Source organism: Grampus griseus (assembly GCF_964374135.1).
Source record: "Grampus griseus genome assembly, chromosome: 11".
Classification (NCBI taxonomy): Eukaryota; Metazoa; Chordata; class Mammalia; order Artiodactyla; family Delphinidae; genus Grampus; species Grampus griseus.
Genome location: NC_139005.1, coordinates 26,681,710 through 26,825,888, shown reverse-complemented (window position 1 = coordinate 26,825,888; position 144,179 = coordinate 26,681,710). Strand labels below are relative to the sequence as shown.

The 144,179-nt window shown below is 37.5% G+C and overlaps 1 protein-coding gene and 1 pseudogene across 3 annotated transcripts; one reads left to right on the top strand and one right to left on the bottom strand.

The window, feature by feature from the left end:
• Window positions 1-55,284: 55,284 nt before the first annotated feature.
• On the top strand, window positions 55,285-141,863 carry PKP2 (plakophilin 2; the record flags this gene model as incomplete). 2 transcript variants are annotated; one of them, XM_082665858.1, is made up of 13 exons in its annotated part: window positions 55,285-55,498; window positions 67,642-67,754; window positions 68,093-68,766; window positions 76,544-76,679; window positions 96,675-96,882; window positions 103,598-103,775; window positions 125,891-126,008; window positions 126,873-127,037; window positions 127,954-128,127; window positions 133,214-133,367; window positions 137,272-137,461; window positions 140,187-140,274; window positions 140,405-141,863. In XM_082665858.1, 13 exons carry the CDS (start codon window positions 55,285-55,287, stop codon window positions 140,471-140,473), a joined length of 2,481 nt encoding a protein of 826 aa, XP_082521984.1. In that variant the 3' UTR covers window positions 140,474-141,863. The 2 variants fall into 2 exon arrangements, with proteins under 2 accessions (XP_082521984.1, XP_082521985.1); XM_082665859.1 differs by lacking the exon at window positions 126,873-127,037.
• On the bottom strand, window positions 119,907-120,566 carry LOC309830300 (very-long-chain (3R)-3-hydroxyacyl-CoA dehydratase 1-like; annotated as a pseudogene). The gene has a single exon. The product of its transcript is annotated as a very-long-chain (3R)-3-hydroxyacyl-CoA dehydratase 1-like (transcript).
• Window positions 141,864-144,179: the final 2,316 nt, after the last annotated feature.

Here is a 144,179-nt window from a genome sequence, read left to right as displayed (position 1 = left end):
TTACAAGAGACAAAGAAGGACATGACATAATGATCAAGGGAGTGATCCAAGAAGATATAACAATTGTAAATATTTATGTACCCAGCATAGGAGCACCTCAATACATAAGACAAATACTAACAGCCATAAAAAGGGAAATCAACAGTAACAAAATCAGAGTAGGAGACTGTAACACCCCACTTTCACCAATGGACAGATCATCCAAAATGAAAATAAATAAGGAAACACAAGCTTTAAATGATACATTAAACAAGATGGACTTAATTGATATTTATAGGACATTCCATCCAAAAACAAAAGAATAAATATTTTTCTCAAGTGCCCATTGGATATTCTCCAGGGTAGATCATATCTTGGGTCACAAATCAAACGTTGGTAAATTTAAGAAAATTGACATACTATCAAGTATCTTTTCTGACCACAATGCTATGAGACAAGATATCAATTACAGGAAAAAATCTGTAAAAAATAAAAACACATGGAGGCGAAACAATACACTACTAAATAACCAAGAGATCACTGAAGAAATCAAAGAGGAAATAAAAAAATACATGGAAAAAATGAAAATGAACACACGACGACCCAAAACCTATGGGATGCAGCAAAAGCAGTTCTAAGAGGGAAGTTTATAGCAATATAATCTTACCTTAAGAAACAAGAAACATCACAAATAAACAACCTAACATTACACATAAAGCAATTAGAGAAATTAAAAAAAAACCCCAAAGTTCCCAGAAGGAAAGAAATCATAAAAATCAGATCAGAAATAAATGAAAAAGAAATGAAGGAAACAATAGCAAACATCAATAAAACTAAAAGCTGGTTCTTTGAGAAGATAAGCAAAATTGATAAACCATTAGCCAGACTCATCAAGAAAATAAGGGAGAGGACTCAAATCAATAGAATTAGAAATGAAAAAGGAGAAGTAACAAATGACACTGAAGAAATACAAAGGAACATGAGAGATTACTATGAGCAACTCTATGCCAATAAAATGGACAACCTGGAAGAAATGGACAAACTCTTAGAAATGCACAACCTTCCTAGACTGAACCAGGAAGAAAGAGAAAATATAAACAGACCAATCACAGCACTGAAATTGAAACTGTGATCAAAAATCTTCCAACTAACAAAAGCCCAGGACCAGATGGCTTCACAGGCGAATTCTATCAAACATTTAGAGAAGAGCTAACAACTATCCTTCTCAAACTCTTCCAAAATATAACAGAGGGAGGAACACTCCCAAACTCATTCTACGAGGCCACCATCACCCTGATACCAAAACGAGACAAAGATGTCACAAAGAAAGAAAACTACAGTCCAATATCACCGATGAACTTAGATGCAAAAATCCTGAACAAAATACTAGCAAACAGAATCCAATAGCATTTTAAAAGTATCATACACCATGATCAAGTGGGGTTTATCCCAGGAATGCAAGGATTCTTCAATATACACAAATCAATCAATGTGATAAACCATATTAACAAATTGAAGGAGAAAAACCATATGATCACCTCAATACATGCAGAGAAAGCGTTCGACAAAATTCAGCACCCATTTATGATAAAAGCCTTGCAGAAGGTAGGCATAGATGGAACTTTCCTCAACATAATAAAGGGAATATATGAAAAACCCACAGCCAACATCATCCTCAATGGTGAAAAACAGAAACCATTTCCACTAAGATCATGAACAAGACAAGGTTGCCCACTCTCACCACTCTTATTCAACATAGTTTTGGAAGTTTTACCACAGCAATCAGAGAAGAAAAAGAAATAAAAGGAATCCAAATCAGAAAAGGAGAAGTAAAGCTGTCACTGTTTGCAGATGACATGATACTATACATAGAGAATCCTAAAGATGCTACCAGAAAACTACTAGAGCTAATCAATGAATTTGGTAAAGTAGCAGGATACAAAATTAATGCACAGAAATCTCTGGCATTCCTATACACTAATGATGAAAAATCTGAAAGTGAAATTAAGAAAACACTCCCATTTACCATTGCAAAAAAAACAATAAAATATCTAGGAATAAACCTACCTAAGGAGACAATAGACCTGTATGCAGAAAATTGTAAGACACTGATGAAAGAAGTTAAAGATGATACAAATAGATGGAGAGATATACCATGTTCTTTGATTGGAAGAAACAACATTGTGAAAATGACTCTACTACCCAAAGCAATCTATAGATTCAATGCAATCCCTATGAAACTACCACTGGCATTTTTCACAGAACTAGAACAAAAAATTTCACAATTTGTATGGAAACGCAAAAGACCCCGAATAGCCAAAGCAATCTTGAGAATGAAAAATGGAGCTGAAAGAATCAGTCTCCCTGACTTCAAACTATACTACAAAGCTACAGTAATCAAGACAGTATGGTACTGACACAAAAACAGAAATATAGATCAGTGGAACAGGATAGAAAGCCAGAGATAAACCCATGCATATATTGTCCCCTTATCTTTGATAAAGGAGGCAAGAATATACAGTGGAGAAAAGAGAGCTTCTTCAATAAGTGCTGCTGGGAAGACTGGAAAGGTACATGTAAAAGTATGAAATTAGAACAGTTCCTAACACCATACACAAAAATAAACTCAAAATGGATTACAGACCTAAATGTAAGGCCAGACACTATCAAACTCTTAGAGGAAAACATAGGCAAAACACTGTACAACATAAATCACAGCAAGATCCTTTTTGACCCACCTCCTAGAGAAATGGAAATAAAAACAAAAATAAATAAATGGAACCTAATGAAACTTCAAAGCTTTTGCACAGCAAAGGAAACCATAAACAAGACCAAAAGACAACCATCAGAATAAGAGAAAATATTTGCAAATGAAGCAACTGACAAAGGATTAATCTCCAAAATTTACAAGCAGCTCATGCAGCTCAATATCAAAAAAAAACACAACCCAGTCCAAACATGGGCAAAGGCCTAAACAGACATTTCGTCGAAGAAGATATACAGTTTGCCAACAAACACATGAAAGAATCCTCAAAATCATTAATTATTAGAGAAATGCAAACCAAAACTACAATGAGATATCATCACATTCCGGTCAGAATGACCATGATCAGAAAGTCTACAAACAATAAATGCTAGAGCGGGTGTGGAGAAAGGGGAACCCTCTTGCACTGTTGGTGGGAATGTAAATATATACAGCCACTAGGGAGGACAGTATGGAGGTTTCTTAAAAATCTAGAAATAGAACTACCATACGACCCAGCAATCCCACTACTGGACATATACCCTGAGAAAACCATAATTCAAAAAGAGGCATGGGGCTTCCCTGGTGGTGCAGTAGTTGAGAGTCCACCTGCTGATACAGGGGACATGGGTTCGTGCCCCAGTCCAGGAAGATCCCACATGCCGTGGAGCAGCTGGGCCCATGAGCCATGGCCACTGAGCCTGCACATCCGGAGCCTGTGCGCTGCAACAGGAGAGGCCACAGAAGTGAGAGCCCCGTGTATCGCAAAAAAAAAATAAAAAGTCATGTACCAAAATATTCATTGCAGCTCTATTTACAATAGCCAGGACATGGAAGCAACCTAAGTGTCCATTAACAGATGAATGGATAAAGATGTGGCCCATATATACAATGGAATATTACTCAGCCATAAAAAGAAACAATATTGAGTTATTTGTAATGATGTGGATGGACCTAGAGTCTATCATACAGAGTGAAGTAAGTCAGAAAGAGAAAAACAAATACTGTATGCTAACACATATATATGGAATCTAAGAAAAAAAAAATGTCATGAAGTACCTAGGCATAAGACGGGAATAAAGACACAGACCTACTAGATCATGGACTTGAGGATATGGGACAGGGAAGGGTAAGCTGTGACAAAGTGAAAGAGTGGCATGGACATATATACACTGCCAAACATAGAATAGATAGCTAGTGGGAAGCAGCCACATAGCACAGGAAGATCAGCTCGGTGGTTTGTGACCACCTAGAGGGGTGGGATAGGGAGGGTGGGAGGGAGGGAGACGCAAGAGGGAAGAGATGGGAACATATGTATATTTATAACTGATTCACTTTGTTATAAAGCAGAAACTAACACACCATTGTAAAGCAATTATACTCTAATAAAGATGTTAAAAAAAAACAGTCATGTACCAAAATGTTCATTGCAGCTCTATTTATAATAGCCAGGACATGGAAGCAACCTAAGTGTCCATCGACAGATAAATGGATAAAGAAGATGTGGCATATATATACAATGGAATGTGACTCAGCCATAAAAAGAAACGAAATTGAGTTATTTGTAGTGAGGTGGATGGACCTAGAGTCTGTCATACAGAGTGAAGTAAGTCAGAAAGAGAAAAACAAATACCGTGTGCTAACACATATATATGGAATCTAAGGGGAAAAAAAAGGTCATGAAGAACCTAGGGACAAGACCAGAATAAAGTCACAGACCTCCTAAAGAATGGACTTGAGGATATGGGGAGCAGGGAGAATAAGCGGTGACAAAGTGAGAGAGTGGCATGGACATATATCCACTACCAAACTTAAAATAAATAGCTAGTGGGAAGTAGCTGCATTGAACAGGGAGATCAGCTCAGTGCTTTGTGACCACCTAGAGGGGTGAGATAGGGAGGGTGGGAGGGAGATGCAAGAGGGAAGAGATATGGGAACATATGTATATGTATAACTGATTCACTTTGTTGTATAGCAGAAACTAACACAACATTGTAAAGCAATTATACTCCAATAAAGAGGTTAAAAAATAAAATAAATAAAAAATAAAAAAGAAAGCTGGAGTACCAATTCTCATATCAGACAAATTTGACTTTAAAATAAAGACTATTACAAGAGATAAAGAAGGACACTACATAATGATCAAGGGATCAATCCAAGAAGATATAACAATGGTAAATACTTATGCACTCAACATAGGAGCACGTAAATACATAAGGCAAATGCTAACAGCCATAAAAGGGGAAATCGACAGTAACACAATCATAGTCGGGAAATTTAACACCCTGCTTTCACCAATGGACAGATCATCCAAAATGAAAATAAATAAGGAAACACAAGCTTTAAATGATACATTAAACAAGATGGACTTAATTGATATTTAAAGGACATTTCATCCAAAAACAATGGAATACACTTTCTTCTCATGTGCTCATGGAATATTCTCCTCGATAGATCATACCTTGAGTCACCAATCAAGCCTTGGTAAATTTAAGAAAATTGAAATCATGTCAAGTATCATTTCTGACCACAATGCTATGAGACTAGATATCAATTACAGGAATAAATCTGTAAAAAATAAAAACACATGGAGGCTAAACAATACACTACTAAATAACCAAGAGATTACTGAAGAAATTAACAAAGAAATAAAAAATACCTGGACACAAATGACAATGAAAACATGACAACCCAAAACCTATGGGCTGTAGCAAAAGCAGTTCTAAGAGGGAAGTTTATAGCAATACAATCCTACTTCAGGAAACAAAAAACATCTCAAATAAACAACCTAACCTTACACCAGAAGCAAAAAGAGAACGAAGAACAAGAAAAACCCAAAGCTAGCAGAAGGAAAGAAATTGTAAAGATCAGATCAGAAGGAAATGAAAAAGAAATGAAGGAAACAATAACAAAGATCAGTAAAACTAAAAGCTGGTTCTTTGAGAAGATAAACAAAATTGATAAACCATTAGCCAGACCCATCAAGAAAAAAAGGGAGAAGCCAACATCATTCTCAATGGTGAAAAACTTAACCCATTTTCACTAAGATCAGGAACAAGGCAAGGTTGCCCACTCTCACCACTATTATTCAACGTAGTTTTGGCAGTTTAGGCACAGCAATCAGAGAAGAAAAAGAAATAAAAGGAATCCAAATTGGAAAAGAAGTAAAGTTGTCACTGTTTGCAGATGACATGATACGATACATAAAGAATCCTAAAGACGCTACCTGAAAAGTACTAGAGCTAATCAATGAATTGGGTAAAGCAGCACGGTACAAAATTAATGCACAGCAATCTCTTGCATTCCTATACACTAATGATGAAAAAATCTGAAAGAGAAATTAAGAAAAGACTCCCATTTACCACTGCAACAAAAAGAATAAAATACCTAGGAATAAACCTACCTAAGGAGACAAAAGACCTATATGCTGAAAGCTATAAGACACTGATGAAAGAAATTAAAGATGATACAAACAGTTACAGAGATATACCATGTTCTTGGATTGGAAGAATCAACATCGTGAAAATGACTATACTACCCAAAGAAATCTACATATTCAGTGCAATCCTTATTAAACTACCACTGGCATTTTTCACAGAACTAGAATAAAAAATTTCACAATTTGTATGGAAACACAAAAGACCCCGAATAGCCAAAGAAATCTTGAGAAAGAAAAACGGAGCTGGAGGAATGAGGCTCCCTGACTTTACACTATATTACAAAGCTACAGTAATCAACACAGTATGCTACTGACACAAAAACAGAAATACAGATCAATGAAATAGGATGGAAAGTCCAGAGATAAACCCATGCACATATGGTCACCTTATCTTTGATAAAGGAAGCAAGAATATATAATGGAGAAAAGACAGCCTCTTCAATAAGTGGTGCTGGGAAAACTGGACAGGTACATATAAAAGAATGAAATTAGAGCACTCCCTAACACCATACACAAAAATAAACTCAAAATGGATTAAAGACCTACATGGAAGACCAGACACTGTCAAACTCTTAGAGGAAAACATAGGCAGAACACTCTATGACATAAATCACAGCAAGATCCTTTTTGACCCACCTCCTAGAGTAATGGAATTAAAAACAAAAATAAACAAATGGGACCTAATGAAACTTAAAACCTTTTGCACAGCAAAGGAGGACATAAGATGAAAAGACAACTCTCAGAATTGGAGAAAATATTTGCAAATAAAGCAACTGACAGAGGATTAATCTCCAAAATTTACATGCAGCTCAATATCAAACAAACAAACAAGCCAAACCAAAAATGGGCAGAAGACCTAAATAGACATTTCTCCAAAGAAGATAGACAGATTGCCAACAAACTCATGAAAGGATGCTCAACATCGCTAATCATTAGAGAAATGCCAATCAAAACTACAGTGAGGTATCACCTCACACCAGTCAGACTGGCCTTCATCAAAAAATCTACAAATAATAAATGCTGGAGAGGGTGTGGAGAAAAGGGAACCCTCTTGCACTGTTGGTGGGAATGTAAATTGATACAGCCACTACAGAGAACAGTATGGAGGTTCCTTAGAAAACTAAAAGTAGAACTACCGTATAACCCAGTTATCCCACTACTGGGCATATACCCTGAGGAAACCATAATTCAAAAAGAGGCATGTACCACAATGTTCACTGAAGCTCTATTTACAATAGCCAGGACATGGAAGCAACCTAAGTGTCCATCGACGGATGAATGGATAAAGAAGATGTGGCACATATATACAATGGAATATTACTCAGCCATAAAAATACAGCAAATTGGGCTTCCCTTGTGGCACAGTGGTTGAGAGTCTGCCTGCCGATGCAGGGGACACGGGTTCATGCCCCGGTCCGGGAGGATCCCACATGCCGCGGAGTGGCTGGGCCTGTGAACCATTGCCTCTGGGCCTGCGCATCCAGAGCCTGTGCTCCACAACGGGAGAGGTCGCAACAGTGAGAAGCCCGCGTACCGCAAAAAAATAAATAAATAAAAATAAAGCAAATTGAGTTATTTGTAGTGAGGTGAATGGACCTCGAGTCTCATACAGAGTGAAGTATGTCAGAAAGAGAAAAACAAATACTGTATGTTAACACATATATATGGAATCAAAAAAAAAATTCGTTCTGAAAAACCTTGGGGCCGGACAGGCATAAAGATGCTGGTGTAGAGAATGGACTTGAGGACATGGGGAAGGGGAAGGGTAAGCTGGGATGAAGTGAGAGAGTGGCACGGACTTATATACAGTACCAAATGTAAAATAGATAGCTAGTGGAAAGCAGCCACATAGCACAGGGAGATTAGCTCAGTGCTTTGTGACCACCTAGAGGCGTGGGATAGGGAGTGTTGGGCAGGAAACGCAAGAGGGAGGAGATATGGGGACATATGTATACGTATCGCTGATTCACTTTGTTATAAAGCAGAAACTAACACACCATTGTAAAGCAATATAGTCCAATAAAGATGCTTAAAAAAATAGTAAATAATAAGCCTCTGATTAAACCTAACAAAAGATATGTAAAATTAACACAGTTATGGAATATTATCCTATTAGAGTTTTTATAAAAAGAAAAAATACATAGATACAAAAATAATTAGTGTAATACTTTGATATATGTCCTTCCAGATGCTTTTACATAAAATGGAATTATACAATGCATGCCATTATGAAATCTACTCTTTTGGTGTGACATGATGTTAAGACCATTTTTACAAGTCAATGAGCCTTAAAAATCATAATAATGGCTATATAGTATTATTCAATGAAAAATAAGTCAATATCTCAAAAAAATAGATAATTTTATTTGAGCCAAATTGAGGATTATAACCTTAAAACAGCCTCTCAGAAAACTCCTAGAACTGTTTCACCCATTAGAAGTCAAAGCACAGCTACATAAGTTTTTTGAGATAGAGGGCTATACATTAGATGACATATTATTGACAGTTTACACAATCCAGGTCTAAGTGTCATCATAGGTCACCATGGCCCCTTACAAGATTAAGAAGAGGGACTTTCCTGGCGGTCCAGTGGTTAAGACTCCATGCTTCCATTGCAGGGCGAACGGGTTTGATCCCTGGTTGGGGAACTAAGATCCTGCGTGGTGCGGCCAAAAAACAAAAGAAAAGAAAAAAGATTAAGAAGGAATATTATCTTTTAAAAAGTTGTCTTGTTGGTGCTAGGAGAATATTGCTTTTTATTGTTGAGCAAGTATTTCTGCCAATGGGGAAGTTCTGGTTGATGCATAATGCAGTCACACAATGCACAGCAGAGGGGAGAGAGTAGGTCAAAGGGCAGAAAAAATTTTTTATCTTTAATTTTTTCTTGTCTTGTCATAAAATATCAATATAAATTTTATTTTACACTTTATATGGATATACAATAATTTCTCAAGTCTATTGTTTGGCTATTATAACATTTTCAAATTTTTGATGTTAAAAGCAATGATGTAAGAATACTGTCAGATTATTTCTATGGATATAATTCTAGAAAAAAATTGTGGATCAAAGGAAATTATGTATTTTAATGTACATGTTACTGAAAAAGTTACAACAATTTAAATTTTGAGAACTCCCCTTTTCACACACTTTTATCTAAATTGGAAATTATCATTTTATATCGTTGTCAAGTGAAAATTAGTGTATCATGGTTACCTTAAATTGCATTTCCTTAATTACTAGTGCATTTCAACAATTTTTTATACACGTACTCACAATATGGATTTTCAATTGCCTACTCATATCCTTTGCCCATTTTTCTACTGATATGTTTGTTCAAGTGGTTTTGAAAGATAAATCTAGTTAGGATATGCTAAAGAGATTGAGGCATGTGTGCCTCCTGACTGTAACTGAAGGAAGGTAAGATTTCAGAACCATAAATCTTCATTTCATTTATATTGTTGTAAAGCTGCAGCTTGTTTTGTTTAGGATCAGAATGATACTGTGGCCAGAAGAACAATATACTAAAGTAATTTCAATTTTTAACACAATATAGTCAATAATCATGGTCCATGTAGTCAAAAGCCATTTCAATTTTTAAACCCAACTCTTTTACTCTGTTTCTTGAAGGCTGTGAAAGAAAATGGATATATAAGGTGACTAATAGTATTTGTTAAAAATTTTCTTTTTCCTCTCCCATCCATTCTCTCATTTTAGTGCCTTTTGACCCTAATTTCTCTCTTCAAAGCCACATAAAAACTCCTCCTAGTGCAGGCAACATTTGTTCCTATCCTCTCCCTCTGTCTCACTACTATTTATCATGTGTTGTGCAAACGTAATTAAAAACAAAATCTCAGGAGTGCCCTGGCTTTCCTATGGTTAGGGCTTCATGCTTCCACTGCAGGAAGCCCAGGTTCGATCTCTGGTTGGGGAACTAAGGTCCCGCAAGTTGTGCAGCAAAAAAAACACTCCAAGAAACAACACTCCGGCCAACTCAGATATCCTCTCCCCAAAGGTAGAAGGGAAAGAAAACAGTTTTATTATTGAATAAGCATTAAACCTGAATGTTACGCACATCACAGGTAATCCACTAAAAGACTGCAAAGACCGAAAGAAATCTCACCCTTTTATATAGCCAGGCATATTCAACACATTACGTTCATGTTCTTAAGCTAAATGACAACTAGTCCTCAAGTAGGAACTTGAGAGCACCCTTTGTCACACATTGTCCATCCTAGATTCACTTGGTAATTGGGGTGGTCATTTGGCTTTATCCAGAGGAGAAACAAACCTCTCAGATCTTTATGGCAGGAGGTAGTTTTGAAGTGAGACACCCGCAGAAACTAGGCTCCTACCCTCAGAGGGGGAAAATGCTCTACTGTCCCTGAGGAAATTTTCCTGAGGTGATTAAAACACATTTAGACTAACAGTCAGTGTCCTCAAGCTCCAATCTTACTTCTGCAATTAATTTGCTAAGTGCTCTTGTGGCAAAGTAATTTAACTTTTGTAAATCGAAGTTTCTTCCTCAGAAAACTGAGAGAATAATTATTATGTAGTTCCTTCCAACTACAAAGTTCTGTTTTTCATGAAAAAATAAATGGTAATGGATTCTACAAAGAGATGCCCTAGTAAACACTGAAGTGGACAAATTTCCAGAAAATTGAAACATGACTTCAGATAATGAAGAGAAGCAGCTGAGAAGGTAGAGAAGCAGAAGGACCAGTTTTTCTCATCCAGAACAACATGGAGCCATTGACTTAGAACAACCAACAGCCGTGAAGCAGCAGGCACAAACTATGCTGGGAAATGATTACCAAATCTCTGTGCACTGAATTCTACTAAATTACATCTCTGATCCTCCAGCCATATCCTGAAAAGTCATCAGTTCAATCATCTGGCATAGGATAATAATGATATCTAAATTACAAAACAAGTTTAAACACAAATACATAAATATAATGTTCTTATCTTACAGATTAAGGGTTGTTCTGTTCTTTATTCCCTAATTTGTCAGTAAATCTAAATAATATATATGTTAAATAAATGTAATTAGGTGTATCACTTTTCTACTGCACAATAATGCTGTATAGCAAACACCCACAGTGGCATTCAACAGCAGATATTTATTTAGCTCAGAGTCTGGATATGAACAGATTTGGCTGAGCTCATGCATGGATGCATGGTCCACTAAAGATCAGCTGACATATGAATCCTCAGCTGGGAGAACTGGGAGAACACAACTCTGCTCACCATCCAGCAAGCCAACCTGAGCACTCTCCTCAAAGATGAGGCAAGAGTGGCAAATGAAGGCTCCCTTCCAGCCTCTGCTTTGTCACTTTGCCAAGTTCTTAAAGTGATAGACTCATCTTGGTTTGCCTGGTCTTTCCCAAATCCAGGAAGCCCCCTCAACTCCAGGCAAACCAGGGCAGTTGGTCACCTTGTAACGGAAAGTGGTGTCTGGCTGCTCACCACTCAAAAGCAAATAAGGAGGCAAGGTTGGTGGAAAGGAAAGTTTGCTTTATTTTGGATTCCGACAACTGGGGGTGGAGGGGGACGGTGGACTCCTGTCCAAAGGCCGACTCCCCCCGCCCCCAACAATCAGGGGGCAAGAGCTTTTATAGACAGAGGGAGGAGACTACATGCAGAAACAGCACAGTCAGCTCTGACAGCCTTGAAATTGGTCATCAGTGGTCTGACCAGCATCATCTTGATTGTTTTAAGTACAGTTAATCTTCAGTTCCATGATCAGTTTGTTCCCATTTCTTTGAGGCCAATTCTCGGACTTGTGGCAGCTAATGTCATGGCAGCTAACTTCTTCCATGTGGTGGTGGTTTCAGTACCTATAAGACAGCTCACAGGATATGACTCAGAATATTATCTATAGCCCTTGAGAGGAAACTAAAAGTCCTTGACTATGCTTAATGACTAAACTATTATTATTTAGTCTTGTTGGACTGTTTTCCTTTGTTTCTGCATTTTCTCACTTCTCTGATTAAATTTATTCTTTGGCTAAAGTTTTTGTTCACAGACAAAAGGCAGGCTGAAGACATTGGATGGGGGAAGGTACAGAGTGTCCTGCTTCCTTTCAACCTTACAACTACCCATTGGACAAAGCAAGTAACGTGGCCCGGCCCAGAGTCAGAGTGGGAGGGCCCTACAAATTTACATAGCAAAGAGTGTGGATAGAGAGAGTCATTAATGCCATCAGTCTACCACACAAGGTTTTTAATTTCTTGCTGCTTAAGTGTTCTATTCTTGAGTTTCCAATAAAACAATCCACAGAGATGGTTTTGTGTCCCATGCCTATGATTCCACCTGGCTAAGGTGTGGCTTTTGCATTGCAAAAGTAGGGAAGTACAAAGCTCTTGACTTGATATTAAAACTGTCTGACCCAGTAAAATGATGTCTAACCTAGAGGCTTCAGACCTACAGAGATAAGCCCTTTGAATATTCCTCCTCAAAAACACAGATCAAATATGTTCTGGCTTAACCTATTAATAATTTTCTCATTAACAAGAGACCTGCTAGAACTCACCAGTGTATCTCCAAATTCAAGAACTTTACTTAGACCTAACCTACAAAACTAATTTAAAAAGGTGTATGAGACCCTCCCTCCTCAAAAAAAATTAAAAGGTTACTCTACCCATATGGTCAAATCCCATAAACTTTCCTGTGAAGTGTGTAGCATTAGGCATATATTTCAGAGAAAAAAGAACATTCCATAGTTTGAAAAATGTAAATCTAATATTCATTTGTAGTCCATCCAGTTGTTATTTCAACAGATGTGAAGAAGGCTTATCAGCTCCACATCTGAGCAATTTTTTCTTTTCTGTATTCTTACTAAAGTCTCTATTGCCCACAAGGATCTCACAGGACCTCTTTTAGGGAAGATAATATCATTAGTCATCTAATTTGGGTGGGATAATTTTTTGGTATCTCATTTAATCCTCATAATAACCTCATACAATTTACTAATATCCATCCTTCATCTTTTTTTTTTCTATTTCAGAAACTTGAGAATAAGAAAACTGTTATCTTGTTCTTTGGGATTATTCTAGTCTTTCTTTCAACTGTCCTTAAATATTTAATCATTATGTCTCCAGGAAAGGAGATAATGTATTATTAAGAATATTTCTCAATGACTATGTTTCTCAAACATAAGCAAGACCTATCTGAGATGTCCCTAATAGTACATGTGAAAAACATACAAACTCCTACTCAGCACAGGGATTTTGTCACCATAGTCCCTTGTTATCTCCCATAATCCTCAGCTTTGACAGCAATTAAATCTAGATCTTCATACATCTGTCAATTTATATAATATTGGGACTATATTGACAATATTTATTAAATATGGTTACTGAATTTTTGCAAAGAAAAAAGTAATATATTCTGTCCTTTCCACAGTAAAAAATCAGGGAAATAAACAAATCTGTAAAATATAATAAAATTATAAGACAGATTATATGTTGTCATATATTATATATGAATATATCTTATACATTTTAATATATAGTATATATAAATCACCTATGTTTACTATTGTATTATTGTTGTGTTTTGTATAGAGTTATGGATTGTATTATTATTATTATATGTAAAAATCATGACAAATGTGACACCTTAAATCAGTGGGGAAAGGATAGTTAAGTCAATAAGTGGTATTAGAAAATTATCTAAACTTATGAACAAATAAATTCTAGAATGATTAAAGATTTAAATGTCAGCATAAAAAATAAGTGATACTAAGTGAAAATATAGAAAAAGGTATATAAATATCAGGGTGGGACAGGAATTTGCAATATAATATAAAATCATAATAATATGCGATGGGCAAGAAAAGCAGCAATACTGTTTCCAAAATATTACTGTTAAAAATAGATGTTACCAAAAATGAAGGAGGGCTCTGAAGATTTTATCAAATTATCCCCATTACCTCCAGTCTACTGGCACAGCTATTTGTATGGTGATAAGGGGATGGGTCAGAATAGATCCATCCATACCTATGAGATTACTCATTGTGTGCTAGGCACCAAGGCAGGTTCTGGGAATGATGAGATTATCCCATTTTATGATGGAAAAACTTGGAGTCTTGTGAATCAGATAGATTTCTGCTCATAAGACAGGGAGTTCTGGATAGGCAGGGAGACTCAGAAGGTACCAACCCTGAAATTGGATATATACCTTCAAGTAGAAAGATATATATCAAAGGTATTGGAAATGATGAAAATCAGAATAATAATCTAAAAATCTAAAGATCTGCTTAGATTTTACTCTGCTCATGATATGTTAGAAATTTTCCTGTGATCCTGAAAAATAATTTGTTTTCCCTTAACCTCAGTGACCTTAAGGTCACTTCTTGTTGTACCATTACAACAGTCTATCAAGCAGTTTCATAATCATAAGACAGTTATCCAAGCCATAGATCACACTATGACCTGGAGTATATGTGTTCATCTTATGTGCTAGAACTGCTTAGGTCTACTCTATAAATTTTCCTGAAATGAACTCTTTCTAGAATATACTATATCTCTCACCTTTCTGGGATCTAGGAATTCATGAAAAATTCTCCTAAGGTTTCATGTATCTTGTGCTGGCAGTTTTGCATTCTCATAAAGAGATTTGCCTTGTATAAACTCCTTAGAAAAGTTTCTTTTACAAGTTTGTAAGTATATAGCTTCTCAAAGACTTTGGTTAAGAAAATTAGGCAATTGCTTTCTTAAGTACATATGCTGTATATAATGGAAACAGCATTAGCCTGAGAGTGAAAAAACCTGGATCCTTGTTTCAGAAAAGTCACTAGCCTGTATATCATTAGACAGTATCTTACACATAGCAGGCCTGGGGAATTGGAGCTGCTAGGCCATTATTTTGAAAGATTTTGATGTTGTAACGCTACCACCTAGTGGGAAATCTGATCAGAAAAAAAATTCAAGGTACTGCTAAAAACATCCTTTGAACATCTTTGAATCAAAATATTTGAGGTTTATTTTTAAACAACAGCCAAATGATAACTCAGAATTTCTTGATAGTTGGAGTCACAATATATGAATAGGTGATATATGAAAAAAGACATTGTGGTCAAGTAATTTTGGAAAACCCTGGATAAAACAAAAATAAATAAGCTTTTTTATATGTGAGGCTTCTCAAAGCATTTTTTACCTTATAATGTTCACCTTGTAATGTTTTTAGAATTGAGGATTTGACCTATAATTGATGAGTATATTTCACGTAGCAATAGACTTTTTCTCCAGAAGTTATTAATCAACGGCAAGACTTAAAATCACACCTACATGGGACTTCCCTTGTGGTCCATTGGTTAAGACTCCTTGCTTCCACTGCAAGGGTATGGGTTTGATCCCCAGTCGGGGAACTAAGATCCTGCTTGCCACGCTGCCAAAAAAAAAAAGATAAGATAATTTACACCTACACTTTTATTGAGGATAAATATAGCAATTTGCAGATCTCACAACCTTTATTTGAATATTGGTCTCTTTTTTCTTGGAGCATCCCATAGGAATATGTTCCACATAACACATTTCTATCATAGATCAAATTTAAAATGTTGATCTAGTTATACTGATAAATTATCATGATAAATTGGTTAATTGCACAATTATTTTGGCACTCTTGCTATGCAAATCAGTTTCACCTTTGTGATCTGTTCAATGGCTTCAAGACCAGAATTAGAGCAGCTGGGAAAAGTAAAACCTGGCTAAAAATACTAAATTTGGTAGGATCATAGGAATATGTCCTATAGAAGAACAGTGAGGATATAGGGACTCATCTTTTTAATCTCAAATTGCGCACCAGGGCACCCTGGGGCACTGCAGGAAACTTATAGGGTTAATGCAAGATATGTTAAATTTTCAAGTGAAACATATCTTGACCTCTATTGAATACTGCATTAACTATTATCCCAAGGTAGTTCAGTTTCACCATTAGTTCACACTACATTCCTTTAATTGACGTCATATCTTGTGAAGCTGAGTTTTCTATAGTTACTGTGATACAAAAAAAAAAAAAAGGCACCGTTTGAAAATCAATTGGAATTATTACCTTTTTTCTTTTTTCTTTTTTTTTTTTCCTCCATGAACCAAGAAAGTTTGAGAACCTCTGGATTAATCCATTCACTATTTAACAAATATTTGAGAATTGACCAGATACCAGGCATTGTTTTGAAAGCTGTCAATAACAGCAATAAAGCAAAACAAAATCCCTACTCTTCCGGGACTTACATTTTAGGAAGGAAAGACAGATAATAACAACTTAATATGCATTTATACCAATGTGGTATGAAGAGCAATTTAGTGCTACCCAATTCTGCTTTGTTTCCATTAATCTTATTCAAAAATCTCTGATAGATTCCCACTACCTATCAAATAAAATTTAAAGTTCTTAACCTGGCCTTCAAGTCCCTCCACAATGCATTCAATAATTTAATGGTTAAAATTTCTGCCATGAAATTCCTTGATATAGAGGTTTTTTACATACTGCCTTACAGACAGTCACCTATGTGAATGTATCATCTTCCTTATTAGGATACAAACTACTTGAGGGAAGGGACAGAATCTCATTCAATTTTATATTCCTATCAAGATCAATATAGTTCCTTTTCTATGGAAATCACTCATTAAATAATTGTTGAATAAATGAAAGACAGTAGATAATAACATTGTACAACAAACAGGATCACTTCAATACCCAACCTCACTAGAGATTATTCATGTACATAAATTTCTTGAGGACTAATCCAATCTTCTCCACTTACTCAGTGGATATCCAAAATTGCATTCTTACATACCCATTCCTTTGGGTTAGGATTTCCAGTGCAATGAGAATATACCTAGAAAATCTTCTTAGCCTTTTTGCCTTCGTAGAAATTCACTTTCTTAAATCTAAATTGTGAACAGTTTTAGGCATTCAGTAAATACTTGTGGGTTGGCAAATACATCAATTACTTTTCTTGAACTGACAGGCTCACATTGCTCATTTTCAAGAAAATTGTGTTAATACCCAAGTCAAAATAACCATAGCTTTGTGTCAGTTGTTCTTCCAAGTAAATATTAGTTTCAAGGAAATGTTGCTTTTCAGCTTACAACTCAAGTGCTTTTCTTCAAGCTAACAATCATACTTGAGTAATCAGCAGAAGTACTTTATGTCTACTGCATACTTCATCACATAGAGTATTAAAAGTTTGCTCTTGAGGATAGAAAATTAATAAAATTATTAATTTTTACTGCTTCATTAAGTGAAAAAATACTTGTGGGTTGGAAGAGAGTGAATTAATAAGTAGATGAGTAATAGTGAGGATGATTCCACAATTAACACAAAATACAGAACTTATGCCAATCCAAAGATTACAAGACCTAGCTGGCTATCACTTTCCACTAGACATAGAAAATCCTTATTAAAAATTCTCCTGATTGTGATTATTAAAGATAAATAAAACATAACAATTGAAAATTAAGTACCTTATGGACTGTATACTATCATTTAATATAGGCTTTAACTGGTTTCCACTGCCAGGCTACAAATTAAAAAATTAAATGCCCCAATAATAGTCCATCTTAAGATTAAAATGAATGGAAAATGAATTATTCCCAGAAAGAGATTGAGTTAAAGGGGAAACAATTTGCTTAATATCACTTTGAAAATCATCAAGTCCAATATACTGCTAGTGCCTGTCTAGAAAATGCCATTCCTTTTCAGTAATTTCTACATACGGACTCTGTTCATAGTTATCTTGACAAATCATGTTTATGTACTGTCCAAGTACCATATATCTCGCCACCACCACACCGCCACTAGAATATAAGCTATAAGTCAGGGGCCTTGTCTGTCTTATTCTCCACTGTGTTATAGTGCCTACAATAGTGTGTAACCCATAATAAGCACTCAATTAAAGAAGATACCAATGTAAGCTTGGTTTACCACCAGATTTCTTTCCAATGCTGAAATGCATATTAGAAAGAACAATATTAGCCAGAAGACATTAAACAAATTTTTATAACATCTCTACAACAGTGAGTGTCTGTCAGGTCTTACCATGAATTTCTCATTTTAATAAGTCATTTTTTAAATTAGTGCTTTAAATTCCCAGGCTTCCCTGGTGGTGCAGTGGTTAAGAATCCGCCTGCCAATGCAGGGGACACGGGTTCAACCCCTGGTCCAGGAAGATCCTACATGCCCAGGAGCAACTAAGCCCATGAGCCACAACTACTGAGCTGATGTGTCACTACTACTGAAACCCACACACCTAGAGCCCGTGCTCCACAACAAGAGAAGCCACCACAATGAGAGACCCGCGCACCAAAACAAAGAATAGCCCCCACTGGCCGCAACGGGAGAAAGCCCGCACGCAGCAACAAAGACCTGATGCAACCAAAAATAAATAAATAAAATTTTTAAATCTTTTTTAAAAATAATAAATTCCCTAAAAGCAAGTTTAAACAAGAAAAATCCGAGCATTTTCTTTTCAAAACAATTTTGAGAAGTACGTTTGACTTTATTCAGCAGGCAAGATCTTCTCCCTTAGCATTACCCTGCCATGCTTGATTGGGGGTACTTTTTCAATATCTAGACATAGGGACTAGCAGGAATCTGAATTTACATATAAATGGAATCATCCTATGGTATTGCCCTGTGATTTTTTTCTTTATACTTAAAATGATATGTATCATGGACGTTTTTTGGTTTCAGAACATGTTGATCTTTCTTATCTTATTTCTGCTAATCACCTCCTGAATAAGAGAAATGACAGATCGTAGACAGATCATGACATTGTTGACTAAAATTTGAGAATTCTGCTATCAACTACCCTATCCCTCACGCCCAACTCCCCACCAAAAGGAAAAGGTTTACCTCTCCATAGATAGTAAATACCAATTTTTCTAGACTCTCCCATTCTTTCTCAAAACAGCCATTTGAGACTTTGTATTAGTTTGATATGACTACCACAGCAAGTACCACAAACTGTGTGGCTTAAACAATAGAAATTTATTTCCAAACAGTTCTGGAGACTAGAAGTTCAAAATCAAGGTGTTGACAGGGTTGTTTCTTCTAATGCCTCTCTCCTTTGCTGCAGATAGCTGTCTTTTCCTTGTAGCTTCACATCATCTTTCATCTGTGCATGTCTGTATCCTAATCTCCTCTTCTTATAAGGACATCGACTTATTGGATTATAGCCCACCCAAATGACCTCATTTTATCATTTTTAAAGACCCCCATCTTCAAAAACAGTCATATCCTGAAGTATTGGAGGTTAGGACTTCAACATATGAAATTGGGGGAAAACAGTTCAGCCATATTTAAGAATATATTCATGTTTCCATAATATAACAAACATTAATTTTAGCAATAGAAACTATGAGACTAGAGTACTTTATCAAAATTCTAAGTTAAGTAGTGCATATGAGAGAACTACAACTATGATTAGAGATCTCAGTTACTGGCAGGGATAGAGGTGGTTTTGCTACTTTATTTATTACTTTTTCCATTTGGATTTGATGCTCATATATCAGAATGGATGTTTACTAGGAAACACACTTATCTTCCTTGTAAAATCATCCTCAGAAAATAATGTCATCAATGGCAGCCAATAGCAATTGAGGAGATATGATTATCTAGCTTACTGCCCTTGATAAAAATGAAGTACTTAAAATCTTTAACACAGTCACTTATCATTCCGTCATCCAGACATTTCCATTTCCCAGTTAATACCCAAGCCTCAATTGCATCTTAAATTTATGTAGTATCTATTACCTTTGCCATTCAATGTAGCACAACTTTTTCATAAAGCACCTGCTGAGGAGTAATTTCTTGCATAATTTCCACATTGATTTCCAAGATACCAATGGCCTGAATCAAGGTGCATATTAATCTCCTGCTCATTTAAATTCTTTGATTTGGGAAGTATTTTTATGTATTAACCTTGGTGTGAACAACTTTCAACACCTAACCTACAAAAGGCAATTACAGAGACAGAGTTCACAGGCAGTTTTGAGCTCACAGGAACCTCACACACTTATTGTCACAATGGGGTCAATGACCCACTTGTTGATTCAGCCTTTTCTTGTGAGCTCAAGGAAGAAGTGGAGGTATTCAATGTATTCTGGCTTAGAAATAAAGACTCTCCTCTTTGATACGGGAGATACAGCAATCTAGTCTATGTTTGTTGCTTTTTAATTTCTTGTGTGTATTGTGATAAACATAACTCTGGCTTAGAGTATGGAATAAAAATTGTGGAGAAAAAGTCCTGAGAAAATTTCCTTTCATAGCAGAAGCAGTCGGCTGCACAGAAAAAGAAACTATAACTCTTTTTTTTTTTTGCGGTACGCAGGCCTCTCACATTGCGGAGCACAGGCTCTGGACGCACAGCTCAGCGGCCATGGCTCATGGGCCCAGCCACTCCGCGGCATGTGGGATATTCCTGGACCGGGGCACGAACCCATGACCCCTGCCTCGGCAGGTGGACTCTCAACCACTGCGCCACCAGGGAAGCCAGAAACTATAACTCTTATAGTGTTGTTCTGTACCCCAACATCTCTTGTGATAATCAGTGGTCCCAAGATCACATTAGATTGGAGCTCCAGTTAACATGAAGGGGGACTATTATATACAGTCACAGGTGACTTCTGTGCCCCAGCTATCTTAGCAGGTGGGAAAGAGAATATTTTAAATGTCTCCATCATGCATAAACAACCAGAAAGTAATGTATTTGAGCTAAAGATCATGATCTGAACTTTACCATGACAAGTAGCTAGTGAATATATAAAGTTCTACAGAGCACACTTCACTCTGCAGCTGTAGATATGTTCCAAACACAAAGAACACAGTGGAATTCAACACCATAAATATTGCAAAAATTATTTTATTCATAAGCAAAACATTACTACATCTAGGAAAATCCATTTTAGCAATGTGGGTGGGGAGAGGTGTGCAGGGGATAAACTCACATTTCTCTTTTCAAAATTACATAAACCCAAAAACTTTTATTAAAACTTGAAAAATCACAAACCAAAATTTATTAGATCACTGAGAAATGGCTTTTATTACACACACACACACAAACACACACACACACACTGCATGTTTATTGATCTTTGCCTTGATATTCCTGAAGCTTCTAAGGGAGAGTTGAATCTCAAGTTCTATCTACCAGTTGATGATAGACCTTACGACCACACCTCTCTTCCACTCCTAGACAGACAAAGCAGCACCTGTTAAACACTTCTCTCTTCTTCTAACCCAGGAGGGCCAGGGCCAGGCTTATGCCTTTTGACCTGGCCCCCCACTAAGACCCATGGATCACAGCAGGTGCTCTCTCGCTGGCGCTCTCTCTCTCTCCCTACCCCCCCTTACTGTTATAAGGAAGCACCTTCAGCACTTTGTCTAATAATCTCCTTAACTAGATCATCCAGTACATGAGGTATATTTTCTACTTTCTACATGAGCTCAGGTGACAATGTTGCTGAATTTTCTACCACCACACAAGAATACCTTTTTATCTAGTTTCCAAAAACATTTCCCCCAGTTTCCCTTAAGCCCTCACTGGCAGCCTCCTGAAAGGCCATAGGCCTCTACTAACAGTCTCTTCAAGACATCTTAGTCCTTCACTTACACTCTCCTCAGAATTCTTCCAGCTTCTGCCTACTGCCAGGTCCCAAAGCCACACCCACATTTCTACATTTTGTTATGACAGCACTCCATTTCTGGGTACCCAAATATGTAATAGTTATACAGTGCTGCATAGCAAATGATTCCAAAACTTACCAACAATCAACATTCAACATTATTCAATAACAATCAACATTTATTATCTCACACAGTTCCCTTGGGTCAGGAAATTGGAAGTGGCTTAGCTAGGTGGTCTTGGCTCAGAGTTTCTCATGAGATTGCACTTTGGATATCAGATGGAGCTGCAGTTACCTGAAAGCTTGACTGAGACTGGAAGATCTGCCTCCAAGATAGCTCAATTACATGCTGATGATTTTGTGCTCATTGTTGGCAGGAAGCTTCACTTCCTTACCATGTGAATCTCTCTATAAATCTTCTGAGAGTCCTTAGATTTACCCTCCTATCTGAAACAACTAAAAGAAAAGGACAAAAATATATGAAACAATAGTTTTCAGACATTGGACATCAGACAGTGCAAGACAGTGATCCCTGAGAGAGGGAAAGCAAATAAAGTGAACCTGTAGTTTCCCCAGCTTCCTGCCTAAAGAGTTTCCAGGCAATAACACAGGGGGAAAGGAACCCAAGAGAAGCCTGGGCATCATCTGGAGTTGAAGAGATAGAGCTGGGAATCCAGGGAAGCCAAACAGCTATAGTTCACAGGGCAGAGGACCAGAGAAGAGAGAGAGCTACATAGAGAAAGAACTCTAGAGATCTACAGAGGCACCCCATCAAGTCTTCAGCTGAGTACTGATCAGCACATGTGTATGAGATTAAGGGGAAAATAACCAGAAAACAATAGAAGAAACAATTCTCAGAGCTCACAAAGGGACAGGAAATGTTCATGTTCCCACCTAGTAGAGTACACAAAAAGCCTCAGAATGGGGCCAAATTAGCCCTGACCTAAAGGTTGCTCTGATCCAGCCCAACAAAGGCTAAGAGCAAGCCTCAAAATAATTAAACTGTACTGAGTAACTTAACTGCAACCCAGAATAAAGCTCAGGAAATATTAATAGAAAATACAAAATATCTAGCACTGGGCAGGTAAAATTCACAATGTCTGACATCCGATAAAAATTACCATACATGCAAAAAGCAGAAAAATAACACCAATAATAAGGAGATCAATCAGCAGAAAGACTCAGAAATATACAGGTAATAGAATTAGTAGACAAGGATACTAAAACATATGTTTAATATACTATATATTCCTTATGTTCAAGGAGGTAGAGAAAAGATTGAGCATGTTAAGTAGAGACATAAAAAATATTTTAAAAATCAAACTTTAAGAGATGAAATATGTCTTAAGTAAAAAATATACAAGTTAGAATTACCAACAGATTAGACACTGCCAAAGAAAACACTTGTAAACTTGAAGGTGTGATAATAGAAACTATTCAAAATGACTCACCAACAGAAAAACAGACCCAAAAAATTGGAACAGATGTTACATGTCAATTATACCTCAGTGTTAAAAAATTGGAACAGCACATCAATGAACTAAAAGGACCACTTCAAGCACGCTAATATATACATAATAGAAGTTTCTAAAAGAGAGGAGTGGACAGAAAAATTATTTAAATAATGGCTAAGATTTTTTCCAAATCTAGTGAACCCTGTAAGCTCATTCATCCAAAAAGTTCAATAGACCCCAAGAACAGGAAACATGAAGAAACTTATACCAAACCTCACAAAATGATTTAAATAAATAAAATAGCAACTCTGGAACTCCCTATCCCTTACTCTGCTGTATTTTCTTCACAGCTCTCACCACTACTTAATACCACATTTCATTTATTTATATAATTATGGGATTACTGTCCCTTTAACCCCTGGAAAAATGAGCTTCGTGACAGCAAGAAATCCATCTTGTTTATTACAATATATCCAACATCTAGAACTATGCCTAACACACAGTAGACACTAAATAATTATTAAATAGTTATTCAGAGAAGTGAGTTTAACTATTTTTGACCCAATTACTTTATCATACTTAAGGAGACAGAGCTTCATTTTTGGAATAAAAATATTATTCCAGATAGTACTCAATGAAGTGACTGCATTATCTCTGACTCATTTTAAACCAAAACGTACTGAACATCCAGCTCAATTTTACTCAGTATGCTCTTACTTTTTATACTCTTTTGAAACTTTCCATATTCATGGTAACACCTGCTTTCCTTTTACTACACCTTTATTCCAAATTTGGCCTCCTCCATAAATACATTCAGACACCATCCTAGGACAAACAGAAACACATTGAACGATACCAGAATATGCCACTCTAAAATATTTTGACATATCGATAGCTTTGAGCTAAAGGCCATTGAGAACCAGCAGCTGCAAGAAAAACTCTTTACCTCACCCTGACTAAAAAATAGAGTATAAATTTCCTCTTTTATAAAAGAAATTTACATTTATAAAGGATATTTACACCCGTAAAGATGTTTCTTTACCAGGAAGAGAAATATGCCTGGAGACAACTCTTATCACCTGAGAGACTCATCTACATAACAAGACAATGTTTACTTACCATACTTCTCCTCTCACCTTCCCAGAACTTGCCTTCCTACCCAGGAGCACACCCACCCTTTTATATTTAGTCTTAGGTGGTATATAAGCCTGAATCATCTAGCTGCCTTCTTGAGTCACAGTTTGCAAACTCCTGTGCAAACATAAGAAATGAAAAGAGTTTTTCCTCCTGTTAATCTGTCTTTCATCACTTTAATTCAAAGGCCCCAGTCCTTGAATCTAGGAGAGTACAGGGAAAAATATTTTTCCTCCCCTACAACATCCAGTCACACCCACACCCATGTACACACATACGCACAAGGATACACACTCATACTCATATGCATACACATACCACTTAGATAGATAGACAGAGAGACAACCCATATAGGCAGACATACACAGTAAACACAAGTGGAATTACACAAATTTAAATGAAGACACTAGAGGGGAACAAAACTTGCTAGCCCAAAATGTGTCTCTTGGGCTTGAGGATTATTTTGGGCTGATTGTTTTCAAGAAAAAAAGGCTCAGGAAGAGCTTTTACCTCCTTCCCTTCACTGTCTAAAAGAATTTGGTTAAAAGGCCTGTTCCAGGAAGAACTATCACCATAGATAACTAAAGTCTAATATGAACTAGGTGTAGTAGACTAGGGGAAACAAGGCCTGTTTGATCAAAGTTCTCTCTGTGTCCCATTGTCTCTGCATGGCCCAACAAAGATTTGTCTACCAAATATTTGCTGTTTTTCAGCTTCCTATAAATTGCCTTCCTTCCCTTTGAAGCCCCAAACCCCTACCCCCTTCTCCTTCCTTCAAATGGTTTATAAGTTTCAACTGTCCTTGGGCCTCATGTTCTTATGGAACCCTCATACATACATATTAAATTTCATTTTCTCCTGTTAATCTCCCTCATGTCAATTTAATTCTTAGACCATCCAGAAAACCCTAGAATGGTAAAGTTTTTTCCACCCCCACAACACACAGACACACAATGGAATTCTTATAAACAGACTTACAAAAATTTTTAAATCTACACAAAATGGCTACACACTATATCCTCCCTTAGAGATTCATAACTTGCTTTAAAGGAACTTATGTAAAGAAACTGGATTAAGTGAATTAGCATTTTCCAAAATTATCTGAACACAAAACTTCCTTACACTGATATTAGCATAAGAAGGAACAGTTTTCTGTAGGATACTGACTTGGGAAATAATGAGCAAAATCATCCTGGGAAGTGGGTACATCAGATTATTTTAGCACAAGGAGTAGCCGTATGACTTGGGGAGATTTTTCAGAATTCAGATCTCAGAATCCATCCCAGATGTATTAAATTGAATCTATGCTTTAATCCATTATGTATCGATATACCACTAAAATTTAAGACAGCAATCTACTTTTTCCATTTCTAATTTCTTAGCTGGCATCTCACTGTTAATCCCATATACATACAAAACTCTCTGGAATTCCTTACATGTGATGCCCAGTTATCTGTTTCTGAGACCAGATGTCACCATCCCTAAGAAGCCCTCACTGGCCTGTCCAGATGTCAATCTGATCCCCCTATCCCATGATGTGGTATCTTTCTAATTGCAATGTTTCTTCCTATCCCTATGTCTGCAACTTTCATCATAATTATTTGTTTGTATGTTTCTCTTTTTTCAGACTGTTGCTTCTTTACAGATGAGTCCTCAATTTTACATCTTTATATTCCTAGTGCCTTTCAGCATGTTTAACGTAAAATAAATATTCAATAATTTTGCTGTCGTTGGTTTTGACTTGTTTAAGTTAAAGCGAATTGAAATCTCATTTTATTCTACACTGGTGTGGTTCTCAGTTCTCAGTTATTCACACATAACATCCATAAATATTGAGTCCTTTATGTATCACATACCCCACTTAATATATATTTGTCCTTATGTTAGGGAGACATTGTTACTGGCCCAGTCTAAACAATTGTGTCAAAATATGTATAAGGAAGATAATATTGAATAAGATGTCCAAAGTAAGCATTCAGAACACTAGTGTTAGTATGAACCAGGGCCCAGACTCCCAGCTCACTGATCTGCCAATGGCTACCACCTCCTGACTGAGACATACTAACCATGGTCATGTAATATTGGAGAGGTAAGAAGAGGTCAAATACCAAAAAGGCAATACCAAAGATTAAAATAATAATACAACAATAAGTAGTAGTAGTAGTAATAATAGCTATCATTTATTGACTGCGTACTACTTGGCTGAACACTTTACATGTATTAACTCATTAATCTTTACAACAATTTTGTGAGGTAATTATTATTAGCTTCCTCTTTCTACAGATGAGAAAATTAAAGCTTAAAGAGTGTTATGGACTGAATATTTGTGTTCCCCAAATTTTGTATGTCTAAGCCCTACCCCCCAGTGTATTTGGAGGTGGGGCTTTGGGGTGGTAATTAGGTTTAGATGGGGTCATGTGAGTGGGGCCCACATGATAAGATTAGTTTCCTTGTAAGAAGAACATTCCTTAAAATGTATTTCATCCTGCTCTTTATCCTCCTGGCTTCTGACTTTCCTTACCCTTATCACGTATGCTAAATTTGACAAACAGCACTGTCCTTATTCAACATTTAGTCAGTATTTATTATGACTTTCCATTCCAGACAGTGGCTCAACTTGGGGGACTTTCTCCGTGCTCTTTACTCTCAGCCCTTAATAATTATTCTTCCTCCAGCTGCACCATTTAACACTTTCCTTAACAAACAACCTCCTTCAATTGACTCAGCTTTGGAACTTGCCTTTCTCCCACCTAGCTAACCTGCCTTCATGGACAGAGTGTTTATCAGAGCTTCTATTAGTATGCTTTATTAACTTGTATGTTGATACAAGTAACAACAACAACAGCAAAAAAAAAAACCCTGATTAATGGAAGCTTAAACCACAAAGGTTTAACTTATGGTTAACAAAAGTCTAGAGGTAAGTGGTTCCAAGTGGCTCAATGTTGCCAGCCTTCCAGGTTGAAGTCTTTGAGATTCTCATGGCTAAGTCAAGAGAATCAAGATGGCTACTATAGTTCCAGTCAGTACTTCCTCCCACTGGTATACTTAGCAAGAATAGAGAGGAATAAGAAAGTACCTCCCCACCAAGTATATTCCGTTGCCATAACTAGAACTAAGCCCACTCTTTTCCCACTGGCAAAGAAGAATGAGATTAATGTGATTCGCTTAATCGGTTATGGTTCCCTTCTTGCACCATGGGGCAGGCATAACTTCCATGAGCCCATTGCTGCCTATCTAATACCTCAACAAAAGCATGCTTCAATTAGAAAGAAGAAAAAGAGGCAATGATTGTTGGGTGGATGAATAGCTGCATTGGCCACAAAGCCACCCAAGCCTCTAGGAGCAGGAACCAGCATGGCAGCCAGAGTCCTACCTGCCTCACTTTGTATCCATCACTTCATCACATAGGGTAAGTAATATTTTGAATGAATGAAAGACTTAAAGATGACTTAAGTAGGATGACAAAAACAAGAACAATAGTTCTCCTATATGTGTGGTGTTTGTGTGTAGTAAGAGGTATTAGGGTTAAATACATGAGTCACACTGATCTTTGAAAGACTGACTTTTTAAAAACTGAGCAAAAATATATAACATGTACAAAGATATAGAATAATTAATACTTATAGCTAAAAAGTCATGTATGGGGTATATAGTAGTATATGATGTGATCATTATTTTTAGGAAAGACTTCCTGAGAAACATGAATTTTCAAAAGGAACCTGAAGAAAGAAAACAACAAATAAGGAAATGAGTGAAAAGAGCACCCAGGGAATGACTGAACTGGAATCAGGAATGTCCAGTAAAGACTGTGTTTTTACCCCTTCTTATTTTTTTCCTTAATGCCATTATTTTCCTTTCCTAGTAACCTCTTGTTATTCTCTGCCAAACTTATTTTATAAATAGTCTTTCCACACTGCCTCTACTCCTCACCTCCTAGTGACTGCTTGATTCTGGGCAACTTATCATTCACCATCATATTGCCAGACAAGAACAGAAAAGAAATCACTCTTGGAAGTTACTTAGTCTGCAACCCACTTCTTCTCCTCCAGTTCATCTACCCTAAAACATAGAACCTTATTCCAATAAGGTTGTACAGGAGAACATTCCTCTGGATAAAAGGAGATACTGGAATAAATTCTGAATTCCCCCTAAAATATGTAGATGACCCCTGGTATATCCAATGTTGTCAGTAATGTTCTCCTTCATTCCTCAGTGCCAGTTTTGCTTACCAGAATTTAGCCCATTAGACTTTCACATTCACTAAGTTGCAGTGATTAAGAAAGCATCTTAGGTCAGAAGATTTTTTTATAGAAAATAATAATAAGGTTAGAAGAATATAAAACACAAGCCTGTGAAATAAAGATACACAGCAGTACTTCACACAAGGCAACCCCATTAATTCTACCCTCCTCTCCATTTCTCCAGTTTCCCTACCTTTGGTCTCATCCCCCACCAAAATGTCTTACAGACTACCTGTTATGTCTTCTCAAGACCTGATCATCTCTTTTGTTCTCTTGAAAATATCCATTTATTGCTGAAGAAAATATGTGTCATTCATGTTCTGGCCCAGTCTACTCTTCCAGCTTTATCTCATGCTCAGTCAGTGCTTAATACATACTCATTGGAGGAAAAAAATTATAGAACGACTTGACAAAAGGACAACTATTATTGGCTACAATATAAACTTTTATGTTATGCCCATTGTCCAAGTAGACACAGTTTTGTTCAATCCATTTTAACATCTGATTGGGTAAAATAAAAGTGAAAATTCAGTCCTCTTATTTGGGGCCTTTACATAATTTCATAGAGATTTATAAAGTTCCCAGTTTCAATCCAGGGACACTCTTGGTTTAAAGCAAGGCAAAGCACTCTTCCTCATCTTGGAATTGTTTATTACTCAGAAACTAAAGAAAAATACTCATTAATCTCTCCCTATTATTCCCATATGAATGTGAAATGCAGAAGAATGCCTCATCACTCAGTCATTCACAAATTTTAGATCATTTAGCTCAAAAATAGATAATTCCTAAAAATTCTCTCCCTGCTTATTATTTCTGATCATTAAATTGTCAATGACAGCAAGTTCATGATCCATGTACTAAAAACTGCTGTTTTTAGTTTTTATATCAATTTTCCTCTTGCCAATTTTCTAAATGTGACAGCTTTCTACTAATGACTTAAAATGAGTATCTAGGAGCTAAACAAAGGACCAGTCCTTTCCCCAACTTAGATAGTGGTTAAATATATCATTTTAAAATGAGACATCTTTCCTTTGCTTTTCAGATTTTAGAAGTGTTGGATAGACATAATGAAGAAAAACTAAGAAAAATGACATTTGAGAAACACAGGAGGAAAAGTAAAGAGCACTTCCTGTAAATTGGTGACTTTGTCCTACAGTTCTCACAATAGCACAGGTAGCCTGGTATAAGTGGCTAATCTGGATGCTTACTGTTGATTCTTTAACCAAATCGGTTGGTTGGTTCTACATACAAAATGATGGTCCCTGAGACAAATAGACCAAGAGTGATTCCATTTCCTTTATGCTTTCTTCTTTATAATTGTGTTCTCTTCTGCCAGTGTTTGAAAGAGTCACGGTCCAGAGTAACTAAATACATTTTTCTTGTCTACATGCCAATTAATTGCCTAACTTCCTCTTCTTTCTTTTGTTTGTAATTTGGGCATGTCTTACTCTGTTTAGCAAATGTATTTTTTTAAGTGTGTATATAAAATTTTTATAAACTTAGTCATGGTATAACTATACAGGTGAGGTCACTGTTTAAAGGAGATCTTTGACAAATGCTATTATAAAGTAGAAATCTTGAGAGCCACCTCTACTTTCTCTCCTATAAAATCTGATTTCCACGGATTGAGTTGCATAAAGCGTTATGTATCAATAAACATTTTTGGTCTTTAGAGTATAAAAGCTTTCCAAATCTACTTTTACTTTGTTTGTTTAATCAAGACATTTTGAGTGTTGTTGTTCTTTGGATACTTAAGCTTTAGCTTACCACAGATGATTACAAAGGGAGCTTTGACCTTCATGATAGTCTGTTGAGTTCTTGGCATCAGCCTGGAGTAGTCTCACTTTAGTCAAGTTCATAGTGCTCCCTAATTTATGTGTCTTATTATTTTAAATACACTGACTGTTTCATCAGCATTATCATAGTTTTTGCATGTAGAGTTTAGTTTAGGCTTTCTTTCACTTCACTGAAACCACCTGGTTCTATAAACAACTAAACAAAGGTGTTTATATTGGATCAGCATTCAAAGGATCACATGTCAGGGTCAAATTTTGTTTGTTGTTTTTTTCATTCTTTTAGCATTTCCAGAGAGTGAAATGTATAAGCATTAAAGAATACATGAAGAAAAGAAAAGGAAAACAACACTATTTAATTTAATTTGTTTAAATATCAAGGTCCCAAATAAAAAGGGAAATACCCTATGACAACCACTTGATGTCACTACTGTAGCTCGTCTCCGGCTTTGGAGAGGAATAGACGTTGCCTCCTTCTTAAGTCACCAGAAAAGAAAAATTAGACAAATGTATTTTTAATATTCTTATGGACATTTTTTAGAGGTAATGACTGTTTCAGTTTTAAATTGGGTTATTCCACCTTGTTTCTTTTTCTTGCTCTGCAGAGAGAAGGCAATTACATGAAGATACTGAGCAGACATTACTAGACAAAGACAAATATTCCACTCCCATATCAGCAGTTCTCAAATGTAGCTATGTATCAAAATTCATCTGGGGATCTTTTTAAAACACAAATCACTGGACTCCACCCAAGAACTCTGGAATGGGGTTCAGAACTCTGATTCAGAACTCTGGAATCAGAATCTCTGGAATGGGGCATAGGGATTTATATTTTAAGTTTCTCAGAGTGATTCTAAATATCAGTAATGAAACCGAGCAGGATCCTGTGGGGCTCCTGGGCATGGAAGTCATTCCTTGTTTGTAGGGAACAGACTCCAGCCTCCACAACCTTCCCAGAGTCCCAAAGGGCAGATTCAAAGAGTTGTTAATCAGGGAAGAGAGAGGATGCAGAGATGAGGAAAGAGCAGCCAAGAAACAATAGTACAGCCTTGGGGCAGGGTCCTGGCTCTGACACAAGGGATACACATAACAATATCTTTTGAACTTTTTATAGAACTAAAACCCCCAATAAATGGAAGATGCCAGCATTCTTCATTCCAGAGAATACCACCTGAGGCCAGATTAAAAGGAGTGCAGTCCCTGCACACACCCTAATCTTATCAGCCACACCACCCTTGAACCATTGCTATAAGACTCCTTACCAAATCCTTCCAGGTGGGACACACAGTTTTCGAGGGCAGGAGCCCACCATGTCCCCCTTTGCATGGCAAAGCACCCAGAACCCTGTTTCTAAGAATCAATTTGGCACCGGTGCACAGAGACCAAGTTTCAGCATCAGTAAGGATTGGAAATCTCTGTTCCACTTTGCCCTATACCTCTCCTAATTTGTAACATTAGAGAATATAAGCTGACCTGATATTCTATTTAACTGAACAATTTTACGTTTTCACATCCTCATACATCACTCAAAAGGAATTTTTTGGTTGCACTCCATTTCTCATTCAACTTACTCTAATCTTCTTTTTGTCATATTGCCTCTTTATTTTTCCCTTCTTTAAATATTACATAGCATACATTCCCTTAATAGCAATAATTTTATATTTTGCTTTATTGATATATCTATTTTTCAATTGAAAGAAAACTGAGCTGTTGATCCTCCCTTTTATGACAAGCAATAAAAACAAACTCCCTTATTAAATTTACACAATGTTATATGTCAAATATATTTTTAAAGCAACAACAACAGTAGCACTCCCTAAACTGGCCAATTACATACCTAATCCTAAATAAGACATTTTACATAAGTACATTCTCTCATAAAACCTTGTGTGAATAGTACCATTAACTTATCTTTACAAATGAAGAAACTGAAGCCAGAATATTGCCTCCTCCACCCCCACACCCTAATCTGAAGGTCAGAAATTCTAACTCAAACACCTTCTCAGGTTTTTGCACTCTCCTTTAGATGCTGCTTTGTCTTATCAGAAATATGATCACCTTGCTACTGACCAATTTATTAAGTGCCCAGTGTGCAGACCTCAAGGAAAATTAGACTACCAGTTAAATACAAAGAGCCCTGCATAATGGTATAATATGCAATCTTCTTGATGAGTCATATTGTTTCTGGTTACCAGGGAAGAAGGGCTGATGGCAAACTCAAGAACTGTGAGCCAGCAGCTCTGCCCCAATCCAACATGTATAGGATATTTCTCAAAATTTTGCTAAGTGAGGGACAGAAGAACCTATCCTTTGGACAAAGAACCTAATTAATAATCCCACCTTTGGCTGATAAAATGAAGATTATGTTTTCTTGTGTTCTTTCTGTAACACTCAGTACATTTCTATAGCTCTCCTGTTAAAAAATGTCAGCAATATCAAGTTTCTTGCTTGCTTTTAGACTTCAAAGGAGATTTGTGACTAAAAACAGACTTGCCCAAACCAATCATTTATATAAGAAATACTGATGTGATTTTAACATACTGCCTAATTCTGCCTTTTTCCTGAAAAAACAACTAGGAAGAATACCAAGAAAAAAATTGCACTGCTAATTCTGATAATAGCCAAAATACTGATTACACTAACACCAGATACTTGAAATACTGCCAACAGAAAGAAAACAGATATCATTAATTATGCTTACTTGAGTAAAATTGAAAAAGAGATTCTGAATCTATGCCAAGTGCCAGGTTTTGTATCTGGTGATGACCCAGCCATGATTTTTTTTTTTAATTAAGGTGATATTCACATAACATAAAATTAACTATTTTAAAGTGAACAATTCAGTGGCATAAATTATATTCACAATGTTGTATAACCACCACCTCTAACTAGTTTCAAACCATTTCCATCGCCCCAAAAAGAAACCTTGTACCCATTAAGCAGTTGTGTTGGCCAATAAGTGCCTTTGGCTTTTAAGTAAAAATAAAACTCACATTTTTCATTTTCACCAAGAACTTTATTGAACAACGTATTCACGCTTTTGTTCCCTACCTTTTGCCATTTTTCAAGCAAATTCATAATTCCATCTTCCCAAAGCTTTTTATCTTTTTCAGCAAAGAACTGTTCCAGGTGCCTTTTACAGTCTTTTACAGGGAATTGAAATTTCTTCCATTAAGAGAATTTTGTAAAGATTGAAATAAATGGAAATCCGAAGGTGCAATGTCTAGTGAATATGGCAGATGACTCAGAACTTCCCAGCCAAGCTGTAACAGTTTTTGCCTGGTCATCAAAGAAACATGCGGTCTTGCGTTATCCTGATGGAAGATTATGCGTTTTCTGTTGACTAATTCAGGACTCTTTTTGTTGAGTGCTGCTTTCATTTGGTCTAATTGGGAGCAGTACTTGTTGGAATTAATCGTTTGGTTTTCCTGAAGGAGCTCATAATAGAGGACTCCCTTCCAATCCCACCATATACACAACATCACCTTCTTTGGATGAGGACTGGCCTTTGGTGTAGTTGGTGGTGGTTCATTTTGCTTGCCCCACGATCTCTTCCATTCCACATTATTGTACAGTATCCACTTTTCATCGCCCATTGCAATTTGTTTTAAAAATGGAACGTTTTCTTTACATTTAAGTAGAGAATGGCACGTGGAAATACGGTCAAGAAGATTTTTTTCACTTAACTTATCTGGAAACCAAACGTCAAAGGGATTAACATAACCAAGCTGGTGCAAATGATTTTCAACACTTGATTTGGATATTTTGAGTATGTTGGCTATCTCCAGTGTGGTATACTGTTGATTGTTCTCAATTAATGTCTCAATTTGATCGCTATCAACTTCAACTGGTCCACCTGACTGTGGAGCAACATCCAGCGAGAAATCATCAGCATGAAACTTTGCAAACCTCTTTTGACACGTTCAGTCAGTCACAGCACCTTCTCCATACACTGCACACATCTTTTTTTTTTTTTTGCTTTTCAGTTATGTTTTTACCTTTCTTGAAATAATACAACATAGAATGCCAAAAACATTGCTTTTATTCTTCCACCTTCAATATTAAAATGGCTATACAAAAATTCACCAATTTTGCTAAGTGTTTTTTTTAATGCACACTGATATGACACCTGTCACAATACAATCAACAAAATTGTTTCAAATGAAGTTAAAGACAACTAAGTGCTACTAGAGCCATCTTACGGAAAAACCCAAATGAACCTTTTGGCCAACCCAATCCTCCCCATTCCCCTCTCCCAGGCCCTGCCAACCACCAGTCTGCTTTCTGTCTCTATGGATTTACCTATTCCAGATATTTCATATAAACAGAATCATACAATATGTGACCTTTTGTGTCTAGCTTATTTCACTTAGCATAATGTTTTCAAGGTCTTATCTGTATTGCAACATGTATTGATACTTCATTCCTATTTATGACTGAATAACATTTTATTGTATGTCTATATCACAATTTGTTTATCCATTCATCTGTTGATGGGCATTTGGGTTATTTACACCTTTTGGCTAATTTGAAAAAGACTGCTCTGCAATGAACATGTGTGTATTGATACATTTGTTTGAGTAACAGTTTTTAATTAATTTTGGTGTAGTTAGGAGTGGAATTGCTAGATCATACGGTAATTTTATCTATAACTTTTTGAGGTGCAGCTGTAATACTTCTTGTACCACATCTCTTCTCCTGCCACCAGCCTCCGTTAAGACAGAAAACTAAAGGAATTGGTAGGACTACTTCAATTAAACCAGCAGTTCTCAAAATTTTTGGTCTCCATAACTCTTTACACTCTCAAACATTTTTAAAGAACCCAAAGAGCTTTTGATTGTGTTGGCCATGTCTATCAATATTTATTGTATTAGAAATTAAAACTGAGAATTTTTAAAAATAATGGAGCCATTACATATTAACATAAATATGTCTTAGAAAGATAACTGTATTTTCCAAAATGAAAATATTTGGAGACAAGTGGAATTTTTATATATTCACAACTAATGTAAGACAGCTGGATTCTCATATCTGCTTCTACATTCAATCTGTTGTGATAAGTTGTTTTATTGAAGTATAGGAAGAAAATCTAGCTGCACACCGATATGTAGTTGAAAAGGGGTGGTGTGGTTTAATAGCTTTTTCAGATATTTGTAGGCATTTTCTTTGATACTACATGAAAATGTAACAAATGGTAGAATCTTAAAGGTTAGTTGTGATGTGGAATCCGAAACTATATTAATGAATTTTTCCTAGTTGGTAACATTAAAATCCATTTTTCTATTTAAGCACTTTGAATAGCTCTTTCATCCATGCATGATTTTAACATTATAAATGTTGGTTTACTGAGCTATATCTCTCCTCAAAATGTTGGTACATCATATTACACAATAAACAAAAAATCATATTTGTTAATATCACCATAAATCTCATTAGAAAAATATGGGAAGCTTTCAAGGTCACAATGGTGGCAGATACATGTTTTCTGAAATTCTAAGTTTTGCTTAAAAGCTTGAATCTTGTCATTTGTAACAAATACTTGTAGCTAGTATCCTTGAATTGGCAGACTTACTCCACTTATTTTCAAGAAAATACCTGCAAATTACCAAATCTGAATAATTATTTTTTCAATCCACTTCTTACAAGTTGGTGGCAGTTTTCTATGATTCTCCACAGTTTTCTATGATTCTCTCTATGACTCCTGCAGTTTTATCATAGAGTCCCCAAGGATATTTTTCCCTTTTAAAGATATCCATACATTACTAAATTTGAGAACTGCTGTTACATAAAGGGCAAAACCTACTCTTAATATCCAAGGCCTTTGGAATTTGGACCTCAACTAAATTTCTTGCTTTATGGTTCACTAATCCTTCTTACTTGTGGTTCCCAAACCTAGCTGTTCATCACAATCACCTTGAAAGTTTTTTCAAGCTACAGATTCCAGATGCCACACCTCAGAGATTCTGATTTAATTGGCATTCTAAAAGATTAAATTTTAATTGGAATCTGTATAATTTTTAAAGTTCCCTCTTTCATTATAATGCCCAACTGGATCTGCGAACATAAGCTGAAGTTACTCTGGTTCAGACTACTTTCCTAGTCAGACTTCCAACTATCACACTTTTCTACCTCCAAACATCTGCTGCCCACCTTCTTATACCCTCTGCCCACTTTCCACCTAATCAAATGCTATCCGCCCTCAAGATGTGGCTCAGTTAACACCTAGTCACAGCCTCTACAAATATCCTTCTTGATTGCACCAACTGGAAAGCAATCTCTTACTCTTAGGACTTAAGGAATACTGTTTATCTTTCCAATTTATTTGGCACATCATACTGTACGACCTCCTTTACTGTTGCCTTGAATAACTTTTGACATGCTATTGTTATTTAAATTTTGACATATTTTTGTTTTATCTTCCTATCTACAATAGAAAGGCCTCCAGCACAAGAATGTGCCTTATTCTTTTGGATACCAAGTTCTCAGCTACTGTCTTGCATATTGTTAGCTTTAACACAATCTGTTACTTTGACGGTACATATCAAACATTCTAAAATATGCAAGATAATATTTAACATTCACATAATGCTTTATGATTTATAAAGAATTTTTATATCTGTTATTTCACTTGTCACATTAGCCCTATTAAATGTGGTATTATTTATTACCCCTATCTTCAAGCCAGAAACTAAGGCTTAGAGAAGTCTAACAATCTGACCAAGATGAAATAAGTATAAAGTGTCAGAGTATGAAAAATAATCCAGGTTTATCTAATTTAGCCTCTAATTAGAGGCTAAGTTCTGAATTATTATGGTATATTTCTTTATATATCATACACTTACTGGTTACTTTTTTATCCCTTAATTTTTATCTTATGTATATTACATAAGCAAACAAACATAAAACTGTGATCCTTATTCAGGAACGAGTCTGAACTCTTAAAAATGCCATGTCGTTTAATTCCCAGGAGCAAAAACAAATGAATCTAAGGAGTCTGGAGGGTAGAGCAAGGGGAAACCCATGGGGGCAAATGAAATCAGCTTTGCTAAGGAGAAGAAGCATAAATTGGACCTTAAAAGACAGGTAGAAATAAACTAGGCAGCCACTGAAAATCAGAGTAAATGAGCACCAACAATTTTTAGGGTGTGATAAGAATTTGAGCCTGGCTAGTTCAGAATGTTTGCACTGGAGAGTTCCATACTGTGAGATAAAGTCAGCTTGGTACAGTGAGGTTGATGAAAAAGATCTTAGAATGCCATGAAATTAATGCTGTCTTGATTCCTTATGCAACCAATCGTTAATGGGGTCATTTCCTCACTTAAGTGCTTTCCTGATAACATTTTTGAAATTTCACTTGAGTCAACTATTGCCTTGTTATTTATGGCTCCAAAGCTTAACATTTCTGCTGAAACCTACAACACTGAAATATTAGCAGGGTCAATCAAAACACCCACCAAATCATTCTGAACCATTTTATCAGAAGCTGTTGCCACAATCACAACTTCAGAAGAACTACTTTCTTACCCCTTTTTCTGTCTCACAGGGCAATAACTAGGATTCCTATGTGACTTTGGTTCTATGGCCAGAATATTTCTTCAAAATGTTTCCTGCTATCTAAGATACAACACTTAAAGCTTAAAAAGAGCACACCTGGACATGTTCTAAATTTGGACTAGTTTAGTTCAATCTGGTGAAATAAAATTAGTATCAATAAATAAGTCTAGAATCCCATCTTCCATTATAAACCATTTTTTTTCAGAAAAACACAAAACGATTTGTCCCCACACTTAAATTCTATTAAAGAGTGAAGAACTAAAATTTAAATGTATTTCTATTATGCATTCATTTAACAAATCCCATGAGCTTACTATATGTTGGATTCTAAGAACTTCAGATGAATTGGTGAACAAGAAAAACTTTCTGCTTCCATGAATCTTACATTTTAGTAGGGAAATAACAAATATGAATACATATACTTCTGTAAATAAGAAAACTATTAGGTCCTGTAAGTGCTTTGTACAGAGTGATAGGATAGGTACTTCAGACTGGTTGGCCAGGAAAATTCTTTCTGGGAAGGAGATATTTAAACAAATATGAATGACAAGAAGTCAATCCCATGAAAATGTGGGGAAAGCATCTTCCAGGAAGAGGAAAGAACTAAGGCACAAGTATATTTCATCAAGAAATAAAAAATGTTACTACCCCCATTGCTCAACCTCACCTGGACAATTTTTAAACTGGGGTCCATTCTTCAGACCTAATAAAAGTGAACAGAACAGAATTGCTTTTGTCTGAATGTTTGTGTCCCCCTAAAATTCATATGTTGAAACCTAATGCCCAATGTGATGGTATTAGGAGGTGAGGCCTTTGGGAGATGCATAGGTCATGGAGGTAGAGCGTTCATGAATGGGATTAGTACTTTTATAAAACAGACCCCAGAGAGATCCTTTCCCTATCTGCCATGTGAGGACACAGTGAAAAGATGCCTTCTGTGATCCAGGAAGTGGGTTCTCACCAATCACTGAATCTACTGGTGTCTTGATCTTGGATTTCTCAGACTCCAGAACTTAAGAAATAGATGTCTATTGTTATTAAGCTACGCTGTTCATGATATTTTGTGTAGCAGCATGAATGGACTACGACTATAATGGAAAAGCAATGTGAAATAATGGTGTTGGACTAACAATTGTCTACCTTTTCTCATCTACATGTTCTCTTGGTAATTGCTCTTCTTTTGGACTACAGCAACGATATTCCAAGTGAATAGTACGCTGTCCTTCTTATTATTGTAAAGGTGTCATGTATTCTTCTTTTATCATTATAAGTAGGAATGCCACAATAAAATTATACTATTAATCACTTTTGAGGTTCAAATTTGCATTTTTAATAATTTTTTAAATTATTAATAAGTATATATAAATATAATCCAAGATGATGATCATTGGAGCACCAGTGACATAACTGAGATGATGAAAATACTGGAAGTCCATCCACTTTTGAACCAGTAGGGGACCAACAGGGAATCCTTCACATCCAGTGAAATATGTCTGGATTAACTGCACTTGATTTCTAAGGGTATCCAAGCTTCCTCTGAATAGAGTTTAAACTGCTTTGATGTAACAGGCAGAGAGTTACATGTATCCACTATCTTGGGTAAATCAAGACTGCTTTCCTTTAGATTCACTCCTCCAGCCATCAAAAGGTAATAACAACAATCCTGCCAACTTTCAAGAGATAAGCCAATTCTGAATAATAATGATAATAATAGCAGCTACCTTTTATTGAGCAGAAAGTATGTTAGACAGTTTGCAAAGATGGCCACAATAAAACTTTGTGATCACTCCCTTAAGAAGTGGGTCTTTCACTGCCCTTTGAATCTAGACTGGTCTTCTGACTTGCTTTAATGAACAGACTGTGGTCAAATGACATTGGGCAGGTGTCAGAGCCTAGGCCTACAAGGTCTATTGCCTCTGCTCTTGCTCTCTTAGATGCTGCTCAAGAACACTCTGTAAAGAAGCTGAAACCAGCCTACTGGAGAACGCGAGGCCACATGAAAAGAGAGGGTCAACCATCCTAGATGTTCCAACCATACAAGTTGAGACCCCAGATTCATGAGAATGGCTGTCCTAGACCACCCAACCAGCCCCAACCAAGCCATCAGCTGACCTCAGCCACATGAATGAACCCAGGCAAGACCCACAGAAGAATTGTGGAGTCAACCACAAATCATGAGAAAGAAATCATTAGGTTTTTTTTTTTTGAATTTTATTTTTTTTATACAGAAGGTTCTTATCAGTTATGTATTTTTATACATATTAGCGTATATATGTCAATCCCAATATCCCAGTTCATCCCACCACCACAAACCCCTACTGCGCTTTCCCCACTTGGTGTTCATAAGTTTGTTCTCTACATCTGTGTCTTTATTTCTGCCTTGCAAACTGGTTCACCTGTATCATTCTTCTAGAGTCCACATATATGCCTTAATATACGATATTTGTTTTACTCTTTCTTTTTTTTAAATTAATTAATTAATTTTTTAAAATATATTTAATGGAGTATAACTGCTTTACAATGGTGTGATACTTTCTGCTTTATAACAAAGTGAATCAATTATACATATACATATTTTCCCATATCTCTTCCCTCTTGCATCTCCCTCCCTCCCACCCTCCCTATTCCACCCCTCTAGGTGGTCACAAACCACCTAGCTGATCTCCCTGTGCTATGCAGCTCCTTCCCACTAGCTATCTATTTTATGTTTGGTAGTGTATATATGTCCATGCCACTCTCACTTTGTCACAACTTACCCTTCCCCCTCCCCATATCTTCAAGTCCATTCTCTAGTAGGTCTGTACTTTATTCCCATCTTGCCCCTAGGTTCTTCATGACCATTTTTTTCCCGTAGATTCCATATATATGTGTTAGCATGCGGTATTTGTTTCTCTCTTTCTGACTTACTTCACTCTGTATGACAGACTCTAGGTCCATCCACCTCACTACAAATAACTCAATTTCGTTTCTTTTTATGGCTGAGTAATATTCCATTGTATATATGTGCCACACCTTCTTTATCCATTCATCTGTTGATGGACACTTAGGTTGCTTCCATGTCCTGGCTATTATAAATAGAGCTGTAATGAACATTTTGGTACATGACTCCTTTTGAATTATGGTTTTCTCAGGGTATATGTCCAGTAATGGGATTGCTGGGTCATATGGTAGTTCTGTTTATAGATTTTTAAGGAACCTCCATACTGTTCTCCATAGTGGCTGTATCAATTTACATTCCCACCAACAGTGCAAGAGGGTTCCCTTTTCTCCACACTTTGTCCAGCATTTATTGTTTCTAGATTTTTTTTTTTGAACATCATTATTGGGGTATAATTGCTTTACAATGGTGTGTTAGTTTCTGCTTTATAACAAAGTGAATCAGTTATACATATACATATGTTCCCATATGTCTTCCCTCTTGCGTCTCCCTCCCTCCCACCCTCCCTATCCCACCCCTCCAGGCTGTCATAAAGCACCGAGCCAATATCCCTGTGCCATGTGGCTGCTTCCCACTAGCTATCTACCCTACTACGTTTGTTAGTGTGTATATGTCCATGACTCTCTCTCGCCCTGTCACAGCTCACCCTTCCCCCTCCCCATATCCTCAAGTCCGTTCTCCAGTAGGTCTGCGTCTTTATTCCTGTCTTACCCCTAGGTTCTTCATGACATTTTTTTTTTCTTAAATTCCATATATATGTGTTAGCATACGGTATTTGTCTATTTCTTTCTGACTTACTTCACTCTGTATGACAGACTCTAGGTCTATCCACCTCATTACAAATAGCTCGATTTCGTTTCTTTTTATGGCTGAGTAATATTCCATTGTATATATGTGCCACATCTTCTTTATCCATTCATCTGATGATGGGCACTTAGGTTGTTTCCATCTCCGAGCTATTGTAAATAGAGCTGCAATGAACATTTTGGTACATGACTCTTTTTGAATTTTGGTTTTCTCAGGGTATATGCCCAGTAGTGGGATTGCTGGGTCATATGGTAGTTCTATTTGTAGTTTTTTAAGGAACCTCCATACTGTTCTCCATATTGGCTGAACCAATTCACGTTCCCACCAGCAGTGCAAGAGTGTTCCCTTTTCTCCACATCCTCTCCAGCATTTATTGTTTCTAGATTTTTTGATGATGGCCATTCTGACTGGTGTGAGATGATATCTCATTGTAGTTTTGATTTGCATTTCTCTAATGATTAATGATGTTGAGCATTCTTTCATGTGTTTGTTGGCAGTTTGTATATCTTCTTTGGAGAAATGTCTATTTAGGTCTTCTGCCCATTTTTGGATTGGGTTGTTTGTTTTTTTGTTATTGAGCTGCATGAGCTGCTTGTAAATTTTGGAGATTAATCCTTTGTCAGTTGCTTCATTTGCAAATCTTTTCTCCCATTCTGAGGGTTGTCTTTTGCTCTTGTTTATGGTTTCCATTGCTGTGCAAAAGGTTTTAAGTTTCATTAGGTCCCATTTGTTTATTTTTGTTTTTAATTCCATTTCTCTAGGAGGTGGATCAAAAAGGATCTTGCTGTGGTTTATGTCATACAGTGTTCCGCCTATGTTTTTCTCTAAGAGCTTGATAGTGTCTGGCCTTACATTTAGGTCTTTAACCCATTTTGAGTTTTTGTGTATGGTGTTAGGGAATATTCTAATTTCATACTTTTACATGTACCTGTCCAGTGTTCCCAGCACCACTTATTGAAGAGGCTGTCTTTTCTCCATTGTATATTCTTGACTCCTTTTTCAAAAATAAGGTGACCACATGTGCGTGGGTTTATCTCTGGGCTGTCTATCCTGTTCCATTGATTTATATTTCTGTTTTTATGCCAGTACCATACTGTCTTGATTACTGTAGCTTTGTAGTATAGTCTGAAGTCAGGGAGCCTGATTCCTCCAGCTCCATTTTTCATTCGCAATATTGCTTTGGCTATTCAGAGTCTTTTGTGTTCCCATACAAATTGTGAAATTTTTTGTTCTAGTTCTGTGAAAAATGCCAGTGGTAGTTTGTGTTTTTCTCTTTCTAACTTCGCTCTGTATTACAGACCCTAGGTCCATCCACATCTCTACAAATTACCTAATTTCATTCCGTTTTAAGCCTGAGTAATATTCCATTGTATATATGTACCACATCTTCTTTACCCATTCGTCCGTTCATGGGCATTTATGTTGCTTCCATGACATGGTTATTGTAAATAGTGCTGCAATGAACATTGGGATGCATGTATCTTTTTGAATTATGGTTTTCTCTGGGTATATACCCAGTAGTGGGATTGCTGGGTCATATGGTAATTGTATTTTAATTTTTTAAGGAACCTCCATACTGTTCTCTATAGTGGCTGTATCAATTTACATTCTCACCAACAGGGCAAGAGGGTTCCCTTTTCTCCACATCCTCTCAAACATTTGTTGTTTGTAGATTTCCTGGTGATGCCCATTCTAACTGGTGTGAGGAAATACCTCATTGTTGTTTTGATTTGCATATCTCTGATAATTAGTGATGTTGAGCAACTTTTCATGTGCCTCTTGGCCATCTGTATGTCTTCTTTGGAGAAATGTCTATTTAGGTCTTCTGCCCATTTTTGGATTGGGCTGTTTGTTTTTTTGTTATTGAGCTACATGAGCTGCTTGTAAATTTTGGAGATTAATCATTTGTCAGTTGCTTCATCTGCAAATATTTTCTCCCATTCTGAGGGCTGTCTTTTGGTCTTGTTTATGGTCTCCTTTGCTGTGCAAAAGGTTTTAAGTTTCATTAGGTCCCATTTGTTTATTTTTGTTTTTATTTCCATTTCTCTAGGAGTGGGTCAAAAAAGATCTTGTTGTGGTTTGTCAAAGAGTATTCTTCCTATGTTTTCTCTAATAGTTTTATAGTGTCTGGGCTTACATTTAGGTCTTTAATCTATTTTGAGTTTATTTTTGTGTAAGGTGTTAGGGAGTGTTCTAATTTCATTCTTGTACATGTAGCTGTCTGGTTTTCCCAGCACCACTTATTGAAGAGGCTGTCTTTTATCCTCTGTATGTTCTTGCTTTCTTTGTCATAGATTAGTTGACCATAGATGCGTGGGTTTATCTCTGGGCTTTCTATCCTGTTCCACTGATCTATATTTCTCTTTTTTTGCCAATATCATACTGTTTTGATTACTGTAGCTTTGTAGTGTAGTCTGAAGTCTGGGAGCCTGATTCCTCCAGCTCCGCTTTTTTCCCTCAAGAATACTTTGGCTATTCAGGGTCTTTTGTGTCTCCATAAAAATTTTAATATTTTTTGTTCTAGTTCTGTAAAAACTGCCATTGGTAATTTGATAGGGATTGCATTGAACTTGTAGATTGTTTTGGGTAGTATAGTCATTTTCATAGTATTGATTCTTCCAACCTTAGAACGTGGTATATCTCTCCATCAGTTTGTGTCATCTTTGATTTCTTTCATCAGTGTCTTATTGTTTTCTGAATACAGGTCTTTTACCTCCTTAGGTAGGCTTACTCCTAGGTATTTTATTCTTTTTGTTGCAATGGAAATTTGGATTTTTTCCTTAAATTCTCTTCCTGACCTTTTGTTGTTAATGTATAGGAATGCAAGAGATTTCTGTGCATTAATTTTGTATCCTGCTACTTTACCAAATTCATTGATTAGCTCTAGTAAATTCTGGTGGCATCTTTCTGATTATCTATGTATAATATCATGTCATCTGCAAACAGTGACAGTTTTACTTCTTCGTTTCCAATTTGTATTCCTTTCATTTCTTTTTCTTCTCTGATTGTCGTGGCTAGGACTTCCAAAACTATGTTGAATAATAGTGGCGAGAGTTGACATCCTTGCCTTGTTCCTGATCTTAGAGGAAAAGCTTTCAGTTTTTCACCATTGAGAATGATGTTTGCTGTGGGTTTGTTGTATATAGCCTTTATCATGTTGAGGTCAGTTCCCTCTATGCCCACTTTTTGGAGAGTTTTTTTTTTTATCATAAATGGGTGTTGAATTTTGTCAAAAGCTTTTTCTGCATCTATTGAGATGATCATATGGTTTTTATTCTTCAATTTCTTAATATGGAGTATCATATTGATTGATTTGCGTATATTGCAGAATACTTGCATCCCTTGCATAAATCCCATTTGATCATGGTACATGATCCTTTTAATGTGTCGTTGGATTCTGTGTGCTAGTATTTTGTTGAGGATTTGTGCTAGTATTTTGTTGAGGATTGAGCATCTATATTCATTAGTGATATTTGTCTGTAATTTTCTTTTTTTGTGGCATCTTTTTCTGGTTTGGGTATTGGGGTGATGGTAGCCTCACAGAATGAGTTTGGGAGTGTTGCTTCCTGTGCAATTATTTGGAAGAGTTTGAGAATTATGGGTGGTGTTAGCTCTTCTCTAAATGTTTAATAGACTTCACCTGTGAAGCCATCTGGTCCTGGACTTTTGTTTGTTGGAAGAATGTTAATCACAGTTTCAACTTCATTACTTGTGATTGGTTTGTTTATATTTTCTATTTCTTCCTGGTTCAGTCTTGGGAGGTTATACCTTTCTAAGAACTTTTCCATTTCTTCCAGGTTGTCCATTTTATTGGCATAAAGTTGCTGGTAGTAGTTTCTTAGGATGCTTTGTATTTCTGTGGTGTCCATTGTAACTTCTCCTTTTTCATTTCTAATTTTATTGATTTGAGTTCTCTCCCTCTTTTTCTTGATGAGTCTAGCTAAAGGTTTATCAATTTTGTTTATCTTCTCAAAGAACCAGCTTTTAATTTTATTGATCTTTGCTATTGTTTCCTTCGTTTCTTTTTCATTTATTTCTGATCAGATTTTTATGATTTCTTTCCTTCTACTAACTTTGGGTTTTCTTTGTTCTTCTTTCTCTAGTTCCTTCTGGTGTAAGGTTAGATTGTTTATTTGAGATCTTTCTTGTTTCTTGAGGTAGGATTGTATTGCTGTAAACTTCCCCCTTTGAACTGCTTTTGCTGCATCCCATAAGTTTTCGGTTGTCGTGTTTTCATTGTCATTTTTCTCTAGGTATTTTTTGATTTCCTCTTTTATTTCTTCAGTGATTTCTTGGTTTTTAATAACGTATTGTTTAGCTTCCATGTGTTTGTATTTTTCTCCCTGTAATTTCTTTCTAATCTCATAGTGTTGTGGTCAGAAAAGATGCTTGATATGATTTCAATTTTATTAAATTTACTGAGGCTTGATTTGTGACCCATGATGTGATCTATCCTGGAGAAAGTTCTGTGCACACTTGAGAAGAAACTGTAATCTGCTGTTTTTGGATGTTATGTCCTATAATTATCAATTAAATCTATTGGTCTATTGTGTTGTTTAAAGCTTCTGTTTCCTTGTTAATTTTCTGCCTGGATAATCTGCCCATTGGTGTAAGTGAGGTGTTAAAGTCCCCCACTTTTATAGCTGTTAGCATTTGCCTTATGTATTGAGGTGTTCCCATGTTGGGTGCAAAAATATTTATAATTGTTATATCTTATTCTTGGACTGATCCCTTGATCATTATGTAGTGTCCTTCCTTGTCTCTTGTAACATTCTTTATTTTAAAGTCTATTTTATCTGATATGAGTATTGCTACTCCAGCCTTCTTGTGATTTCCACTTGCATTGAATATCTTTTTCCATCCCCTCACTTTCAGTCTGTATGTGTCCCTAGGTCTGAAGTGGGTCTTTTGTAGACAGCATACATATGGGTCTTGTTTTTGTATCCATTCAGTGAGCCTGTGTCTTTTGGTTGAAGTGTTTAATCTATTCACATTTAAGGTATTCATATGAATGTTCCTATTACCATTTTCTTAATTGTTTTGGGTCTGTTTCTGTAGGTCTTTTTCTTCTCTTGTGTTTCCCACTTAGAGAAGTTCCTTTAGCATTTGTTGTAGAGCTGGTTTCGTGGTGCTGAATTCTCTTAGCTTTCGCTTGTGTAAAGCTTTTGATTTCTCTGTTGAATCTGAATGAGAGCCTTGCCGGGTAGAGTAATCTTTGTTGTAGGTTCTTCTGTTTCGTCACTTAAATATACCGGGGCACTTCCTTCTTGCTTACAGTGTTTCTGCTGAGAAATCAGCTATTAACCTTATGGGAGTTCCCTTGTATGTTGTCATTTTTCCCTTGTTGCTTTTAATAATTTTTCTTTGTCTTTAATTTTTGTCAGTTTGATTACTATGTGTCTCAGCATGTTTCTCTTTGTGTTTACCTTGCCTGGGACTCTCTGTGCTTCCTGGACTTGGGTGGCTATTTCCTTTCCCATGTTAGGGAAGTTTTCGACTATAATCTCTTCAAATATTTTCTTGGGTCTTTCTCTCTCTCTCTTCTTCTTCTGGGATACTTATAATGTGATTGTTGCTGCCTTTAATGTTGTCCCAGAGGTCTCTTAGGCTGTCTTAATTTCTTTTCATTCTTTTTTCTTTATTCTGTTCCGCAGCAGTGAATTCCACCATTCTGTCTTCCAGGTCACTCATCCGTTCTTCTGCCTCAGTTATTCTGCTATTGATTCCTTCTAGTGTAGTTTTCATTTGTTATTGTATTGTTCATCTCTGTTTGTTTGTTCTTTAATTCTTCTACGTCTTTGTTAAACATTTCTTGCATCGTCTCAATCTTTGCCTCCATTCTTTTTCCAAGGTCCTGGATCATCTTCACTATCATTATTCTGAATTCTTTTTCTGGAAGGTTGCCTATCTCCACTTCATTTAGTTGTTTTCCTCAGGTTTTATCTTGTTCCTTCATCTGGTGCATAGTCCTTTGCCTTTTTATTTTGTCTATCTTTCTGTGAATGTGGTTTTCATTCCACAGGCTGCAGTACTGTAGTTCTTCTTGCTTCGCTGTCTGCCCTCTGGTGGATGATGCTATCTAAGTGGTTTATGCAAGCTTCCTGATGGGAGGGACTGGTGTTGGGTAGAGCTGGGTGTTGCTCTGGGGGGCAGAGCTCAGTAAAACTTTAATCTGCTAGTCTGCTGTTGGGTGAGGCTGGGTTCCCTCCTTGTTGGTTGTTTGGCCTGAGGTGACTGAGCACTGGAGGCTACAGGCTGTTTGGTGGGACTAATGGCAGACTCTGGGAGGGCTCATGCCAAGGAGTACTTCCCAGAACTTCTGCTGCCGGTGTCCTTGTCCCAGCAGTGAGCCGCAGCCACCCCCTGCCTCTGTAGGAGACCCTCCAACACTACTAGGTAGGTCTGGTTCAGTCTCCTATGGGGTCACTGCTCCTTCCCCCTGTGTCCTGATGCACACACTAATTTGTGTGTGCCTTCCAAGAGTGGAGTCTCTGTTTCCCCCAGTCCTGTCAAAGTCCTGCAATCAAATCCTGCTAGCCTTCAAAGTCTGATTCTCTGGGAATTCCTCCTCCAATTGCCAGACCCCCAAATTGGGAAGCCTGATGTGGGCCTCAGAATCTTCACTCCAGTGGGTGGACTTATGTGGTATAATTGTTTTCCAGCTTGTGAGTCACCCACCCAGCAGTTATGGGATTTGATTTTATTGTGATTGCACCCCTCTTACCATCTCATTGCTGCTTCTCCTTTGTCTTTGGATGTGGGGTATCTTTTTGGTGCGTTCCAGTGTCTTCCTGTTGATGATTGTTCAGTAGTTAGTTGTGATTCCAGTGCTCTCGCAAGAGGGAGTGAACACACGTCCTTCTACTCTGCCATCTTGAACCAATCCAAAAAATCGTTTCTTTAAGCTCTTAAACGTTGGGGTGGATTTTTTTGTAATTATAGATAAATGATATCCTTAGTATGGACTAGGAGATCTAAGTGTTTTATATTTAGTATCTAAATGAATTTTCTTAACAATACTGTGAGGGCAATACTATTAAAGACACCATGTTACAAATAAAGAACTTGAAGTTCAGTGAATTTAAGTAACTTGCTGAAGGTAAAGCAACAAATTAAATCAAGCTCTGGCCTCAGGAAACTATTTATATCACTCTACCATTCTATGAGGATGTTTTAAAGTATTGAGTTATCCCAAAGTTTCATTCAGTTTTTTCTGTAAGATGGCCCTAGTAGCACTTAGTTGTCTTTAACTTCATTGGAAACAATTTTGTTAGGTTGTATATGACAGCTGTCATATCAGCGTACATTTAAAAAAGACTTATCAAAATTGCTGGATTTTTGTGTAGCCATTTTAATATAGAAGATGGAAGGAGAAAAGCAACACTTTTGGCACATTATGCTTTATCATTGCAAGAAAGGTAAAAACACAACTGAAACTCAAAAAAAGATTTGCGCAGTGTATGGAGAGGTGCTGTGACTGATCAAACGTGTCAAAAGTGGTTTGTGAAGTTTCATGCTGACGATTTCTCGCTGGATGATGCTCCACAGTCAGGTGGACCAGTTGAAGTTGATAGCGATCAAATTGAGACATTAATTGAGAACAATCAACAGTATACCACACTGGAGATAGCCAACATACTCAAAATATCCAAATCAAGTGTTGAAAATCATTTGCACCAGCTTGGTTATGTTAATCCCTTTGACGTTTGGTTCCCAGATAAGTTAAGTGAAAAAAACCTTCTTGACCGTATTTCCACGTGCCATTCTCTACTTAAATGTAAAGAAAACGTTCCATTTTTAAAACAAATTGCAATGGGCGATGAAAAGTGGATACTGTACAATAATGTGGAATGGAAGAGATCGTGGGGCAAGCAAAATGAACCACCACCAACTACACCAAAGGCCAGTCCTCATCCAAAGAAGGTGATGTTGTGTATATGGTGGGATTGGAAGGGAGTCCTCTATTATGAGCTCCTTCAGGAAAACCAAACGATTAATTCCAACAAGTACTGCTCCCAATTAGACCAAATGAAAGCAGCACTCAACAAAGAGACTCCTGAATTAGTCAACAGAAAACGCATAATCTTCCATCAGGATAATGCAAGACCGCATGTTTCTTTGATGACCAGGCAAAAACTGTTACAGCTTGGCTGGGAAGTTCTGAGTCATCTGCCATATTCACTAGACATTGCACCTTCGGATTTCCATTTATTTCAATCTTTACAAAATTCTCTTAATGGAAGAAATTTCAATTCCCTGTAAAAGACTGTAAAAGGCACCTGGAACAGTTCTTTGCTGAAAAAAATAAAAAGCTTTGGGAAGATGGAATTATGAATTTGCTTGAAAAATGGCAAAAGGTAGGGAACAAAAGGGTGAATACGTTGTTCAATAAAGTTCTTGGTGAAAATAATAAATGTGTCTTTTATTGTTACTTTAAAAACGAAGGTACTTTTTGGCCAGCCCAATATCATTCTATGATAATATTTGTGAAGGAAAAATGGTGGGTGATGAGGCCTTTAAAATCAAAGCCTGTATTATTTTTCTACATGGAATATAATGCTTCAGTTTTTGGAATTGCAAAAAAATAATAGTATGTATCGAAAAAGGAGACAAATCTAAAATACAGATAATTTATTTGTCACTGAATATACATACACGTATATCAATCAGTATCATGTATTCAAATAATTTCCAAAGCACTCAAAAAGTGTATAGTGCAATAATTTTAAAAATTTAAACAATGCATGATGCTGAGGTGCTAGATCCTCTACAACAGTGGTCCCAAACCACGGTACTGGTCTGCCACCTGCTAGGAACCGGGTCGCACAGCAGGAGGTGAGCGGTGTGCAAGCAAGCAAAGCTTCGTCTGCTCTTCCCCATCACTCCCTATCCCTCGAATTGCCACCTGAACCATGCCCCCCACACCGTGGAAAAATTGTCTTCCATGAAACTGGTCCCTGATGCCAAAAAGTTGGGGACTGCTGTTCTACAAAGTTACAAAAAATCAATTCTACCAAATTTCTCTGATACCTTCATAAACTTAAGCTTCATAGCTTCATAAGCTTAAAAACACTAAACATTGTGCTCCCTTGGGCACTCAAGTCACTTTGAGATTTTTGTTTCAGGCCAAGCCACCGCCTTCAGGATCCCCAGCTGCACCTGGGCCCCCTCTGAGGCAAGCTAATTAATCAAAATGCCCATAGGTGAGAGGTTACATTCAATTAACTATTTATTGAGCACCTGCTAGTAATCTCATTGCTAGGTTCTGTGGCAGAGACAAAGAAGTAAGAAACATTGTCTCATAGGAAACCAAAAATTTATGGTGGAAATCCACCAAATTGTTCCCTCCCTTCAGCCTCTTTGGCCATGAGATGGAAGATCTGACAACCATTAATGTATCAGCTGTAGTCATCCACCCAGAAGGTACTAGTTTTAACTGATGTACCGAAAGCATACAGGCCCATGAGTCATGAAAGGAACTTTTGAAAGCCTCTGTATGAACAAATTGCTCATTGCTAGCCCTCATGGTTGCCCACCTGGTTTCCATCTCCCACATCATATTTGGGGTCTTTTAAAAAGAATAATTTTCAAACCTACACACTCACAATATATCCAAAATAGCAGATAAAATGAACGTCTGCATTAAAGATAAACACTTTAACCCTCACTGCTGTTGAAAGTCCCCATCAGAGAGTGGTGTTCAGCATCTTCATGTTCAGAGCTTCCTTTTCCACTCCTGATCCAGCCTCATTATATGTGGCTAAAGATAAACCTGCTACCATTGCCTTGGCGACATATCCATTTGCTAAAAGAGGAAATAAAGCCCGTGGTTTATATTAAATTTTCTATCTGCCAGGTTTCTTACACTAATTTAGGAAATACGTTTTATTTATTTATTTATTTGCCCGGGCTGCGAGGCTTGCAGGGATCTTAGTTCCCCAAGCAGGGATCAACCCCGGGCCCTCTGCAATGAAATCACCAACTCCTAACTACTGGACTGCCAGGGAATTCCTGGGAAATAGGTTTTAAAAGCAATAGATATTAGTAGCCTACAAATAGTAACAGGAAAATATTTCATAAGGGAAGATACTCATGAAAATGTTAGAGTTTATTTTTTAAATCTGAACCAAAGAGTTTTGGTGCCATTAATGTTCTTTAATGTTTTCTACTAAAATATTATTTCTGCTCTAAAATTTATACAATGTTTAGTCTTTTAGTGACTTCCTGGATTTTTCATATTGGAATTTATATATGGTTAAAGAAAGTAGAGATTATACTGAGGAAGCCCTAACTATAGATTTGAAAACAATAAAAGATTAGTGTTTTAAGGCTATAGTGTGTAAATCAGATAAAAATGCAAGTTTAAAACTCAAGAATTTTTGAATCCTTATTGTAGGTTTCCAGCAGAAGGAACTGTAGCCTCATAATTGTTATCTGTTATTTACACTCCACTTCAAACTTCCTGTGATTTTACTTTCTTTTTTCCTTTTATCAGATTCTGTTGGTAAATGAAAAAAAAGAGATGGAAGAGTTTTCAAAACTGAACCTAAACACTAAAAAGTAGCAGATTGTAGAACAGCAAAACACCACAAAAGTATTCATAGTGTTTAATTTCCACGCTTCAATTTGTTGGCTAGAAACTACGATTAGCAGTTATCTCACACGTATTGCTCACAGTTTAGGAAATCGGCTAGGCAGCTTTCCCAGTAAATGCAGAGGAAATGACAGGGCCTGCACTCTGTTGGAACAGAAGTACATCTAGACTATGTTTGGGGGCACAATGCCAGAGTCTGCATTTCTTACCTTGTAAATAACCATTGTTATTGCAATAGGATTCTCACCTCCAAAGTTATTCTTTTAATTAATTTCTATGTTTACCTTATTTTCAAAGGGATTATTCTAATAAATCATTGAATTCTGAAAGCATTCAAAAATTACCTCAGTTTAGTTTGTTTTTTATTTACAGGGACTATTACATAGCTAACTAGTAGAATACCTAAATACTAACAGTTGTTGAGTACTCATGTAATATATAAGTGTTTTTATACATCATTCATTCATTCATTCAACATATCTCTATCTTCTACTATGTGCCCTATTCTAGGTCCTAGAGACGGCTGTGGACAAAACAGTCCCTGCTCACATGGAGTTTACAGTCCAGTAGGGAAACAACAAATAAATTAAACATAAAGCATGTGTATGAAAATAAGTCTATGAAGAAAAATGAAGCAGAGAAGGCAAATAGTGACTGTGTGTGTGTGTGTGAGAAAGAGAGAGAGAGAGAAAGCATCTCATCCAAATGATAAGTTGACATATGAACAGAGACCTGAAGGAGGTGAGGAAATCCAAAACTGGATCTCAGGAGGATGTTTGTTAAAGAGTACTGAGCAATTATTCATTGGGTGTTTCTTATGAACCACTTATTTAATCCTCACAGCAGCACTTCATGGTAGGTATTTTTATTATTCCCATTTTACAGTTAAGAGGATTGAGGCTTAAAAATGTAAAGAAACTTGCTTAAGGCCACACTGTATACAAAGGACAAGTTAAGATTTGAACCCAGATCTGCCTCATTCACAAGCTGTGCTTTTAACCATCCTGTCAAATCATGCAACTACCCAATACCAAGATGTCTACGTGCTCAATAGGCTATTAGGCTAGTCAGTTACAACATCACACTTGGAAAAAAAATCAATTTGAGAGGAAAAAAGTAAATGAAGTTTGGCTCAATCAAATAAATAAATGAGAAACATTCCTCTCCACCCCCGTGGTGAAGGATCTAGATGGAAACAGAGCTGACCTTGTAAGTTATGGCTCTCCAGGCACAAAAAACAAAGAATGACCCAGCTGACCCTGTGGGGCAGGTACTGAAATTGTCTTTCAAAGCAGCATTCACAGAGCTGCCACAGGAGGCCGGGAGTAGGGAGGGGGGAGAGGAAGAAGAAGGGAACAGGAATGGAGTTTGATGTTGGAAGTCTCTATATCACTTCCCCTTCAGTTCACCCTTCTCTTTTCAGTTGAATCTCAGCACCAGGTTTGGATGTTTACATCTGGCTATATAATTGAGTTCTTCACAAGACTGGTCCTGCAGGGATAGAAGGAATTGCATCCAAGACCCACCATCCACATGGCTTCACTTAAGCTGGCAAAGGGTGGCAGAGCTATCACCGCTCCAGCTGTCCAGGCTTTGGGCCCCTTGATTTCCTCTTCACCCCCGGAAGGCCTTATACCTGTGCATTAAGTGTGTGTGTGAAGATAGAAGGGTATGCTGTAGGAAAATGAGGACAGGGGAAGCTGTGTTCTCCAGCCACTGAATAAGTGGGGTTCTGCAATAACTGAGTGATTTGAGGGAAAGTGGACATACAATCCCAAGCAATCAAAGGGAAGATTATCTTAATACCAGGGGTAGGTGTTTTCTTTCTGCTTCTCAAGTCTAAAGAGGGAAAGCAGGACGTATGGAGTGGCTTTGTTGTAAACTTTAAGGTCAAGGACTCTTTCTGTTGAGCTTAGCTCTCAAGTTCTCAGAAGTCAACTAAGTGTGAAACATAACTAATAGCCGGGTAAGTATAAGTTGTGGAAGATAGGACTGAAAGTCAGAGGCTCCTTCCATGGGACCCCTACAAAGAGCCTATCATAAAGAGGACTTCATCAACGTTAGCAGGGCTGTTAGAAAGTATCACCTATTGCAAGTGTGCTCTCTTATTGGAGTTTCTCTGTGTGGGTGTGTTCCTAAGAGAGGAGTGGGTGAGCAAGAGTGTACTGGGTACAATTTGAGTATGTGCAAGAGAAAACAGAAACTCTCAGTGAGGAAAAACATAGGTTTACGGGACGGCATCTGTGCAAAAAAAGGACACAGTCCCTGAAACTGTACTAAAGGAAAAACAAAACAAACAAACAATTTTAAAATGTCTTATTTTACACAAGACATCTTCTTGGCACATTTCCCTCCTACTTCCTTTTCCGCCTGACCAAATAGCCCCTTCTCACCCCAGGTCCACGAAATGTTTCTAACAGTCTGACAGAGCCTGACTAACCAGATAGACTACTCACTCCCGGATCCCAGAGGCAAACCCGAGCCCAAGAACAGAAGTGACTCTCCAGGGTGCACGTGCCTGGAGGTCGGCCCTTGAGCAATCAAGCGGAAATCACATCCTTTTCGAGGGCTGGGCCGAGGCCGGGCGAGGCAAAGAGAGCGGTGCGCGGCCCCGGGCCACAGGATCCGACGTGACTCGGAGAGTGTGCACGCCCTGGGGCGGACCGCGCCCCTCTCCCGTTTCCCTGCAAGGAGTTCAACTAGTCAGGTGTCGGCGCGCGCGGCCCGCGCGGCCCAGCTCCCTGGCGGATTGCGCTTGCCGCGCTGGAGCCGCGCCCCCTCTCCCGGGCAAAGGCCCAGCGCCAGGATTCCCGAGGCCTCGCTCGCCGCAGCTCTGGCCTCTCACCGGCGCGAAGGCGGGGCCGGAGGCGGGGCCGGCGTGGCGGGGCGGGGCTCGTACCAGTGCCCCGGGCTCCGCCGCAGCTTCGCCCGCAGGTCTCGCGGCAGGCGCGTGGCTTGGCCGCCAGCTCCGGCCCCATGGCAGCTCTAGGCTCCTCGGCTGAGTGCGGCTACATCCGTACAGTCCTGGGCCAGCAGATCCTGGGGCAGCTGGACAGCTCCAGCCTGGCCTTGCCCTCCGAGGCCAAGCTGAAGCTGGTGGGGAGCAGCGGCCAGGCGGTCAAGAGCCTGCGGATCCAGGAGCAGGTGCAGCAGACCCTGGCCCGGAAGGGCCGCAGTTTCGTGGGCAACGGTGAGTGGAGCCCCGCTGTGCCCTGTACCGCCCCCACCCTGCTCCTTATCCCTTCCCTCCCCCTCCCTCACCCTCAGCGCCCAGTTGCTTCGACTCGCTTCTTCCTGAGGGTGCGGAACCTGGTGTTCTGCCCACCTGTGGGTCGCCGGCCCTTTGTACGATCTGTCGCGCCTCCAGACTCAGACCAGCTTACTTTGGGAAAGCACTGTTTTTAAAAACAAACTCTTACTCAGATGTGTCGTATATGTATCTACGTATATTAAGTGTTTATATATATATATATATATGAAAAGAATTCAGTCCAAGATTCCCTTTCTTAACCTATTCCCCTAGGCCCCCCCGCCCCCACCCCCACCCCAGGGGACTTCATCTGGAGGCTCCGGCAGTCTGTAAATACTTTGAAATTCTCTGCAGAAATTTGGTATGATCATTTTTCTGGGAGAAAGCGCCCCTAGGTTTTACTAAAAATTTTTAAAGGATCTATGACCTCCATAAATATTTTTAAAAAGAAAACCTGAAAACAGTGGCGCTCCTACAACCTGTAAATTGCGATTGTGGTGCTTCGCCCAGGTACTTCGGAGCACTCCACCCAGTGTACTGAGCGAGTGGTTGATCTAGGAAGTGAAAAGATTGGGTAGGAGAGTTTGGGCTGGGGAACAATCACCCCACCCCACGGGTGACGAGGAGGAGAAAGAAGGGGACTTTGGCCCCGCCGGCAGCAGCCCCGCCGGCCTTGCTGCGCCCCGCCAACGCACTCGTGAGCACAGCGCTGGTACCTACGAAAAATTAAACTTGGAGGTGAACAGAGTTAAAACAACACACACACACACACACACACACACACACACACACACACACACACACACACAAAGAACACTATATTAGTAACTGATAGTCAAAGGAGGTGGAAGGGGAAGAAGATGGCAAACCAGTTGTGAAAATTAGAGAACGTGAAATATCATTTCTCTCCTGCTAAAAGTCAGATGATCAGAGCCACTCAGTAATTCTTTTACTAGTTGTTTAATTTATTTTTTCATTATAAAAGTATTCTAGGCTTATTATGGAAACGAGAGGAAAGAAATTAAACAGTTAAGTTGGGTTATCAGTTGTTTCCTGCAATGTTGAACTGTTTCTCTAGGAAGTTAACTTGAGAAATGGCAAATGTAGAACCCATTAGGAAAAAGAAAAATGCTTGCAGATCAGATCAGAGATTTAAAACAGCAGACCCTGCGAAGCTGTATTGTTTTACATTTATGTAAAAGAATTTTAAAGGATCAGGCAATCAATATTTACATACTTGAAAGGTAAAGAGATGTTTAATAATTACAGTTGATGTAATTGTGTACCTACTATGTGCCAAGAATTGAACTCTGTGGTTTGCATTCATTATGTTACTTATGTTTCCAGAAAAAAAAAAAAACTTGTGAGGTAGGGTGCTTTAATCCCCATTTTACAGATGAGGAAACGAAGCAGTTAAGTAACACTCAATTTCCCACAGGTAGTAAGTAGCAAAACTGGTAGTACTTAAACTCCCAAGCCTGAATTTTTAAACTACTCATCAGCTATATTGTTAAGCTTTTTGGTAATTAATAGAAAGTGGGATTTTAATTAAACCTTAAGCCTCTCTAAGCCCCCATCCCATTTTCCTTTAAATAAAACTGAGATAGTTCTGAGAGAGTGGGGAGGTCTCAGTGACATAGAACTGCCACAGCACATGGAAAAAAGAACGTATATTTACATTTAGGAGTCTGACTAAAGACCCTAGGACAACTGAGGTCAATTTTTGACCAGTGGAGTCATTGCACCCCTTTAGTCTGTGCAGGTCCAGTGCCAAACTGAAACCAAATTAGCTGCTTCTGCATAGGGGAACACAAGGGATGCACCTGAAATATCCTTTCTTACCCTCTGAGAATGGCTGGCTAGGAAGAGCAACCAGACATCAACTATTCAATAAATGCAGGGAATGAACAGAAGGAAAGGGAGCATTGCCGAGCATCTGCTATGTGCCTGACCCTGTTCAAGAATATGTTTGCATTTTATTATATCCTTAAAACAATTATATGAGATAGATATGCAGATCCATTTCACATATGAAGAATGTGTCAGTCTCTCAATATTTATTGGACGCTTAGTCCCAAACCCACACATGATTTGTTCTCTTGACAATGGCACATTCATGTTGTTTGGTGAATTCAGGAACTATCAGGTGAGTCTGTTCTTCACGCAGGGCACTATGCAGGTGCTGAATTAAACATACACTCTCCTTGCTTTAAAGCAAGGAGTTCAAAGTCTGTAGAAGGAAAATGCTCTCTCTAAACAAATGCGTTATCAAATAAAAAATGGTAAGCTACCCAAAGGAAGAAGAGCCAACGAATTATAGAGTTTAGAAGAATGAGTTAGACTACTAGCTGAAGGGAATTTTGAAAAGCTTCTTGGAGGAATTGGGATTTTAGGTCTCAAAAATTCAGTAGGATTGGACAGAGGGAAGGGTTTGGAGGAAGAGCATTCTAGGAGGGAACAGCAGGAATATTACACAGTTCACAGAATTGATATCGTAGATAGAACAAAGGGCACTGTCATGATGCTTCTGCTCCAATGCTTAGGGCAACTGCTTGAGTCCAACTAAGAAACAAAGTGTTTGAAATATTTTTATTGCAACAGGAGCTTCCCAACAAGCTGAAATACACTCAGCCTACACAGAAGTGCAAGCCAGGCAGAGAGATAAGGCAACAAACAACACCTATTTACTTTAAACCTCAGCTTTCTGAGACTCAAAGGGGAAATCAGCTTCAAAGGAATTTAGCGTTAACACACCATGGAACAATTACCAGGGGTGATTTGTGTATGTTGTTTAATTAAAGTTCTTTGAAAAGGTTTGGGGGCTCCTAATGGTTGTGAGTATTGTTTTTATTATTTCCGTATTACTATCCTGTCTCTAAAGTTGAGACAGACAGGCAGTTGTTGAAACAGTGCTGGCCTGGAAAGAATCCTGTATCAACATAAATTCCGGGAAGAAATGACCCTGGTGTTAACTGCTGTTAGCTCCAGGGACCTGGAGAATTCTGAATTGTTGACATACCTGTAAGATTGAGGCAGCAGATAATATGCTGAAAACAGGGATGAGATAAATGTGACTGATTTGTTGATAAATACCCTGCAAGGGTCTTTAAGCTGTCAACTTCTCTCTAATGCCTTTATATAAGTGAATGGTTTTCATTGTAAATTACTCTAACTTTTGTTACTTTAGATTGTGTTGAACATTTTAAAATTGGCTGTAACTCTTGGGGACGGGGGAGTGGGGGGCGGGGGGGTGGTGGTGTGTGGAACAGAGGTGTATAGCAGCACTGTGAGATGAGTCTGTATTGTAGGAAATTTAAAAAATTCTTTTATAAAAGTCACATAGAAGACATTTAAGAATTGCAAGTACAGTATTAGCAAAGGGAAGAATTTTTAGTGTCCATATTCTATTTATTACATTTACTTTGAAAGTACTACTACTTTACTTATTACAACAGTTCCCCCTTGGGTGCCTGGGTAAGGAAGAAAGTCATGCTTTAAATTATTGTATGTATACGATACGTATAAAACACAACGAACAATATCCTAATAAAATTTGCAGCTTCTCTGGAAATCAGCCAAAGGCATGCTGTTTACTTAAATGGTTTTCCTGGCCAAGATATTTTGAATATCTGTAATCAGAAAGAATTTTGGAGAAAAGACTGAAAATTGGCTAAGGTAGCAAAAAATGCAATTAATAGGTATTATTTGTGGGGCAGAGGCCCGGGGTGGGGTGGGGGGGAGTTAGACATTGTTTAAATCCTGTATGAATTATTTGTTGCCAAAAAAAGGAATGCCAGGAATGAAGCAATTCTGGAAGCGAGGCGACTGGTCATTTAGAAAGCAGGAGAAATCAAGAGAGAAGGAAAAAAAGTTAGATGGTGGGGTGGCAGGGACATGGCCATGCTGCTGTGATTGTAAAATGTCAGTAGTGCTACATGATTTAATGTACTTCCTTGTCTGCCAGTGTCTAGCAGATCAATTGCAATGACTTAAAAAAAAAAGTGCCTTTTTTTTTTTTTTTTAGAAATTCTTCTGATTATAATAAGTCAAAGGAAATAGAATGTTAACAACATGGTGATTACAAAAAAATTAACTCCCCTCCCCTAGAAATGGTGAAAACACATCTTTTATGGATAAGGTCTTGAGTGAAGGCGTGAGTAGGGGTGCTTCAGAATCAATGGAAGTATTAACAGTGTTTGATTATAAAAGTACATTGCTCTATGTGTCCCAGATAAGGTGCAAGAAATTTCCTTAAGAGAAAACAGCTGTTCACTTAGGCTTTTTAAAAGACTGAATTAATGTTATTTATGCCCTGTGTTAGTAAGTTCCAGTCATGGGAACAGCTTACTTGAATTAGATATTCTAGGTATTTGTTGTTCACATTGGCTTATTCTCCTAATTGTTTTGGATATCAGCTTTAAATTTTTCCCCTATGTGTTAAAATAAGGTCATACATATTTACTTTATTTTATCTTCAAATAGTCAACATTAATTTTACACTCATTGAATTTCTGGTCTGATCAATAGAAATTATTAAAAGCTTAATTTTTTTCTTTTCTGAGAGCAAGCATATTATTGACAACCTATCTATGATAATAATGTATAACAAATATGCTGCTAAAACCTCTGGAATTTATATATCAGACTTGATTAATATTGTCTGTAATAAGATCATTTGATACTATCTCAGATGACATTCAAGAATTTTAAGTTATACAATTCTGAGATAAATGTTGGACTCCAACTATTTTGTGCCAGCACACAAATGTATGAAGACATAAATACCATACTCCTTCTAGGGAAGTAAACAGTAAAAGGAGTGTTGCAAGTGGGAATAGACACAATTAGTAGAAAACTTAATCTTTGTGCTAGAGTGAGCCATCTCACTTCCCTGACTTATTAATATAAGAACAATAAGCAGAATTTCAGGTCTTCTTATAATAGAATGATTGAAAAATCTATTGTGTATATTTTGTGTTATGCCATTAATGGTGATTGGATATAGGACGTAAAAACAGTTTGCTCTATTCTTAAGTGCTTAAAGATGAGCTGGGGAGCCCAATCAATATGTAGACTTAAATGAAAAGGCATATTTAGAAAAAAGGATCTTGAGCATTTGAAAACACAGCTCACCATTACCATTAAAAGAATTCACATATTTGTTTTCTTGGAGTAATCAGCTTTAGGCTTAACAATATTAATTGGCCAAAGCATCATAATCAAAGTTCTGCAATTCCTTGATATCCAGAAGAAAATACTGCTCATTAGAAGCTTAATAAATTATTCCCACTTTATCTTAAATCTCACTAATATGTTCACAGGATACGGGTGAGAAGGATCACATCCGAATTATTGTATCTTGATTACCTTTTTCTTTGAAGGAGGAAAATAAATGGAAACTTTTCTTGACAGATCATAGGAACTTATAGAATACCAAAATATTGCAGATAAAACACAAGCCATACAGATAAGAGAATGACAGTAAATATATATTATGCAGATGTAGAATCAACCTTGCCACAACGAACATAGTCATCTTTTCTAATCACTTAGCGTCTGCCTGCATTTGGGGGAAAATTTTTTTTCTCTCTATATTCCCAGAATGACAGAGAAACAGTAGGAAATATTTGAGCACCTTCCATCCACTCCAAGACAAAAGCATACATGCAACTATCATCTTCACATTTTGGCTCCACTGTGGTAATCCACAGGATAGATGTAGGCCTGAAGGATTAAGTGCAAACTGAATGTGTATAACTAGGATATTTTTAACGTACAAGGAAATATTGACTAATCAACCATTAATTTGTGAGGTGCTGATGAAGGACTGTGCCAGAAATGGTAGTAAAATATGTGATTCTTTATATCAAGAAGGTAAATCTGGCCTCACTCCAATTCATTCCTCACCTAGGTAGTAAACTTTCTAAAATCTCAGCACATCATTTCCTGATTTAAATTACTTCGGTCTCTTGCTGTTCTCTATAGGAGTGAAATTCTTATTCAGCATGGCATTCCAAGTTCTCCATGCCTGCATCTTCTCAAACTGGGTCCTATCACCACTACTCCCACACCCAACCAAACACCAGCGATTTATCTTGCTCGATTCCTATCCCTACCCCCTACTGCCCTCACTCGCCTCTCCCTTCTTTTGGCTGGGTTAACTCTTAAACGCCACTCAAAACTCAGTTCAGTTGTGCCCCTGTATAGGCAGCCGTCCCTCATCCATCCTGATCCAAGTTAAAGATTTGATCACTGTGATGCGCACAAGATGTTTCAGTAGGGGAAAAACATGAAAAAATGCAGGGGTTTTCTGAAAATACATTTGGCAGATTTGGTGAATTTAAAGAAGGGACAGCAGTTATGTATCAGTTGGGAGAGAAGAGGTTAGTACTGTCAAGTGAGGGGCAGTGGAAATATCATGTCTTGAGTCATTACAAAAACCTATAGCAAGTTTTTAAAGCAAAACGTTCTTTAAATTCATCTTTTTTGACTATTAGTTGCATCACTGTGAGTATAATGTGCTATTTGTCATTGTGGTTCTAAAGTTTTACAAGTGATCATTATGAGGTATCTCAGAAAATGAATTGGCAAGAATGCCAAAGTAAGGTGATAAATTATAGGAATTCATATAGATTTAGAAACCTCCAGGGTGTACCAACTTAGTGCTTTACTAGTGTGCTAAGTTACCAGTTTATAATCACAAATTTTATGATCACATATTCTGGCTACTCAAACAAAATACATGATATAGACACCTGCAGTATAAAAGGGCCTTTTTTTTTTTTTAAGGGCCTTTTAAATATGTGTTTTGTGGTTATCTAGAGCAGTAATTTGAGGATTACCCCCAAAATGTCATAAACTGATGTCATAAACTGCATAAGAGGCTCCTGAAAAATAAGGACTTCTGGTGGCTAGTTAGTATATTATTAGTGGGTGATAGCCATTGACTTAGTGACACAGTGGCACATGGAGTGTGTGGACCTTTTGCTAGGATTGTTGGTCTGTCCCTGGCATATTCAACTTTGTTTGAAGCCAGCTCTGCTCACCACTGTACTACCAACACTGACTCCTGGCATATTCCACTTTGTAAGAACTCATAGCCAGTACTTTCCAACTGTACACTCAGTACACTGAGTTGTTCCTCATGGTTGATTATGTGAGTTTCTTAACTGGTAAGTTACAGCACTGCACATTTTTTGTTAATTTTTCAATAATGCAAAACATTATTAGGCTTTGGTCTGCTTTAAAACAATTTTTCACTATAGTTTTTTAAGCCAACAAATTCCGCTCCTCTTCCAGCCTGAGCAAGTGCTTACCTGAGTTGCACACAAGGTTGTAGAATTGCGGTTTGTGTGAATATCTGATCATTTTTCTTAGAAAGTAAAAACAGAAGAAGATAAAAGAAATATATTTTTTTTAATGTTAAGTCCAGGAAAATGAATTCTATGTTATATGCCCACACAGGCAAAGGAAAATCCTTCACCAGCTCAGGAGTCCTGTTGTATGGTTCTTGATGGGTCCTTACATATTTTGTGTTTTCTTTTAAGTACCTACTTTTGTTAGTAAATTATTTTAAGGATCCATTTAAATATGAATTGCTATACAAATTCCTTCTGATAAGTTTCAAGAGGTCACGTAGTTAAATCTTTTTAAGGTATATGGAGAAAGAGAGCTGTTGCTACCCAGAGGTTGCTGTGAAAAGACCAAATACCAGAAAGTGATAGCTTTCAGAGCTTTCAGACTTCCAGAATCTAATCTCTTTCCATCAAAAAGACCATTGTGAATCCACACAGTGAAGGCAACTGCTTGTGATTGTGAGCACAATAAATTGTAGCATTTAAATCAGTACTGGTAGTGAACACATACTGATTTCTATGCATACCTGTTTTCACGGGAATTTCTTATACCTCCATCTCTACACATTCTCCTTTTAAAGCTCAGTGTGAACCAAATCAGTTTTTCACCTATGCTCAGAGAGTGCTAGATGCTTGAAAGAAAAGATGCTTCTCTGAATGTGAATGCTACTCTCTTCTCTCTAATATAAGCAGGTTATTTAAAGGTCTTGTTTGTTTGTTTAGCAACTCTCTATCATCTGCTTACCATAAGGGAAGCTGTATTTTTAAACGTGCCCAGATACCGGTAATGGAGTCACAATAGAGGCTTGTCAATTTGATTTCATAACTATATTAAATTTAACCAATTGGGTAATAAAGCTGGTCACAAAAGCTACAAAGAACTGATTATGGAAATTAATTTTCTATTTTTAACCCTAACAATATTTCATTATTTTGGACAACACTTGCATAGATGACCAGAAATCAAGATATTTTCCCACGAACAGCTGCTTAGGGATCACATCATTCAGATTAACATTCAGAATTGGAAAGAGAGAAAATTACATTTCCCGTGAGGTCTGCACCTCTGCAGTCTTCTGAGCAATTTGGAATCCTTCCATCGAAACCAACCCCCCTCGTTCTCACCCTTCCACCCTGCCCCCACAATTGCTTTGACCTGAATTGCTTGTTATTTGAGGAGGATGGAGTTCTGTAACTGCGTCCTGCATTTCCCTTAAAGTGGGCTCCATAGATGTCCACAGTGTTCTTAGAAGAAAAGGTGTGGATAATGTTGCCTGAGTCAATATTATTAATAATTTGAAATAGTCCCTAAAAATCATTGCCTTCTTTAGGAGACAGCAAAAGCACATTATGCAGCGTGTAAGTGAAATGAATGACCAGTTAAAACCACAAAATGATCATCCTCAGTGGCTGGGTCAATCAAAAATAACCAGAAAAAGCCAAATTCAGTACCCGAATCAAAACTCTTAGATACAACACTGTGTAAATTAAAGCATGCAAACTAGTTTATCCCTCTTTCTACAACAGATTAATTCATGAAAATGTGTGGAAAACAGATTTTGTGACCCAAATTCTTTTTTAAAACCGTATCTCATTTTTGCATGTTGCTTTACAATTTTAAAAGTATTTGAATGTATGCTTTCTCAGGTAAACCTCTCTCTCAGCAACTCTGTTAGTAGGTGGAATTATGGGAAATAAATCTAGGTGATTTGTCCAGACACACGGAAAGGAGTAGAGTTGGAGGCTCCAGACCAAGTCCACAGATTTCTTCAGCTTAGGGAAGATACCCACATACTTCTGTGATGTAAGCAAGCCCTTTGAAATATAGTCATGCTCTAATTTTCCATGTTAGAAAATATGGATTTTTATGTTGGATTTATTTAAAGCAGTATGTGCCTGTATGTATAATATGTTTTTGTTGCTTTCTTATTTCTGTTTTTGGAGAAGGGCATGGCTGAGTTATTTTATATGTTTAACTGTCATATTATTATTTGTTTTATTCTCCAATTGAACAGAAAATAATGACTTGCCTTAAAGAGGTTAGTTTCCATTCTGATTAATATTTATTTTTTAATTCTACCCAGTTTAAAATTTCTTTAAAATCTTAGAACACAGCTGCTAATTCATTAATCCACTATACTGATCTCAAACTCAACGACTGCCTAGGCAAATTAATCTGCGTTATTTGTCGTTTAAGATTGGCGTTTTAACTAGAGAAACCATCTATTGAGCCATCCTGCAGGTTGACTATCAGGAGTCACAACTTTCCTTGAACAGGAAGAGTGTCTGTGGTTTAAAGATCTAATCTGGTTTTATTCCCTGTTACCAACTACCTTGTAGTTATTTTGGGAACCAGTAAATGGGTCTCAATTCTTTCATCTGAAAACTGAAGGAGAAGCTTCCTTTTAAGGATTTATGTCAGCAAATAAAGAACTTTTACAGAGTATTTGGAGTTGCCCAGGTAAAGGTTCTAGAGGAAAGAGAATGACTGTTTTTGGTTCTCATTAAAAAAAAACTCTGATAATAATAATCTCTCCAGGGTTTTGATAAATGGCAATTTCAGAAGAGCCACAGTGCAGTCAAATAGTAGAGATCAGTGGAAAGGATGAGCCCAGAGTTCAAACCCGATATTAAATCTCTTCACAATTTGAAGCAAGTAATTTGTTTCCCTCTTTTTTTTTTTTTTGTTTCCCTCTTTTTTAAGGGACATGCCAATAGCTAACTCTGCATCACAAAGTATTGAAAAATAAAATAATTTGAGCTCCTTAAAGAAAAGTAGTATTGAAATGTAAGGAGTTGCTTTAAAATGCCTTAGCAGCCTCAGCAACAACGTGAGTTAAAGAATATAAACTAAACATTTAGCCTCCCTTCCCACACCAGCAGGACCCTTGCAGCCCTGCCTCCCTGATAGCCTGGGGTGGGGGTGGGGGTGAGAGAAGGAACAGTGGGGCCCGAGTTGGGGACTACCGACAGCCTGGGCAGCCTCAGCAGGAGCCTCAGGCAGGCATTGAGAGCTACTACTTAAGCCTCTCACAGCTTTTGCTCTGGGGTCGGACGGAAGATTCCTTTCCCTTATTCAATGTCCAGGTTCCAGGCATCCTCTGTCATTGAAGTTAAAAATTAAGGAGCTGCCTGACCTTTTGCTAACCCTTGAGAAGAAATCAGGCCCCTGGAAACAGGAGAAGACTGGCTTGACTCAACTCTCTTGGTCTTTAGGGTGACAGTTACAAGCCTGCACCTGCCTCCGCCAGGAGCCCTTGAGGCCTGAAACTTGTTTACCAGCCAGATTATTTGGCTCCAGGAAGTAACACACATATACAAACATAATTTGAGATGGATTCATACTTTTTAGCTCTCTGGCAACAACACTCTTCATTCCGCCTCTACCTCAAAATAACTTGTGAAAGTATTGTCAGTTAGACTCTATAACAATTTATTGGAAAAGTATGTTGCTATGTTCCAATTGTACTGGAAAGGGTCTACCTGTGTTGTTTTATTCCCAACATCTTTCACAAGTCTCTCAATCCTGCAAGAGTTGAGTATTTTATTTTTTCCTCTGATTTCTAAAAGAATGCTACGTGACAGAGTAATTTTGGTTAAAGTTAGGGAACTAGAAATTACCTAGGTTTTAGAGATCTTTTATTATTTTGATTAGGCTTTTTTTTTTTTTGTAGGGCAGTGGGAGATCGCAAAAGAACAAACAAAAAGCTGGGAGCTTTTTAAGCTCAAAGAGGAGCATTTTAAGACTTGCCTCAGTTGAGAGTCCCTGCAGGCCCCACAGAGCTGAGCAGGACGGGCTGCCTCCTGTGCAGTGTCTGCAGGAAAGGGCTGACTTGTTATACCCCAAACTAAGAACTAGCCGGCAATTTGTTTGTGGTGTACAAGTTGATTCTCTCTCCTGCCTAACTCTCATGTTGCTAAATGCCTCAGGCCCCGGTTTGGCATTTTTCAAACTGATCCATGTTTTCTTTGACCACACCACCCATTATATTTATTGCCTTCACCTACATCCTCTCAGGAAGCTTCAGAGTTTCTGCCTTGGCTATTCCTCTGACTTACCGAACTGTTAACTGTAATTAACATTTTTAGATTTTTGTGAAAATCTCCTCTCTCCTTTCTTCCCTTTTCTCAAAAAAATTTTTTTTAAATAAATATTTTTAATTTTAATTCAACTTTTAGTTTGAAAAGCTTGTGGAGAATGTTGTCATAACCTGCAATCATTTGCCATATCCAAGGGTCCTGTTAATAACCTAGCACTTAAAAAACACTAATGTAAATCTAGTACTTGTCATTGACCTTAATTTTTTTTAAATAAATTTATTCATTTATTTTTGGCTGCGTTGGGTCTTCGTTTCTGCGCATGGGCTTTCTCTAGTTGCGGCAAGTGGGGTCTACTCTTAATTGCGGTGCGTGGGCTTCTCATTGCAGTGGCTTCTTTTGTTGCAGAGCATGGGCTCTAGGAGCAAGGGCTTCAGTAGTTGTGGCCCGTGGGCTCAGTAGTTGTGGCTCGCAGGCTCAGTAGTTGTGGCACACAGGCTTAGTTGCTCCGTGACATGTGGGATCTTCCCGAACCAGGGCTCGAACCCGTGTCCCCTGCGTTGGCAGGTGAATTCTTAACCACTGTACCACCAGGGAAGTCCTGACCTTAACTACTTAAATTTAAAATATATTATTGTTATATAATATTTACTGATTGGCCCACTTATTTTAATATATGCTTGATTACAGGAAATCTTCACCGAACTAGCAGTGTTCCTGAGTATGTCTACAATCTACACTTGGTTGAAAATGATTTTGCTGGGGGCCGTTCACCTGTTACTAAAACGTATGACATGCTAAAGGTAGGATACCAAAGAATATAACCCTAGTTACCAGGTTACCAAGAAAACATTTTTAAACTTCTGTAGGTTATTTTTTAATGTTTACTGTTCTCAAGTATTACCATTTCCTAAATGAATTATGAGAAGTGGACACTGGAAACTTTAAACTATTAAATCCTGGTGCAAATAACTAGACAACCAAGTCTTATTTAAAGACAGATTTTACCCAGAAAGGAGCTGACTTCTCCGTGTGATTCAGAGAAACCAACACCTTGTGTAATAGTCCTAGAATAGTTAATCTTCAGCAAAGATGAAAACTGATTCATGCCTCATTTAAACTTTATTTCTCTCTTGCGCAGACAGGTACAGCTGCCACTTATGAAGGTCACTGGGGGAGAGGAACTTCGCAGTACAGCTCTCAGAAGTCAGTGGAAGAAAGGCTCTTGAGGCAGCCTCTGAGGAGACTTGAGATTTCCCCGGACAGCAGCCCTGAGCGGGCTCAGTACACACACAGCGAGCACCAGTACAGCCAGAGAAGCCAGGCCGGGCACACCTCGCGGCAGCAAGAGAGCAGGAGGTCCACGCTTCTCGCGCCACCTCGCTACGCCCGCTCAGAAATTGTGGGTTTCAGCCACTCCGGGGCGGTGGGCAGACAGCGCCACTACGACTCGTACAGGCGCTACCAGTACCGGTCTGTGAATGACGCCGTCTTTGACGGCGCCCAGGTCCACCCGGTGGTGCTCACGTACCCCAGGCCTGGGACCAGCCACAGCCTGGGCAACCTCCTGGAGAAGGAGAACTACGTGACTGCGGGGCCCGCCGCGGGGCAGGCCAGGCCGGCGTCCGTGCAGCCGGGCACGCAGGGCCGGGCGGCGCGGTCGTCCTGGCATCAGAGCTCCTTCCACAGCACCCGCACGCTGAGGGAGGCCGAGTTAGGCGGGAGGAGGACCCGCATGACTGTGGGCCAAGTGGCAGCAGGAGGAAGTGGAAACGTGCTCGCGGAGAGAAGCACTTTCACCGACGCGCAGGCTGGGTGAGTCCCCTTCTCAATCTGCAGCACAGTCGGTGCCAGCACATTCTGTTCCCACAGCTCTTACCGTGTGAGCTGGTGCTCCTGGGGCTGCAGAGAAAGGCTTCCAGAGATAAGTGATTAAAACAATGACTTCTCAGGCAGCTGCCTAATTGACAGATTAGCCTGTTTGCCTCAGGGACAGGGGCCAAGCTACCTGCTTGTATGGCAGCTCGGCAGGGGAAATGTGACTTTTAATCCATCTGTTCCAAATTAGATGCTGGCTAAAGGGATGGCTGAGGGATGGCTGCCCCTTGGCTATATGAAAATATGCTTTGAATGAGAGCTAACTCCAGAGTAGACCAAGAAATGGATAATTGCATGCATCAATTATTCTCAATCATTCCTTGAAATAAAGGAAGGAAAAAGGCAAAAGTGTTTATTCCTGGTGCTAAGAGTGAACCTCAAATGCTGTTCTGATAACACTACCACAAAAAGATGGAGCTAAGCAAAGGCAGCTAATTTCTAGATGTCTCTTCCTTCCTTTGATACCTGATAATTTTACTTTTTGATTCTGGTATCAGTGATTGGAGGGATTTTGTTTTGCAATACTGAATAATTAAAATAATTGAAGTTTCAGAGTCATTCCTTTGCCTCTCCTATTTACTTTATACCTTGACTAATCTAGTTTTTGGAACTTTAACCTTTATTCAAGTTTAATGGTGGAACACAAATTTCTTAAACTGAGGAACTCACTAAGAGAAAGGTTAAGAAATGGATGGATGATTACATCAGTAACTCCCAAAATAATGATGTGGTATCATTATGGTAAAACATTAAATACATGACTTTTTAAAATTTCTAATGGAAGTTGTTACCTTTAATCATCCCTTTAAGTGAAACTGTGCAGTATACTCATTGATTAGGTAGGCACTGGTGAGAAAAGATGTTAGGGCTAATCTAATCTTGAAGCAAGCAATATTTTTTATAAAGCAAAATTGAGCATGAGACTTCCAACATTTCTTGTAGAAAGCAGATCTTTGTCAATATGGACACATAAAGAAGAAAAATACATGAGGTAATTATGGAGGAAAAAGCTGGTCAAGTCTTTTAAATGGATAATTCAAGATGTATTAAATGCCTACTGTATTCTAGGATTTGAGTCAAGCACAGTTTTTTTTTTTTTTTTCAAGCACAGTTTTAACAAAATGATTCTAACAATAACAAAACTATTGTGCCACGCTCTCCAGCAACCGGCATTCTTCTCTTCTTGCATCTCTGTGTCCCCACACTGCTTCCACCACCTTGTCACTTCCCAGTCTGTCATCAACCCACTGCAGTATGGCTTTAGTCCCCACCATTTCACTGAAATAGGCTCCCCACAGATCTACCAATGATTGCCTTAATGCTACATCTGAAGCAGTCCTTATATTACTCAGTCTGTGGGCAGCATTTGACACCACTATCTGTGAAATTCTCCCTTCCCTGGGTTGTCGGGGCACCAGCTTCTCCTGGTTTTCTCTAGCCATGTCTTAGTCTTCTCTGAGAAGACTTTTCTGCATGCCCAAGGAAGTCATCTTCATCAACCCTTCTCTTCTGGTCTTGGTGCTCTTCTAAAGAGGCCCTGTGTACTGCACTTGTATCCTGTGATTCCCAGTGTTTTATTTTCAGCTCTGTCCTCCATCCTGAACTCTAGATCTGTATGTATTTCTAACAAAGTCATGGACTCAGTATGTTCAAAACTAAATCTATCAGCTCTTCCCTACCCTCTACTTCTATCTTCTCATACTAAAGTCCTAAATTTACGTCCTATCTTTACAAACCTGGGAGTCATTCTTATCTTTTCCCTCCATAGTCACATATCACCAAGCCATATTTTATTCTCCTTAATGGGTCTTAAATTTTTACCCTTCTTTCTGTGTCTATTGCATAGGTCTCTCTGCCTCTGGTCTTGCTCACTCAACCATTCTCTAGGACCATTAGAATGGTCTTCCCAAATATGATGATTCCTCTCTCCAATTTATAACCTTCCCATAATTCCACCAAATTTTTGTGCTTTTTATCATGGCACACAAGGCCCATGTTTTCAGCTATGCATATTACTCTAGTCTCATCTCTTTCTACTATCCTCCACCTGTCATCATCACCTTCCCCAAACACATCCCCAGTCAAACCACCTCGAACCTCTTTTACTTCCCTTAATGGAAAATATTTATTTACATATTTTCTTTCTCTCTTTCTGCCTTCCCTACTTCTTTCCTTCCTTTCTTTCCTCCTTCCCTCCTTCCTTCTTTTCTTTGTCTATCTATCTATCTGTCTCCTCCCAGTAGCTTTGGCTGGCTACTCATGATTCTGGATCTCAGTTACCACCCTTTCCCTGACCACTCCCCTCACAATCTAGTTTAGGAGCCCCAGATAGCTGTATTGTGTGGGTGTGTCTACCAGAATAGTATATTGTGGTTGTTAGTTTTCCTATCTGTTCCCCTTCTAAATTCGAGTTATTGTTTTAATAGGGTGGATTTTATTACAATAATTGATCATATTTCAAAGACTAGAAGGAATACTTGTGGTCAAGAAATTTAAAATAAAGGGAAAGAATTCTATTCTTGATGATTCCCAAAGTTGCCATCCTAGAGACCAGAAATCATAGAAATGAACACTTCTTGAAATTTTTGCTATGTATGGAAAGGAAAGGGCGTCAGGGATATTTCCTATAATGATCAAGGTGGCATCCATATCTGATTCTCTTCCTCCTTTGGTGTGCCCCATGGCTCATTTCAGTTCCCCGGGCTGCCCCCTGAGAGCTCTGCCCTTGAGAACACACACTCTGCTCTCCTTTGCCTTGCAGTGTCTCACATTTCAACCTCTATCCAGTCCCTATACTTGGAAGCTGCTTTTTTATGTCTAGTGAAAATCCCACATGTAAGGAAGTGTTCTTTCATATTTGTGGAACGTTCCTATAGAGTAGTTAGGTAAAACTATAAAGCTACATAATGACACAGGTATTAAACAATGGATCTTTGTTTCTAAAAGAAGAATGGCTGGTCAGTTTCTAATGCAGCTGAAAATCAAAACATTGGAGTAAAGAGAGATAGTGAACAACTGTTCTAAATCAGACTAATGAAAAAGGTTTAAGAAATCACCAAGTAAAACACTGTAGATCAGTTTTACTGAAAATATGATTTCTGTACCTATGGAGGACTGGTGGTTCAGCAAATGAATATTAGGTTGCTCCAGTGTACCCAACACTGCAGTAAGCACCATAGAGGATCCGTAAAAAAGAAAATAAGACACATCAAGTGCTAGATTGTACTAGTGTCTATAGGAATTCAGACAACAAAAGAGTGATGTATTAGTAGAGGGAGAGAAAGGTGAGAGACTTTATCTCTGGTAGGATCACCAGTCAACTTTGTGACATAGAGCAGCACAGAGCAGAAAAGATGTCATAAAAACTTCCCTTCACATCCTCTTAATTAACAACCTCTCTAGTTCTTTGATTCCTCAGGTCTCTTTTAGTTATATCTTTCTTTCCATTTCCATTTTTAACAGCCCAGTTCACAACTTTATTGCTTCAGCTAAGACTCTTGTAGTGCCCTCAAAACTGTGTCTAGAGACACATATCCACTCCAAAGTCATCTTTCCAAAGCAGTGCTTTCATCACACCTAAAATCTTTTTGAGGTAGGGTGATTTGCATTTCCTAAGCATCTGACAACACGAGGGAGCTCTTCATTCATCATCTGGTGTTTGCTTGGCCTTCAGAGCTATTCTAATATCTGGGAACCAACCTAGGGCAGGGCTGTATTATTATTGGCAGGAATGCGGTTGCTGAGGGATTGCACACCTAAAAACAAGGACCGTTTTTAATTTTTCGTATAATATCTCATACTCTGACCAGTGATATTTTACACTGCTTCCTCTTTACATTTTTGTAAAACATATAATTGATATCATATTAACTAAAGTTGTTGAAAAGACTCACTTCTGGAGAATCTGCTCAGTGGATAATGGGGCCGAGGAACAACTGCTCATCCTGATGCTTCCCTCCCCAACCCCATCTCCCAACCCACATTTCTACAGGCTTCAAGAAATGTTTTGTGAGTGAGCAGAAAGGGGGGAAAGAAGGACGAAAGGGAAGCAGGGAAGGAAGTAGGGAGGAAGAGAGATTGAGGTGAAACCAGGCAGGACCCTGCAGGGCCTTGCCTGGGTGCAAAATTCCCTCCATATCCCACGTTTCTGGTTTGAAGAAAGGCTTTTGTCTCCTAGGCCCTCTCTGAGTTCCAAAGAGCCGGGTCAAGTAGTTAATGATTAGAACATTGGAGTCACAGTACTCCTACTTCATCCTGAAGGGATATAGATAACAATCTAACACATATCTCTGAGTTCTGCAGAAACTAGGACCGCCACTCATTGTGGATAGTGACTATGTGCTGACCACCAACACCTAGACCCCATACTGGTTGGAACCAGAAGGTTGATTGTTGAGATTCCTGGAACATCATCCTGTTACCTCACCACCATCAGAAGAACGTCCACAATCTGATCAGGCACCCTGCAACCCTCACTCCTAATTTTGCCTTTAAAAACCCTTCCCTGGGGCTTCCCTGGTGGCGCAGTGGTGAAGAGTCCACCTGCCAGTGCAGGGGACACGGGTTCGAGCCCTGGTCCGGGAGGATCCCTCTTGCTGTGGAGCGGCTGAGCCCGTGCACCACAACTACTGAGCCTGCGCTCTAGAGCCCGCGAGCTACAACACTGAACCCGTGAGCCACAACTAATGAGCCTGTATTCCACAACTACTGAAGCCCATGCCTAGAGCCCATGCTCCGCAACAAGAGAAGCCACCGCAGTGAGAAGCCCACACACAATGAAGAGTATCCCCCCCACCCCACTCACTGCAACTAGAGAAAGCCCGTGCAGCAACAAAAACCCTAAAAATAAATAAATAAATTTATTTTAAAAAAAACCCAAAAACCCTTCCCTGACAGCCATCCGGTCTTTTGAGCATGAGCTGCCCATTCTCCTTGCTTGGGTGCCCTGAAGTAAATGCTGTACTTTCCTTCACCACAACTCTGTGTCATTAGATTGACTGCTGTGTGTTGCACTAGCAGACTCCAGTTTTGTTGGGAAACGGGAGGAGTGCTATGGGAGAATAGAGGAGGAAAAGAATAGCTCTATCTGGGAGTAGGGCTACAGGAAAGATTTCACAGAAGTGATGATATTTGAATTGAGTCTTGAAAAATTAAGAATTAGGTAGAAGGGGGGCTTCCCTGGTGGCTCAGTGGTTGAGAGTCCGCCTGCCGATGCAAGGGACACAGGTTCGTGCCCTGGTCCAGGAAGATCCCTCTTGCCGTGGAGCGGCTGGGCCCGTGAGCCATGGCTGCTGAGACTGTGCGTCCAGAGCCTGTGCTCTGCAACGGGAGATGCCACAACAGTGAGAGGCCTGCGTACCGCCAAAAAAAAAAAAAAAAAAAAAAAAATTAGGTAGAAGGGTGGGCTTTCTAGAAAAATCAGAGAGAGTGGCTTGTGAAGAGGCGTGCAGTGTTTAGAGAAGGATTAAAAGTCTGGTGTGATTGGAGGATGGGTTAGTCCATCAGGGGAGGGAGAGGAGATGGGGTGGAGGATGGCAGGAGATGGAGTCAGACTGAGGTCAGAACATATGCCATGTTATAGAGTTGGACTTTACAGACAATAACAAAACAGGAAATTGATGCCCTGACAGCTGTGGCAGACCTTCTTGTTGAGGAAGTCTTCGTTATGTTTTGGAATTGTTTTTAATGATAAAGTAAAGTAGCATTAGGTTGGCTGGTAGTGAATGCAGAAGTTCTTTGTGAATCATGTTCAGGAATGGAATTAATTGTTGGTGTTAGAGACTTGGGAATTCAAACTTTCCTGAGTCATTTATGACTTACGAAGTACATTAATGGCTGAATCTTGAAAAAAAAGAAGTGTTAAACAGGAGGTTATTCTTAGGTTATGAATGATCTTTCATTAGTTTAAACACCTGTAGTGGTGGATGGTAAAAGACTTAAAACTAATTTCACTTTTGATTTCCCTGTAAAGGAATTGGAGTCCATGCATATGAAATATTTCCATCTCTTTTTTTTAATAGATCTTTATTGGAGTATAATTGCTTCACAGTACTGTGTTAGTTCCTGTTGTACACCAAAGTGAATCAGTGAATATGCATATACCTGTCCCCATATCCCCTCCCTCTCGAGCCTCCCACCCATCCTCCTTATCCCACCCCTCTAGTTCATCGCAAAGCACTGAGCTGATCTCCCTGTGCTATGCCACTGCTTCCCACTAGCTAACTATTGGAAAACAGGATGGAGGTTCCATCTCTTTTTAAAAGGGTGTTTATATTAAATAAAAGTGATTCAAATTCTAGTTTTAGTGAAAATAGCCTACATTTTTACCAATTAACTTGATTGCTAAGTCCCAACAGTTAAAAATATGAGATCATTATATAATTCTCAGTATAGATGCCAGAAGTGCTTCATTTTTAATACCCTTATACTCATGAGGTAACACTTCTGTGTTTGAACATGTGTTTCAGAAGCAGTGGAAATTAGTTTTTAGTCATGAGGCCCATTACTCTTATCCTCACCTGTGCCACACACACACACACAGCCATTCACAACATACACATGCTCACCTCTGTACACAGGCGCATGTATTGGTGGGTTAGCCAGCTGTAAGAGAGAATTTCCTCACAGTTCTTGCTAGCAGGTACTGGAAAATTCCCTCCCATAATGTCTTAGGAGTCTCCATTACCTGAAATGAATCAGGTGTAACCTTCTTTGAAGCCAAAAAAAAGTCCTAGGTTACCTTTAAAGCATGTCTTTAGCCACAGTCCTAACGTGTTGCCATCCTGAGTATGGTTTCTCTGAGGCAATACTTAAGGAAGTGCAGATGTGCAAAAGAAAAAAGGAAGTGCACATCTACCTTGGTAATAGGCTACCTAACCTAGTCACCCTCTAGGCAGAAGTAAAAGGGGAGGAAAAAAATGCCACTTCTGTGAGGCATTTGGGAGCTATTGTTTTACACATAGCAATTTTATTTGTTCTCTATAAATTATCCTGTCAGTATCAAACTGAGTCAGATTTCATAACACTACACACCTGCAATTAGTAGAGGACAAAGTATGCTACTAGATAGATGTAAACTGAATGTCATTACAATGGCAAAGCAAATGGTAACAGAATGTTTATAAAATTGTCTTTAAAAAGGGCTTTTTATTGTTGCATGTAATCATTACCTTTCCTGATGGATTCTGTCACACTAGCATGACTTATTTTAACCAAACAAACTCAGTTTTCCTGGCTTGTACTGTTTACATACTACTATATTCATCAAATAAGAGCACTTTTAGAATGCTTCTTTTAAAACTGATTTTCAGGTGAAATAACAGATTTTGAGCAGCTGGTGAGAAAAATCTAATGATTTTTGAGGGAAGGTGTTTAACTTACAGGTGTGACATTACCAGGGTAGGAATAATTTTTAATTTCTGTGACCAAATTTCTTTTAAATTTCATGTAAGATACATGTTTATCTTAAACAGAGTTAAGTTTCTTCTCAATTCAGTGATATCTTTAGAGGCTAGTCTGACCAGAGCTGGAGTGTTTCTGCTGCTAGCTTCCTATACCTTCTGATCTCAGAGGCTGATTATTCCTCTGGCTGAAGAGGAGGCAAGGCTCAGACGTTCTAGGTGCTTCACGATATTAGCCAAGTCATCTCTGGAGGATCAAGTTGACAGGAGAGGGCAGGTTTGGAATTTTGCTGAATCTGTGACTGTTTGTCTAGGAATGCAGACACGGAGATGACTCTGGAGCGAGCAGTGAGTATGCTTGAGGCAGACCACATGCCGCCGTCCAGGATTTCTGCTGCAGCTACTTTCATACAGCATGAGTGCTTCCAGAAATCTGAAGCGCGGAAAAGGGTGAGCATATCATATTAAGTCTGATGTAAAACTAGCACACTTTCACATCTATTACGGTGATACTGCAAACTGAAACCAATTTTAATTTATTTTAATTTTTGAAAATCTTCATTGAGTTATGTCAATCGTAGCTCAATTTTTAAAATTAAATAAATAAATAACCTTTATTGAGACCTTTTAATTTAAAAGGAAATATACACTGATTGCCAAAAAAAATTTTCCTGCAATCCAGAAACTTAGAATGTAAATCACTACACATACCTCTCCCGTCTTTGTCTGACCTTTTAGAACCATCCCCAGAGATAATTGTTTGTATCAGTCTGTATAGTTTCAGATTTTTCTGAGAGAGAAAGGGAGTGAGAGAGAGAAAATGAGTGTACATTTTAGGCTATTATTTTCTATGTTTAAAAAAATATATTAAATGTAAGCAATGTGGTCCAATTTTTGTTTTCCTTAAACAATTTCTTTAACATATTACAACAATGGATAGCTTTGTACATGTATCTTCTGGCATTTCCACCAGTGTTGCTATAGGACAGATCCTCCAAAATGGAATCAATGTTCGTTTTCAAAAGTGGTACATTTTTTTTTTTTTTTAACATCTTTATTGGGGTATAATTGCTTTACAATGGTGTGTTAGTTTCTGCTTTATAACAAAGTGAATCAGTCATACATAAACATATGTTCCCATATGTCTTCCCTGTTGCGTCTCCCTCCCTCCCACCCTCCCCATCCCACCCCTCCAGGCTGTCACAAAGCACCGAGCCAATATCCCTATGCCATGTGGCTGCTTCCCACTAGCTATCTACCTTACTGCGTTTGTTAGTGTGTATATGCCCATGACTCTCTCTCGCCCTGTCACAGCTCACCCTTCCCCCTCCCCATAACCTCAAGTCCGTTCTCTAAGAGGTCTGCGTCTTTATTCCTGCTTTACCCCTAGGTTCTTCATGACATTTTTTTCTTAAATTCCATATATATGTGTTAGCATACGGTATTTGTCTTTTTCTTTCTGACTTACTTCACTCTGTATGACAGACTCTAGGTCTATCCACCTCATTACAAATAGCTCAATTTCGTTTCTTTTTATGGCTGAGTAATATTCCATTGTATATATGTGCCACATCTTCTTTATCCATTCATCCGATGACGGGCACTTAGGTTGTTTCCATCTCTGGGCTATTGTAAATAGAGCTGCAATGAACATTTTGGTACATGACTCTTTTTGAATTTTGGTTTTCTCAGGGTATATGCCCAGTAGTGGGATTGCTGGGTCATATGGTAGTTCTATTTGTAGTTTTTTAAGGAACCTCCATACTGTTCTCCATAGTGGCTGAACCAATTCACATTCCCACCAGCAGTGCAAGAGTGTTCCCTTTTCTCCACACCCTCTCCAGCATTTATTGTTTCTAGATTTTTTGATGATGGCCATTCTGACTGGTGTGAGATGATATCTCATTGTAGTTTTGATTTGCATTTCTCTAATGATTAATGATGTTGAGCATTCTTTCATGTGTTTGTTGGCAGTCTGTATATCTTCTTTGGAGAAATGTCTATTTAGGTCTTCTGCCCATTTTTGGATTGGGTTGTTTGTTTTCTTGTTATTGAGCTGCATGAGCTGCTTGTAAATTTTGGAGATTAATCCTTTGTCGGTTGCTTCATTTGCAAATATTTTCTCCCATTCTGAGGGTTGTCTTTTGGTCTTGTTTATGGTTTCCTTTGCTGTGCAAAAGCTTTGAAGTTTCATTAGGTCCCATTTGTTTATTTTTGTTTTTATTTCCATTACTCTAGGAGGTGGGTCAGAAAGGATCTTGCTTTGATTTATGTCATAGAGTGTTCTGCCTATGTTTTCCTCTAAGAGTTTGATAGTTTCTGGCCTTACATTTAGTTCTTTAATCCATTTTGAGCTTATTTTTGTGTATGGTGTTAGGGAGTGATCTAATCTCATACTTTTACATGTACCTGTCCAGTTTTCCCAGCACCACTTATTGAAGAGGCTGTCCTTTCTCCATTGTACATTACTGCCACCTTTATCAAAAATAAGGTGTCCATATGTGCATGGGTTTATCTCTGGGCTTTCTATCCTGTTCCATTGATCTATCTTTCTGTTTTTGTGCCAGTACCATACCGTCTTGATGACTGTAGCTTTGTAGTATAGTCTGAAGTCAGGGAGCCTGATTCCTCCAGTTCCTTCTTTCGTTCTCAAGATTGCTTTGGCTATTCGGGGTCTTTTGTGTTTCCATACAAATTGCAAAATTTTTTGTTCTAGTTCTGTGAAAAATGCCAGTGGTAGTTTGACAGGGATTGCATTGAATCTATAGATTGCTTTGGGTAGTAGAGTCATTTTCACAATGTTGATTCTTCCAATCCAAGAACATGGTATATCTCTCCATCTATTTATATCATCTTTAATTTCTTTCATCAGTGTCTTATAATTTTCTGCATACAGGTCTTTTGTCTCCTTAGGTAGGTTTATTCCTAGATATTTTATTCTTTTTGTTGCAATGGTAAATGGGAGTGTTTTCTTGATTTCACTTTCAGATTTTTCATCATTAGTATATAGGAATGCCAGAGATTTCTGTGCATTAATTTTGTATCCTGCCACCAAAAGTGGTACATTTGTGGGGGAAAAAAATCATAGTTCAAAAAGGCATGCAGTGAAAAATAAGTTTCTCTCCTACTCCAAACCCCAGTCTACCCCCCATTTCCCTCTTTCTCTCTCAGCCTCCCATTCTCATTCCTCCTCCCTCCCTCCTTCTCTCTTCGTCTCTCTCATCAATTTTGGGGTATCTTTCCAGAGATAGGTTATGCATGTAGAAACAATTATTGGATGGGTTGGTTGAATATCCTTTTTTGTTTAAAATAAAATCACAAATGGTAACAGGTTATTTATAGTACTCAGTACTTTATGTATTTATCTAACACTATATCTTGGAAATCTTCAGTATTTATTAGCCCTACTTCATTCTTTAAAACTGCCACATAGATTTCTCTTGTATAAGTGCACCAATTTTGTTTGTTCAGTTTTTTAACAGACTTGCTAAGGTTCAAAATGACAAAGTTTTGACATATGTTTTGATACTGTGAAACCATCATCACAATCAATATAATGAGCATATCCATTACCTCCAAAGTTTCCTTGTGCCCCTTGGTAATCAATACATCCCACCCCTACACAACCCACTTCCAGTCCCAGGCAACCAGTGATCTGCTTTCTGTTACTATAGATAAGTTGAATTTTCTAGGTTTGTATATAAATGGAATCATATTAGTAAATATGCATTTTTTGTCTGGATTCTTTTTTTTTTTTTTTTTATGGTACGCGGACCTCTCACCATTGTGGCCTCTCCCGTTGCGGAGCACAGGCTCCGGACGCGCAGGCTCAGCGGCCATGGCTCAGGGGCCCAGCCGCTCTGCGGCATGTGGGATCTTCCCAGACCGGGGCACGAACCCGTGTCCCCTGCATCGGCAGGCGGACTCTCAACCACTGCGCCACCAGGGAAGCCCTGTCTGGATTCTTTTACTCAGCTTAACTTAAATCTTTTAAGATCCATCCATGTTGTATGTATCAAAAGATGTGTGTGTGTGTATGGCTGAGTAGTATTTTGTTGTATGGATACACCATAATGTGTTTATCTATTTACCTGTTGATGGACATTTGAGTTTTGGCTTTTACAAATAAAGCTGCTATGAACACATGTATACAAACAAATGTTTTAATTTCTCTGGGGTAAATTCCTTGAAGTGGAATGCCTGGATGATATGGTAGTTGTATGACTTTTTAAGGAGTTGCCAAACTGTTTTACAAAGTAGCTGTACCATTTTATATTCCCACTAGCAATGTATGAGAGTTCCAGTTCCTCGATATCCTAACACTTGACATGGTCAGTATTTATTAGAGCCTATAGGTTTGTAGTAGTATTTCACTGTGGTTATAATTTGCATTTTCCTAATGACCTGTGATGTTGAACATCTTTTCATTTGCTTATGTATCATCTATATACCTTCTTTGGTGAAATGTGTTTCCAGATCTTTTGCCCATTTTTTTATTTGGGTCTTTTGTTTTCTTATTGAATTCTGATATTTCTTTATAGATTCTGCATATAAATCTTTTTTCATATATATGATTTGGAAATATTTTCTCTCAGTTGTGTTTTGTTTTTTCATTCTCTTAACAGTTTTTAATTTTGATGGAGTCTAATTTATCAGTTTTTCCTTATGGGTCATACTTTTCATGGTGTATCCAAGAAACCTTTCTGTACTCCAAGTTCACAAAAATACTCTTCTATATTTTCTTCTAGAAGTTTTTTAAGTATAATATTTTATAGTTGATCAACAGTCCTTTTGGGGTTAATTTTTGTATATATTGCAAGATGTGGACCAAAATTCCTTTTGTTAAAATATATGTATATGCAATTGTTTAGGCAGGATTTGTTAAAAAGACTAGCCTTTTGGTACTGAGTTATTTTTGCACTTTTGTTGTAAAGGAATTGATCATATGCATATATGTGAGTTTATTTCTGGACTATGTATTCTATTCCATTGATCTCTGTCTATCTTTTTTTTTTTTTGCGGTACGCAGGCCTCTCACTGCTGTGGCCTCTCCCATTGCGGAGCACAGGCTCCAGACGCACAGGCTCAGTGGCCACAGCTCACAGGCCCAGCCACTCTGCGGCATGTGGGGTCTTCCTGGACCAGGTCACGAACCCGTGTCCCCTGCATCGGCAGGCAAACTCTCAACCACTGTGCCACCAGGGAAGCCCTATCTTTATACAAATACCATACTGTCTTGATTACCATAGTTTTATATTAAGTCTTGAAATTAGGTAATGTTAGCCCTCTGACTTTGTTCTTTTTCAAGTTATTTTGGCTATTCTAGGTGTTTTGCTTTCCATTTGAATTTTAGAAATGAGCTTGTCAATTTCTATATTTTAAAAAACTGCTGGGATTTTGTTTTGAGGTTGCATTGAATCTGTAGATCAATATGTGGAGAATTGACATCTAAACAAGTCTTCTGACCTCTGAACATGGTATACTGCACCACTTACTTAGGTCTTCCTTAATTTCTCTCAACAGTGTTTTGTGGTTTTTACTCTAGAGATCTTTCATTCTTTTGTCAGATCTTTCCCTAAAGATATCATACTTCTAGATGCTTTTATAAATGGTCAAGTTTTGTTTTTCAATTTCAATTTTTTGTAGTTCAATGATAGTAGATAGAAATGCAGTTGATTTTTTTATATGTTGGTTTGTACCTGTGTTATTACCTAATTCACTTATTAGCTGTTGTAGCATATTTGTAGATTCATCACATTTCTACGTAGAAGGTCATGCCAACTGCAAATAAAGACAGTTTTGTTTCTTCCTTTCTAATCTGGATGACTTATATGTCTTTTTTTTTTTAATTTAGTACTGGCTAGAACCTCCAGTACAATGTTAAAAAGAAGTGAGAGTGGACATGTCCTGTTCGTGATTGTAGGGGAAAGCATTCAGTTGTGCTTACACTATTAAGTCTGATGCTACCTGTAAGGTTTTTTTTTGTTGTTGTTTTTTGAGGAATTTAATCTGGGGTATTTTTGTGGTTTTTCTTTTCTTGCTTTTTTTTTTTTTTTTTTTCGAAGAAAGGGAAAAGGCTGATACTTTAGTATTTTTAACAACAGTTTTTTCCAGCTTTTTGTTTTGTTTTTTTAATTGAGATATAATTGACATATAACATTATATTAGTTTCAGGTATACAATATAATGGTATGATATATGTATATATTGTGCAGTGATCACCACAATAAATCTGGTTACCATTTATCACCACACATAGTTACAAAATTTTTTGTCTTGTCCTGAGAAGTTTTAAGATCTACTGTCTTAGCAACTTTCAAATATACAATACAGTATTATTAATTATAGTCATCATGCTGTACATTACATCCCCAGCACGTTTGCACCTTTTGACCCCCTTCACCCATTGCACCCTGCCCCAAACCCCCTCCCCACCTCTGGCAACCACCAAACTGTACTCTGTACCTATGATTTTCGGGTTTTTTTGTTTTATTTGTTTCTTAGATTCCAGATGTGAGTGAGGTCATAGGGTGTTTGTCTATCTCTGTCTGACTTATTTCACTTAGCATAATGCCTTTAAGGTCCATACATGTTGTTGCAGTGGCAGTAATTCCTTCCTTTTTATAGCTGAATAATATTCCATATATATATATTTACACACCACAACTTCTTTATCTATTCATCCACCGATGGACACTTAGGTTGTTTCCATGTCTTAGCTATTATACATAATGCTGCAGTCGAGTTTCCCTGGTGGCGCAGTGGTTAAGAATCCGCCTGCCAATGCAGGGCACATGGATTCGAGCCCTGGTCCAGGAAGATCCCACATGCCGCAGAACGACTAAGCCCATGCGCCACAACTGCTGAAGCCCGTGCACCTAGAGCCCGTGCTCTGCGATGAGAAGCCACCGCAATGAGAAGCCCGCACACCGCAATGAAAAGTAGCCCCCGCTCACCGCAACTAGAGAAAGCCTGTGCACAGCAACAAAGACTCAACACAGCTAAAAATAAATAAATAAATTTATTTAAAAAATAATAATGCTGCAGTGAACACGGGGGTTCATATATGTTTTTGAGTTAGTGTTTTTGTTTCCTTCAGATAAATACCTATAAGTAGAATTGTTGCATTATATGGTTATTTTATTTTTCATTTTTTGAGGAACCTCCATACCATTTTCCACAGTGGATGCTCCAATTTACATTCCCACCAACAGTACACAAGGGTTTCTTGTCTTTTTGGTAATAGCAATTCTAACAGGTGTGAGGTAATACCTCATTGTGGTTTTGATTTTCATTTCCTTGTTGATTAATGATGCTGATTAGTGACACATCTTTTCATGTGTTTATTGGCCATCTGTTTTCTTTGGAAAAATGTCTATTCATGTCCTCTTCCCATTTTTTAATCAGGTTGTTTGTTTTGATGTTGAGTTGTATGAGTTCTTTGTATACTTTATATACATAAAGTATATAAAGTATATATACTTTATATATATCCCTTATCAGGCATATGATTTGCAAATATTTTCTCCCATTGTATAAGTTGCCTTTTGTTGATCTATTCTTCTGCTGTGCCAGAAGCTTTTTAGTTTGATATAGTCCCACTTGTTTAATTTTGCTTTTGTTGCCTTTCTTTGGATGTCAAATCCAAAAAATCATCACCAAGACCAACGTCAAGGAGCTTACAGCCTATGTTTCCTTCCAGGAGTTTTATGGTTTCAGGTCTTACGTTCAAGTCTTTAATCCATTTCAGTTGATTTTTGTGTATGGTGTAAGATAGTGGTACAGTTACATTCTTTTGCATGTGGCTGTGCAGCCTCCCCAAAACCTTTTATTGTGTATTCTTGCCTTCTTTGTTGTAAATTGATCATAATGTGTGGGTTTATTTCTGGGCTCTCTAATCTGTTCCACTGATCTATATGTCTGTTTTTATTCTAAAATCATACTGGTTTGATTGTTATAGCTTTTTAATATAGTTTAAAATCAAGGAAGCATGATGCCTCCAGCTTTGTTCTTTTTTCTCAAGATTCCTTTATCTATCAGGGTCTTTTGTGGTTCTATATAAATGTTAGGATTGCTTGTTCTACTTCCATGAAAAATACCATTGGAATCTTGATGGGGATTTCATGGAATCTGGAGATTGCTTTGGGTAGTATAGATGTTTTTAATGATATTAATTCTTCCAGTCTATGAGCATGGAATGTATTTCCATTTACTTGTGTCTTCTTCAGTTTCTTTCATCAGTGTCTTATAATTTTCAGTGTACAGGTCTTTCACCTCATTGGTTAAATTTATTCCTAGGATTTTATTCTCTTTGCTGCAGTTGTAAATGGGATTGTTTTCTTAATTTCTCTTTCTGATAGTTTGTTATTAAGTATACAGAAATGCAACCGATTTTTGTATATTAGTTTTGTATCTTACAACTTTACTGAATTTGTTGATTAGTTCTAACAGTTTTCTGTGACATCTTTAGGGTTTCCTGTACATAATATCATGTCATCTGCAAATAGTGATGATTTTACTTCTTCCTTTCTGATTTGATGCCTTTTATTTCTTTTTCTTGCCTAGTTGCTCTGGCTAGGACTTTCAATACTATGTTGAACAGAAGTGGTGAGAGTGGGCATCCTTGTTGCTTCTGATCTTTGAGGAAAAGCTTTCAGCTTTTTACCATTGAGTATGATGTTAGCTGTTGGTGTAGGTTTTTCATAAATCACCGAATCAAGTTAAATAACTTCCCTTCTGTCCCTAATTTAATAGACTTTTCCCCCCTCAGGAATGACTGTTGAATTTTATTAAATGCTTTTTATACATTTATTGAAATACTTCTCTGGTTTTAATTTTGCTAATACGATATATTACTTTGATTTTTAAATGTTACCCATTCCTATGATGAAACCCACCTGATCATGATATACTGTCACTTTTTATATTTTTGAATTAGATTTGCTAAAATTTTGTCAAGAAATTACAAAGCTAATTTACGAATGATATTGACCTGTAATTTTCTTTTTTTGTAATGTCTTTGTCCAGTTTTAGATTGAGGGTAATACTAGCCTAATAGAATAAATTGGAAAGTTTCCTCTTCTCTTCAATTTTCTGAAAGATTTTGATGGGACTTGGTATTATTTCTTCCTTAAATGTTTGGTGGAATTCACCAGTGAAGCTATTTTGATCTTAAGTCTTCTTTGTGAGAAGGTTATTAACTATAAATTTAATTTCTTTAACTGATATGGGGCTATTTGGACTATTTATTTCTTCCTATTGAGTTTTGGTAGTTTATGTCATTCAAAGACCCAAGTCTTTGTTCATTTTATCTAAGTTGTTCCAGTGCTCTTCATTTCTTTTTGTAGGTGTCATCTGATGTCATTTCCCTTTGCCTGAAGAATTTTTTAAAACATTTATTATAATGCAAATCTCCGATTAACTATTTCAGCTTCGAATACCTGAAAAAGAATTTCATCTTTGCTTTTGAAAGTTATTTTCACTAGTAACAGAACCCTAGGTTGATGGTGTTTTAATTCCAGTACTTGAAAGTTGTTGCGCCATTGTCTTGTCATCTGCATTGTTTCAGACAAGAAATGTCCTGTCCTCCTTATTTTTGTACTGTACATGATGTGTCTCTCCCTGCCTACCCAAGCTGCTTTTAAGATTTTATCTTAATCATTGGTGTTGAGCAGTTTGGTCACAATGTACCTTTGTGCAGTTTTCCGTAGGCTTCTTAAGTTCATTAGACTTCTCAAATTGTTGATTCCTGCTTTTCATCAAATTTTGGAATTTTGTTTGGGAAATTTTCTTCTGTCCCACCTTTGGGAACTACAGTTACATATATATTAGGCTGCTTGAGGTTGTCCCACAGCTCATGCATACTTTATTTTTCTTTTTTAGTTGGTTTCTTTTTTCTGTATGTTTCTTTTTGGATAAATTCATTTTCTATGCTTTAAATATACTAAAATTTTCTTCTGCAATGTTTAATATGCCATTAATCTCATTCAGTATATTTTTTACTTCGTAAATTATAGTTTTCCTCTCTAGAAGTTAAATTTGAGTCTTTTTATATCTTCTGTGTCCCTACCTAACATGTTTCATCTTTCCTGAAGATTTCTGAGCGTAGGGAAGACTGTTAAAATAGCTGCTTGAATGACCTTGTCTGTTAATTCTAACATCTGTGTCCATTCTAGGTGGGTTTCATTTTTTAAAAATTTATTTTATTGGGGCTTCCCTGGTGGCGCAGTGGTTGAGAGTCCACCTGCCGATGCAGGGAACACGGGTTCATGCCCCGGTCCGGGAGGATTCCACATGCCACGGAGCAGCTAGGCCTGTGAGCCATGGCCGCTGAGCCTGCGCGTCCGGAGCCTGTGCTCCGCAGCAGGAGAGGCCACAACAGTGACAGGCCCGCGTACCGCAAAAAAAAAAAATTTATTTTATTGAAGTATAGTTGATTTACAATGTTGTGTTAATTTCTGCTGTCCAGCAAAGTGATTCAGGTATACATATATGTATTCTTTTTCATATTCCTTTCTATTATGGTTTATTACAGAATACTGAATATAGTTCCCTGTGCTGTACAGTAGGATCTTATTGTTTATCCATTCTATATATAATAGTTTGCATCTGCTAATCCCAAACTCCCAATCCTTTCCTCCTCTACCTCCCCCTCCCACTTGGCAACCACAAGTCTGTTCTCTATGTCAGTGAGTCCATTTCTGTTTCATAAGTAAGTTCATTTGTGTCATATTTTAGGTTCCACATATAAGTGATATCATATGGTATTTATCTTTCTCTTTCTGACTTACTCACTTAGTGTGATCATCTCTAGGTCCATCCATGTTGCTGCAAATGGCATTGTTTCATTCTTTTTTATGCCTGAGTAGTATTCCATTATATCTATCACATCATCTTTATCCATTCATCTGTCAGTTGTTTCCATGTCTTGGCTATTGTGAATAGTGCTGCTATGAACATAGGGGTACATGTATCTTTTCAAATTATAGTTCTGTCCAGATATATGCCCAGGAGTGGGATTGCTGAATCATATGGCAACTCTATTTTCAGTTACTTGAGGAACTTCCATACTGTTTTCCATAGGGGCTGCACCAATTTACATTCTGAGTGGGTTTCATTTGATTGTTTTTACTTCTCATTATGGATAATATTTTTCTTCTTTGCATGCCTGGAAATTTTTTATCGAATGCCAGGTATTATGAATTTTATCTTGTTGGATGCTGGACATTTTTATATTTGTAGATATTCTTGAGTTTTCTTCACAAACTCAAGGATACAATTAAATTACTTGAAAACAGTTTGACTCTTTCAAATCTTGCTTTTAAGATTTGTTGGTGGGACCAGAGCAGCATTTATTCTAGAACTAATTAGTCCCCACTTCTTAAGGCAAGACACTTCTGAGAACTCTACCCAATGTACTATGAATTATGAGGCTTTCTGGCTGGCTAGTGAGAACAGGCCCTGTTCACGGGCCTGTGTGAGCATGAGGAGCAGTAACTTTTTTAGGCAGTTACTTCCCTGGCCTCAGGCAACTTCCTCACAAAGATAAACTGATTAATACTCTACTCTACTGAATACTAAATGGGGACCCTCTGCAGATCTCAGGAGTTCTCTTTCTGTGCAGCTCTTTTCTTACTGTTACTCCTCCCTGCAAACACTAGCCTCTTTGTTCTTCTTGGATTCTTCACTCTTTCTCCTCAGCTCTGCTTGTTGAATTCCACTTAGGTTTTCCCAAATCGCACCACAGCCTGGGAACTCTCTCTAGACTGTGATCTGAGGCAGCAGTAGGGCTGTCCTTGCTTGTTCTCCATCTCTTAGGGATCACTGTCCATCATTGCCTCATGTCCAGTTATTGAAACTATTGTATGTTTTGTCTGGTTTTTAAAATTGTTCAAATGGTAGGTAAATCCAGTCCTCATTACTAGTGAGTCACTTTTAATTTTGATAAATAGCCTCCTATAAATCTTCCCCCAAATTATACAAATTTACACTCCCACCAGCATGGTGTCAAAGTGCCTATTTACATGCACCATTACTACCACAAGATATTATTCTTTTTTGTTCATTTTTGTTAATCTGATAAGGAGAAAGAAAGGTATCTCTTTATAGAAGAAATTCGCTATTTCTGGAACTAAAGACGAATAACTGATCAGGTAATCAGAGTTACAGAGAAATTCTTTTAAAAAATTATACACACACAAACACTTACAGAGTTTGTCAGTCTTTCGTACATAAACTATGCCAATTATGTTTCATTTGCCATTTTTAGGTTTTTTGGAGTGAGATGAGAACTTAGTGGCCCTTATTCATCTGAGTTCATATCCTTCTAGATTCTTATATTTTTACCTAGTCTTTCAGGTTAATTTCTTCCACAACCAATTACAGAGCTTTTTAAAGCTCTTCACCTTTATCTAGTCTTTCTAAAGCATTCAAATTAGTTTTCAGAGACACAGAGCTTTTTCAGAGTAGGTAAGTAAATTACATAATTACAATAACAAGTATAACTGACATAAATGCATTGGGTAAGAAACCTAAGTTATTCTTGGTAAACTAGAAGAAATAAGAATGCAAAGACCAACATATACTAACCTACAGCTTTGATAGTACTCAAAATCCGTGGATGTCACAGAGGGAAAAGAGAATGTGATTAATCCTGCAGATCAGTTAGTAAGTCAGACAAATGAGCTTCCACTAATTTTTTTTCACTTGCATTTCATTAATTATTCATGAAGAGCATTTTTTGATATTTTTTTGACTGTATTTATTCAGTCAGTTGTCATTTTTTAATTCATTGACTATTTTTTCTAAGACGTGTTTCTGTTTCTTTTTTTTTAATATTTATTTATTTATTTATTTATTCATTTATTTTGGTTGCACCGAGTCTTAGTTGTGGCAGGCGGTCTCCCCAGTTGCAGCTCTCAGGCTCCTTAGTTGCAGCTTGCTGGCTCCTTAGTTGTGGCATGCGAACTCTTAGTTGCGGCATGCATGTGGGATCCAGTTCCCTGACCAGGGATCGAACCTGGGCCCCCTGCATTGGGAGTGCAGTCTTACCCGCTGTGCCACCAGGGAAGTCCCAAGACGTGTGTCTGTTTCTTAATTATTTGTAAGAGTTCTTTACCTATTATGCACGTTAATCCATTGCTACATATGTGACAGTGTTGTTTCCTAACTTTGCTTATGGTACCTTTCATTGTGCATGATTTTAAATTCTTTTCTTTTTCTTTCTTTCTTTCTTTATTTTTGGCTGCATTGGGTCTTTGTTACTGAGTGCGGGCTTTCTCTAGTTGCGGCAAGTGAGGGCCACTCTTTGTTGTGGTGCACGGGCTTCTAATCACCGTGGCTTCTCTTGTTGCGGAGCACAGGCTCTAGGAGTGTGGGCTTCAGTAGTTGTGGCACATGGGCTCAGTAGTTGTGGCTCGCGGGCTCTAGAGCACTGGCTCAGTAGTTGCGACACACGGGCCTAGTTGCTCCGCAGCATGTGGGATCCTCCCGGACCAGGACTCGAACCCGTGTCCCCTGCACTGGCAGGTGTATTCTTAACCACTGTGCCACCAGGGAAGTCCCTAATTTTAAATTCTTATGAAGTAAATTTGTCAATATTTTTCTTCATGATATCTGTATTTTATGTATTGCTTCAAAAGACCTATCCCATCTATTTTACTTTTAAAAGTTATGTACGTTTTGGGTATTTCTCACTGACCCTTTGCCTATGTTTATTCCATGGAAAAAGTAAGTAAGCATTTTAATTTATTTTTTATTTTTTATTTTTTATTTTTTTGCGGTACACGGGCCTCTCACTGTTGTGGCCTCTCCCATTGCGGAGCACAGGCTCTGGACACGCAGGCTCAGCGGCCATGGCTCACGGGCCTAGCCGCTCCACGGCATGTGGGATCTTCTCCGACCGGGGCACGAACCCGTGTCCCCTGCATCGGCAGGCGGACTCTCAACCACTGCGCCACCAGGGAAGCCCAGTGAGCATTTTTAAAAATAATATATTTAGCTAGTAATAAACCTTCTTTATACACAAATCTTTTTTTATTCTCAATTTTTAAAACTCAGCGTTTTTATACATGCTTTCATTTTATAACGTGGAATTACATGAAATTTTCTCTTGTTACCCAAGTTGGGCTAGATTTCCACTATCCCCTAAATTACTAATTTGATTGTAAATACCATTTTGCTTGCATATAGGATTAAACCTATGCTTGCCTTCATAGCTCTTATTCATTGTAATAAAGCTAGAACAAAGACTGGTTTTAAAAGTAATGAAACATGAAAACTATATGAAACCTATACACGTATATGCTTGGTAGAAAATCTAAGAAGTGAAAATATAACCCAAGGGCATTAACAAAATCCCATTAATATTAAGAATGGTACTATAGTTTTTTAATGTTACTTACAAAAAACAGTTACAGTTTGAATATAAAGATCAAAATTTTAAATCATAAACTTCAATGGCAACTTTTCAGTTATTATTTTATTTGATTAAGACTCAGCATTTAACACTGTCAATCCCTCATTCCTTTTTGAAACTTTCTTCTTTTGGCCCCAGAGTCTCCTGGCTCTTTTTCCATTTATCTGGCTCCTTCAGGTTTCCTCTGTTAAAAAAAAAAAAAAAAATTATCCTTAACCTGTACCTTAAATGTTTATGTTCCCTAGATGCTTTCCTGGGACTTTTCTTATTTGACACCATCTCCTGACCCACCTCATCTACTCCTCTGACTTTCACTAATGTGTAATCTGAGTGCTAATGACTCACAGCATCTCCAGACCTTACCTTTCCCTGGGTTCCAAACCACATGTCCGTCTATTTGCTAGACATCCCACTGAACTCAATATCAACTTATCTAAAAATGAACACATTATCTTCATTGCTGTTTTTTCTCTACTGTCCAGTCAGTTCTCCTTCTAAACTTGTTCTTTCTGCTGGGTTGGCAGGTAGGGCATGTGGTGGTTTAAGCATTGACTCTCAAGAGTAGCCAGGGGCTGGGTGTGAATCCCAGCAACCTAATTACCTGGGTGACCTTGGGCAAGATATTTTACCACTCTAAACCTCAGCTTTCCTTTAAACTGGAACTAATAGTCCTACTACAAAGAGTTGTTGTGAGAATGCAATCAGATAATCATACAATGCTTGCCCTGAAATAATAACTCACTCCTCTGTGAGTGGTAGTTCACCCAGGTAGTTTGACACCTAAATAGAAACAGAGACTTTGAACCTTCTTTCTTCCTTACTTCTCACGTTCATGCAGTCTTCAAGTCCTATTAAGGCTGCTTTTAAAAGTGTCCTGGGGACTTCCCTGGTGGTCCAGTGGTAAAGAATCTGCCTTTCAATGCAGGGGACGTGAGTTCAATCTCTGGTCGGGGCACTAAGATCCCACATGCCACGGGGCAACTAAGCCCGCACGCCACAACTAGTGAGCTCACGCGCCTCAACAAGAGAGTCAGCATGCCACAAACTACAGAGCCCATGTGCCCTGGAGCCCGCGCGCCACAACTGGAGAAGAGAAAACCTGCATGCCACAACTAAAGAGAAGCCCGTGCACCACAACCAAGAGCCAGAGCACCACAACACAAGATCCCACATGCCTCAACAAAGATCCCGTGTGCCGCAACTGAGACCCAACACAGCCAAAAAATAAATAAATAAATAAATAATTTTAAAAGTGTCCTGAATCTGCCTACATCTTGCTCTCCCTAATCATGATGCTGATCCCTGTTACCATCATCCTTTTAATCTAGCTGCCTCCTAATTAATCTCTCTGCCTCCATTCTTATCTACTCCTAATCCCAGTCTCTTCACAGCATCCAGCAAGACCTTTCCAATATCTGCCCTGCTTGCCTGCAATATAAAGGACAAATCCCTTAATTTAATCTGCAAGACCCTTCTTAAGCTGGTTTTGTTTCCATGCCTGCTTCAAATCTCATCACCGAAGCAGTGACTGCAATAACTGTCTTGCAAAATCTTATTGTAAAACTAATATAAACTGATTATAAGAAATTTGAGAAATTAAGAAAGAAAAAAGGAAAAAAGCCCACAGTCCTTCTATTGTTATCATTTGGTATTGCTCTCTGATTTTTTTAATGCATACATGTACACAGCTGTCATCAAATTGAATATGTAGCTTTGTTTATGGGGATGTTTTGTTTTTAAAAAGCATGCCTAAATACATGCTTGTTGTTTAAAAAAATACAGAGTAGCATGCCCCATTCATACATTATAACCCCAACATTTCTCCCAAACCCCCTAGTTTCATTCCCTTCTTTATGTCTGTGAGCAGAAATGCATTAGATATTTTATTCAACTTTTTCAATAACATTGCCTCAAGCATTTTCTCATAACATTAAAAATATTTTGTAAAGTGGTGGTCCCTGGTGGTCCAGTGGTTAGGACTCTGCGCTTCCACTGCAGGGGCACGGGTTTGATTCCTGGTCGTGCCACTGCATGGCCAAAAATATATATATATTGTAAACTTCATTTTAATGGTGGCATATTAATGGTCATAGTAGTAGCTATGATGTGTGGAGTAACTACTCTGGGCCTAGCACACTGCTAATGTTGCACAATCCCCATTTGACTGATGAGGGAACTATATGACAAATAAAATGTCAGTTCAAACATTGCTGTGCCTCTCCTGTGGACACCTCAGTATTATGGATATGTGACAATTAATCATTAACCAGTCTTCCCCCATCTTTGGACATTTATGCTTTCTTATTTTTCCATATTATAAATAATTTAGTTACTATTATCATGTTAGTCCGTGTCTGCATTTCAAATTATTTCCTAATGAAGTTTACTAAAAGTGAATATGTTTGAAGTTTTTGACACATATTGACAATTGCCTTCCTGAAAGGTTATGCCAATTTGCAAGGAGTGATTAATTCTAATGGGAGGGAAGGGAGAGAAAGAAGGTGACACTTCACAGAGGAGGTGACATTTGAGCTGGCTTATGCAGGATGAGTAGGACTTTGCCGGAAAAAGCAGAGTGAGCAGAGCATTCCAGATAGGAAAGGAACTGAGAGCAAAGGCACCAGGCATGAGGGAGCCAACAGAGTTTGTTCCCTCAACTTATTTGCCACCAGAAACCCTCATCATTTAATTCTTCTAGAGTTGGCAGGGAAAAGAATCAGAACAGTCAAGAAGAAAGTTAAAATTCTAATATGCGATTTTGCCCTTTCACATATTTAGAAGCCATCTCAAATGAAGCTTTGTTTAAAGTTCTGAGATGTTTGTGTTAGTCTGGTTGTTTCCTTTCCCAAAGGGGGAACAAATCCCATGAGGATTCAGTATAACAAACATATGCAACCTCTCTGGTCCCACCTGTTTCCCTGAATTCAGAGGGGCAAGAACAGTGCATTTAACGTTGGAACTAATATGAATAGGAGTCACTACCAACTGCCCTAGTTATAAGCAATGAGCAGAATATTATCAACTTCTTGTATTTGATATGATATATATCTATTTGATAAAATGGATAAAGGTAACTAAAATCTATTTTTAAATGTGAGGTAGGTGCCAGATACTAGGAGGTCACATTCTACAGTGAGCAGAGCTGTAGCTGGATTTCAGCATTTATCTGAGTATCAGGTGTCTGCAGTTCCTTCTTTCCAGGCTGGAGCAAGTGCTGAAAGCCAAGGGGATAAAGGTGACAGGGTAAGGGAATGGGTTAGAGTGCTATTAGCAGAAGACAGCCATTCATGCCACCCAGGCAGGGCAGTAGAGGCTTCCACTAGCCACTTCTCACTCATGCTATCATCACAGCTGGAAATGCAATTTAGCCAGGAGGCCATTTCACATCATATTTTGAAGAAGGCAACTTATTAGTTGTAAATTAAGTAATGAAATATTTCTATCGTCTAGCTGCCATTTATGAAGTCTAGAGCGTATGAATTCAACCATCATAAAACCTAACTATGAAATAGAAATTGACAGAATTAGTGAAAAACATGAGTTACAGGCTGTTTTCAAATAAGTTGTGCCTTTCTGCTTTTAAGGAAGTGTAATAATAGGAATAGATGAAGTGATCAAATAGATGATCTGCTGGACCAGATCTTATTGATAGCTATCATTAGCATTTTCATACAAATACATTAGAATGGCTTTAGACATAGCCAGTCTTCCAGTTGTCTCCTGTTCTGCAAATGTCTCCTCTGAAGGGAGCCAAAAGTGGAAGTATTCTTCCTTACTGCTGCCACTGAAGCCTTAAAGAGACCAAAAGAGTACTTTCCTCTTAAGGTTCTTGCAAGTTATTGATTAGAGAATGTATATAAAATTCTTAACACTATGCCAACACCTCCTAGTGATAGAAGTGGGAGGAAGAGTTGTTATTTTGTTAGTATTGTGGTTATTATTATGTTTATTATTTTTACTAGATTATTTTACAACCTTGACTTTTATTCCTGACTTGCTAGTCTACTCCCCAGTCCTAACAAAGGAAGATGTAAGATTGGAAGACAGTGTCTTAAATTCCATTTGTCTGTCTATGAGAGACATAGAAAATGTGAAATGTGCCACTGGACCAGGTGTGCAGCTCTCTCCTGAGTGGGAACTGTCGTGCAGTTAGGGCATCATTCATAAGTGATGAACATCATCTGAATGGGAAACTTATGCTCATTCACAGCAACTTAATTCCTAAAAATTTCTGCATTAAGATGGTGAAAATGACTGAGATCTTTACCAAAAAGCTCTTACCAACTTAAAAAAATTTTAATCAGATGCTAGTGGAAGCCTCTGAGAAAGAAAGCCCTCAGTCTGCAACTTAACATTTCTCTTCAGCAATGCTGCATCCTCCTCCTGATTTCTTTAGATAATATTTGCAGCCTAAAACACAAAGTCACTTTATTCAGACTCATTATTTGGCCTCTTGTTAAACAGCCTTAGGTTTCAGAATCAAAACCTTCTATTTTTCTTTTTTATTCCTAGTTCTGACCCTCTGGTTCTTTCTCTAATATCATGCCCTTTCTTGCATATGTCTATAGAAGAAATATTTTTAAAATAGCACATTAGGGCTTCCCTGGTAGCGCAGTGGTTGAGAGTCCGCCTGCCGATGCAGGGGACACGGGTTCGTGCCCTGGTCCGGGAGGATCCCGCATGCCGCGGAGCGGCTGGGCCCGTGAGCCATGGCCGCTGAGCCTGCGCGTCTGGAGCCTGTGCTCTGCAACGGGAGAGGCCACAACAGTGAGATGCCCGAGTACTGCAAAAAAAAAAAAAAAAGAAAAGAAAATAGCACATTAAAAAGCGTAAAGTTATGTTATTTACCTAAAATGCTTGCATAATTTATTTCAGTGTCTTTAAATACTGAAAGCAATTGATCATAAAAATAGCTTGCACTCTTCCAATTATAAAATAAACAAGTCATGGGAATGTAATGTACAGCATGGTGACTGTAAAAAGTTTCTAAGAGAATAGATCTTAAGAGTTCTTACCACAAAAAAAATTAACTATGTGTGGTGATGGATGTTAAATAGACTTATGATTATCATTTTACAACATGTACAGATATCGAATCATTATGTTCTGCACCTGAAACTAATATAATGTTATATGTCATTTATACCTTGATTAAAAAAAAATAGCTTGCATTTAAGGTTAGTTTTGCATTGCTACTGCAGTTGCCATGGTAAATGAATTTTTATTTCTACTGCTGATGGGAGTGATTTCTATTATTTATATTGACTGTATAGGACTTCCCTGGTGGCGCAGTGGTTAAGAATCCGCCTGCCAATGCAGGGGACACGGGTTCGAGCCCTGGTCCGGGAAGATCCTACATGCCATGGAGCAACTAAATCCGTGCGCCATAATTACTGAGCCTGCACTCTAGAGCCCACGAGCCACAACTACTGAGCCCACGTGCTGCAACTACTGAAGCCCGCGTGCCTAGAGCCTATGCTCTGCAACAAGAGAAGCCACCACAATGGGAAGCTCACGCACTGCAACGAAGAATAGCCCCTGCTTGCTGCAACTAGAGAAAGCCCATGCGCAGCAACCAAGACCCAATCCAGCCAAAAATAAATAAAATATTATTTTGACTGTATAGTTCTGTCCTGGAAAAAATTCGTGTAATATAATATTCTTCCATAAAACTTTATTCCTCTGATTCCCAGTTCTCTTCATCTTCATTATGATTAAGGCTTTTATTATTCAACTCTTTCTATCCACTTATCACTTATTCAACCCTTTATCACTTAACTTTGCCCTTTAATTTTTTCATAGGTTTCAGTCTTAATTTCGCAGATTTATTCTAAGCTCCTTGATGAGAGATACTGCCTTAGAGCAGGGGTATATTGTACACTGGAGTCCCAGGTTGTGCCACACATTGATTGGTGGGAGTTATCAACAAAGTCAGTGAACTTCATCTGTTCATTCATATTACATTGAAGATTTTTAATGCCACATCAAAATTAATAAATATCTGAAATATGCATCTCCTTCTTCCCCAGGTTAACCAGCTTCATGGCATCCCCAAGCTTCTACAGCTCCTCAAAATTCAGAATGAAGATATCCAGCGAGCTGTGTGTGGGGCCTTGAGAAACTTGGTGTTTGAAGATAATGACAACAAATTGGAGGTAGCTGAACTCAGTGGAGTACCTCGGCTGCTCCAGGTGCTGAAGCAAACCAGAGACTTGGAGACTAAGAAACAAATAACAGGTAGTGCTTACTGACTATTACAGGGGGTAGCACAGTGCACCCCAGCCAGATGTGTTAATATCATCTGTTTTTTCTGAGGTTTCCTGGAACAAATGATTGATGGGCTCATTGTTATCTGAGAGGGCTTTCAAGGAACATTATTACTGCTAGCTTAGACCCCAGATTCAAGTCAAGTTTGAATTCCTTTTTTCTGAAGTGGAAATGATTCTGAGGCTTTTGGTTAATATTTTTAGTTAGAAGTTCTATGCAGCTTCCATCACCTGGACCTCTCTCAATACGAGCTTCCTAGCTTACCTGTCCCTCTACACCCCCAAAAAAGAAAAAAGCATGACTGGATATGTTTTTCAGTTCTCCATTTTATATTTCTACTCAAATACTGATTTGGAAAAATAAATATCTCCCTTCTGTGCATGGATTGGAAAACTAAAATAATCAGATAGAACTAAACTAACGGTTTTGGTAATTCTTGAAGCATGGAGAAAGGAGGACTAGTTTCATTTAAATGAATAGTACGTATGATAGAAGAGAAGATAGTTCATTGAAAATGAAATGAAAATGGTTCATCAGCTCTCGGCTAAAGCTCCATGAACACATTACAGAGTGCAAGAAACATTACTGAGTGTAATCATCAGTAGTATTGCCTTGGGGAAACTTTTAAGTATCTTCAGTGTCCCAGGTAATAGACATTTTTAATTTATTCTCACACAAACCTTAGGTTTTGGGGTATTTTTAGGTATTATTGGCTACTAAATCTCAGTTTTACGGATGACGAAACTAAGGTCCAAAGAACTTAACCCTTTCTAATATATCATATAAAAGTTTTTTTAATGATAATAGTTGACAGTCTTCATACTTATTTAAAAGAAGTACTCCATAAATATTGTTTAAGTTGAACTGAATATATGTTGCACTTTTGCCATCCTTTATTATACAACAGTATTCTTTTTTTCTATAAAAATGTTGTCATTATATCCTCTCTATCCATTTATATCTCAAAATATCACATTTTTCTATCTCAATATATTTTAATTTTATAAAACTATATGAAGGGTTGCACCGTACTACCCTTCTGCCAGCATGCTGTCATGTCCCATGAGAGATTTCCTTTCATATCCATGACTTATATTAAAACACCTACAGAAATTAAGAGTGATATCACTTATTCATTCATTCATTCATTCAGCCAACATTTAGAGGGCAGCCTTCAAGTACCAACCAGGGTGAATCACAGTCTAGAGAGGTTGTGAATTTTATTTTCCATCTACTAAAACGTGAACAATTATGTGATGGTTGGCATTAAAAAAAAACAAAAACAAAAAAATAGCAACCAAACCTCATGTTTAGAACCTAACATTTTCTTTATTAAAAAACAGTTATGAACCACGAAAGAGAATCAAACAGATTATTCTGTTTTACACTCAGAAAAGACTTCATGAGGAGATATATTTCACTGTGGACCTTAAAAGAGATTTAGGCTTTGGACTAGCGTTTTGAAGGAGAATGAAAGTTATTCCCAGCAAAGTGAAAATCACTAGCAAAGCAAAGAAGCTGCTGGTCGTTCACAGGAAACTTGGGTAATAGAGTGATCGAGGTTAGGGTGTGTGGTAGCCAGAAATGTTGGGAGGATGTGTGGCTCTGTGTCAAGGAATCCATTGTTTATGAACTTCCTCTTCTCTTGTGTAGGAAGAAGGAAGCTAAGGACAGAGAATGTTCTGTGGTATTGATGCCACAGAAACCACTGTCTTCTTCAGATAATCTACTGAGGTGACAAATGGAGTTTGATTGTGCAGTTCCCAGGATTTCTAGTATAAGCTAAACATCCCTACCAGAAAGTGTTCATTACATATTAATTGAATTGAGTTGATAGTTGAATGTTTGATACAAATCCTACTAAATAACTTCCTTTAGCTCTATTAATGGAAGTGCTAAATAAGTGCTTTTTGGGCCTCAAAAATAAATTGTTGACTAATTTAGACATGTTTATATCTTTGTTTAGAAACACAAAATGACACAGTAGAAACTAACACAGCATTGTAAAACAACTATACCCCAATTAAAAAAAAAAAAAACCGCAAAGCGAGTAACCATATATGTGAATCTTTTCTTGTCTATTTTGTAAACATCTTTTTATTGAGCCTCTATTACATGCTAGTCATAAGCTTGGGCTTTCCATTTTTTATCTCTGTTCTTCCTGACAGCTCCATAAGGTATGGTATTATTGACTGTTTACATATGACCAGTGTGAGGCTCAGGGGGTTGAGTTGCCCAAGGTTGCACAGCTAGCAAAGAACAAGGCCAGATTTGAACCCAGTATTATCTGGGTGTTTTGCTGTATCAAAGTGGCTCCCACCTACTGTTTTGGGGGCAAAGAGTGACTCATTTTTACACTTCTTTAGGAAGGGGCTTTGTCTTTGAGATCTTGGATCAGAGAGCTCTCCCTTGCTCCTTTTTGGCCCTTCCTCTCTCTCCTCTTGCCACTGCCTTGATTCAAACCCTCTTCATCTCTCTGGTCTACTCTTGCAGTAACCTTGTGCCTGGCCTCTATGATTCAGTATTGCACATTCCCAGTCTGTCCACCACTCTGCTTCTGCAAAAAAAGAAAAAATCATTACGCACGTTCTTTAAATGTATAATTATTTTATTCTGCATTTGTAATGGTGCAGTAAGGTACCTTGAGTTTATTTATAGTTTTGAATAAATGGCCTTTGCTATAATGTGATATTCCAGGTAAGACTTAACAGAAGTTAGGTGAAAGGAGGAGTATGTCCATGCAAGGGAAATTGCAAAAACGTATTCCTCCTGCTCTGTGATAATTTTGAAAAACAAGTTTAAAAAGAACCACTTCTCCTCCTCCTGCTCCTCCTTGAAGATTTAATCATAAAATTTACAAGTTTTGCTACTAAACATTATACAGATTTAGTTAAATAACTATATTTCCAGTCCTAAAGAGCAATATTAATAAAACATGGGTTTCAATATCTATTAAATCCCTTTACTAGGTAGCTGCATTTTGTAGATATCAATTGGCAATAAGTTCCTAGATAATGCAGTTATCATTATCTTTCTTATAATTGCTAATTATTCAAAGTATATCCCTTACCAGAATCCAGTTCCCCTTCTTTTTGGCTAGAATGAGAGCTTAGTGATAGAAAATTATGGACAGAACAGCTACAACAGAGAACTATAATAATAGAAATTTAGGCACTATGATTAAATTGACCGGAAGTTAAAGGTGAAACAAATGAAAATCCAAACCCTAAATATAATACAGTATCGGGGAATATAGAATCTAATCATTGAAAGGGACATCTATTTAGTGTCATCTAAACCATTAATTTCCCAATGAGAGAAATTGGAATCATATTTAAAGTATAAATTCCTGGAATTCATCCTGGGAGTCAGGCTTAGTAAGTTTGTGGTGTGGCCCAGGAATATGTGATTCTAATTTGTCACTGGGCTCATCTGGTGACTGCTAGTCTCTTCAAACACTCTAGTTTTAAGATTAAACCCCCTTGTCGATATTTTGATAAAGGATGAGCTCATTTTTTTTATTGGCTCCAGTGATAGTGCTGGATCTTATAAGCAGATCTTTCTGTTTTCTTCAAAGCTGTCTTAGAAGTTTATACTTTCACTGAGCCAAAATCTCCATCCTCAGAATTTCTGCTCATTGGTCTGGTTTTGTCTTCTATAGCCACAGAAAATAATATGTAGTTGTTGAATTTGCATTTCTTTAGTTACTAGAGAGCCTGCATTCCTATGTATATTAGACTCTTTTAGCTTTGGGTTAATTTTTCTACTAGTAATTTAATTTTTAATGATTTATAAGAACTCTGTATACTAATGATATTTAACCCTTTGTCCTATATCAGCATGCACATTTTCCCAATTTGTAATTGGTCATTGATTTATTGATTTTGTATGTATGTGTGTGAGGGTGTGTGTGTATAAGTACAATCCCGAATCTCTAGTGAACATTTAAGCTCTTCCTTAGCCTTGTACCATAAAGAAATTTGGCAAGCATGACATTTCTGTACAATATCCTACATTAAAAATTCAAAAATTATACTAAAACTCCCCAAACCTTATACTTCTGTAGAAATAATACAGCATGACAAGCTACAAAGGACATTGACTGTTGGAGGAAAATTCCACTCCCTTTATTCAAACTAATCCTCTCTGGTTTTTATTGTAAGGTGTACTTTTCCTTTGAGTGCTCTGTGTGGTCCTTTTTAAAGAGAGGAAATATCATTATGCTTCACATTTTTAAGCCTCTGACAGGCAGAGACTGTTAATTTGTTTGCTTATTTAGAAGAGGAAGCTTGTTTTTTTCTTTTCTTTCTTATCTTTAGCTTTCTTTTATAGCTTAGTAACCAAAACTCAACGTCAGACCTCCCTTTCAATTGTTTTCAACCACCTTAGGAGTTTTTGGAGTTTTATTCTGTCTGTCCCTCTCCAGGGCCTCTTAAGATGAGGTGTGACCCATGAAGTCATTGTGTTGCAAAACCTGTGGTGGAGGGACACTGCTCATGACTAACCCCAAATGCCAGTTTGATCAGGAAAAGACCTTCATCAGCCAGAATTCTAGTCCTCACGAAGCACTAGACCCAGCATTGCTCTGTCTAATGGCAGCTAGATGTAAGCTATGGTGGAAATTTGGTTATTTAAAAAATTAGTTACTTGTACACAAAGTAAACTGTTTAAGCCCAAAAGACTACATTAGGCCTAGAGTGTTCTAACTGATGGGCCAAATAAAAGTATGGTTGATTAACTACTAAGCTTTAACCATACAGACTATTATTTCCGTCATTAATATCAAGGGAGGTGATATCTCCATGTAATTCTGGCAAGACCACCATGTTTGCTTTTTTCATAAAGTGGACTGTCCTGTATATCTGTGCCTCCTCTGTCCTTCATGCAGATGAAGCAGTAAATTTAAGAGGTAAGATTTAACTGACTGGGCGGTGGGGGCATAAATAGGAAGAAAATGAAGATCTCTTCTCTTTCTGTCCCCTCTCTGTTTCTCCTTTCCTGGATGATAGCGAGTTAGAGTAACTTACTGAAGAATGAATGATGGCAAAGCAACTTGACACCTGCTGGGAGTCACTGGAATAGCAAGCAATAAGGGTATAGTCCTTCCACTGAATCAGAGGTATTTAAGCACCAAATTTGTGAGAAAAACAAATCCTAAGTGTATATGCCACTTTGTATTCTCTCTCAGTACCCAGCTTCAGTCCCTGTCTCACAAATGCCCTGGGAAATACAGTATCCTGTTATCTTAATTTCTTCCTGAGTTGGCTTATATGGCCTTTCTTTTTAATTGGGGGTGGAGGGGATTCAAGAGGAATAGGAAAGTTAAGTGAGTAAATGTGGTACCAGTCTTAGACCAATGCTTAGGCCATGCAAGTTGGCAGGTATATAAAATGCTCTTGTCTCTCCTTCTCTGCCAAACTGTAATATAAGAAGTAGATGAGGTAGAGCCAGCATAAATTCTGGCAGGACATAAAGTCTGCCATTGGGTAGGAGTTAATAAATATTAATTGGGGATGTTGAGAAGCCTGCTGTTGACAGGCATAGGCAAAAGCATTCTAGAGGCTCTTCCCGCTATTATTGGAAGGCAGATGTCAAGTGGGAGTTGCAGGCAGTGGGGAGCAGTAGGCAGGCAGAGATGTCCTTAGATATGTATGTATCTAAGGGAGAAAACTATGACTTTTAAAATGCTAAACTCTTAATTACAACAGGATCATTTCAAGCTTTCCTGTTGGTGAGCCTAGAATTTATACTAATGAGGTCAGCTTTGTGGTAGGGTCATTTAAGAGAAACAGCAATAAGGATTTTTGGCATTCATTTATGTTCTTGATTAAACATGTATAGTTTTACATTGTAAGTTCTCTTTCTCCCTCTCTCTCTCTCTGTATGTATATGTGTGTGTATACATATATATATATATATATAAAACATCTTTATTGGAGTATAGTTACTTTACAATGGTGTGTTAGTTTCTGCTTTACAACAAAGTGAATCAGTTATACATATACATATGTCCCCATATCTCTTCCCTCTTGCGTCTCCCTCCTTCCCACCCTCCCTATCCCACCCCTCTAGGTGGTCACAAAGCACTGAGCTGATCTCCCTGTGCTATGCGGCTGCTTCCCACTAGCTATCTATTTTACTTTTGGTAGTGTATATGTCAGTGCTACTCTCTCACTTCGTCCCAGCTTACCCTTCCTCCTCCCCGTGTCCTCAAGTCCATTCTCTAGGAGGTTTGTGTCTCTATTCCCATCTTGCCCGTAGGTTCTTCATGACCATTTTTTTCTTTTTAGATTCCATATATATGTGTTAGCGTACGGTATTTGTTTTTCTCTTTCTGACTTACTTCACTCTGTATGACAGACTCTAGATCCATCCACCTCACTACAAATAACTCAATTTCGTTTCTTTTTATGGCTGAGTAATATTCCATTGTCTCACCACTAGTATACATATATATATATATATATATATTTTAATTTTTCTTATGGAACAACTTCCATTGCCATCTAATGAGGTCTAAACAGGTTCTTTCCCTTGGGAAAAGGGCTGTCTCCCCCTACCTTGTTTTTTTGTTTTTCCTTTTATAAGTAGCCATAACTCTAGGGGTGACAGTCTTAACTGATCTTTTCAGCAGTCGTTTTGACCCAACCCTGCACTGTCTTGATGGTACTCTTTGCTTTTCTAGGTTTGCTGTGGAATTTGTCCTCTAATGACAGACTGAAGAATCTCATGGTAACAGAAGCCTTGCTTACCCTGACTGAGAATATCATCATCCCCTTTTCGGGGTGGCCAGAAGGAGACTACCCCAAAGCAAATGGTTTGCTCGATTTTGATATATTCTACAATGTCACAGGATGCCTAAGGTAATACCACTCTACAACCGCCCTCAACCTTTTCTCTGTACACTTTAAATATTGCATCCAGATCTGTCTAAAACTCTACCCAATTACCTGGAGATATGGTAAAAATTATAAACATCACTCTAAATACTAGAAGCACAATGTAGAAAGAGTATTTTTTCCAGACATGTTTGATTCCAGAAGCTACCCACATTAGCTCATGAGAGAGAGCATGTCTTCCAATAAAGAAACTAGAAATCCAGTCCGAACACCTAGAAGTCCAGGCACACTGGCCTTTCCTGTCTCACAGGATTTAAGCCAGGCTCCATGCTGTATTTTTAGTTCACAAAAATATAATTTAATGACATGATTAAAAAAATAGTTTTGAACCTGCAGTTTTTAAATAGGCAACAAAGCCTGAAAGGATAGAATGTCTTGCCACAAGAATAGCTTACAAAAAACGTTAGTTTGATCAGCATTTCTAAATATTGGGATGAAAAAATGCTAGAACTGTTTTCTCCCCTGGGCTGTCAGATGCCAGCTAAACCAAGAGGAAATAGAAACACATGCAAGAGGAAGAAACGTTAGTCTCAACTTTTGTAGAAGCGTGCCTCTCAAGCTTTCTTATATATATTTGAAAATAATCATTGTCCTTTATGTCCAAGGATTAAAAGAAACCAGATAGATATGCAATCAAAAATAGGCAGCCCAGAATAAGTTGGGTCATATTCTGCCTTCTGATCTTTTCTCTAGTTTCACAGTTCACTTCTTGAGGGAATCTGTTTGGATGATAACAGAGGGAATTTATTATGGTAAGATGTTTATCTTATCTCCACAGTTAATCACACAGTAATGCATATCAAATGCCAGTTTTTTATAAAGAATTACATTAGCCACTGAGAGTTTTACAAAGATGAATAAGAAAATTCTTAACTGACCTTTAATCTAGCAGGGGATGCAGATAAGCAAATAAACTAGAATGCAATGAAATATGTTACAGCAGTGATTCTCAAAGCGTGGCCCCTGGACTAGTAGCATGTATATTACCTGGAACTTATTAGAATTCTCAGCTTTCACCCCAGACCTACTAAATCAGAAGTTTCAGGAACACGTGTCAGGAACAAGTGAAGTGCTGCAGGGATGTAGAACAAAAGGACCATTCATGCCAGCTGAGTGGGATCAGAGGTGCCAAATGAGCTGGGCTTTGGTGGGCTATTTCAGTAGACAGAAATTCTCTAGGTAGTATCCCTTGAAATTTATTTGCTATACAGTCCACTAGAACTGCTTTTCTTTTTTTTTTAACGTCTTTATTGGAGTATAATTGCTTTACAATGTTGTTAGTTTCTGCTGTATAACAAAGTGAATCAGCTATATGCATATGTATATCCCCATATCCCCTCCCTCTTGCGTCTCCTTCCCACCCTCCTTATCCCACCCCTCTAGCTGGTCGCAGAGCACCGAGCTGATCTCCCTGTGCTATGCGGCTGCTTCCCACCAGCTATCTGTTTTACATTTGGTAGTGTATATATGTCAATGTTACTCTCTCACTTCATCCCAGCTTACCCTTCCCCCTCCCCGTGTCCTCAAGTCCATTCTCTACATCTGTGTCTTTATTCCTGTCCTGCCCCTAGGTTCATCAGAACCGTTTTTTTTTTTAGATTCCATATGTATGTGTTAGCATATGGTATTTGCTTTTCTTTTTCTGACTTACTTCACACTGTATGACAGACTCTAGATCCATCCACCTCACTACAAATAACTCAATTTCCTTTCTTTTTATGGCTGAGTAATAGTCCATTGTATATATGTGCCACATCTTCTTTATCCATTAATCTGTCGATGGACACTTAGGTTGCTTCCATGTCCTGGGTATTGTAAATAGTGCTGCAGTGAACATTGTAGTACATGACTCTTTTTGAATGATGGTTTTCTCAGGGCATATGCCCAGTAGTGAGATTGCTGGGTCATATGGTAGTTCTACTTTTAGTTTTTTAAGGAACCTCCATACTGTTCTCTGTAGTGGCTATATCAATTTACATTCCCACCAACAGTGCAAGAAGGTTCCCTTTTCTCCACACCCTCTCCAGTGTTTATTGTTTGTAGATTTTCTGATCATGGCCATTCTGACCAGTGTGAGGTGATACCACATCGTAGTTTTGATTTGCTTTTCTCTAATGATTAGTGATGTTGAGCATCTTTTCATGTGTTTGTTGGCAATCTGTTTATCTTCTTTGGAGAAATGTCTGTTTAGGTCTTCTGCCCATTTTTGGATTGGGTTGTTTGTTTTTTTGATATTGAGCTGCAAAGCTGCTTGTATACTTTGGAGATTAATCCTTTGTCAGTTGCTTTGTTTCCAAATATTTTCTCCCATTCTGAGGGTTGTCTTTTGGTCCTGTTTATGGTTTCCTTTGCTGTGCAAAAGCTTTTAAGTTTCATTAGGTCCCATTTGTTTAGTTTGGTTTTTAATTCCATTTCTCTAGGAGGTTGATCAAAAAGGATCTTGCTGTGATTTATGTCATAGAGTGTTCTGCCTATGTTTTCCTCTAAGAGTTTGATAGTGTCTGGGCTTACATTTAGGTCTTTAATCCATTTTCAGTTTATTTTAGTGTATGGTGTTAGGAAGTGTTCTAATTTCATTCTTTCAATGTAGCTGTCCAGTTTTCCCAGCACCACGTATTGAAGAGGCTGTCTTTTCTCCATGATATATTCTTGCCTCCTTTATCAAAGATAAGGTGACCGTATGTGTGTGGGTTTATCTCTGGGCTTTCTATCCTGTTCCATTGATCTATATTTCTGTTTTTGTGCCAGTACCATACTGTCTTGATTACTGTAGCTTTGTAGTATAGTCTGAAGTCTGGGAGCCTGATTCCTCCAGCTCCGTTTTTCTTCAAGATTGCTTTGGCTATTTGAGGTCTTTTGTGTTTCCATACATATTCTGAAATCTTTATTTCTAGTTCTGTGAAAAATGCCATTGGTAGTTTGATAGGGATTGCATTGAATCTGTAGATTGCTTTGGGTAGTATAGTCATTTTCACAATATTGTTTCTTCCAATCAAAGAACATGATATATCTCTCCATCTGTATCATCTTTAATGTCTTTTATCAGTGTCTTATAGTTTTCTGCATACAGGTCTTTTGTCTCCTTAGGTAGGTTTATTCCTAGATATTTTATTCTCTTTGTTGCAGTGGTAAATGGGAGTGTTTCCTTAATTTCTCTTTCAGATTTTTCATCATTAGTGTATAGGAATGCCAGAGATTTCTGTGCATTAATTTTGTATCCTGCTACTCTACCAAATTCATTGATTAGCTCTAGTAGTTTTCTGGTAGCATCTTTAGGATTCTCTATGTATAGTATGTCATCTGAAAACAGTGACAGCTTTACTTCATCTTTTCCAATTTGGATTCCTTTTATTTCTGTTTCTTCTCTGATTGCTGTGGCTAAAACTTCCACAACTGTATTGAATAGTAGTGGTGAGAGTAGGCAACCTTGTCTTGTTCCTGATCCTAGAGGAAACGGTTTCAGTTTTCACCATTGAGGACGACATTGACTGTGGGTTTGTCATATATGGCCTTTAGTATGTTGAGGTAAATTCCCGCTAGGCCCTTTCTGAAGGGTTTTTATCATAAATAGATGTTGAATTTTGTTGAAAGCTTTTTCTGCATCTATTGAGATGATCATATGGTTTTTATTCCTCAGTTTGTTAATACAGTGTATCACATTGATTGATTTGCATATACTGAAGAATCCTTGCATTCCTGGGATAAACCCCACTTGATCATGGTGTATGATCCTTTTAATGTGCTGTTGGATTCTGTTTGCTAGTATTTCGTTGAGGATTTTTGCATCTGTGTTCATCAGATATATTGGCCTGTAGTTTTCTTTTTTTGTGACATCTTTGTATCGTTTTGGTATCAGGGTGATGGTGGCCTCGTAGAATGAGTTTGGGCGTGCTCCTCCCTCTTCTATATTTTGAAAGAGTTTGAGAAGGATAGGTGTTAGCTCTTGTGTAGATGTTTGATAGAATTCGCTTGTGAAGCCATCTGCTCCTGGACTTTGTTTGTTGGAAGATTTTTAATCACAGTTTCAATTTCAGTGCTTATGATTGGTCTGTTTATATTTTCTATTTCTTCCTGATTCAGTCTCAGAAGGTTGTGCTTTTCTAAGAATTTATCCATTTCTTCTAGGTTGTCCATTTTATTGGCATATAGTTGCTTATAGAAATCTCACATGATCCTTTGTATTTCTGCAGTGTCAGTTGTTACTTCTCCTTTTTTATTTCTAATTCTGTTGATTTGAGTCTTCTCTGTTTTTTTATTGATGAGTCTGGCTAGTGGTTTATCAATTTTGTTTATTTTCTCAAAGAACTAGCTTTTAGTTTTATTGGTCTTTGCTATGTTTCCTTCATTTCTTTTTCATTTATTTCTGATCTGATCTTTATGATTTCTTTCCTTCTGCTAACTTTGGTGGTTTTTTGTTCTTCTTTCTCTAATTGCTTTACGTGTAAGGTTAGGTTGTTTATTTGAGATGTTTCTTGTTTCTTAAGGTACGATTGTATTGCTATAAACTTCCCTCTTAGAACTGCTTTTGCTGCATCCCATAGGTTTGGGGTCATCGTGTTTTCATTGTTACTTGTTTCTAGGTATTTTTTGATTTCCTCTTTGATTTCTTCAGTGATCTCTTGGTTATTTAATAATATATTGTTTAGCCTCCATGTGTTTGTATTTTTTACAGTTTTTTTCCTGTAATTGATATCTAGTCTCATAGCATTGTGGTTGAAAAAGATACTTGATAATGATTTCAATTTTCTTAAATTAACCAAGACTTGATTTGTGACCCAAGATATGATCTATCCTGGAGGATGTTCCATGAGCACTTGAGAAGAAAGTGTATTCTCTTGTTTTTGGATGGAATGTCCTATAAATGTCAATTAAGTCCATTTTGTTTAATGTGTCATTTAAAGCGTGTGTTTCGTCATTTATTTTCATTTTGGATGATCTGTCCATTGGTGAAAGTGGGGTGTTAAAGTCCTCTACTATTTTTGTGTTACTGTGGATTTCCCCTTTTATTGCTGTTAGCATTTGCTTTATGTACTGAGGTGCTCCTATGTTGGGTGCATAAATATTTACAATTGTTATATCTTCTTCTTGACTGATCCCTTGATCATTACGTAGTGTCCTTTGTCTCTTGTAATAGTCTTTATTTTATTGTCTACTTTGTCTGATATGAGAATTGCTAGTCCAGCTTTCTTTTGATTTCCATTTGCATGGAATATCTTTTTCCATCCCCTCACTTTCAGTCTGTATGTGTCCCTAGGTTTGAAGTGGGTCTCTTGTAGATAGCATATATATCGGTCTTGTTTTTGTATCCATTCAGCCAGTCTGTGTCTTTTGGTTGGAGCATTTACTCTATTTACATTTAAGGTAATTATCGATATGTATGTTCCTACTCCCATTTTCTTAATTGTTTTGGGTTTATTGTTGTAGGTCTTTTCCTTCTCTTGTGTTTCCTGCCTAGAGAAGTTCCTTTAGCATTTGTTGTAAAGCTGGTTTGGTGGTGCTGAATTCTCTTAGCTATTACTTGTCTGTAAAGCTTTGGATTTCTCTCTCAAATATGAATGAGATCCTTGCTGGGTAGAGTACTCTTGGTTGTAGGTTTTTCCCTTTCATCATTTTAAATATGTCCTGCCACTCCCTTCTGGCTTACAGAGTTTCTGCTGAAAGCAGCTGTTAACCTTATGGGGATTCCCTTGTATGTTATTTGTTGTTTTTCCCTTGTGCTTTTAATATTTTTCTTTGTATTTAATTTTTGATAGCTTGATTAATATGTGTCTCGGTGTGTTTCTCTTTGGGTTTATCCTGTATGGTGCTCTCTGTGCTTCCTGGACCTGATTGACTATTTCCTTTCCCATTTTAGGGAAGTTTTTGACTATAATCTCTTCAAATATTTTCTCATACCCTTTCTTTTTCTCTTCTTCTTCTGGGACCCCTATAATTTGAATGTTGGTATGGTTAATATTGTCCCAGAGGTCTCTGAGACTGTCCTCAATTCTTTTCATTCTTTTTTCTTTATTCTGCTCCCTGGCAGTATTTCCACCATTTTGTCTTCCAGCTCACCTATCTGTTCTTCTACCTCAGTTATTCTGCTATCAATGCCTTCTAGAGTCTTTTTAATTCAGTAATTGTGTTGTTCATCACTGTTTGTTTGCTCTTTAGTTCTTCTAGGTGCTTGTTAAATGTTTTTTGTTTTTTCTCCATTCTGTTTCCGAGATTTTGGTTCATGTTTGCTACCATTACTCTGAATTCTTTTTCAGGTAGGTTGCCTATTTCGTCTTCATTTTTTTTTTGGTCTTGTAGGTTTTTACCTTGCTCCTTCATCTGTAAGATATTTTTTTTGCCCTTTCTTTTTTTTTTTTTGATGGGTGGTTCTGTGTTCCTGTCTTACTGGTTGTTTGGCCTCAGCCATCCAGCACTGGAGTTTGCAGGCAGTTGGATAGAGCTGGGTCTTGGTGCTGAGATGAGGACCTCCAGGAGGCCTCACTCCAATTGATATTCCCTGGGGTCTGAGGTTCTCTGTTAGTCCAGCAGTTTGGATTCGGAGTTCCCACCACATGAGCTCAGACCCAACCTCTGGCCTGGAAACCAAGATCCCACAAGCTTTGTGGTGTGGTTAAAAAAAAAAAGAAAAAGAAAGAAAAAAAGGAGCAGTACAATATCAAAGAATAAAAAACAAAATAAAATTAGAAAGATTAAAAAATATATTAGGAAAAATAAAACTATAATTAACAACCAATCGCTGGGAGTTCCTCCTGTACCCTTAGCTGTCCATGGTCCCCCACCAGTGCCTGGTAAGTGCCCTAGTTGTGTGGAGACTCGAATTCCACATCCTCCTAGTACTCCACCCACTTGGAACCACTCTTTAATGTATTTTTGATTCATTAAAACATTTTGATTCATTTAAAAACATTTTGCATCTTAAAATTTTTCTGTCGCTCCCATTGCCTTACCATGTGCGACAGAGTTCTTAGCATGACAGACTCAGGACTCTTTCAATTGAAAATGGCAGATACACAATTCAAAGTTCCTTAAATCAAGTGGCTCATGTGGCTGAGATGTTGACGGGCACTTGTGGAAGTGAAAGAAGTGCATCAGGAACCATGGCCTCAAGGACTGGGACGTAAATTCAGCATCTCTAGAACTCAGTCTCCTATTTACAGGCATACCTCAGAGATATTATGGATTCAGTTCTAAACCACCGCAATAAAGTGAATATTGCAATGAAGCAAGTCACACGATCTTTTCGGTTTTCCAGTGCTTATTTAAGTATGTTTACATTATGCAACAGTCTATTAAGTGTGCAATGGCATTATGTCTTAAAGAAATCAATATACATACCTTAATTTAAAAATGCTTTATTACAAAAAATGCTAACCATCATCTAACAACACAGGGTTGCCACAAACCTTCAATTTGTTAAAAAAAAAATGCAATGTCTGTAAAGCTCAATAAAGCAAAGCACAATAAAACGAAGTATGCCTGTATATCTCATCTCTGCTTACTCGTCTTCTTTGAAGACTACTGGGCTCATTCTCTAAAAATGCAAACAAGCCTTCTCCACGTAGCAGATCCCTAAATCACAGGCAGCCCTTGCTTAGCCACCCAGCAGAAAAAGTGCACTTCTTTCTTTAAATGTCAATCTCCTGGAAGGTTTAACCCTGACTCTGCTTCTGAAAGCTGTGTATCGTTTGAGCCTCTGTTCCCCTAGATTGACCAGACCTGGATCAGATACTTGCTTCATGGCAACAATAGCAACAAGGTCTGTTAAAGTAGCAAGAGGGAGGGGAACACTTGGTGGACAAACAAAACAAAAATAGAAGACACCTTCCTCAGTTACAGCATATGCAACCTTTCTCAGTCTATCCACAACCTTCTTTACAATCTTACTTCCCATTTTCCTGCAAACATATCCCAAAGTACAAGCAAGCTACAAAGTACTTGCTTTCCTTAGATATTATAGGTAATTTCATATAGCCAAGGCTTTATTCAATTTTACTGCCTGGTAAACATTTTCTATTATCTGCCTACTGATTACTTAATCTCCTAGTCATATAATAGCAAAGTTAATCTTTTCTGTAAAACATTTTCCTGCCTCAGGCAAAAGCCATTACTTGTTTATAAGAATTCAAACAGGACTTTTTACAGGTAAGTCACCTCTGTACAGACTTTGTATTACATTACTATTTTTATGGGAAGTTGTTTACATACCATTTTTATTAGATTGTGAACTCTAAGAGCTAAGCCTATGCATTTTTCTAATCTCTAATTCCTAGCACATAGCAAGGTTTCTGACATATAGTAAGCAAGTATAAAGTATTTGAGTGAAATGAGTAATGAACGAATGAGCAAATGAAAATCCATTAGGAATTAGGTGGATAATCATGTCTGGCAAGGTATCAAATTTGTGATGGAAAGTAATCAAACAGAAGTTGGAAACATTAGCTAAAGCCAGACTGAGGGGGCCTTATAAATCATGTTAAGGAGTTAATAATTTTCTTCTGTAAGCAAAGTTAGTAGTGTGGGGAGGATAGAAATATAAGTTCTGCATGAAGAAGAAAAATTATAATATCCACATGAAAGGTGTATTGGGAAGGTGGAAATCTAAAAATAAAGATGTTGGTTGCACATCTTTTCCTGTAGTCTCCTTTTATGAACAAGGAATAACAGACTTGCGTGGTTTGGGTGAAGCAGTGCCCTTGTTGGCACACATTTTTCAGATATGTTATTGCCTGAATCCACTCCCATCATAATGACACCATTTTAAACAGTGTTTGCAAAGTCAGTCCAAACCACTGATTTGAACTACTTTCAGAAGCAGAATATTGCAAAATATTTGGGAAATTGAGTATCATAGTATTTGCTTCTAAAATATCTATTATTTCATCTGTGTATCTAATTTATAATAATAATAGCTAATATTTATGTTGTAAAAACCGTTCAGAATGCTTTGTGAGGATTTCCTCAGTTTATTCTCAGGGCAACCCTTGTAAAGTAGGCCTTCCCATTTTATAGATAAGGAAACTGGAGCTCAGAGAGCAGAGGTTAAGAGATTTTCCCAACATCATACAGCTAGTAAAAGACAAAGCTGGAATTCTAATCCAGGAAGGCTGTCTCCAGGGCCAAGCTCTTCATCAGTGTGCTGGATACATTGATATTAGTCACATGTCTACAGACTGCTCTGCTGTGGATTAAGCCTCTGCCCTTCACAGTCTCGCAACCTCGCAGGGTCAGGTAGGCCAGTGTACAGTCACGTTCAGGTCTCATTATGGGCATTGTGTCTGCATTTCAGTGTTGTCTTTTTTTAGGAGTTCTATGCAAGTGGAACTCTGCACTACATTTCCTATTAACAGAGAAAATAGAAAGCATAAGAACTGGGAGGTCTTTCCAAGAGAGGAGATGGCTTTGTAGACAACTTCGGGTAGATGTTGTCACAATGAGTATAAAAGTCAGTAAGGAGATGTGAGTTAGAAAGGGACCTGTAGGGAACCTGTAATCAAATAGTCTCAATTTTCACAAGAGAGCTGTCTTCTGAATAGTTGCTTATTTCTGACTCCAAGTTACTCTAAAAAGATTTTAAGACAGGTGTTGACTAGCTCTAATAAGAGTGAATCTTAACTACATAAAAATAAATGTTAGCAAATATTGTAACTGCTACAAGTTCATTGGAGGTATGGCCTCCGCCACTGGCAACTGGCAGCATGAGTAGTATTTTGGGCATTGTGTTGACTTAGGTTAGTGTAGCTAAATTCCTTCAATCTACTTTGAAGTAGAACTTCTGCATAGACCAGTGACTTTGTCCCTTTACTAACTTGAGAGTGAGATCAGTTCTGAGAGGGACTTCCCTGGTCTTTAGATAGCAGTGGTGCAGAGTGAATCTGCTCAGCAGGTAAAATCTTTGCTTCATTAATGAACTTGTGACAGTGACTCCAGTTCTGCCCACCTGGAGCTGCTACAGTGCGATCACATTCAGACAGGAGAACGTGCACAGCTTATCCTTCAAAAACTGTCAGATACACCGTATCTGTCAGGTATCAGGTCATTTTTCTACAGAATTAGCATCTGCCTGCCGCAGCATTTACCGTGGGCCTTGGTGCTTTCTTTAAGTAATTCCTTTGGAATTACATACTTTTCATGACTAAAGTTACTCACTGACAGGTGATACAAATTTTGCAATAGGGAAAACAATGTTCATTGCAAGTTTCAGGTTTTTTCTTAAACACTATGCCAGCATAATGAATAATAAAATCCAAGTTAGGAGAGGAAAAATAAATTGATACACTCCCAATTTGTGCTAGAGCCATCAAGAGCAGTTGTCAGGATCTCCTCATACCTCCACATTCAGTGACATCATGTTGGTAGCTTGAAATCAGCCATGGTGGGAGTATTTACACTATAGAAATTGGCAAATGCTACAAATCAGAGCTCTCCCCACTCCACCAACCCAGAAAGCTGGTTGGCATACCACTGGCACTGAATTTCCATTAGTTGATTAACATCAAGATAATTGGGGTAAAGGCATATTTCTCCTTACATATCTCTTTTCAAAGAAGAAATATTTCCTTTGTCTTCTTGGAAGGCATTATGAAGCATTATCCACCCCACGTTTTTTTTTTGAGTGGAGAAAACCTACTAAAATGCCCCGTTCTTTTTTTCAAAATTATTTTTATTTACTTAGGACAAGAAGTATAACAGTTAAAATATTTAATAATTTATTTTGATTAGTAGGATACTCTTCCAAACATTTCAAACTGCAAAAGACTTATGTGACAACCATAGAATTGTAAATTACCAAAGAGCATTAGCTGCCTTCTTTGATTGTACACCCTTCCTACACATACTTATTGCGAGCCCCTGTTTGTCAATTTAGTATGGGTAACTCATTGGGAATTGGTGTGACATGGCTGTCAATTCTCTATGTTCCACCTCACTGATTGCCACACTTTTGGGACACCTTTGGATGTGACATAAATAAAACCAATGGTCATTATCAGGGTGTATGTTCAAAATTCCTACCAAAGATTTACCATTATTTCTCCATTCTTCCATTTGGTTCTCACTATTTCTTTCCTTCTCTTACCTTCTTTCCTTCTTTCTTTTCTTACCTCAGTCTTCTTTGTTCTCTTAAAAGGGAAGAGGTGGAAACAATTTAGAGGTCAGAAATTAAAATGCCTCCAGGGGTCAGACAGGCACTTAAGTGGACAAGTGTGAGACTATGGGCTGCTATCAGACTAGAGAATGGAAAAAAATGCCTACCCCAGGAGCAGTGACATTCAGAGTTCTGGAAAACACTTCAGGCCAAACACAGACTCTTCTGAGAAAGCCTCTGTTAGCAGTCTCATTCTTCAGCTGAAGAAATTAAGTACTAGTGACCCTTCCACAATAATAGAAGCAGTTATCAGAAACTTGAGAAAAGCAACTAATCCAGCCTTCTTGGGATTTTACCACTTGGTCTGTCTTCCCTCTTGCTCTTATCCAATCCTTTCCAGTACTTGAGTGCCTGCTGTATCCAAAGCACTGTTTAAATTTCTGAAATTTCAAAGGGGAATGGGACCTATCTTTGCCCTGGAGGAACTCCAGTTTTAGTGGGGGAAAGGCACCAGGAGAGATTATCACAGTCCATTTGATAAGAAGTGTAGAAGAGGTTTGAAAAGACTGTTAATGCAGGCATTGAGTTGCTTAACTGATGTTGCCTAGGGATTGGGAAAAAATGTTGACTGGAGAGTCACATTTAAGGAGCTGGTAAAGGAAGAGTAGCTGTTTGAATGTCCCGCTCAGTCTTTAGCTCATCATGCTATCACTAGTTCATCTCTATCCTTTTTCAATATAGTCATTAAAAATATGAATTCACAAAACTCTGAAAAGTTGTTTTCCTAAACTCTTGTTATTTGTTAACCATTTGCTTATGAGAAAGCCTTATAAACTTGCTGCCTTAATGTTATCGCCACAATCTGATTAACAACTGTTTCTCAGACTCACAGACTTAGAGAACCAATTTATGGTTATGGGAGAAAGGGTGGAGGGGAGGGATAAATTGGGAGTTTGGGATTGAAACTGCTATATTTAAGGTAGATAACCAACAAGGACCTACTGTATAGCACAGGGAATTCTCCTCAATATTCTGTAATAACCTAAATGGAAAAAGAATTTGAAAAAGACTAGATACATGTATATGTATAACTGAATCACTTTGCTGTATACCTGAAACTAACACAACGGTGTTAATCAACTATGCTCCAATATAAATTAAAAGTTATAAAACACACAATTGTTTCTGCATTGTAAAGACTACCCCAGAATTTGCCATTTTGTTTAGGATAATAGGACAAAATGACAAAACATTACTATAAAACATTATGAAATATACTCCTTTTTCTTAATTATATTTTATGCCAGTTGAAGAGGAAAAGCAATTGGTAATGCATTTCTCCTACAAGTGACTTAAACTTCACTCTTTCCTATATGTGTCATAGTGTAGTAAATGTATTTTAATGAATGTGTAATATAGTTATTTGTACTAAAATTTATGATGTCTTAAAAGAAACTTCCATTGTCACTTATGATAAATCTAGCTAAGGTGGGGAGTGGTCAGAGGAAGCAAACTACATTTAGAAAGAAAAGCTATAATTATCAGCCTTAATCCTGTTGAGCCTCTGGGTTAAGGGCAAGTTTTTTGGTAATATCAATACCAACTACTTTCTGGAAAAATAATATCTCCATGTAAATTTTTAATATATTCAATTATATCTATCTACTCCTGTACAATAAAACATGTCATTGTGTTCCTGAATTTCATTTTTTATGTATATCTGGATATCAAACTTCAGAACTTTGCTGAATCTGAATTTCCTTAATTATGCTTTTCATTCTATTTACCTTTGCTCAGTTATCCCTTATTCTAAATACTCCTAACAGAAAAGGATTTATCTGGTCTATGTCTCTGCATAATCCTATTTAGTTATTTAAATAATTAAGAATTAGTAATTAAATGAGAGTCTAATTTCCCTTATTATCAAATAAGTATTTTCCTTTTTTGTAAGACTATAGATTTAAAAGCAGGCCAGAACTTATTTTTTTTTAACATCTTTATTGGAGTATAATTGCTTTACAATGGTGTGTTAGTTTCTGCTTTATAACAAAGTGAATCAGTTATACATATGTTCCCATATCTCTTCCCTCTTGTGTCTCCCTCCCTCCCACCCTTCCTAGCTAGGTCACAAACCACCTAGCTGATCTCCCTGTGCTATGCGGCTACTTCCCACTAGCTATCTATTTTACGTTTGGTAGTGTATATATTTTTTAAAACCATAATCTAAATATGTGGTTATTTACTTCTAGAAAATAGTTTAACATAAACTAGAAGAATGTTAGCTGAGACAGTGTAAACAACACAGAAACCTGATAGAAGTATCCAGATAGTTCAGTCTGGAGAATGACTTTTCCAGAAATAAAAAGTTGAATTATCAACTTCATCCTCAGTTATTTGGTTAATTATTGAAACTCTTAACATTTGATGTATAAACATAACCAATATAAAGTCCATAAATAATGGAATTGGCAGTATTTCTAGTCATATTACTCTGTTGGTCATAATCACATTTTATACATTGAATATTTTAGATATACAAACAAATGTGGCTTAATGAGTTAAATTATTATTATTTTTTTTAAATTTATTTTTGGCTGCATTGGGTCTTTGTTGCTGTGCGCGGGCTTTCTCTAGTTGCAGTGAGTGGGGTCTACTCTTCGTTGTGGTGTGCAGGCTTCTCATTTCAGTGGCTTCACTTGTTACGAAGCATGGGCTCTAGGCAGGTGGGCTTCAGTAGCTGTGGCTCACAGGCTCAGTAGTTGTGGCTCGAGAGCTCTAGAGCACAGGCTCAGTAGTTGTAGAGCATGGGCTTAGTTGCTCCGCAGCGTGTGGGATCTTCCTGGACCAGGGCTCGAACCGGTGTCCCCTGCATTGGCAGGCGGATTCTTAACCACTGCGCCACCAGGGAAGCCCTAATGAGTTAAATTATTGTGTAAGTTTCTCTTTAAGTAATTTTAAAAGGTATAAGTGATTTTTAAAAATAACTGTTTTATAAACTAAGCCTCAGGGGTTTTAGGTCATTTTTAAATCTGTCAACAATAATTAACTTGTTAAAGCAGACACATCAAACAAACGAAGCAAATATGGCCATGATTACCTGGTCACCCCTGTCTGGTCTCCCTGAGTCCAATGTTTTAAAGAATATTTGTCTCATTAGAAATGTTAAGCAGCCCCCTTGCAAAGGTCCCCACTCTTCAGAGTAAATTTTCCACTATCTTATTCGTGTCCTTAGCAGGTGGGCCCAGATTAAAAGTTGTACTTCACAGAAATTATATGACATTTCAGTTTGCCAAAGAAATTCTTCATTCTTACCAACCAGTTCATAAATATCATTTGTCTACTTTGGGTCCAGCCCCCCGGGATAATTGTTAAAAGAAAACACATGAATAGGGATAATATGGAGGAAGAAGAATCAGCGAAGGAAACAGAAGAATAATTTTTATTATATCAAGAGGACTGTATTTGCTTGTTTTTCTGCATCAGTTAGTTTATGAGATGAGTCTTGAACAGAAAATGAAATTGCCAAGAATGTCTTTATCAGAGATTTTTTTTTTTGACTGTATCAGTATGGGTTTATTGAATTGTTTCTTCAAGATTAGATTCAAGTCAAACTTTTTAATAAGAAAAGTCGGGGGTGATGCTGTGTACTTCTGTTGGGTGTCATGGTATCCTTTTGGCCTATTGTCCATGATGTCAAGCTTGATCACTTGGTCAAGGGTGATCTGGCAGTTCTCTCCACAAAGGTCCCATCTCCCTCTGCAACAGATAATATCTGCAGCGCTAGGCTGAAACCAAGTGTGTATTTTTGTCAGAGATTTTTTTTAAAGCATCCTCATGTTTAAAAATTCTGTGTGGGGCTTCCCTGGTGGCGCAGTGGTTGAGAATCTGCCTGCCGATGCAGGGGACACGGGTTCGTGCCCCGGTCTGGGAGGATCCCACATGCCGCGGAGCAGCTGGGCCCGTGAGCCATGGCCGCTGAGCCTGTGCGTCCAGAGCCTGTGCTCCGCAACGGGAGGGACCACAACAGTGAGAGGCCCGCGTACGGGGGGAAAAAAAAATTCTGTGTGTATCTTAAATTGAAGGTAGTGTCTTATTAACTGTATCTTATGACACTCGAAGTCATTTTCCAAAAAATATTAATACTGTCATAGAACTACTGTTAAATGTTTTAAAATTCTTCATCAAAAAAAAGTGAGTTGATATATTTGGATAAAGCCACTGATGACTTTATTGCTATCCTGTGGTTAAAGTTTATGCCGTCATGGACCTTGAGGGTATTACACTAAGTGAAATAAGTCAGATGGAGAAAGACAAATACTGTATGATTTCACTCATATGTAGAAAATGATTTCACTCCTATAAAAAACAGTCAAAAAATCAAAATAAGTAAACAAACCAAACCTAGCAAAATAAACACATAGATACAAAGAACAGAGTAGTGCTTACGAGAGGGGAAGGGGGCAGGGGAGGGTTAAATGGATAAAGGAGATCAACTGTATGGTGAAGGATGAAAACAATTCTTGGTGGTGAGCACGCTGTAGTGTATACAGAAGTAGAAATATCAGGCTGTACACATGAAATTTGTATAATATTATAAACCAATGTTACCGCAATAAAAAATAAATTTTAAAAAACATATGCCTATCTTGGAGGCACAGGCTGTCTGAGCACCATATTCTAGAGTAGAATACTACTCTAGATCTTAAGCATCTTCATCTGTCCTAGTCTAGCATCCCAAACCTCTCCTTTAGGTGTTAAGAATGTCTACTCAAGTTCCAGTGGCTCCTGGGCATATTTTTAAAATTAGTTTGCTGTTATAATTCATTTAAAATGGAATTTGACATTCTACCTTGAACAGCCTGCTAAGTCAAGGGGAAATGACTCTTGCTGACCAACCAGATGATTTCTGGCTGAACTCTTTTTTTTTTTTTTTCATGAAGCTATTTATTCTTGTTATTAAAAGTTGGACTCAAGTAATCCTGGTTATTCTGGAAAAAGCACCTTGTAGGGATCATTTAATCATCCTTTTCGACAGTCACCCCTCCGTGAAGCACCTTTCTTCTCTGACGTTAACGTATGAAAGTAGAGTTGTGGAAACAATGGTATATACAAGGCCATGGTTAAAAGAAGAAGATAATAGTAGTCAAAAGAGACATTGTATTTATTGGGAAGTCTTATTGAGAACATTCTTGTTTTCTTCACATATGGTAAGGCAGCGTATATTGTAAGAAGTTCACCAGCAACTCCAACAGGATATAAGATGATAAAAAAAAATTATATTGGTTTTACACTGTAACGAGCCACACCGTAAAGATTCTTGAACTCACTTGGACCCCAGCCACAAGCACAGAAGTAGGTACAATTCCCATTAAACAGTGGACTACCTCAAGCAAGGCAGATGTCTGGAAAAATTTAAGTGTCTTCTGAATACTTTTATACAAACCTTTGTGTGTTCCTTTTTCCATATAAAAACGTATCATGGCAATAGCTAGTACCAGCCACCCCGCAGGCATAGCAATGTTGTAGAAGGTGAGCCAGGCGGTGGCCAGCAAGCCCCGGCGCCTCCTCTTGCCCGCGGCCTCCCTCTCCTCGCCGGCCTCCCTCTCCTCGCAGGCCTCCGAGGCGCCGCCGTTGGTGCCGGCCTCCTCGCTGGATGCCATGGTGGCCGTGCAGACGGGGGACGTGGACGAGAGGGGCAGGGGAGCGGGAGGGGGCCCGGCCGTCAGGCGCCCCATGTGCCGCGCGCAGGGGTCTCTGAACTGACTCTTCAGCATACTTTTGGAAGACCTGAAAATGTAGGAAAGCAGAACTAAAGGATTTTTAAGGATAGATTTTCTCTTCCTACACCTTCTAGTTTCTTGATGTGTAATAGATGCTAGCACATCTTTATTAAGTTGATGTTCCTTGTCCTGGAAGGAACAAGACGTGTAGCTTGTACAGCTTTGTTCTATTCCCAACGTTGCTTCCTTTTGCAGAATAAACAGCTGACTTTGGCTGATGTTTGCGGATACCTGCAGGATCTGATGTTGACTCAGAATAACAGACAAACCCTTCTTTTGACCTAGAGTTTTTGTTCCTCTGCCAGTTCAAATGAGGCTCCTCTTTTGTTCTGTGCAACCACAAACTGCCTCTGCTGTCTTCTCTAGGTTAATCACAGACAAGGCCCAACTGTTTGATATGTATCAGCTGAGAGTTAAACAAAAACCCAGACCTAAATCTCAAATAACCAGAGGAAGAAGGATGCCTCCTTATCAGCTAATGTCTTATCAAGTACCTATTGGGTCTTTGAATGGACTTGGACCAAGCACCTAATTGACTGGTACCACTTGGGATATAATTTATAACACATGGTATTAGGAAGCCTATAATTATTGATGAAAATGAAGATACAGCCACAATTTTTTAAAAACCACTGTGGTGCTCACTATCTCAGTATGCTGGTTAGACCTTTAAGACAGGTCACATTAATACACATGTAAATTGTATGTTAGTAGGAAACCACCTATTATCAGTAGAAATAGCCCCATTTTTTAATAAAAATCTCTGTATCTTAGAATTACTTGTTGGTGAAATGTCTTGAAAAGATTCACTCCTGCCTTATTATTGCCTGCCATTCTCATGCCCTGGTAACTAACTATAGCCTTTTACTTTAAACATTTCATATTAGCTCATCATTTCACCAGGCCAGTTGTCCATACCCCAAGTTTGGACATTCTGTGTTATAACAAACTTCCTTCCAGTGCTGGCAGACTAGCTGTATTTGACAACATGCCTGCACGTAGCCCCACACAGATAACTTTTTATGGAAGAGGCATTAAAAATCCCATTAGAAGCAGGTAATTCTGACTTTAAACAACAGTCATAGGTCAGGGTTCTGAATGAGATTCTAGCACACCCTAATTTAAGGAATTTTGTAAAAACATAATATTTGCAAGGTATCTATAATAATGTCTAGCACACATACTAAATTGCAGTTATTCTTATCATTTGACACCGTTCACTCTTTGGTTTGCCATACAAATTTAAGATTTAGTCACACTGTCCTTAATCTTAACAAAGACCATTCTTTATTTTAATTCTAGCAAGGTCCAGGGTGTTTGGTTTTCTTTTCTCCTTTTCATTGTGACACTCAGGAATGTGTGAGATAAATGGTCCTGGAGAGAGTCAGGAATCACTGATTTGCTTTCAGATAAATCACCTGAAGCCTCCTAAATATGTGAAGTTTTGTTCAGAGACATACAGAGGTTCAGATTCTATTTTTCTCACCCTTTATAAGTCATATTAGCAGAAAAATTCTTCTTAATATCAAACACAAGCCACAGTTCGCGCTGTTATCCTCCCACTCAGGGCCAGTGAAGGTGAAGAGCTCTGAAACAGTCCTGCTTTTATGTTTAGAGTAGTTCACATCCTTCTTTACCCACCTCCTCCCGAGGCCCCAACCCCTAGTCCCAAGGACCTGGTATTTAAATTTCAGTATACAACAGTGTGCAGTTCTAATTTCCTAAAAGGTACTCACATATTTACTCAGACTTCTGCTAGATTATACCAGGGGAAATAGACTCATTTAATCAAATTCAAACCATAGACACTGAATTAAACATTTCCAATATGTTCATTGGTAACTCTGATAATCAACTTTTATTGAGTACTGTGGTTTTTATGCTCTTTCTTTTTTACTTTTCAACAAGATAATTGTTTTGATATATTTCATGTATAGTTTTGAGATAGTTTTCCAGATTAAACCTCTATTGGGCTGCATATAGGAAACAGTGATAGATAAATGTTTCTCGGGACTCAGGAGATACAGTGTAAAAGGATCAATTCTGCCTAAGATTGGCCATGTTAATTCTCTGATTCCAAAAAACTTATGTATTAGCTGTTAAAAAATACTTTAAGATGAATATATCATTTTCTAATAATTTCTGATTATTTTCAGAGTGGTACAATAACAAATTCCTTTCTGACTAGTGACCTCTATTCATGGATGTATTGCTATAAAATAATCCACCCTTATCATTCATATTTCTGGGTAGTTGAGTAAGGTAGGAACTATTTTTGATATGCAGGAGCAAATACTGAAGCAGTGGGGTTCCATGCACTTTCTGTCAGCAAAGGTATCAACTGTCAGGAACCACTGATAAGTCCCATTTCAAGCCAGTAGAGTCTGGATAATACCAGACTACAAGACAACAGTTAGTGTGTGTGAACTGGCAGTACTGCCAAATTGAATTACCATTCTCACCCAAAATAAACAGACTTGAAGTTAAACAAAGCTGAGTCATCCATCTGCAAGGTATGTAGTGGGCTTAGCTAGGGAGAGAGACCTTTTGATTTGGCAAAGCAATTTTAAAACTACTGCCGTCTCTCAAAGCCAGATGTTGAAAAGGTCAAAGGGAGCTTTAAAATATGATAACGCTGTCTTGGAGTTGGGGGACATATGGTACTTGCTAAACAAATGGCAGACTGAATGAATGTTAGGTAAGGTTTGCTCTACTCTGGAGCCGCCCTTAGCACAGAATAAAGAACAGCGCTCCTATCCTGACTTCACCAGTAATTTAATCTCACCAGGAAAAGTAACTTAAACTCTTTGGTCCTCAGTTTCTCCATGTGTAAAATAAGGAGACCGTAAAAGATGCTTTTTCAGTTTTGTCAAGCTTCTTAAGATCCCATGACCATAAAGGGCTCAGAGAGTAGATAGAGGATCTTGGTTCAAATAATCATTTCTTGAAAAACAAACTGTACGAAAAATGGTTTTATTTACAGCTTATGAGCCTATTCATTATCTTTTTTTTTTAATGGACTAAGTGTGAAAGTCTTTCAGGTACAGTGAAAAATAGGACGGGAATAATTACATTAGAAACCTCAAATGAGAACCAAAGTCACAGAAGGGATTTTGTTAAAATCAGAAACTCATTGTGTCAATTCAGCAACCACTAAATTATTAGCATATCCTTAGTTTTAGGTGTATTTGTCTTATCTCCTCAACTATAGGTTGGATTATGAAATTGCATTTTCATGGGTTAGAAACAGTCAAGTATTATAGATGTGATCTCCCTGGGAGCAGGATGCAATGCTGGATACTCCTCCCTTGTTCCCTGCAGTTCTTGATATAATGCTGGGCACATTTGTTCTTTGACAAAATGTATTGAAAACAGTATTTGGGAACAGAAACTTTTTAAAATCACTTAGTGTAATATATTATTTTAAAGAAGAAGAAAATGCTACCCCAAAATTTCTCAGAATTGTAGTTCTTTTGATGTTCAGAATCACACTGAGGCATTATACACAAAAACAGTATGCTTTGTGAGCCACAGAACTTCAGTTGAAAATTTTCACTTTTTAGCACGCTAACTATATATCTAAGTTAAATATCCTGTTTAATGGCCATTTATAAATTCAAACACTACCACTGGTCAGTTTTGTAAAATAGAATAAAAGGATGTTATCTGCAGTGTAAGTACAGCACACTGTCGAATTCTTTTCCTTAAGGTGCATAGTAAATGTACAGATAGTCATAGGCAACTGTTTTGTAATGTATTACATTTCTAATCTGTTATTCCTAACCTATTATAAATCTTTGCAGAGACAGAAGAATTGAATTTTTCTAATCTGTAAAATGATGCCAACTTCAACAAATAGGCATTCTAAATAAAATTTTTAAAAAGGAGCAAACTAAAAAAAAAAAAAAAAGAATATACTTTGAATGTTCTACCTACCAGTGAAAGGAACTGGTCTGATAAAATTTATAGGAATAGTTCTTAGCAAGTGAAATTAACAAAAGGGAATAAGGGTGGTTCTCAAAATTCTAAAAACCTGAATGCATTGTTCTTTTGCCATTCTTGTTGATGGAGCTGTTAACATTTTTGGAAAACAAAATTTTTTAAATAGTTAATGCCGACAAGAAGAACTTAATGCAAAGGAACATAGTAACAGTAATACCAGAATATAAACATGATGTGAATCTGAAACATAATCCCTACATGTATTACTTTGCTGTGTTTGATAAGCTTCAGTCTCTATAAGAAAGCAACTTGCACTTGTAGATTTAATCAGTGTTTATAGAAAAGTGTCATGGCTTAGCCAAATTAGAAATAGAGGACTTCCCTGGTGGTGCAATGGTTAGAAATCTGCCTGCCAATGCAGGGGACACGGGTTCAATCCCTGGTCCAGGAAGATCCCACATGCTGCGGAGCAGCTAGGCTCACACACCGCAACTACTGAAGCCCATGCTCCACCACAAGAGAAGCCACCTCAGTGAGAAGCCCTCACACCACAGCGAAGACCCAATGCAGCCAAAAATAAAATAAATAAATAAATAGATAAATTTATTTAAAAAAAATAGACTAATTGCAAAGATGTTTATAGGTCATGCTTTTAACTTAGGTCTTACACAGTGTAAAACTACATTTTTCGTGACATCACTCTGCCATTTTAATTATAGAATTATCACATTTTAGATCATTTGGTTTAATATTTGTCAATAACAGTTTATGCTGAAACCCACAAAACCTCCAAATAATATAGTCTAACACCCTGTATTTACAAATGAGGAAACTGAAGCCCAGAGAATTTAAGTAGCTTTAAGTTACTTAGAATTAAGGCATGGCACAAGTTGGGACTTGGACATGTGTATTGCTATGGCTAAGGTGCCATTTGTTCTCCTTTTAACTGGAAAATGTTTTCCTCATATATTTATACCCTCTCCAAAATGGTGTAAAGATTAAATAAATAATGCTCTGACCTTGGTGCTTGGAATGAAGTAGACAGAAGACTTTTATTGACATAATAATGTGTTATGAATATATTTACAAGTTGTGTCTAGATTTGATGACCATAGGCAGTTGATGATTTATTGACCCCAGGACAAGTCTGTCATACTTTGACAAATTTGACAGTTTTCTGAACCCTTGGAAGAAACTTTGAAACAAAAACCTATTAGATACACTGCCTGTCTTATGATTGATCGTTTATTTGTTTGTTTGTTTGTTTTTCCTGATAGAAACATGAGTTCAGCTGGCCCTGAAGGGAGGAAAGTGATGAGAAGGTGTGATGGACTGATTGACTCACTGGTCCATTATGTCAGAGGAACCATTGCAGATTACCAGCCAGATGACAAGGTGATACAAGAATTAGATGTCTCTCATATTGAATTACTTATTTTGTCTTAGTAAGACTCTTCAGAGTATTCTTGAAGTAGCTGTTTGGGTTTGGCTTTATTTATTAACTGATTTGCTGAGCTTAAGATTTCCCATACATGCTCATAAATATTAATATCTATCTAGCCTCATTTTTTTTTCTACTTTCCAGACCCAAATTTCTAACTGTTTAACAACTCTGGATATTTGAAAGGAGCCCAAATGCTACATATTCAGCCATGAAATTCATCTCTTCCCTCATCTCTGAACTTACTCCTCTGTATAAACCTTCTTAATAATTATTACCATCTACCAAATGAAAATAGAAACCTGAGTAATGTTGGACTTCCTCTCTTCCCTCACATCCCACATCCATTGGACAACAAATCTTGTGCATTTTACTTCTGAAATGCTCTTTAGTTTAACCAGTCCTCTTTAATGCTACTACTGCTGTCATAGTTTGTGCATCTTTTATACTGATTATTGTAGTCGACTGGTCTCTATAAGCAATATCTCCTCCTATTTTCCAAGTCCACGTGGCTACTAAACAATGTACCTAAAATCTAAAATCATTCTGAACACTCTTTAAAAGTAAACTAGAACTGCTCCTCAATGTTTTAAAACATTCAGCCTCTACTTCTTAGCATTGTGCTCATGACCATTTATGATTTAGCCCTAGCCTTTCTAGCTGTACTCATTTCACTCCCCAGCCACCCTGCAGTCCAAGCGCACCCTGTTGCATCCAATTAACCTTGTAAGATCTAAAGCCTAAGAGGTCCTGTGGTATAACACTTGCAAAGGGATATCTATATGTATATGATCAATATTCATGTCCTGTTTTCTCAGGCCACAGAGAACTGTGTGTGCATTCTTCATAACCTCTCCTACCAGCTGGAGGCAGAGCTCCCAGAGAAATATTCCCAGAGTATCTATCTTCAAAGCCGGAATATCCAGGCTGACAACAACAGAAGTATTGGGTGTTTTGGCAGTAGAAGCAGGAAAGTAAAAGAGGTATGTTGGGGGAGGCCTTTGAAAGTATAAGTGTGTGTGTGTGTTTCTGAGTACTTAGTGTATGTCAGGCTCCATTTTAAGTTTTTTTAAGCCTTGTATCTACCCTATGAGGTATGTATTATTAATACCCTCGTTTACTGATGAGGAAACAGAGGGTACAGAAAGGTTAATTCAGAATAATTCAAGTTAGTGGAGGAGATGGAATTGAATCCCAGATAATCTGGCCCCAGATTTACACTATTAGCCATCAAATCATAATGCTCTATGCCCTGCAGGTTAGGAAGTAAGCTTAATGCCACATGGCCAGTGGCATAGCATTGTTTTAACATTAAAAGCAGCCCTGACATTCAGCTTTAAACATTCTAAAAACAAACTTTTACATCCGAAAAGCAAACCCCATACATAGGAAGGACTGCTGTCCAGACTGGCATTTCATGAAATAGAAGGAATGTGATCTCTCCTACTCCTCAAGAGTATCACGGTGTATGTGAACTTGGAGGACGACTGGTAAATTTAGAATCCTGATGCTATCCTGGACAACTTCACAAGACTCTGAGGGAAGAGGCCTGTTTTTCTTATCTTCAGAGTGGATGTGACTAATTTAGCTTTTAGCTTAACAGCAGCCTGAAAACTATTCTAGAACAGTCAATGCTTAATTCTCTGCATTCTCTCTCGCTGTGAAATGTAAAGTTGTGAGTATGGGGTATTGTGAGAGAGAAATAGTCATTATGGGCTAAAAGTTAAATGATTGTGAATCATACATATTTGCTTTTTCATTTTTATTTTAAGGGCTTCTTATTATGCTAATTATTAGTCTCCCTAGACAAGACAGTACTTCTGGTCTCTTGGTTTGGGTGTGGAATTATAGAAATGACTTGAAGGCATTAATTTTGGATTTCATCGTGTGTGTGGTTAGCAATACCAGGACATGCCAATGCCAGAGGAAAAGAGCAACCCCAAGGGCGTGGAGTGGCTGTGGCACTCCATCGTGATACGGATGTATTTGTCCTTGATTGCCAAGAGTGTCCGAAACTACACTCAAGAAGCATCTTTGGGAGCTCTCCAGAATCTCACGGCAGGAAGTGGACCAGTGAGTATCATGCTTACTTTTAAAAATAATGGCATTGTAGACACACCTACATTAAATTCAGAAATGACAGTGAAGTAAGAACATAAGTTTTCTCGCTTCAATCAAGACGGTTCTCAGGAATTGCCAGAGAGAGTTCAGCTTTGCAGGACTTTCAGCCTCAGCTTCTGCAAACCCAGGTCAGACTGCGAGTGAAAGACTCGTTGGTATTTATGAGTATCAGTCAGAACTCTTTCTGTTACAAGTCTCAGAATCCTACCTGAACTGGCTTAGGCAAAAGAGAGGAATTTCTTGACTCATATAAATGAAGAGTCCAGGGTGGGTTTTCCTTCTGTCATGGTGGGACATAGGTGCCCAGCAATTGTATTTGTGATTCTCTATCTCTGGACTCTGTTTTCCTCTGTTGGTTTCATTCTCAAAGGCTAGCCTCATATTACGGCAAAGATAGCCACCAGTGATTTCAGGCTTACCTCTTATCCAGCTCAGTGTCTCCACAGGAAAAGAAACTACTACTGTTTTCCCAATAGCTCTGTTAAGAACTGGGGGAATGAGTCTCACTTGCCCATTTCCAAACCAGTACCTGTGGCCAGGAGCCTGTGATGTTCTAATTGGCCAAGTCTGGGTTATGTGCTCACATGTGAATTTCAGGGGCAGGGGTTTCAGTGAGCGAGGGTCACTACCACTTGTACCACATGGAGTGGCTCCCTAATGGAAAGTCAGAGTGTTGTTACCAAAAGAAAGGATGAACGCTAGAAGGCAGAGACAACACATGTCCACTGCAGTTGGAAAGGCTATCTGTGCTTTTGTGTCCCAGAAAGTCAACTATAAAATAAAGAGTTACTTCTCTTTCCAGATGTACTTTATACCAGCAAAATCAAAATATTAAAAAGAGTAAAAACTTACAAGGTCCTGTGATAAACCATAATGGAAAAAAATATGAAAAATAATGTATATATATTTATAACTGAATCACTTTGCTGTACAGAAATTAATACAACATTGTAAATCAACTATACTCCAATAAAATAATTTTTTTAAATTACTTTAGAAAAGAGTAAAAAGTTGTTCCTTTCCCCATGTATTTTACAGCTTGCAACATAATAAAGGATTCTATAAATATTTAATTATTTGAACTAAGCTTGTATTCTTTGCCTTGATCATAAAATGATTAAACTCTCCCCAAGTAGTTCACTCTATGGCCAGTCTAATTATCCATCATCATAGAGGAAAGCACTCTTGTTGATAACAAAAATATTATTTATTCTTTACTTGAGAAACCATGTTCATTCTTTAATGAACCATGTTCATTCTTTGCTCAGTTTTGAATTGTGAAATACTAAAACCAGTATTTCTCTAATTTTAACACCGTGGTTAAGAATACAACCCAATTTTAATCTCTTTGAAATTCTTCAGAATGTACTTGTGCGCAAAGAGAAAGAAATGGGGAGTGACCAGGGAGCCCTGACAGACAGAAAGACATAATTTACTGTCTTATCTTCCCATTTCCCCATGCTTGGTTTCCCAAAACCATTTCTTTCATTTTCCCAAACTACAGAAGCCCTCTTATTAACTGACTACCAGCCAACTTAATAGAAAAGATCAGAAATTAAATTGCTGTATCTGTATGTATTTAATCTCACTGTGCTCTGAGGATGGTTCAATATGAGCTAACCCTTTAAGCTTGGATTTTAGCCTCTTCCACTCCAGAATCTTTCATGGAATCCAAACTATCCAGAGGTGTTTCCATGTTTCTGTCAATACAGGAATATTTGCCACCCAACATACAAGAATATGCCATTCTGAATATGTAGTTTATTCAGACTACATAATTCCTTTATTCATTTATCAAACAAACAGTATTTGAGCACCTTCTACATAAAAGGCACTAGCCTAGTGCTAAGTATATGGTGGTGAATAAGACAAAATCCCTGTGTTTGGTAATAATCTAGCTGGGAAAAAGAAATAAACAAACAGAAATCTAAGAGTTCCAAGTCCAAAAGGAATCCAAGCAATGGATTTTAAATCATACCTAACCTTAGACCAGTCCAGTCCCCTGAAAGGAGACCTACACTAAACTGGTATTAATCCATACTCAAGGCTATTAGAGTTGATCTTGACTAGAGATTTATAGGAGAAAATCATTAGCAGCATGGGACAATGATATGAGGACCCTTTGTTCTTTTAAGTTACAAGATGCTTTTTATTAAAATTTTGACTTACATGTATATTTTTTCTAATTATTACTTTCCCTAATTTTGCTATGTTTAGATGGTGTGATAAAAAAATGCCTGGCTTTGTAATTTCTAAAAGGAATCACTGAATAGAAAAACATGAAAAGCAGACCATTAAACATAGTTCCAAAAAATACCCAGTCCATTCACCTGTGTTCATAACTGAGACAGCACTGAGCATTGATGGCCATGTGCCTTAGATGGCAAAGAACCTGAACTGGACTGAATAGCTTCTAAACGATAAATTCTATAATTTTAGTATAAAATTATGGCAGTAATTTCTTGCTGGTAAGAATACCTTAATGTAAACTTTATTAGTTCAGGTATAATGGTCATTATTTTTTAAATGATACCAAAAAAACACAAAATAATAAATAAGGAAAGGGGATGGGTTGATAAAATTTACCCATTTAGCAAATTCTCTAAGGATAGTGTAAAGTATAAAGTATAAAGTACAGTATAAATAACTCCTGGGGGTGTAATGTACAGCATTGTGACTATAGTTAACAATATTGTATTGTATATTTGAAAGTTGCTAAAATAGTGGATCTTAAAAGGTCTTATCATAAGAAGGAAAAAAAATTTGTGACTATGTGTGATGATGGATGTTATCTAAACTTATTGTGATAATTATTTTGCAATATATCAACTCATTATGTTGTATATACATGTAAAATTAAACATTCATTGTACAAGTTAAAAATCATTGAAATAAACAGTTTTCAAGTTTCTAAAACACTTTAAAGGCACTTAATTTGATGTCCAATGAAAAAAAAAACAAAATGTGTTCCCTGTCTCACACCTTACACACAAATCATCTCCAACAGCAATGAGATTTAAATGTGGAAGGTAAAACAATAAAGCTTCTAAATGATAACATAGAATATCTTCCTGACCTGGAATAGGGTAAGATTTCTTAACAGTAGACATAAAAAGCACATAAAGTCAATATTTTATAAATTGACATTAAAATTATTAACAAGCTATCAAAAGACAGTAAAAAGGCAAAGCACAGAGGAGGAAAAGATTTTTGTAACATATATAAGTAACAAAGTTGGTATCTAGGAAATAAAAGAAAACTCATCGATTTAACAATAAAAAGATAGACAACTCAATAGAAAAATGGACAAGAGATTTGAACAGGCACTTCACAAAACATAATGTATATATGGCCATTAAACATTTGAAAAGGCGCTCAACCTCAGGGCAATATGAACTAGAAGTGCTGTTTGTAAATAACTAACAGTCATTCTCACAAATTCCCTAAAGCTGGAATATGAAATCTCTATTTGGTAAATCTGATTGTTTATTTTCCTTTATGAGCAAATTCTAAAGACCATTCCACATCAGCCTCTCCCATTTCCCTCAATGAATCAGAATTCTGTGATCATTTTTATATACTCGGCCTTGAGATGACAAAGAAAACGCTATGAGAGAGATAGAGCTGGACGACATTGACTCAGAAGAGCAGAGCTTTTGCATATGAGGAAAGATAATCACTTAGATGGGCCATTGGGAAGAGAGAGGGATGCTAAATCTACCTCCATGTCCAAGGAGGAGTTGTACAGAATGGCTGCAGGTGAAGGATTCTTCCCAGAGGAAAGAAAAGAGTCTAATGGAATGTTCTGCAAATTAGTGAAAGACAAAGTGTAACTTTGGAACAAACATTGCAAAATAGTGGTTATTAAACTTCTTTGAGTCATGGACACTTTGAGTATCTAATAAAAGTTATGGACTCTTTCCCTGAAAAAGATTACTATAAACACACAAATAATTTTAAGGACCTCCTGTTCCCTCCCTGAAACCTATCCTGGATCCTGTATTAAGAACCCCTTTTTTAGACGGTACGGTGGAGAATGTAAGGAGGGCGCTGTGCAGGAGGTAGGGGAAGCAAGCAGAGTTTAGATAAACAGAGAAGATAGACACCCTGAAGAATGATCAAGAATACACGGATTTTTGGCATGGTAGCCTCATGTTAGCTTCAAATAAAAATATGTAAAGTTGCAGACACAAGCTAAGGTCTTAGTATTGTTGGACGTTTGCTGATGCTAGGAAGGGCCTAGTTGGTACTCAGACCCTGTGAAAGTAGGTGACCAGCCTAATTCCAAACAAGGTTTGCCTCTGGTGGACCTAGACCTGGACCAGCAACTTACCCATGCAGCCTCTGATACAGAGAATAGAGTTACAGGTAATCTGACTAGCCATACATTCCTTTCTTTAAAAGCCCAGTATCTCTTTCAGAATAAACTAGCTTTTTAGAAATGAATAAGTTTATTAAATATGTAAAATGCCAAAATTTGAACAAGACAAACAGAGAAGATGAATAAGCCAACAACCAGTAAATACATTGAAATAGTAATCAAAGACATCTCCCTTTAAAATTTTTCTCAGCTCAGTTGACTTTAGAGCTAAGTTCTACCAGACCCCCAAAGTTGAAATTATTCTTATATTACACAAATAGTTCAAGAAAATAGAAAAAGGGAAAAAAACTTACCCACTAAATTTTATGACATTAGTGTAACTGTGATTGTAAAACGTCCTTTTCTTTTCACAATGATGAACTGAAAATGTGAATAAAAAGATTATGATAAAAAAGAAAGGAAAGGGAAAGACAGACCCATTTTATTTATAACCAGATGCAAAAAACATAATAGCTAACCAAATCCAGTGTTATATTTAAAAATACTGAATAAACTGTCTGTATCCAGTAATTAAATTGAAAACCTAATAAGAATTTAAAGAAAGTATCTCTAGCTTTTAAAACATCTCGCTCAATCTCTAGTAATCTACAGAAATTAAGAAATTTTAACCGTGAAGTAAAATACAATAGTATTTATAGAATATGTCTCACAAAACAGATGCCAGCATCAGTAGCTCAGACAGTTGTCCAGAAAGAAAATGGCCTTCAGCACACACGAAAGATGCTGCATGTTGGTGATCCAAGTGTGAAAAAGACTGCCGTCTCTCTGCTGAGGAATTTGTCTCGGAATCTTTCTCTGCAGAATGAAATTGGTAAGTCAGTATAAGTCTCTAGATGTAAAGTGTATATATTGAAAATACAAATGCAATAAAACATTGTCCTTATCACATTCTTTTTACAATGATGAGCTGAAAATGTGAATAAAGAGCAAAATGTGATAAATACAACTGGTTTTTGTGTACCCAGACATCAAGCGTTGGCTTTCGCACTGGCCTCAAATAGGATTTTTCTTAATATCCAGCTTTGTTTTTGTTCTAATTACTACCAAAGAGAAATTTTAGACCGTACTAATAATTAATGAGATAGGTAATATATTTGATATTTCCCAGCCCTCAGCTATGCCATCCAGTGAAGTCTTTAAGCCATGTCTTTCAGAATGTTCTCTGTGTGGCCTGCTTAAGCACCAGTCTTCTGAAACATTAAAGAAACACACACACACAGCGGTTGTTCACCTCAGAACCTTGGCCATTGTTGTACTAGAAAAAAATGGTATGGTTGGACAGATAATCACAAAAAGAAGGAATCATGAATATAACAGATTTGGCATAGGTTTTAGAATAAATATGATGAAACACACTTGCCCCTTTTTTTCTAAGTCCGTATTATTGACAAAGATGATAACTATGTTATACTTTCAAATAACATTTTTCATTCATTTTCTTTATACCTGAAAATGTGTTTTGAATTAAGTCATAAACTATAAAATTAGATAATAGGAAGATAATGCTAAAATTACTCATGCTTTCTAATGCTCCATAAATTAGTCATTTCTAACAATTTAAAACTCAGTTTTTCAAAAATTCCACTAAATTTTTTTTTGTTTTTTTAATGAATTGGATTATTTTGAAATCTACACACACACACACACACACACACACACACACACTGACACAGTGCCAAAAGGTCTGTGGTTATGTTTTAACAATGTCATTTTCAAAAACAGCCAATAGTACAACATGGAACAGGAGGTTTCATACAATGCCTTTGTGCCCATTATGAACGTAGAGAGCCTGGAAATTTTTCCGTGAATCTGAAAGAAACCTTGCCAAAGGCACTGTCTCAAAATTATGAAAGTGTTCTTCTCATTGTCTTTCATGGACTTTTGTGCTGCACTTCAATCAGGTGTATTATCCTTTGACTTATTTTTTCTCAAATGAAATGTTAAGTCCATCTTTAGAGCATAGCTGATGAGAAGAACTGCGCTCTGCACACTGTGCCTATGCCTTCAGGGCAGAAATGCTGTTGTCATAAGTTCCACAGTCCTCCAGCTGTTGGAACAATACAGCTGTAGCCCCACAATATATATAAGGTGATTTCACTGATCAACCTCCCCATGATTGTTTTAAGGACAATCGTGAGAAGAGGCTTCAGCAAGATAAATGCAATTTTTGAATTCCAAATTGGCTTTATGTCAAATATGTAATTTGAGTAAAAGTACTTGTATTAATTCAGGGTATTAATAGCCAGGAATAAATGAAAATCAGTTTGAAATACAAGCTTTGTGTTTTTCATGAGAGATTTCTAGGCCAAGTAAAACTTCCCATGGGCTGACCTGGAATGAAGTCATCACATTTCACTTAGATTTAACAGAAATAAACTTGAAACATATTTTCTTAAAAACTTGAAGATAGGCAACTTAGCATGGTGACAGAGTAACAGGTCTCATGCAGAAGACATTGGTCTGCATCCTATAATGTTACTTTGCCACATGTCACCTTGGATAGTCATTTAACTGCCCTAAACCGAATGAAATTAGTAATCACTATAGAACAGTGTTTTTCCAGGGATCAGATAACATAATGTATGTGCAAGCACCAGCATTAACTAAAATCTCCTTCAATAATATGACATTGAGCTATAACCCTCCAATATCATGATAGGGCCTTTGATTTTATATTTCACTATTAAAGATCTAACTTTGTCTCAAAGTGAATGTATTTACTCAGGCCCTCAGGGTGTGTGTGTGTGTGTGTGTGTGTGTGTGTGTGTGTGAGTAGAGAGACGGAATGACCCCTCCTTTACTGTACTGTAGTGTTTAACTTTGACGATATAAACAGTTATACTACTCTTCTAAGAAAAACAAACATGATATAAAATGTTAGAAATTCTAACTTCTCTTAATTCTCACTCCTCCTCAGACATAACCCAAAGTTTCGACCGTAAAATTGATCTGTAGAATTGAACATTCTTGTTGGTCATACTGAGGGAGGAGAGGTGGAACTCTCTCAGCAGGGATCAGTCTCAGCGTGGGCAGCCTGGTCTCAGCCAGCCATTGATGCACCCTGCAGAGAGATCAGTTGTACATTTTCTGTTGTGATTGTCTCACACTTGTTTTCATGCTGTCGACCTAAATTCAGCAAAAGGAAAATTCAGGTTCTCAAGGCCTTTCATTCTGTGGTTTAACTTACTAAGAGGAGGAAGCCTTCTGGTAGTTACTCACATCTGTGGAGAGCTTACTATGTGCCGGGAACTGTGATACAGTTAGCACATGGTAACTCATTTAATCCCTCAAAACAGTCCTGTGAAGTAAATACTATTATTATTCCATTTTACAAATTGGGAAAATGCAGCATAAAGAGGTTAAGTAACTTACCCAGACCACACAGCCATGAAGTAGCAGAGACAAGACTAAAACTAACAAAGTGTAGCTTCAAAGACTGAGCTCTGAGCTCCTAACACTATGCCAAGATGCTTAGACAACAGTGAAAAAGGAAGTGTTCAGGCCTTTGAGCAGAAGGTATGTCTTTCCTGTCAATCAGGTCCAGGTATTATCAAAGGAAGACATATGGTTCCGTTCCTTTTATTGAGTACCTTTCTATTTTAGGCATAGTGATCGATGCTGGAAATCCAGAAATGAATACAATAATTGTCCTCAAGCAACTCATGGCTCCATTTGGAATTCAGACAGGCACATAGCTAATTACAGTCTGGTATCAGAGAGAGAAGTGCAGTTCAAGGTGTCACATAAACTCAGATGAAGAAAATAAAATTAGGCAGAAGTATTTGTACAAAGCAATAGAAGCATGCTCTCTATCTTTCAAGGAGAGTCCAAAGTAGTTACAGGGAAAAAAAGCATACATGGAAAGAACTTTTGCAAAATATCAAGTATAAATTCATATTGCCTGAAATATATACCATAGGACAAAGTATAATGACATCATCAAATATTAATACCTCTCTTGTTACTACAGAAAAAGCTAAACGAAAACCCTATAACCAAGATTTTATATATGTAGTGAAAAAATAAATTTTAAATAGTTTCTTTACCTTTTTTTTTAATAACGGTTATTTACGTATTAAAGAAACTTTGGGCAGTACAGATAATTTTTTTTTAATATTTTTAAGTCACCACTAATACTATTGTAGAAGAACAAGGGCTGTTACTGTTTTAGTGTATTTCTTCTCAGGTTTCTTGTATATGTGTTTATCCTTTAAGTATACCGGTTATTTTCACATAGAATATTAACAAATATTTTCTTGTTATTATACATGCTTCATAGATATGTTTTGGGGTGCATAATATTCTTTGCAGATGTGCTTTAGTTAATCATATTCATATTAGTGGGATGTTTAGGCTTTTTAAAATTTTTTATGATATATATAATACTATAATAAAGATCTCTGCTTTTACCATTTTTAAAGTGATGTCTTCAGGATGAATTCTCAAAAGTGGAAATACTGAATCAAAAAATGTGAAAATTTAAAAAAAATTTTGACATTTCTGTCAAATTGCTTTCTGGAAAGATCTCCAGTACACTGAGCACAAAGTATCATCTTTTTAAAAATCTTTTTTTTTTTTTTTGGTAATTTGAGTATTAAAATGGTTACATCCTTCCATACGTTTGTTAACCAAATGTTTCTTCTTAAATGTTATTGGGATCTTGAGGTTAAGAAACAATCTTTTTAATCAAGTGTTCTTTTTTCTTTCATTTGTAGCCAGAGAAACTCTACCTGATTTGGTTTCCATAATTCCCAACACAGTCCCAAGTACTGATCTTCTCATTGAAACTACAGCCTCTGCCTGTTACACATTGAACAATATAATCCAAAATAGTTACCAGAATGCACGGGATCTTCTAAACACTGGGGGCCTGCAGAAAATTATGACCATAAGCACAGGTGACACGTAAGTCCTTTAGCATCTGCCTGTCAGCGTCTCCCCTTTCCCCACCACCACTCTCATATGTAAATAATGCAGTTGTGAATGTCCAGGCATTGAGTACCATGGGCAACATGGCCAAAAAATAAGATTGTAAAGGCGGACCGGATCATCTGTTCCAGTCCTTGGTGATCAGGCAAGTGAAAGCTGAATCCTCTAAGCCAAGTAGTTGCTCATTCTGTTCTAAAATATCCAGAAATAGTAAAACTCCATAGCTTATCTGGGTCGTGCATTCCAGCATTTTATTGACCTAATTAATTGTTTCCCAGAATCACAGCTGTGATTTAAAAAGAGAAGAAAGTAAGCAAATTGGAGTCCTATGGACAAGGAATGCCCTTTTCCTCACTTAAATATGTGAAGCAGGTGTCACCCGTAATAGCATGAGGAGGGGAAGTAGGAGGCAGCGTAACAAGAAATCCTTGCTTTCTCAGTTTTCTTTATCACATCTCTTCCATCTCTTATTCTCTTTTGAAGTAGAAGGTTTAATGCATGTAAGTCATCCCACATCCTTGTGTCTGTGTCTTCAAATATTCCCCATTTTAAAAATAAAAGGTGAAGAAGAGAATGAAAAACATTGTGTAACCAAATTATTACTGTTAGTTAACTCAGAGTGATGGGATCCCAAGGGGGTATGAAGAGTATTATTTTTTTCTCTTTATATGACTCTGAATTGTTTGACTTGTTAAATAAAGTTAGTTTTGTAAGTAACCAAAAAAGAAAACAAATGTTATTATAGGCCAGTTCTAATGAGTTGCAAAGCAAACGGACTTGACCTGTAGTAGAAAAATGTGTGCTTGGCTGTGCAGAGGCTAGCATAGGGATCTGTGGTATCCCGAATGAGCACAACCCTTCCCCCCCACAGCCCCGCCCAATTTAGGCCCCTTGTGCTCTGCAGTTCCCCTTTGGCAAAGCTCACATGGAAGGAGGACTACATTCAGAGTCACATGATTAAAAGGAGCCCTAGTTAGAATGTCCATTTCCCAAAAGCAGGGAATATTTACCTGCTCCCAAGTAGCAGTTGCTCAGCCTTTGTGGAAAGTATGAATTATTGCTGCAAAGCAGAAACGACTATTCCAAGTTGTCATCCAAACTTCTAACCAAATCTCTATAAGACAGTATGACTTTAATTATTTGAGTATTCAGATGTAAGAAGCACATGGGAATACACCATCACTTTTGGAAATTTCTTGTAGCTTAGAAAATTACAGGGTGTGCTATTCTGTTATTTTTCATTGCACTGAGTGTCCCATTTGTAAGCCAGTCCTCATATGCCCTGTCTCCAAAAAGAAAAAAAAAATTCAACAAGGAACTCCTACCAGTTGGGTCTACTGTCTCTTCCTTGCTAGAGTGTTGTACAGCTAACCCATAATTTATGGGCTAGCCTGAAAACCAATCACCATTTACATTTCATCTTTGAATAAATGAGTTCCAAGTGCCAAGCAACCAACTTAATGAACAAACTTCATGACTATAACACCCTTGCAATTTAAGAACTTACAATTTTAAATATTAGAGATCCACAGTTTTCATGGATTTATTAGTACTTCAGTTATTAGCAAGTGATTCTGAAAAGTCCCTGAGGTACTAAAAAAAAAATCTGTAAGGTGCTAATTTTACTTACCCTCCTTACACTGCTGGTATGAAAGGCAAGGTCTTTTAGCTATTAAATGAACCCAGCATGGGCTTCTTCATACAGCTTTGCATTCTCTGTTCTTGGTTGCATGCTTACAAACTCCTGTGATAGGAAAAATAAAATCTTTGTTTCTTTGTTAAAAGAAAAAATGCAGCCATGTGCTAATTCAAGTGATGGAAGAGAGAGAAACCTAAGAAAGCCCTGATCCTTAGCCAGAAACAAGAAGTTTGAGACAAATTTAAAAGCAGAACATCAAAAACATATACAAATAATAATAATAAAGTTTAAATAAAAAGTACATATAATAATAATAAAGTTAAAAAAAAAGTAAGGGGACTTCCCTGGTAGTCCAGTGGTTAAGACTCCAAGCTTCCAATGCAGGGGGCTCACGTTCAATCCCTAGTCGGGGAACTAAGATCCCACATGCTGCACAGTGTGGCCAAAAAAAAAAGTAAGTACAATGTCAAATTCAGTGCGGACTTGGATTTATAACAGGAACACACTTTCCATTTGCTATATACAAAAACATAAATTTTGAAACTGTATTAAAATAACAGCTGCTCCAGTAAGAATTTATTAATTTGAAAAAGGTACATAATCCCTACATTCATGGAGTCACTAAGTCTAAGAGTTACACATATTTTTCAATCATACTTTCATGCGTTTGTACTATATAAATATGCGTGATAAATATACAAGTATTTTCTAAAAATATGTAATATAAATGTACAAATATAAATTTTATGCTATAAATAAATTCAAGAAATTATAAAACTCTAAGAATACATGCCTTATAAATATCAGGAATTTGCTTTATAAACTATTTGTTAGCACTTTGCTAGTGGTTTGAAAAGATTTTTAAAAAAACAAAAGCACCAACGTGGCCCCTGGCCTCCTAAAGCTCACCATCTAATCTCTTGTCATGGTGAGTGGCCTGACTTAATGGATGGCTCCTGAGTGACAGCAATTGAAGAAGATTTACAGAACGTCCAAAGACAGCATCCAGAAGCCTCATACTTTCTCACTGATCTCCGAAAAATGTCCTTTTCTTCTTTTCAGCTGTGCTTCCAACAAAGCAAGTAAAGCTGCTTCTGTTCTCCTATATTCTCTGTGGACCCACACGGAGCTCCATAATGCCTACAAGAAGGTAAGAATGCTAAAAAGAGCCAGATAATAATGTCCCGCTTGACTTGACCCTGGTGAGAATTCACTAAAAACTGCATTTTCTTGTGTGAAAATGTTGTTAACCTTTCACATTTCTGTTTGCTTATTCAAAGGCTCAGTTTAAGAAGACAGATTTTGTCAACAGCCGGACTGCCAAAGCCTACCACTCCCTGAAAGACTGAGGAACATGAAAAAGTGCTCTCAGAAATATGAACCTCATCATTCTCAGTCACAAAAAGCCCCAAAGGAAAACACCTATTTTTCTACTTCCCAGCCCAATAAACTTCAAAAAAGCGTGTCCTGTTGCTGTCCTTTTCTATATCCATGGTCCCCAAGATCCAGAAAACAAATAATCAAACTATAATTTTATTAGTTTTCCAGAGGACATTTGCAAGTTTGCCACCAGTGGATACTGGCAACAGGCTCGATTTTACCCTCTACAAATAGTGGTCTTTTTGATCACGGCTGACAGTGTATGTCCTACTGGAATCGAAATGTGAATTCATGTGGAATGGACGTTAACAGAATAAATAAGGAAGGAAGCTGCTGTATTACTAGGATTTTAAAAGTTTGATTTACATTTATATTCCTTTTCTGGTTTCCATGTTTTGTCACTCACATGCACGTTGCTTCACCATTGAGCCATGAGTGTCTTGTTCTGCAGTGTTGAAACAGAATGGAAACAACAAGAAATATTTGTGGGGTTATCCAGGTGAAAATGTAATGACAAAATTACTTGTTTGTTTACTTTGTGCTTGTTTTTATCCTCTTGAATTTTTTCTCTGATTTTCAATGAACTTAAGAAATTTAGGTCACAGAACATGCATGACTATAAGGAAAAGAAATTGAAAGGAAGTGATCATAGCAAATGTAAAAGTCTTTTCTACAGAGAAAGTGAACTATGGTTATGAAATTCAGTGTTCCCTCAAAATACTGAATAAGTAGGATTTTTACTCAAGGAAATACTTCACCTATATTAACACCATTAAATGCAAATCTCTTCTGACAGTAGCATTCAGTGTAATCTATTTCCTGGACTTCTTCAGCCACTGCTATGGGCTGGTGGAAGAATGGACTCTACTGTTTGGCTACAAAAGAAACCTAGGCCTCTCAGACTACTGGACCAGCCAGGGCCCTGAAAACACAGCTCATTTTAATGAAGTACATTATCAACCAGCCCTACTTTGCCCAACATTTAAAAAATAGAACCACTAAACTCATGTGACCTTCCTTAGGCCATTATTTTAAGTCAAGGAAAAGCTAGAAAAAAAATGAAGTTATGTTGAGGAAAAATGTGTCTAGGCTGTCCAGAAATGATACGAGAAATACTAATGTTTTAAAGTTGACAGCATCATCTATTGAAGTGAGTCTATATTAAGTGTTATTTTAACTGGGCTGTGATTAATACCATTCAGATAGAATTAGTCTTCTTAACTATAATTCTGTTATATTTTGCTTTTTTAAAAAAAATCTGACAATATCTGTTGTAAGAAAGTAAGAAGGAAAAAAATCCTTCAGCTCCTTTTGGCCAGAAAAGTGTAATAGGAAATAAATTGCCACTTTCAATTTGAATGTGTACTTAAGTGTTTATTATATTTGTTTTGTTTTGGTTTTTTTGGCCAGACAGCTTGTGGGATCTTAGCTCCCCAACCTGGGATCGAACCCGAGCCTACGGCAGTGAAAACACCAAGTCTTAACTACTGGACCACCAGGGAATTCCCAAAGTCTTTATTATATTTGGAACTTAAAATTTTTTCAATTTCAAAAGCTCAGTGAAGAAGACTTAGGTTACTAACCTAGTTCAAAATGAAATTATTTAGATACCAATTTTTAAAATACTGAAGAAAGAAATTATATCCCTTTTATCAGAATTCTGATGATAAGCATTTGGAGTATATTTATTCCTCCAGAGAATTAATGTATATTCAAGAAGTTTCTGTGTTTTTAAGACATTAGTAGAGCCTTCAATAATATTAAACACAAAATGAGGCAAAAATAACATTGCCTGCCTTGGTATCTGTGAGTATCTGATTTATTTGTGTATCTTGGTGTATGTGGTATGATTGACATGACATAAATTCAACTTTAATTACTAAGGGTTTAATACTTTGTAATTGCTGTATTTCTTCCCTAATTAGTCCTAAATTCTTTACCAAGAAACACTTCCTATAAGAAAGATGGGACTAGCTAGCGACTAAAACATGTGAAAATGGAGAGACATACAAATCTAGGTATTGCTAGATTTCAGTAAATTGAATGGGTCTGTGACCATGAAAAGATAGACTATGCTTGATCCCCATGTCCTGCTTTGTCCCTTTGTTTACAAAAACCTCACTTCTTTACTTTCTATGAACACTTCTGAGGGAGGTCCTTATGCAGTTGAATATCACTTTTTTTTTTTTTATATAAATTTATTTATATTTCTTTTTGGCTGCGTTGGGTCTTCGTTGCTGTGCGCGGGCTTTCTCTAGTTGCGGCGAGCACGGGCTACTCTTCGTTGCAGTGCACGGGCTTCTCATTGTGGTGTCTTCTCTTGTTGCAGAGCACAGGCTCTAGGTGCGTGGGCTTCAGCAGTTGTGGCCCTTGGGCTCAGTAGTTGTGGCTCACAGGCTTAGTTGCTCCGCAGCATGTGGGATCCTCCCGGACCAGAGCTCAAACCTATGTCCCCTGCATTGGCAGGCGGATTCTTAACCACTGTGCCACCAGGGAAGCACCCTGAATATCACTTTTGATCACAGGTCTATACACAAAGCTTTTTTTCTTTTCTATGTGTCCCAGACTGTACCCATGTCATCAAAGGAACAAAGGGACTGAGCTGGGACTCTGCATGCATTTATGTTACGAGATCTAAAGGCCTTGCTGCCTTGTCAAGAATTCTTAACGATCTTCTGGAATATGGGAGGTTGCTGCCCTGGATTTCTATCAAATGAAAAATTTTATACCAGATGGAAAAAACCCAAAGGGTTGTTTGATACGATAAAGAGGGGATTAACATGTCAAATGGGAAAATAAGCAGCATGAGTAGATAAACCACTTTAAAACCAATTTTATCACCCTATGAAGAAGCAATTCCTTAGAAGAAAGAAGGAAATGCTGGGGGAGAAATATATATATATACACACACACATATATAAATAATATGTATGTTTAATATATATATAATATATAAATATATAAATATATATAAATATATAATATATAAATAATATGTATGTTTTTATATATTAATATATAAATATGTATATTTATATATATAAATATGTATGTTTTAATATATATTGAAACATATATATATATACATTTATATATATAAATAATATGTATGTTTTAAATATATAAATAATTTTAAATATATAAATAATATGTATGTTTTAATATATATTGAAACGTGTATATATATATATGTAATTTATATACTATAGTTACAAATGAAATTTCCTCTGAATAAAATATATAATGAAGGCACTGCATTGGAATGAGCAGGACTTCGGTATGTGTGTACTTTGAACAAAATTGCAGAAGCCTTGAATCACAGAATCTGAGGATTAGGAGGGAATTTAGAAGGCATCTGGTCAAGTCCTCTTTAGAGTATCTTCTTGTATCATAAAAGACTCAGTTCTTATTAAAGTAACAGAAGAAAAACATGCAATCATTCATTCAACTAATGTCTAACATGACCCTGTAACTGGCCTATCTTCAAATTCAGTAACTGTTGCATTTTAAAGTATTCATTGTGGAAGTGAAAATAGATTAAAAAGGAAACAAACTCTTCAAAACAAAACTCGGCTTTAGATTTAATGTTTTATTTATAGTGGCGATGACAGTTTCATCTCTTATGAAATAAACTTCAACCCTTTAAGAACTGTAACTAAAATGAAAACTCTTTTT